The sequence below is a fragment of the Lithobates pipiens genome, unplaced genomic scaffold (genome assembly GCF_037356315.1).
Source record: "Lithobates pipiens isolate NorthernLeopardFrog02 unplaced genomic scaffold, aLitPip1_a1.2 Scaffold_13, whole genome shotgun sequence".
Classification (NCBI taxonomy): Eukaryota; Metazoa; Chordata; class Amphibia; order Anura; family Ranidae; genus Lithobates; species Lithobates pipiens.
The window spans coordinates 180,067,744-180,211,922 of record NW_027507718.1 but is presented as its reverse complement, the minus strand read 5'-3'; the positions used below and the strand labels follow the sequence as shown (position 1 = coordinate 180,211,922).

The following is a 144,179-nucleotide window of genomic DNA, read 5'->3' as shown; positions in this document are numbered from 1 at the left end:
AACAGGGAGACATGCTTACAGCACGAAAGCTGAAGAAAAAGTCCCAACAAAAGAAAGTGTTCCGCCCTCACATATCCCACAAGAATAACATCTCTGTGCTTCTATTGGCTGAAAGAACATAAATAACGTGTCATGGCACAGGCTTGCACTTTATAAGCTATACATATTCCGTGCATTCTTAGGCTATCATATTTAGTTAAATCTAATCATCCTACTTACTATGGAGTTAATTAGGACAAAACAATACAATGAGTTAATACAATAATGTGCTCAGAAGTAAGCTTTTTAACAAATCAGTCTCAGGACTATTGTTTTTCTAATAGTCACACAATAAACATTTAAAACTTTTCTAACAAAGTGTGATTTAACTGTAATTCTGTCTTAGTCTGATTCATAGTTTTTGACAGTAGGCGAAGGCCATGAATTCAGAAGATACAGTCAATCCACTTGTTGGTAATATTTTTTCCGGATTGGATGAGCAGGATCACTGCATGGATCAGTTTGCCATGGCATTACAAACGCTCTTGAGTCGCATGGCTCAACTGGAATTTCCCAGTGTGGATGCTCTGATACAACCTGTGTTGCAGGCTGTCCCTGCTGCTGCTCCAGTCTCTGTGCAGGCACCCGCCTCAAGTATTACCTCTATAAGAGGTATGTCTGGTTCCACTTCGCTTCCCCAGTGATTTGGGGGTGATCCAGTCCAATGCAGAGGGTTTCTCAACCAGATTGAGATATATTTTGAGATGCTGCCCCAGGCGTTTCCCATGGACAGAAGCAAGGTTTTGTGATATCTTTGCTTTCTGAGAGAGCCCTGGTCTGAGAAAACCCTCTATGGGAGACGCAAAAACCTGTTGTCTTGAGTTACCCAGAGTTTGTGGGTTCTTTTAAAATTGTATTTGATGTTCCCGCACACTCACCTTCTGCTGCCAAGTGCCTTATGTCCATCAAAGAGTACAGAAACTGTTGCAGATTATGCCATTGAATTCCCTACTCTGGCAGCAGAGGTTGCTTGGAACAATGAGGCCCTCATGGCTGCTTTTTCTCATGGTCTCTCAGATACCATCAAGGATGAGATAGCAGCCCGAGATATATCCACTGAGCTGGAGAAGTTCATCACGTTTGCCATGGAGGAAATAACGTGTTATTTTTTATTGGTCTTGGAGTTATTGCTTTGACGTTATTTGTTTGGTTGAATAATGATTTGATTTGGTATATTTGCTATATTTTTGGATGCATAAAATGCGCTTTTTGGTTAAGTTCTATTGGCAGATAGCATGTTAAATTTGATTTGTTTTCTTTTTTTTTAATACACAATAAAAAAATTGTGGAGAATAATACTTGGCTATGTGTTTTACTTCAAATTACAGTTTGGGAGTAGGCAGTTACATTTAAAAAAAATACAATGTAAAATTGACAAGGGATACCAACATAGTTGTATCTTTGATCTTAAAAACTAGGGGATAATGGCGTTGTGGTAACTTGCCCAAATAAAAAATAAATAAAAAATAAATAAAAAAAAGCATAATAATATTATTCTTGTAATCACTAGGAAAAAAAAGTCTTTGAAAATTTGTTTGCAATAGCTCCATCAGTATCACCAGCAAACCAGCTTCATTATTATTCCATCAAAGAAAAAGAGAATTGTGCGCTGCGTTTTGAGATTTCATAATTTGCCACATTATGAATGTTAATTCTCCATTACGAACGCTAGTTTACAAGACCAACCGCTTCCGGCTTGTGCTTGCTTTTGAGCATGCGTGTTTGTACTTTGGACTTTTGTCCGATGGACTTGTGTACACACGCTTGGAAAATCTGACAACAGACATTTGTCCGTGAAAAATGTTAAAACCTGCTAGCCAGCATTTGACCGTGGAAAATACGTCAACAATTGTCCGATGGAGCATACACATGGTCAGATTTTCCCGCCAACAACCTGTCATTGAACATTTCCCGTCAGAAAGTCTGATTGTGTGTATACGGCTTTACTCCTTGGTGGGTGGGGGGGAATGGGATGAGTGGCAGTGCTGGCGGGGAGTTGGGATGAGTGGCAGTGCTGGGGGGAATTCTGATAAGCCAACTTAGGTGCTCTTGATCAAGGCCATCTGCTAATCTGAGAACTGTAGTGGGAACTTTTAATGGCAACTGTAATCACAGCCTGGTAGTGTTACTGTGTCTCCAGCTATGTGGTGTCTTGCAGCAGTGACATCTATACCGAGATCAGGAGATAGGGTCTCCTCCTTCTCCTCCCACTTCACATTCCTCACCAGTCAGCTGGCCTCTAGTCTTTCCCCCCATCCATGCAGTGAAATGAATGGGCGGCTGCAAGGAGGCTGAGTGGGTGGCCGCATGCTCCAGCAACAGCCCAGCTGGGCGGCCACAGGTTCCAGAGACAGCCCTGCTGGGTGGCCATGAAAAAGGCTGGGAGAGCAGTGCGGGATTCAGGAACAGTCTAGGGTTCGGTGACCCCTGGCAAATTGTCATTCGAGCCCCGAGAGGGTCCCGTCCCCCAGGATGAGAACCACTGCTCTAGAGCCAAGTTAGTTAAATAAGACAGGTTCCACCTTCATACCCCCTAAGGAGGTTGTAATCCTTGGCACCTAATATGGAACATCTGATTCTAATCTAATGGATATAAGTGGTGGCAAATGTACTTACCTTTTCCATGTGGCAAATATGCATTTTCTTTCATTTAAATTATGAGAAAAAATACACCAAGTCAGGTTTACATGTTAATTGTTCAAGTACAGCCAGCCACTCCCATCCCCCGCCACAGTCCAAATGTACATATTCACCAGCACAACATGGATTGTCAAATACATCCAAATCTTTATTAAAAAATTATCACATCACATGCCTGACAAAGGGGTCCTGCATGGCTCCAAAACGTTGCACTATGTCTTCTGTGATGTGATCATTTTTCAATAAAGATTCAGACGTACAATGGATAAAAAACATATACACAACCCTGTTAAAATGTCAGGTTTCTGTGATGTAAAAACATTAGACAAAGATAAATAATTTCAGAACTTTTTCCACCTTTTAATGTGACCTAGAAACTGTACAACTCAGTTGAAAAACAGATTGAAATCTTTTAGATTTTACATGTAACAACAATCGCCCGTATTCTTCATATGTCTGGGCCATGGGTTAAAGTGGCAAGACGGAAGCCTTTCCTTACAAAGAAAAACATCCAAGCCTGGCTAAATTTTGCAAAAACACTTCTGAAGTCTCCCAGGAGCATGTGGGAAAATGTGTTATGGTTTGATGAAACCAAGGTTGAACTTTTTGGCCATTATTCTAAAAGATATGTTTGGTGCAAATACAACACTGCACATTACCAAAGAACACCAAACCCACAGTGAAGCATGATGGTGGCAGCAGCATGCTTTGGGGCTCTTCTTCAGCTTGAACACTGAGCCTTAGTCAAGGTAGAGGGACTTGGAACAGTTCCAAATACCAGTCAATATTGGCACAAAACCTTCAGGCTTCTGCTAGAAAGCTAAACATGTAGAGGAACTTCATCATGCTGATAGAGTCATACCCAAAAAGACTGAGTGATGTAATAAAATTAAAAGGTGCTTCAACAAAGTATAATGCCTTGTACACACGTTCGGAAATTCCGACGGAAAAGGTCCGATCGGATTATATTGTCAGAAAGTCCGATCGTGTATGGGCTCTATCGGACTTTTTCCTTCGGAAATTCCGACGGAAAAAATTTGAGAGCATGATCTCAAATTTTACGACAAAAATATCCGATCAGACTTTTTCCAATCATTTGTAAAGAATTTCGATCAAAGTGCCACGCATGCTCAGATCAAATTACAAGGTCAAAGCTATTGGCTACTAGCCTCAACGTAGTCCCGTCGTAACGAATGAACGTCATCAGGTTCCGAATGATCGGATTTTCCGACAACTTTGTCCGACCGTGTGTATGCAACACCAGTTTAGGACAAAATCCGTCGGAAAAATCCAAGGCATTAGTTTAAGGGTGTGCAAACGTATGCAACCATATTATTTTTAATTTTTTATTTTTACTTCCCTCCACCTAAAAGAATTCAGTTGGTGGATCAACTGAGTTGTACAGTTTAAAGGTCACATTAAATGTGGAAAAAGCTCTGAAGTGATTTATCTTTGTCTCATTTTTTTTATATCACAGAAAACTGACATTTTAACAGGGGTGTATAGGCATTTTATATCTACTGTATTTGATGATCCATGGTTTGCTGGTGAAAATGTAGATTTGATTTGTGATGTTTCAAGGCCCAGCTGGTTGTCGCAGCAGCTCCTAAAGCCTTATCTAGGAAAATGTTTGATAAGAATATCAATACTACTCCTCCACAGCCCAGCACTCCAATGAACACTGAAAGGGCAGAGAAAGAGCTGTGACTGACAGCCACCACTCTCTGCTCAGAGTGGACCCGAGAACTGACTGATCAGCAGTTACAGTATGTGATTGCTCAGTTCTCGGTCTAAAATCTGGCGGGAAATTGCTGCTGCAGGCACACAGGTGAGCATATATGTGTTTCTTTTTAACATCTCCTTTACCAACAACAGTACAAATTATAGAACTGCATAGAATGTTATAGAATAAAATACTTTTTATGAAATGTAACATCTCTAGAATTGCAATGATTAGAAAAAAATCATCGCAATTTTTTTTCAGTTTTGGTAAACTTCATAAAATAAAATCATTTGCAAGACCATTTCACCAAAAGAAACCCCGATGTATTACCTTCAAAGTTATTGTAAAAAAACAAACATAAAACATGTCCATGGCAGTGAAAAAAAGTGTAAAAATTGCTCTAGTCGGCTAGGTAGGCTGTGTACAGGTATGAGAGCTGAAGGAGTTAATGGTGCAGCTATTAAAATACTTTACCTGCAAACAGAAGATGACATAAACCAAGTTTACTGATCAAAAAGTCGCTCAAATTAATTCAGAAAAGGAGCAAAGATGAGAAGTACAATTTTTAGGATATGACCAAATGATTTGCCTACACAAATTCAGCCTATAAAAACAAACCCACAAAGCATTGGTAAACTAACAATCTATGCTGTCCTGGAAACAGCATTTCTCTTTATGTAGAAAAAAATACCAGTAGTTACTGTGACAGTGAACACAATCAAGCAGCGACGTTTAAAGTATTAGAAGAATTGCATAGCACCTAAACTGGCTGTCTAGGGATGGAATGATTTAAGCTGTCATTACCACCCATTAGAGAAGCACACTATTCTTTCTCACATATCTCAGATGTATACAAGCACTGTAGTTACATCCCCACGCATGAACACAAATGTATTCCGAAATCCTGCCACGGTTTGTGCAAATTATTGCACTGCTTGACTCTACCCTTCATTTAACATGGATTTATGCAAATAATTTGAATATTTTTGACTATGGGAGGCAGTTTTTACATATGGAAAAATGTTGATCATAGTGTTCAAAAGTGTCAATAAATATCAGATGATGGTTATTAGGAAATGGTCCTATTATTAAATAATTACACTGAATAATACACATTGTATGTACTGGACACAAGTTTTTAACACTGCCCTAGATTTTGTCTCAGTACATAAACCTTAGTTGTCAGCTGAAGTCGAACTGAAGGCATACTCCTATAATTTGCAAGCAAGCATTTATCACTTTATCATTAAAGTGGAGTTCCACCAGGGGCGGACTGACCATTTGGGCACTGCTCGAGGGCCCCATACCACTAAGGGGCCCAGCCTCAGGGTTGCCAGCCTCAATAAAACCAGGGACAGTATGTAAAAATCTGTGTTTTTTTTAAAAAAAATCCCAAGATTAAAGCTGCCTCTCCAGTACCTTTTCAGTGTGTGTATGTGTGTGTATTCTGTGTGTGTATATTGTGTGTCTGTGTGTGTATACTGCATGTGTGTGTGTGTATAATGTATGGTCCCATAATCTCTTATTGCCTGAGGGCCCCATAATCTCCTATTGCCTAGGGGCCCCATAATCTTCTCTTATTGCCCGGGAGCCCCATAATCTCCTATTGCCTGGGGGCCCCATAATCTCCTATTGCCTAGGGGCCCCATAATCTTCTCTTATTGCCCGGGAGCCCCATAATCTCCTATTGCCTGGGGGCCCCATAATCTCCTATTGCCTGGGGGCCCCATGAGTTGTCAGTCCACCCCTGAGTTCCACTAGTTTTTGTGTTTATTAAAAATCAGCATCTACAAAAAGTGTATCTGCTGACTTTTAATAAACACACTCGCCTTTCCTAGGATCCAGAGATGCGGCCGCCCGAACCCTCTTTTCTCTTTCGCGCCTCTCCCCGGCGCCAGCATTACAAGTGTGGGCACTTCTGTGACAGCTTACGACTTCATAGCCGTGTGTGCACTGTGCATGCGCGAGTCACACTGCGCCTTCTCAATGGTCGGGCAATTTTCTGGGATTAGAGGGAGGGAGGGGGAGAGGAGAACTTCCACTTGGGTCACCTAGGTGGCCCGAACGGAAGTGGGAGCAGGTACCTGTCAAAACTAGGAATGCTTTAATGTCTCTTCTGCAATAAAATACACCTACCTGCCTGCTCGCAGCATTGTGCAGCATGTAAACTGAGCTGTGCACGAGCAGCTCAGCTAAATAATTTAGTTGCTAATAGCCTATATTTTAGTTGCTATAGCCTTTTTTGTTTTGCTTTCATATTTGCGAAGATATCAAAGCATCTTACTGGAAGCATAGACCACTGTAACAGAAGGTCTGAAGCACTTTAGGAAGAAATCCTTTCTGGGATGGATGGATGGATAACTGCTCAAATCCAATTGTAGTCAGCTAACTAAGGCAGTTAATAATGTCTCCACTCCTTACTCCTTATATCGCCAACAAACACCAAGAAAAGATCAATCCATAAACCCACATGTGAAAGGAAGGGGATCGCTCATGGTGCAGTACATTACAATGAGGTTTATTCAAAACAAGACATATACTCACATTTTACAGCAGGGTCATAGCGTTGACGTCATCACGCTCGCCAGGGTGCTGGATGCAGTATATGCACAATATGGGTATATGACCTACGGGGGGGGGGGGGGGGGGGGCATAGGGACCAGGAAAGGGGGTAGATAAAAATGGTGTTCACTTGGAGGAGTGATTTGGCGGGGCCAGTGGTAAGAGGATATGTGCTGGGGGGGGTACTTTTAGAAGGGAGAGGGCTTGTGCTAGAAAGGGGGGTAGTTGGATTTCAAATCCCCCCCCCCCACCTTCTAGCACAAATTCTCTCCCCTCACATATCCATAGTTGCCAACATTGTAAAAAAATTTATAGGGACTTTTTATGGCTGTAGGTGGAGTCTTATTATAATTAGGGGCAGGGCATGCGTTTGTCGGTGTGACATAGCAAAAATGGGTTGGGTTTACGTGAAATAGTGGGTGTGGCTTATATGGGCATGGTTCAAATGGGGGGCGCGGTTTGAGTCTGAGATGAATGAGAGATGGAGAAAGAAAGGGGAAAAGAGGGAGGGAGGGAGGGGGAAAGAAGGAGAGGGACAGCAGGCCCAGATCCTACACCACAATAGAAATGTGTATTCCAGAGTCAAATCAGCAGATAAAGATACTTCAAACACCTGGTGTTAGTGCTTCAATCATCCCAGCACCATGGTTGTTGTGGTGTCAGGATGACTGAAGTGCATTATTACTATTATCATAGAATTAAATCATTCAACTCACCATAATCCAGAATCAGTGGGACTTCTGAGTGTGTCACCTGCCACATCACCTGCCACCAGATGCCATCAGGTGACCCCAGCAGAGTCCATCCTTGCATCGGGTGCCCCCAGCAGAGTCTGTCCTTACATCAGGTGCCCCCAGCAGAGTCTGTCCTTACATCAGGTGCCCCCAGAAGCAGAGGCCCTCCTTACAGATCTGTGTCCCTGGCAGCGGAACCCCTCCTTACATCTGGTGTCCCCAGCAGCGGAGCCCTCCTTTACATCTGGTGTCCCCAGCAGCGGAGCCCTCATTTACATCTGGTGTCCCTGGCAGCGGAGCCCTCCTTTTCATCTGGTGTCCCCAGCAGAAGAACCCTCCTTTACATCTGGTGTCCCCAGCAGCAGAGCCCTCCTTTACATCTGTGTCCCCGGCAATGGAGCCCTTATTTACATCTGGTGTCCCCGGCAGCGGAGCCCTCCTTTACATCTGGTGTCCCCCAACAGCGGAGCCCTCTTTAACATCTGGTGTCCCCCAGCAGCGGAGACCTCCTTTACATCTGGTGTCCCCCAGCAACGGAACCCTCCTCACAGATCTGTGTCCCCCAAGCAACAGAACCCTCCTTACTTCAGTGTCCCCAGCAGCTGGCAGCAGTGGAGTCCTCCTTACAGAGCGATCTGTGTCACCAAGCAACAGAGCCCTCCTTACTTCAGTGTCCCTGGCAGCAGCAGAGCCCTCCTTAAAGAGCTATCTGTGTCCCCAAGCAACAGAGCCCGCCTTACTTCAGTGTCCCTGGCAGCAGCTGAGCCCTCCTTGCAGAGCGATCTGTGTCCCCCAGCGCGGCAGCTACAGTTCCCGGCATTCTTGTGTGTGTGTTCAGTGGAGAGGGGAGAAGCTGATTGGCTGCCCCTCCCCTCTCCACTGAACACAAGGGGAAATAATCCTCGTGGCGGCGGCCATCTTTTTGATGCCCGTCGGCCGTTTTTTCCTAAAACATTCCTGATTTTCCCAGGAAATTAATTGGGACGACCTCCGATCGCGACGAGGGTCCCAAAATCGGGATTGTCATGGGAAAATTGGGACTGTTAGCAAGTATGCATATCTTCCCCCCCAATAAGAGACAGCATGCCAGTGTTTGTGATGTGGTTTGGCATAGTGTAGAAACACGGGACAGTGCTTTCTGCGAGAATTTTTTTTGTCATTAAAACTTTTCTATTTTTTAAAAAATATTGTTTGTGCTAAAAAATTGGTAACCATATGTGTTAAAATCCAATTGTGCACAGAGGCTGTACAATCTGTTTTAAGGGCTCATTCACTGTGGAACGCAGGGTGAAAAATCCACGTTCTGTGTACGTTTCCGCCACTGTGTTCAAATCACATGCCAAATCGGAGCCTATTGCCAGCAACGGTGTGATGCTGACTTTGCGGTGCCGCACCGATTTCCAAATTTAGTTCCTGCACTACTTTTGGCGATCACGCTGTGTATTAACAGACACAGATGTCTTTCAAATCACCCCAAAACTCGCACTGAAATGCAGGTTTGAAATCGTATGAGTTCAGCTGAACTGACATGCGCCCACGGGGGGTGGGGGGGCGCAGCACGCCAATCACAGCCACGGCATGTTGCTGGGACACGGCACGACCCAGATCTCTGTAAAGAGCCGCGTCCGTGGCCTTTTAACCATGTAATCGGCTGTGTCCTATCACAGCCGCTCACACTGTGTGTGGCGAGGAGAGCAGACCAGCGGCATCTCCACACAGGGGGACATCTACACATGATCATCAGTGCCCTGTTTACAATATAGTGCCAACAGTGTCACCAATCAGTGCCCACCATTGTCCACCAGTGCCAGCAATCAGTCCACACCAGTGGCAGCAATCAGTGCCCACCACTGCCTACAAGTGCCATCAATCAGTGCCCATTAGTGATGCCAGTCAGTGCTGGCTATCAGTGCTGCCTATCAGTGCATCAATGCCCATCAGTGTCGCCCATCATCAGTACCGCCTGCCTCTCCGTGCAGCCTATTTGTCCATCAGTGCCACTTAACGTTGCCCATCAGTGCGCCTATCAGTGCTTATCAGTGCCACAAATCAATGCCACCTATCAGTGCCCATAAGTGTGCCATATTAATGCCTCCTCATCAGTGCCCATAAGTGCCACCTCATCAATGCCCACCAGTTCAGCCTATCAGTGTCGCCACATCAGTGCACATCGGTGATGGAGAAAAATTACTTAGTTACAAAATCTACAGACAGAAACTAAGTAAAAAAAAAACAAAAAAAATCCAGCAGTGATCAAATACCACCAAAAGAAAGCTCTATTTGTGTGAAGAAAATGTGTTTGGGTACAGTGTAGCATGACCGCGTAATTGTCATTTAAATTGTGACAATTCTGAAAGCTGAAAAATGGCCTGGGCAGGAAAGGGATGTGAGTGCCCTGGAGGCAAGTGGTTAATGCACTACTTTCGGTGGTGTGATCCAGTGTGATTTTAGCCCATTCCGCGAGTTGCACAGGCATGTGAACCATGTTCCTGTGCAATTCAGGTGTGAACCAACACTAAAGCCTCGTACACACGGTACGATTGTTGGCCAACCGAGCATCTAATTTTTGTCAAAAGGGTGTGTGCCAGGATCTTGTCTTGCATACTAAGGGTACACAATTGTTGTGCCACAAACACGAATGTAGTGGCGTACTACGAGGAATTTCAGCTCTTGAGCACCACCCTTTGGGCCTCTTCTGCTAATTTTGTGTTTGGTGAGCGTTGATTCCGAGCATTCGTGTTTGTACTTTTGACTTTTGTGTGACGGATTTATGTACTGACCATACGAACATCTGACGTCAAGCTGTTGTCCGCCGAAAATTTACTAGCCTGTCATCCAACATTTGTTGGCCGAAAATTAGACAACAAGTGTCAAAAGGAGCATACTAACGGTAAGATTTTAGAACAACAGTCTGTCAACAGACAATCCCCTGCCAACAATCGTACCATGTGTATAAGGCTTTAATGTAATATGGGAAAATATAAACAATCGATTTACTTTGTATCCAATTGTGCAGGCCCTTGCACTACATAGTTGTAGGTAGATCCATAAAGATTGCACAATCAGAATGAGTAGTACACCTACAAATATACTGTATATCTAAAACAAAAAATATATCTTTCAGGCTTTTTAGTCTGTGATTGTAAATGGGTGTCGCTTATAGTTCACAGAAGACAGCTGAGAAAGCGGATAACTTTTTTGAGGTTTCAGTTTAGTCTACAGGAAGTTACTAAGATGCTGGCATGATCAATAGATATTTTTTCTGTATTACAGCACCACATCTAAAGATCTAAAGGCTTGTAAGCTACAATATATTCCAATTTTTTCTCATGGGTTTAGATATACTTCAAGACAATTTTTTTTTTTTTGGTTACAGTACTTTCATCTAAAAAAAAACTTTTTAATGCAAATTTGACTTGTTTCTTCAGAGTGTTATCTAATGTTCATGGGTAGCTTTAGAACGCTGGGCAATGGGGGGTAATTTACTAAGATGAATGCACTGCGCCGGTTCATACCTTAATTTATGCGCCAGATAAATTATTAATTGAGTGTGTGAACCGGTGGATGCATAAGCGCAACAGATAATATGCCGCTGCCCTCGATAATAATATGCCATTGATAATAGCCCACGCCGTATCATTAACAGTCCATTCACACAGGGGCAACACTTCCAGCGCGACTTTGGGAGGCAACTTGGACAGGACTTGAGTATGAATCACAGCGCGACTTGGGGCGACTTACAACACGACTTTAAGTTGCCCCCAAGTCAGGTGACTTTAACTTAAAAAAAATGGCGTGGGTTTCCCTCCAAGAGCATACCAGGCCCTTCAGGTCTGGTATAGATTTTAAGGGGGACCCCGTGGCATTTTTTATTTTATTTTTGGCGCGGGGTCCACCTCAAAATCCATACCAGGCCCTTTAGGTTTTTTTTATTTTTTTGGTGCGGGGTTCCCCTTAAAATCCATGCCAGACCTGAAGGGCCTGGTATGGATTTTGAGGGGGACCCCCACGCAATTTTTAATTTTTTTTGGCGCGGGGTCCCCCTCAAAATCCAAACCAGACCCTTATCCGAACACACAACCTGGCAGGCTGCAGGAAAAGAGGGGGGACGAGAGAGCGCCCCCCTCCTGAACCGTACCAGGCTACATGCCCTCAACATTGGGGGGTGCTTTGGGGTACCCCCAATGCACCTTGTCCCCATGTTGATGAGGACAAGGGCCTCATCCCCACAACCCTGGCCGGTGGTTGTGGGGGTCTGCACGCAGGGGGCTTATCGGAATCTGGAAGCCCCCTTTAACAAGGGGACCCCCAGATCCCGCCCCCCCTGTGGGAAATGTTAATGGGGTACTTCCTACCACTTCACCAAAAAAGTGACAAAAGTGTTAAAAATGACAAGAGCCAGTTTTTGACAATTTCTTTATTAAAGTCTTCTTCTTTCCATCTTCTTCGGGTCTTCTTCCTTTCTTCATCCTTCAGTTTCTTCCTCCATGTTCTTCTTCCTCCGATCCTCTGCTTCTTGCTCCGGTGTTCTCATCTAGCATCTTGCTCCACTGTGTCTCTTCTTCCTCGCTTTGTTCTCAGGCCGCTCCGCGCAATGGGAGGCTCCCGCTGTGTGACGCTTCTCTTCTTCTGACACTTATATAACGGAACCGTGTGTCGGGAGGGGGGTCACCGGGTGGCCCCGCCTTCCGTTATATAAGAACTGTCAGAAGAAGAGAAGCATCACACAGCGGGAGCCTCCCATTGCGCGAAGCGGTCCGAGAAGGAAGTGAGGAAGAAGAGACGCCGTGGAGGAAGAAACCGAAGGATGAACGAAGGAAGAAGATCCGAAGAAGATGAAACAAGAAGACTTTAATAAAGAAATTGTCAAAAACTGGCTCTTGTCATTTTTAACACCTTTGTCACTTTTTTGGTGAAATGGTACCATTACCATTTCACACAGGGGGGAGGCCGGAATCTGGGGGTCTCCTTGTTAAAGGGGGCTTCCAGATTCCGATAAGCCCCACGCCCGCAGACCCCCACAACCACTAGCCAGGGTTGTGGGGATGAGGCCCTTGCCCTCATCAACATTAGGACAAGGTGCTTTGGGGGTACCCCAAAGCACCCTCCCAATGTTGAGGGCATGTGGCCTGGTACGGTTCAGGAGGGGGGTGCACTCTCTCGTCCCCCCTCTTTCCCTGCGGCTTGCCAGGTTGCATGCTTGGATAAGCGTCTGGTTTGGATTTTTAGGGGGACACCCACGCCATTTCTTTTTTGGTGCGGGGTTCCCCTTAAAATCCATACCAGACCTAAAGGGCCTGGTATGGAATTTCGGGGGACCCCCACGCATTTTTTTTTCTTCATTTTTTTTCTCTTAATGCTAACATGACTTGTGTGCAAATAGCCTTAAAAAAAACATAGAAGTGAACCAGCGCAAAAAAAAAAAAAGTCAAGTTGAGAGGTGCGCCTGTTCAACTTATGCAAATGCATCTACGTGGCTTGACATTTACTAAGATTTTGCTGGCTCAGTGAACCAAAGCATTTGAACGTGCGCAAATGCAGCTTGCACATGCGCAGTGCATGAATTGATCTCGCGCAGTTCCAAGTGTATTAGCAGGAGCAGCCGGCTTGTTCAGAGAAAGTTACTTTTCCATTCTATTTTGGGCATGTTTGTTACTTGGACAGTTATAACTATACTTCCTCACATCACACACATCACCCCCATAATATTGGCACTTCCACCTTCTTTTAATTCTGAGTTGAATAATGCATGCGCCATGTCTATAACGGCACACCGATCGCCGCCTCCCGTGCGCCGGCATGATAATCATAAATGGGGAATTGCGCTGTGTTACAGGCGCAAATGCTTTGTGAATACAAAAGCGGCCGTTACGCATCGGCGTGCCCCGCAACTCATGGCGCAAACCGTTTGTAAATCAGTCCCTATATCTGTTTTCACTCCCTGACCTCTCAGGGCATCTCCTGGCTGGCCCTTCAAGAGGGGAAAAATGTATTATGTAGCTTGGATTTTCTTAGCGAATCACTACAGCAGAAGAATTGCTATGATTATGAAAGACCTGGGGCTCCCTAAAGCCTCGTACACGCGGTCCGATTGTCGTACGACTGAACGTCTGATTTTTGTCAAAAGCACGTGTGCAGAATTTTGTCTAGCCTATATCTATTCGCAAATTGTCTTTGCAAACACAAACATAGTGACGTACTATGAGAATATAAAGAGGAAGTTTATTTCTCAAGCGTCACCCTTTGGGCCCTTCTGAATTTTGGTGAGCGTTGATTTGCGATTTTCAGATCGTACAAAACAAATGCCTTTTAAAATATGTTTGGCGTAACTACATCAGTATCACCAGAAAAGCAGCTTCATTATTATCCCATTAGAGAAGATGAGAATGTGCGCTGCATTTCGACATTTGATCAATTGCCACGTCACGAATGTTAAAGTGACACTAAAGGTTGTTTTTTTAAAAAAAATAACAAACATGTCATGCTTACCTCCACTGTGCAGCTCGTTTTGGACTCAGTGGCCCCGATCCTTGACTTCTGGGGTCTCTCAGCAGCTCTCATAGCTCCCCCTCCACAGCAGATAACCCCCTGGGAGAAGCGCTCTCCTGGGGGGTTACCTTGCGGACGCACTCCCGAGTCCAGCATTTGGTATCCATAGAGGCCGAATGCAGGACTCTGCCCCTTTCCCGCCGGCGCTCACATCATTGGATTTGATTGACATCAGGGGGAGCAAATGGCTGGGCCTCTATCAATCTATCCAATCAACAGCCAAGAATCCCAGGCTGTTGAGTGGGTCAAGTTCGAGGGGTCAGGTAAGTAAAACGGGGGGCTAGGGGGTCAGTCACTGACAGGTGTTTTTTTACCTTAATGCATATGATGCATTAAGGAGAAAAAACACAAACCTTTACAACCCCTTTAATTCTAGATTACAAACAGTAGTTAACAAGACCGAACTTTTTCCAGTCGTTGCTTGATTCCGATCATATGTGTTTGTACTTTTGACTTTTGTCTGATAATTTCTGTACTGACCATCCGAAAATCAGACGTTGAGTTCACATCAGACAAAAATGTTATAGCCTGCACATCCAGCTTTTGTCTGACGAAAGTCAAATTGGCTGTCAAAAGCACCGTACTAACGATCTGAAAATCCACAGACAGCTCGTCTTAGGAATTTTCCTTTCTGTTTTTCGTATCATGTGTACGAGGCCTAATGCCGTGTACACACAAGTGTTTTTTCCGTCTGAATAAACTCTGAAGGTTTTTCCAACTGAATTCCGCTGAAGCTGTCTTGCATACACATGGTCACACCAAAGTCAGACCATCAAGAACGCGGTGACAACACATACGACGGGACTAGACAAGGGAAGTTCAATAGCCAGTAGCCAATAGCTTCCGTCTCGTACTTGCTTCAGAGCATGCTTCATTTTTGGTACGTCGGAACAGCATCCCGATAGGAATTGTTTCTTTCGGAAAAATTTAGAACATGTTCTCTTTCTAGGTCCATCAGAGTTTTCAACATAAAAAGTCCAATGGGGCATACATATGATCGGAATATATGATGAAAAGCTCCCGTCTGACTTTTTCTGTCAGAAATTCTGCTCATGTGTACACGGCATTAGTCACCCTGGGAAGAGCAATAATTTGAATGGTAGGTGTGGGCATGTTGTGCTGACAGTGGGAGTTTAGCGAGCTGAGAAAAGAAAAGCATTACGCTGGTCTTTTCAGTAAATGGCTGCACAGAGTGGGGCATGTCAGCACAAGTGTGATCATTGAAAGAGAGTAAGCTGATTTCCCAGTATACCTAGAGAAACTGACCATGGTGTGTTCTCCTTCTTAGTGTAGTCAGTTTTTAACAGGAAAGCAGTGGGACTGGCAGGAACACCAGGGATTTCACACAAACTAAGCAATGCAACGAGAACAGGATACTTTTTCATACAAATACATGGTACAGCAGGCACATATCAGGAATAGGGTCGATGGTTGGAATCCCAAACATGGCACTACCTGCCTAGAGTTTGCATGTTCTCCCTGTGCTTGCGTGGGTTTCTTCCAGGTACTTCGATTTCCTGCCACACTCCAAAAACATGCTGGTAGGTTAATTGGTTCCTTTTTAAATTGGTCCTAGTATGTGTATGCAGGGGTCAAGTCCTGGGGAAAAAAGTGTGGGAACTCCCACCCAAGATCCACTCCCGCACAAAAAAAAAAGAAAAAAAATAGGACATCGTGGCACATGAGGGCATGGGACACATCAGGCCACATGGCACATCAGGGCACGGGGCACATTATGGCACATCAGGGCACATTATGGGGCACATCAGGGCACGGGGCACATCAGGGCATGGGGCACATAGCACATCAGGGCATGGGGCACATCGGGGCACATTATGGCACATTATGGGGCACATCAGGGCACATTATGTGGCACATAGCACATCAGGGCACATTATGGGGCACATAGCACATCAGGGCACATAGCACATAAGTGCATGGGGCACATCAGGCCACATGGCACATCAGGGTATGGGGGAAACGTTGGCACATTATGGCACATCATGGCACATTATGGGGCACATAGCACATCAGGGCACATAGCACATAAGGGTGCAGGGCACATCAGGCCACATGGCACATCAGGGCACAGGGCACATCAGGACATGGGGCACATCAGGACATGGGGCACATCAGGGAACATTATGGCACATTATGGGGCACATAGAACATCAGGGGCATATTATGGGGCACATAGCACATGAGGGCACATAGCACATAAGGACACGGGGCACATCGGGCATGGGGCACATCAGACCACATGACACATCAGGGCATGGAGAAACGTTGGCACATGGGGGCACATTATGGCACATCAGGGCACATTATGGGTCACATAGCACATCAGGGCACATTATGGGGCACATAGCACATCAGGGCACATTATGGCACATTATGGGGCACATAAGGGCACAGGGCACATCAGGCCACATGGCACATCAGGGCACATGGCACATCAGGGCATGGGGCACATCAGGGCACATTATGGGGCACAGTGGGGCACATAGGACATCAGGGCAGGGGGCACATTATGGCATGGGGCACATCAGGGCACATAATGGGGCACATAGGACATCACGGCATGGGGCACATCAGGGCACAGTGGGGCACATAGGACATCAGGGCAGGGGGCACATTATGGCATGGGGCACATCAGGGCACATAATGGGGCACAGTGGGGGACATAGGACATCAGGGGGCACATTTGGGCATGGGGCACATTGTCATCTTACTAGCCAGTATGCAGAGTAGCACAGGAAGCGTATAGCTGTAGTAAGTTCTCCCTCACTTCACACAGCACTGTTCGCTCCCTAGCGGCCCCTCCTCTCTTCTCGTCTATCCCCATTGGCTTGTGACATCATCTGGGATAGACCATAGACGAGAAGAGAGGAGGGGGCGCCGGGGAGCGAACAGTGCTGTGTGAAGTGAGGGAGAACTTACTACAGCTATATGCTTCCTGCGCTACTCTGCATACATCTCATTCGGGCGGCTCTAGTCCTGCAAAGGGAACGGCGTTCCCACTGCGAAAATAGTGCAGGGACACCGTTCCCACGCGTTCCCCGCAGGACTCGAGCCCTGTGTGTATGTATATATGTATAAATGTGAGTTAGGGACCATAGTTTGTAAGCTCCTTGAGGGCAGGGACTGACGTGAATGCTCAATATATATGTAAAGTGCTGCTTAAATAAAATAAAATAAAAATAAAATAAAAAAATATGAAATTCTAGGTTGACATATTCTTTAATTACTGTTCCATTAGTCTGATAGTCGTGCATAAACTTCAGTACTATCCATTTCAAAAATGAAATCCTTTCATTGCCAATTCCTTTCTGTAGATGGAGAGAGAGCACAGCGATCAGAAGTATGTAATGAACATTGCAGCAAGCTCAGGAATGTACTGTACTTTTATTTTGTACATTTCTTCCTCTTACTGTATTGTTCTTCCGTAACTCATTGTGGTGTCTGTTTATAAAACAGAGATCAGCCATTATCCTTAAGATCATGGCTTATCTCTGGGGTGTACCGGTTTATATAGCTGAGATAAGGAATAGAGAACATGTTCTCCACTTCTCATCACAGTACATGACCATTCTGTCACAAAAAAAAAAAACGGCCAGTTTATAAATGTGAGATCTGAAGATCTCACTGTCGTTACACTGAAATATCTCCCTTCCAGATTCACCAGCTCAGAGGTGGAGAATCTGGGAGAGAAGCTGGTGTGATAAGAGGAAGTTGGCTTCTTTCTTCATAACATCAGTACCAGTGGGTTAAAAATGTGTTTGTGTGTGTGTGTATATATACAGTATATATATATATATATATATATATATATATATATATATATATATATATATATATATATATATATATATATATATATATATATATATATATATATATATATATATACACACACACACACACAAACATATGAATATATATATATATATATTTCCTTAGTTATCAGGTCTGAAAACATGCAATTACATGCTCTTTTAACTACTTCCCACCCGGCCAATGTATATATGCGGCCGGGTGGGAGCTCTCTCCTTCTGACTGGATGTTCAACGGTGCGATCCCGATGCGCTCATGTCACCCGGACACGGCGCATCTCGGATCAGCAGGAGGGCTCTGTGACTGGCCCTCCTCATCACATGACGGCCGTGTCCAATCACAGCCATCATGTGATGTAAACAAACAGCCTGTTGTTAGGCAATGGGCTCTCCTCTCCTCACATGGAAGTTGTCGCTGAGGAGAGGAGAGCAGATCGCTGCAGCTGGCTGGTGATCAGTGAGTATGAGCTGCACAGCTTTTTACTCACTGATCATCACCAGTCTAGTGTAAAACACACATGTCCCCAAAAACTGTTTTGACATGCAAATTACCTGAGCCAAGATAATTATCCTTAATACTGAATTGAAAGGTGCATTTACTAAATTGTGTTTGTTTTCCAGAGAAGACAGTTTTGCGAGAGGTTTGTGGTGAGGTATTATAATTTGTTGATAAATGGTACCGCTAAAAGATTTATTACGGGTTGCTAATTTTTTTCTCACCATGGTAAATACATTTTTTTTTTTTTTGGGGAATTATTGGTATACCATAAAACAAAAATCCACTTGGTATATGTATTAAGTAATACATATTAATAGTAAGTTGAGTTCAACGATTTTTGTTTTTTTTAAAAGTGCACTGTTTATGTAATGTAATGTATTGTATATTTGTTTCATATGCTAATGTCTGGTGACAGGTATATAACCATTGGTTTATTTTGTGTCTAGGACGAAAAATGTAATGTTTATTACAAAAATTTTATTGGTGTTTTTATCCCTCAGATTCGATAATTGGGTTTCATGACTTTCAGACCCCAGAGAAAAGGCTTGATATCAAACCTGACACCCCCATACATTTACAAAAACTTCCTGTGGGATTTGGGGCTGAGTTAAAAGCTTGGCTAGTTGATTTCAGGCAACAGGATGAAATATTAAATGTGCTAAGAGATGCTGAGAAACAAGCCACCATACGTCTCACCCATGATCAAAATAGATTGATTAGGAGCAGACGCTAAGGTTTCCTGGTGGGAACGTTTATTTGAGTACAGCCCTAACGCTACAGCTTTCCTAAACATTTTGCTCCACCCTGTTGTTGTCCTAATCTGTGCAGCCTTATTGCTTTCCCTGATACCATTAATAATGTGCATTACTATCAGGAGAATGAACACCAAAGCTATGAGAATGTGTACCTCAACGAGGTATCTTCTCTCAAGGAACAGAAAGGCCACTAACTCAGAAATAAAACTTACTATATTCAAAGAAAAAATGTAAGTCTGAAATACAAACTAACATAAGATTGGTAACACGTTTTTCATCTCAACATGAAGAGGTCCGCAATATTCTCGCAAATCATTGGCATATCCTACACCAAGATTCGGTAATTAAGAAACATATAGGGAAAAGACCTCAGTTAACATTTAGACGTACTACCTCACTGAGAGACCATCTAGTATCAAGCCTTTACTCATCCAAAGGGCAAGAGATCAAAAATTGTAGTGGTTTATACAAATGTGGAACCTGTGACTTTTGCCCCTGGGTTAAACAGGGTGCAGAGGTCGCACTTCCTAATGGCGAGTTTGTTTATCTAAAGTCAAAGGCAGATTGTAAAACACAAGGTGTCATTTATTTAATGACATGCGTATGCGGAGCCTTTTATGTCGGAAAGACTATGAGATGTCTTTGGCAACGCATTAAGGACCATGTGTATGTATCCTCCAATGGGATAATGTTAACAACAGTGAGTAGACACATTGATTTATGCCATGCTTTTGATGCAACTTGTGTCCTTTTTAGTATCTTGGAGACTATCCCAAAGGACCCACGTGGAGGAAACTGGGATAAACGCATCTTACAACGTGAAACGATTTGGATTGAGAAACTCAATGCTACCCAAGCTCCTGGCTTAAATGAGACTCAATCATACAAATCTTTCCTATAAAATACATTCACCCCCTCCCCTTTTTCTCCCCCCCCTTTTTTTTTTTGTATCTCCCGCTTATATATATATAATAACCTGATGTGAAATTTAGACATTTCTTAATATATGGATGTTCATTCTGCTGTATTTTGAATTTTATTTACACCTCATCAGGATGTAATTAGTAATTAATGATTTGACTGATTAATGGCTCGTTAACTCAAATAGGATTTGTTTTTTTGTAACAATTTAATCTTGTCTGTAACAATTATCGCATGTTTACTGTTTATTGTAACTACTACCTCATCAATGCTCAGATGTTCCGATTACCAGTAATATGGCTTTTTTCCTCCCCCTTCCCCCGCCCTCCTTTTTTTTTTTTTTTTTTTCTTGGAACCACAGTGTGCGACCACGTGAGCGCGACCCCCAATGATCCCATGGGATTTCCAATTGGGATATGGGGTTTGGCGCTCTACCATGAGTGCCTGTTTGTTTTTCTCACAGTTCCCTCTGGTATTGTCCCCGTCCGATGCGTCCGAACTAGGGCCCTCTTTTTAGTTCCGCAGATTGGGGAGGAACATCTGCGGTGCTCCTCCCTTATCCGGTGCATATTGTCTGTGACTGTGGCCAGACGTTTGTCTGGTTAACGGCCAAACACACGTGCCATGTGCGAGGACGCCGCACTTCCGGGTGCGGCGTCATGGCCGGTCGGACGCACCGTAGGAGACGCTGGTCGGGTAGCTGAACGTCACTTCCACCCAGTGCGGAGTGACGTCACTACCGGGACGGACACACATAAAAGGACACACATGGCTGGTGTCCATGAATGGCGGCCATCTTTTACAAAAATAAATACGATAGGGGTGAACGGGCTGAATAGCCTGCCTATTTGATTCCCCCTCTGCCTTCCCTCTTTACCCAGTGGGAACTTGGTCTGCTCCACTGCACTTTAAGGTAATTGGTTTGCATAATTGTATGTATCTCTTTTTTTTACTTTAACTGGATATATTTCCTAATTCTCTCTAAACTATCACGTGGGTTTCTCCTAGAGCACTGGTAATATAATATTCTATCTTTAGCTTCTACTGTATAATATTCTTTGCTGGCTCTTTTGTTAATCCTCTTTGGTGTTGCTTAAATAATTGGTGCTTCACTTGACTAATGGGTTCCAATTTATCTCACTCTGAGGGATACTTTTTATGTTTTGGATATTATTTATACCAAATTCTAAAACACCCCCTTTTTCATTATGCTTCTTTATACAGCTCAGGGGATACTCAGAATACCCATTACCATCTAACTTCTGGCTACCCACATTTTAAGAACACCCACTAAAAATTAAATGTTCGAAGCCCTACGGGCTCAACACACTTTTGAAGTGATCCCACCAACTTTAAACATTTATTGCTCAACGCTTATTCTTTCTCCCTTTTTTCCTTTGTGGAGAAATGGGTGTTTGAAAATCGTGCCAACTTCCCTACTCTCCTTTGGGAACGGTGGTCTCTCCATCTGGGACACACTCTGTGAAGGAATGTAAGTATTTATGGCTTGATATTATAAGATATGAAATAAGAATGTTGTATCCGCCCCCACACTGTGGCCCCCTGTCCCCCCCCCTTTTTTTTTATTTTTTTTTCCCCCCAATTTTATGGAACACCTCAGCATTTTTGATAGGTGGTATAAAGAAATATGTTATGTATATTTGGATATATGTAGATTATATTTATGCTTGTATATGTTTTTAGTATTTTATATACATATATGTTTTCTTTTTATTTATTTATTTTTTCTCCTTACAATATAGAACACTGTTATCAGCTCCTGAAGAAGCGTCATTTCCAGACGCGAAACATGTAGAGCACCAGAATATATGTAACTGTTGACTGTATGGTTGATATCCTTGATTCTATATTTATATAGATATGTATTTAGTTTTTTCCCCTTTGGAAATTTGAAGTGGATTTTACTACCTTTGATAGGATGTCAATTAGGTCTTAAATGTGTAGTTATAAGGAGGAAATATTTCTTTTTTTGTAAAAAGAAAAAAAAAATGTATTTATTGTTTCTACTTTTGTCTCAATAATAAATAGAAATAATACCTTTTTTAATATATTGGTTGTGTTCACAACTTCTTTTATGCCTAAAAAGTCCAACTGAACCCACAATTTTTCTTTTGAGGTCTTTTATGTGAAGGTTCTTTTATTCATATTTTTTATTTTTCTCCCCAATTCCCTTTTCCCTGTTAATGCTTACATTTATAAAGTGACAACCAGGACGTGGCATTCTGTTTAAACTTTTCAGTGTATCCACAGACACCACCCTGTGACAGATACACATTTTTTCATTTAAATACTAATGATTTTAGGGTGGAAGCACCCCGTGTATATATACACAAAAAGACCTCTAGGTGTAGTTTTTTCTATATACAAAAAAGTTTAGGGTATTGTTGCCTTGAATTTTTCTTTTAAATCAATATTGTTTGTAGTAAGTTAACCATTTACAAAAGTTAGTAAATAAATAAGCGAGAGATTATTTAGATACAAGAAAAAATAAAAATATATATTCTTTTTTTTTTCCCCACCTTTCCTCTTCATTTTAGTCCACAATGGACTTTATAGGAACAGCATGGACAGGGTATATGAATGAAATTCAAACCAATGTAAATGTGGATACAGAACCCGAGATTAACATCAATCAATACATGAATAAAATGAAAAGGCTTTTAAAAAAGAAATCTAACCTATACTGGCATGTTGACTTTTTGCAACAATATATAAGAGAAAACATTAGTCCAATTGGTCTTCGAACCCATGTATATCCATCCTTTCAAAATCCCATGATGGAATTTAAAAAAACATGGGAGAAAATTCTCACACAATGCAGTGTGGAACTTATGAAATTACTCATTGCACAATACCAAGCAGAATTGAATAGTTTGGACCAAGACATACTAATGTTACAGTCAACAAATGAAGCAATTAAAAATCATGCTCAGTATACAAAACGATGGCAAGAGTTCAAAGAATATATTACAAAAATTACTAAAGATATAATCTTTAAGAAACAAAATAAAATGTCAAAGGACAGGTTAGCTTTTCTAGAGGGGTTTGCATATAAATGGCAGACCTCCCAGCAAACGAGAGGTTCTAGGCCGAACCCACATTTTAGAAATGTTACTAATGATTTTGATTTTACAGAGGAAGATACCGAATCCGATTCATCCGCATCAACTACTCCATCACTACCCAATATGAAACGACCAACACCAACATATACCAATACCAACTCAGGACCACGTAAGCGGGGTCATGGTGGGGGACATCATACACCATATGCAAAACGGTCAACTAATGATGAAAATAAACAGAGATCTCAAAATCATAATGCACCCCATAATGAAAGTCATGAAGGGACGAAACCACACAGTACCTATATGGGGGGTTTGGCACAACAAGCAGTACAGATTATGAACAGTCAACCTACATCTCGAAGGACATCACCCTCTAGACTTGAGAAAACGTCCCCTGGAACTAGTAAACAAGCCATGATAAATGGACGAACACGATTCCCTCCCCCGACATCATTACCAACAGGGTTTCCCCCTATAAATCCAGCTTTAATTGGCGTTCAAAATGGACAATATGCCCCTTTGGGCCCTTTGTATACTTCCACGAATGTGACCCAAACGGGCACTAAACAAACAACATTAGACCCCCACCTAACACAGGCAGGATCTATGGCATCAAATTTTCAGTTGGCCGAACCGGTGACATATCCGATCTAAAGCTTGATATAATAAATTTAACTCCCTATCAGTTCTCCAACACTGAATTAGAGGTTTTGGGTTTGGGCCTGGGCTTTTGCCCTTCCACTAATCTGGATAAGTATGAGCTTATTAAAGATATCTATTTATTTGCACGAAGCCTCACCTATAGATACATCTATGACTCAGAAGTCATTAGAAATAGACAGGAACGTGACCTTTCTGAAAGTATCAAACATTACTCAATGGCTGAGTTCAGAGCCCTCCGGGATTTAATTTTACTCCTGGAAGAGAATGAAGGAAAGGAAATTAATGTTGAGGCTACACAAGCAATCTTTGAAAAACAACCTTGCTTAGTGCCAGATGGAGGAAGGGGCATCCTCAGGCCTAAATCTCAAAACTTCCCTGATCTAACTACGAATGCATTCATTTGGACCTTTCTAATTAGTGTAGTAAGTGACATCAAACAAATGCAAATTGCACCACATGGGTCTAATATAAACAACTCTCAAAAACGAGCTATAAAAAATTTGAAGAAACATCCTGACCTAGTCATTAAAGCATCAGATAAAGGAGGAAATATCGTCCTTTTGACGAAATTACAATATGAAAAAATGTGCTATGACATACTGACAAATGAGAATTGGTATAAAAAGATCTCATCTCTAAACATAACTCGTTATAAAACTCAATTTCTTAACATCCTTAATGAAGGATATGAACAAGGCCTGATAGACCAGGATACATATAAATATCTAAATAATGTACATCCACGAGAAGCAACTTTTTATGCTCTCCCGAAAGTACATAAAGGAGTTACACCCCCCCCTGGACGTCCTATTATTTCAGGGATTGGGTCCCTAACTGAAAATACTAGTAGACTCATAGATGCTACACTAATGCCACATGTTATAAGCCTTTCCTCATACACTAGGGACACCCTTGATCTTTTGAAAAAACTGGAGGGTTTGGTGGTTCCTCCCGACGCCCTTCTCGTGACTCTCGATGTGGAAGCTTTATATTCCAGCATCCCTCAGGAGAGGGGCGTCGAGACGATACGCACCTTCCTCCATGAGGAACCACACACCAATTGGAAATACAATGATTTCATCCTCACCCTTTTTGATTTTGTCTTGACACATAATTGGTTTAGTTTTAACGGATCCCACTACCTCCAGGTACAGGGTGTCGCCATGGGTACGTGCTGTGCACCGTCCTATGCGAACCTGTACCTGGGGGGGTGGGTGCGAGAATTTTTTTCAAATGAATCTTTATCAATATTTACCGACTGTGTGATGTCGTTGATGCGTTATATCGACAATATCTTTATAATATGGACGGGAACAACTAGGAGTCTGATAGACTTCATTGAATCCCTTAATATTAACACATACAATTTAAAGTTCACCTTGAATATGGATCTTCAAAAAATAACGTTCCTAGATTTAACAATTTTTAAAGACAAGAACAATTGTCTGGCCACCAAATTGTATCGCAAGGAAACTGCAGGAAATACCTTACTGCATGCAGCAAGTGCTCACCCTAGCTCACTGGTAAAAAACATCCCCTATGCACAATATGTCAGAATACGTAGAAACTGTACTCACGATAACGATTTTCACAGAGAGGCAGATCTCCTCCGCACACGCTTGCTAGCCAGAGGGTATAGTAAATCTCAACTACGAAGGGCGTACAATCGTGCATACAGAAAACCTAGGAACACCTTACTATATTCAAAGAAAAAATGTAACTCTGAAATACAAACTAACATAAGATTGGTAACACGTTTTTCATCTCAACATGAAGAGGTCCGCAATATTCTCACAAATCATTGGCATATCCTACACCAAGATTCGGTAATTAAGAAACATATAGGGAAAAGACCTCAGTTAACATTTAGACGTACTACCTCACTGAGAGACCATCTAGTATCAAGCCTTTACTCATCCAAAGGGCAAGAGATCAAAAATTGTAGTGGTTTATACAAATGTGGAACCTGTGACTTTTGCCCCTGGGTTAAACAGGGTGCAGAGGTCGCACTTCCTAATGGCGAGTTTGTTTATCTAAAGTCAAAGGCAGATTGTAAAACACAAGGTGTCATTTATTTAATGACATGCGTATGCGGAGCCTTTTATGTCGGAAAGACTATGAGATGTCTTTGGCAACGCATTAAGGACCATGTGTATGTATCCTCCAATGGGAAAATGTTAACAACAGTGAGTAGACACATTGATTTATGCCATGCTTTTGATGCAACTTGTGTCCTTTTTAGTATCTTGGAGATTATCCCAAAGGACCCACGTGGAGGAAACTGGGATAAACGCATCTTACAACGTAAAACGATTTGGATTGAGAAACTCAATGCTACCCAAGCTCCTGGCTTAAATGAGACTCAATCATACAAATCTTTCCTATAAAGTACATTCACCCCCTCCCCTTTTTCTCCCCCCCCTTTTTTTTTTTGTATCTCCCGCTTATATATATATATAATAACCTGATGTGAAATTTAGACATTTCTTAATATATGGATGTTCATTCTGCTGTATTTTGAATTTTATTTACACCTCATCAGGATGTAATTAGTAATTAATGATTTGACTGATTAATGGCTCGTTAACTCAAATAGGATTTGTTTTTTTGTAACAATTTAATCTTGTCTGTAACAATTATCGCATGTTTACTGTTTATTGTAACTACTACCTCATCAATGCTCAGATGTTTCCGATTACCAGTAATATGGCTTTTTTCCTCCCCCTTCCCCCTCCCTCCTTTTTTTTTTCTTGGAACCACAGTGTGCGACCACGTGAGCGCGACCCCCAATGATCCCATGGGATTTCCAATTGGGATATGGGGTTTGGCGCTCTACCATGAGGGCCTGTTTGTTTTTCTCACAGTTCCCTCTGGTATTGTCCCCGTCTGATGCGTCCGAACTAGGGCCCTCTTTTTAGTTCCGCAGATCGGGGAGGAACATCTGCGGTGCTCCTCCCTTATCCGGTGCATATTGTCTGTGACTGGTTAACGGCCAAACACACGTGCCATGTGCGAGGACGCCGCACTTCCGGGTGCGGCGTCGTGGCCGGTCGGACGCACCGTAGGAGACGCTGGTCGGGTAGCTGAACGTCACTTCCGCCCAGTGCGGAGTGACGTCACTACCGGGACGGACACACATAAAAGGACACACATGGCTGGTGTCCATGAATGGCGGCCATCTTTTACAAAAATAAATACGATAGGGGTGAACGGGCTGAATAGCCTGCCTATTTGATTCCCCCTCTGCCTTCCCTCTTTACCCAGTGGGAACTTGGTCTGCTCCACTGCACTTTAAGGTAATTGGTTTGCATAATTGTATGTATCTCTTTTTTTTACTTTAACTGGATATATTTCCTAATTCTCTCTAAACTATCACGGTGGGTTTCTCCTAGAGCACTGGTAATATAATATTCTATCTTTAGCTTCTACTGTATAATATTCTTTGCTGGCTCTTTTGTTAATCCTCTTTGGTGTTGCTTAAATAATTGGTGCTTCACTTGACTAATGGGTTCCAATTTATCTCACTCTGAGGGATACTTTTTATGTTTTGGATATTATTTATACCAAATTCTAAAACACCCCCTTTTTCATTATGCTTCTTTATACAGCTCAGGGGATACTCAGAATACCCATTACCATCTAACTTCTGGCTACCCACATTGTAAGAACACCCACTAAAAATTAAATGTTCGAAGCCCTACGGGCTCAACACACTTTTGAAGTGATCCCACCAACTTTAAACATTTATTGCTCAACGCTTATTCTTTCTCCCTTTTTTCCTTTGTGGAGAAATGGGTGTTTGAAAATCGTGCCAACTTCCCTACTCTCCTTCGGGAACGGTGGTCTCTCCATCTGGGACACACTCTGTGAAGGAATGTAAGTATTTATGGCTTGATATTATAAGATATGAAATAAGAATGTTGTATCCGCCCCCACACTGTGGCCCCCTGACCCCCCCCCCTTTTTTTTCCCCCCAATTTTATGGAACACCTCAGCATTTTTGATAGGTGGTATAAAGAAATATGTTATGTATATTTGGATATATGTAGTTTATATTTATGCTTGTATATGTTTTTAGTATTTTATATACATATATGTTTTCTTTTTATTTATTTATTTTTTCTCCTTACAATATAGAACACTGTTATCAGCTCCTGAAGAAGCGTCATTTCCAGACGCGAAACATGTAGAGCACCAGAATATATGTAACTGTTGACTGTATGGTTGATATCCTTGATTCTATATTTATATAGATATGTATTTAGTTTTTTCCCCTTTGGAAATTTGAAGTGGATTTTACTACCTTTGATAGGATGTCAATTAGGTCTTAAATGTGTAGTTATAAGGAGGAAATATTTCTTTTTTTGTAAAAAGAAAAAAATTTTTATTTATTGTTTCTACTTTTGTCTCAATAATAAATAGAAATAATCCCTTTTTGAATATATTGGTTGTGTTCACAACTTCTTTTATGCCTAAAAAGTCCAACTGAACCCACAATTTTTCTTTTGAGGTCTTTTATGTGAAGGTTCTTTTATTCATATTTTTTATTTTTCTCCCCAATTCCCTTTTCCCTGTTAATGCTTACATTTATAAACCTCTGAGGAAACCTGATCCAACCCAGACCAGTACAAAGAATTTGTGTGTTTAAGAGAGGACCCTAGTACTATTTTTTTTCTTGTTTTTTTGTTGTTCTAGGGATAAGCCTCTTCAATTTGTGGTAATAATGTCCAGTCAGGTTTACCTAAATTCTAAAAGTTTTAATAATTTTTTTTATTTTTTTTCTCCCTCTCGTTAATATCTGCGTACCTGACCTGCAAAAATACTGCTAATTACTAGTATGGGAGAAGAGTTTTTTTTTTTTTTAAAAGGAACTATATTTGAATTTATTTTTATGTTTTATTTTTTCCAACTGATATATTCGTTTTTTAATACAGATTCCATGCTCTTTAACAGTCTTGATTGGAGCAGCATTAAATCTGTAGTTTTTTGTTTTGTTGTTTTTTTTCATTATTATTTCCACTATTTTCTTGTTCACTTTCATTACTCATCTCTCTTCCATTCCTTTTCCTTCTTTAATAGTATGCTACGTTTTTCTTTTGGTTTCTATCATCTATCTTCTCAAGATAATGTGACTAAGACATCAGTCATATCATTTCCTACCTGCCAGTACCATACGTTTAACAAACGTATCCCTGGACATCCCGTGGTTTTATGTCTTAATGTAATGCTAACCCCCCCTAGTCTACCTACTGCTTTAACCTGAGCCCTGCGAGCAGGTGTGGTGAATCCAGAGATCTGGCAATAGCAGGCAGTATTGACTATCCCTACCATCAAGGGCCATGGATGATACTGACTGTTGCCTGGACTCTGTTCCCTGTGAGGTGCCCACTTTACTCGTCCACATTGCCCCCCTTATAAGTATTAAGTCTTAATGGCCAACCCGCTGCTCCTGTCTGGCATTCCTCCACTATCTGTTCACTGACATTCTCCCTTTTTTGTTGTTTTTTTGTATTCATGCACGAATGTCCGGAGGCCCGCCCAACCACCCCCGGAAGACAACCAAGTCATCTCTTGAGACAAATGTGCAACAAATAAGGCTCTCCTGAACTGTCCTTCACCATGCTGAAAAGTGCTGTCTCGTGGTCCGATCCAATCGGAGCAACCATTACAGGACCAGATATGCCAGGATCCCGCCATCAATGTTGGAGTTACGCTCTTTCAAGGCAGAGGGGTGATGAAACATTGCAGTACAGACACTCATGGTTTGGATGTGAAGTCTCAAGGGCACCAGGATTTTTTGCTGTCTCAAGCCTACCTGGAGGAGTTCCGGCGTGTTCAAGAAAGGAAGAGGAGGCTGTGGTGGTGGTGGGGAAGGGTTGGGACTTCTGGGCTGTTGTGAGTGGGTACAAAATCATTGAAGGAGGATATAAGTTCAAGAATGAACTTCAGGGGGAACTGTGGTGGAGATTTTGAAATATAATATTTATAGCAAGGAGCTTAAAGGAAACAATTGTGAGGACTTTCTAACTAAAATTCCATGCCCCGTTTTATGTATATATATATATATATAGGAATGTATGACTTCATATTTTCAGGTTTATGTGTATGTATGTATGTATGTATGTATATATATATATATATATATATATATAGTTATGTGTATATGTATGTATGTGTGTGTGTGTGTATATATATATATATATATATACATACATATACATATACACACGGTGTATATGTGTGTATGTGGGCAGAGGTTTTTTACTGGAAGATATCATGATAGATTACCTTTTAGAAATACAAATGTCTCCTATCTCGTGGGAACCATTGAATGTCCCCAAGTGTTAGGTGAATTCCCTTTTGTTTTACCAATCATCTTTGCAGACGTCAAGGCTCTATCTCCCCAGAGGTCATTAACATGCTAATGTCGGAACTGTTTGGGCTGAGGGATCAAAGGAGGTGGTTCATTAATTAATAGACTGAGTGGCACCGGAAGTTTAGACCTAAAGCATGGACATTTCAGTGAGCTTCAGAGTTAGCCAATCAGAGTGTGAGCCAACTAGAACCAATAAGCATTTAGACTTCGGAATTAGCCAATCAGAGGTTGATGCAAACTCAGAGCCAATGAGTGTGTTCCATCATCTGATTGGCCGAGAATGCATATAAAATAGGGCGAGAGCTAGCTGATGGCCTGTTCAGTTCCAGACCATCGGGGCGACAGGATGTCTGTGTAACGTATACTTGTATCTCTAGCCTATTTCTATCTCTAACCTATTTCTTTCCTAGGACTTGTCTTGAAATATTGATAACCCTATTGATAGTGTATGTCTATTGTAACCATATGGCCTAAATTATCTTTGCCGTCTAAGCAACACTGTACCTGTAACATCACTTGAGATATATGATAAGTTCTAATTATTTTAAAGTTTCTTTTGTGTATAAATAAATGTAATTGTTTATCTTTTCGCACTGTTATTCATTTTTATTCTTATATAGACAAAGGTTTAATCACTTATTTATTGTATCGTTAATCATTTAAGTGAGATATAAATTTAGCCAACACATACATAAGGACGGGTTGACCCCCCACATGCAATTTTCTGACCAAAAATCATTCATGCTAATAGATATTCATTAGATCTGGTAAGATCAAGTGGTTTTAATGTTAGATCTCACATAATTTCAGAGCTATTCCACATAAAAATAGAGATACTAGGTGGTACATAAGGATGAGTTGACCCCCCTCACATGCAATTTTCTGGCCAAAATGAATTCAGGCTAATGGATATTCGTGTAGCACTACCCCTGTAGGAGTCGCTTGTGTTTGTTTAGTCTGTTACTTTGCCCTTCAACCCCAAGAATCGTCCCGGCCCCTATTGGCTCACCTTGAGATAAGGGTAGTGTAATAGCACAATAAATGACACACAGACACAGTTCAAACTGTTTTAGCTCTCTCAGGTTTACTTAATCAAGAGAAGAGACTTAAAAGGGCATTAGTCAGCCAATACCTGGATAAACAGCCAAGACTTGGTTGAAATAGTTCTTAAAGCAGTTAAATAACAATTAGCAACAACAAGTAAATGATACCAAAGTACACAATAACAGACAATCAGTAAATTGATTCCTCAAGAAGGCTATTGGTTGCTTTAAGTACTACCACTTCTAAAGGGGAACCTCAGGCCAGCCTATAATACCTTTAATCCCAATGAGAGATGAGGTAATATAGACCCCAGTAACATGTCCCCTTTAAGAGCAATAAGATAATAGTGCTCAGAGTAAAAGCCCTTGTAAATATCTTTACCAGCAGTTGGATCTCATAGAAGACAATAAATCATCAGAGTCTAACAAAAGGGCGTCATTAGTCAGCATAGAGGATTTGATATGACAGTAACAAGTCCTCTTCGAGCTTCCAAACTATAACGTCTGCCTGAAGGGTTCAAAAGTGGGTAGTGCATCAGCAAAGTGGGCAAGTTCCCTCTCACCAGTTCTGCGACCAGGGCAGAAAAAGGATGTCTTGGCAGATAGTTCTTCAGAGGCCCACCTGGCCACCTTGCGACTTAATTGCCTCTTGCCCTAAGATGTTTGCAGTCTTCACTGGAGGCCTCTCTCTGGAGGGACGCCGTCTATAACTATCTCTGGATGGTCTCTGGAACTGTTCTTCAGCGTGTGCCTGTAGTCTCTCCTCGCATGTCCGTTCACCTCCCTGCCTCATGGTGATCTCTCCTCAGACCAACAACTGTAGTCTTTTGCTAGCCCCCCCTTCTTGCAATGCAGGCTGGGTTTGGTAGTTCTGCCCCCTGTAGAAATCAATGGGGCCATTTTGTGATGGGACTTCAAGCCCCGTGGTCCTCTGCTTCTTGATTTGCTCCCTCTCCCTGCCAATAAGGACACAGGAGAGAGCAGAGTGGGCGGATGCCTGTGAGTGAGCACCACTCGTTACTCAAGGAAGAAGAGAGGGAGAGTGAAGGGACTAACAGGCGTACTCTCCCTCAGTGAGCGCCTCTGTCAGTGTCTATTCAGTCTGGCAGTCGCCGGCAGGGATGGCGGGAAGGTGGGAGACACAGAGCAGCCCCCTCTACACACTTCCCCATCAAGGAACCTTTGGACCAAAGAAGGTAAACAGTCTATGACCTGTTACATGCTTTTGATATACACGCAGAGAAAAAAAAACAGGTTAGTGTTCACAGGAAACCATACAATTTACATCTGAATAAAACCCTGGCAGAGGAACCTCCCCCCAATTAGCATAGGAAGGGAGGTTCTCCTGCCTACAGGCCACCTTACCTGGAATTGCTCAGCTAGATGTGCCAGGGGGTGAGTTGGTATTCTAAACCACCAAATCTGCAGTGGAAGGGTCAGGAAGGGTCAGGGTCGTTTGCAGTGAGAACGACCTCCTCAGAGATTTCACTCAAAGTGTCATATGTTAGTCTTTTCGTGGGTAAATAACCCTTCGCTCACTCTGTTCTTTAGGCTCTGGGGTTACAGGCACGCTGGTCTCATCTTCTCCTTCCTGCATATCAGCTTCAGCTTCCTCCTCAATGAAGGATGTAAAGTCTTGAGGGTCTGCTGTCAGCAGGGAAGATTGAGGGTCTTCCATCAAAAGGTGGACTTTGAGGTACAAACTGACAACCCTGACATTTGAGATGGCCACAGACAATCTATTTCCTTCATCCTCACTGTTTTCATCTTCTTCAGCAAGGGGTACAGACTGAGATCTAGTCACTGCCCAGGATCTCTGAGAGGCTGTGTGTGTGGTGTCAGGGCTGGCTTAGCCCTTCCTCCTCTGGGCTGGCCACTGAGCTGTCAGCTAATTGCCAGCTCTCTTCTCTCTCTTCAGTTACTAGCTGTTCCCGATGATGCTCGTCTGGCCTGCCTATATAAAGTCTTCCAGCTCATTTCTCATTTGCCTTCACGTTTGGTCACATCTCTAGGAACCATCTCCTGCTGTTGTTTCAAGACTGGCTTGCTAACATCCCTCCTGGCTTCCATCCTGCTTGCAGTTGCTCTCCGTTGGATCCCTGACCTCTGGACTGGCTGATTACCCGATCTGGTTTATGAACTTTGGACTGGCTGACTACCCGATCTGGCTACTGGACTCTGGCTTGCTTGATTACGCTTTTTCCTATTTATCTTTTTATTTTTATTAATAAACAAGTGTGATTAGATTGTACTTCTGTCTCTGTCTGTTTCATGGTTCCTGACATGTGGATTGTGAATCTGGCTGTGGTAGCGCACAAACTGCTTCTGACAGAGGCAACAGATGATTGCGATGCCAAGTCTTCAGTGGGCCTGTGCTTCCCTATGACCAGATTTGATATACTGGGAGTCCTGGCAGCTGCTTGGAAATTACACATGGCTGTGACTTCTTGTGGTTAGCCAACTTGTGCTTTCAAGGGACACCCAGGTTTCTCAGCAGTACCTTGTCATCTGGCTGTAGGTTGTACCCTGAGGTCAAAGTTTATTGTGTTTTTCTTTCCTCGGGCATATGAGGCAACTTGAACCTTATCATAGGCAGTCTTCAGACTTCTCCGCATGCCTTTCACATACCCTCTGTGGGAAGTTGCTGAGGTATGGTCTAGGGATGTGCCAAAGGCCAAGTCTATGAGACAGCTTCAACCCCTCATCATGCAGTCTCTTCAGGACCTTCTCCAGATGCTTTTCATGCTCTTCCAGGGTCTTGCCAAAAACAATGATGTCGTTAAGTACACCAACACCTTGATCAGATTCATGTCACCCACAGTCTTCTCCATTAGCCTTTGGAAGGGGGCTGGGACACCAGACAGGCCTTGAGCCATACGGTCAAATTCAAAGAACCACACCGAGATAATGAAAGCTTCTCATGGTCCATGGGGATTTGGTAATACCCACTCTTCAAATCCAGCACGCTGAGCCACTTCGCTCCTGACAGGTTCTGCAAAGCATCTTCTATTCTTGGGGTGGTATATTGGATGGGAATGGTCCTTCAGTTCATTGTCCGGTAGTCAATACACGGCCTCAGTGACCCATTCTTCTTCTGTACCCCCATTATCGGGGAAGCCTATGGACTCTGGGACTCTCTGGTGATGCCTGCCCTCTTCAACTCTGCCAGTTGTTCACACAGATCCTCCAAGTCACCTAAAGGAATCCGGTGAACTCTTTCCCTGAATGGCTTATGCACTCGAAGAGACAGATCCGGTGTTGGGCACTTTTTACACACCCGACATCTAATTCACTCTTGGAGAATGCAGCCTGCCATCTCAGGAGCTGAGTTCTGCCTCTTTCTTTCAATTACGGTGAAAGAGGAGTATTTGTCGCATAGAACTCCTCGACAAGGATCCCACCTTTATCCCCCCACCAAATCAGATGGTGGGACTGGGGTGGCCGGATTCACTTGTCCCAGCAACATCCGAGCCGGCATATTTACTTTGGTTGAAACAACCTCGGGAATTATCTCCACTCCCATGTCTTCTCTCTGTCTGCTTCAAGGACAATGAAAGGGCCTGGTTGATTTCAATTTAGCTTGACAGATTCTTATATACAGGCCACTTCACCAGGCTGTAACACCTTCTCACACAGATCCAAGCACCAGATCTTTCCCACTCCTTCAGCTGGTGCCTTCTGTTCTTGTACCAGGCACCGGTAGGCTTGTCCCAGCATGGGGTGCACACTTGTAGTTGAAGTGCCCAGGTCCAGAACAAGAGGTGTCAACAGCCTTCTGACAAGTTCGGTATTGGTCCCTGTGATGAGAGAACTCTTACTGGCCCCTGGTGGGCAAGGCCAGAGTGTCAAAAGTCTTGGCTTTCCCAGCCACGGAGGGGTCGAATGTCAGTTTGATTGGTAGATAGCCATCATAGGGAAGGTTGTGAGTCCCAATGCCCTATATCTCCAGCTCTTCCAACTTCTGCAATGACAAGGTGCTTGAGGTGCCTGTCATAGAAGTCTCTGTAGAGAAGGGTCACTTGAGCTCCAGTATCCAGAAGGGCCTTGGTGTAGATTCCCTCTGCTTGGATGGGAATACCAGGATAAGGTCCCCTCAGCTTGTCAGGGAACATGGAGGAAGTGGTGGCCTTGGCCTGTTCAGTGGCTTGTATCCACGCTCCTTTCTTGCAGAGATCCTGATCTAGCTTATGTTTACCCTGAGTTCTGGGAGTCTGGTGTGCATTGACTCTCTGACACCGGGCAGCATGTGTCAAAGGATATGGGACACTGGGTTGCTTGGAGGCAACAATGGAGGCCCTCTGCAAGGGTTTGGGCTACTGTCTCTTCACATCGTTGGTTCTAGAGTCAGCTACTGTAGATGGGCGCCTTCACCTGGGCCCTCTGAAGTTTCCCGCTGGCCTTTGACACTGTGCTTCAAGTTTCACTGGGCTTGGACACACCCGTCGATAATGTCCCACATAATTTCAGCATACCGGTATGCTCAATGGCACTCCTCACTGGAACACGTGGAAATGCTCAGTATTTGCTCCGATACAGATACTAGTGTGGGTATCTGTGCATCGGTAACAAATATCCCGAATAACCCTGTAATTATGGATAATCAAACGTTAAAACCACTTGACCTTACTGGATCTAATGAATATCCATTAGCCTGAAGGATTTTTGGCCAGAAAATTGCATGTGGGAGGGCCAATCTTTCCTTATGTACCACCTAATATCTCTATTTTTATGTGGAATGTCTCTGAAATGATGTGAGATCTAACATTAAAACCACTTGATCTTACTGGATCTAACCAATATCTATTAGTCTGAATGATTTTTGGTCAGAAAATTGCATGTGGGAGGACCAACCCATCCTTATGTACCACCTAAATGTCTATTTTTAAGTGGAATATCTCTAAAATTATGTGAGATCCAACATTAAAACCACTTGATCTTACCGGATCTAACGAATATCTATTAACCTGAATGATTTTTGACCAGAATATTTGATTGGGGGGGGGGGGGGCAGCCCCCTCATTAATCACTTAATAAGTCTAATTATTATACTAATTATGTGTAATTATGTGAGATCTGACGTTAAAATCACTTGATCTTACCGGATCTAACAAATAGCTTACAAAATAGCTGTTTGGTAATTTTTTTGATAAGGGGGGCTGATAACGGGTTAGCCCCCCCAGCAAATAACTGTTAATATTGCTTCTTCTGTGTGAGATCTAACACAAACAACGATTAATCTAACCTGATCCAACAAAGATCTAACAAACTGCATAAGATTTTTTTCAAAAATTTTGATAAGGGGGGCTAACCCGGCAGAGGTGAGGTATTCTCTGTTATAAATCATGCCAACAGAGCAGACTGCATCACTTACTCCACCATTCTACAAATCCAGAAACGAAGCTAATTTTTTTTACCATCTAGTATCTCCTTACATGGACACATTCATCAAAAAACAAGCTGCTATGTAAAAAAAAAAAAAAAAAAAAAAAGAACCTTTGAATGTAATAAATTAATATATACTATACATACATACAAATGTTTTAGCATTCTGTCCCCATATTTACACTTGTAATTGCTATGCGTTTCTTAGGACAGTTATTTGTTGTTTAACCGCTTGTTGCTCACCGGCTGTCATATGACGGCCAGGTGGTGCGGCTCTCGTTCTGGGAGGGCGCCATATGATGTCCCTCCCTTTAAACAGGGAATGCGCACGATCGTGCGTGGGCATCCCTGTTTCTTCGGGGGCGGCGTCACGGAGACACTGCTCGCCACGAGGGGGGTGAACAGCCATTGGGCATGGCTGTTTACCACATGATTGGCTGCGATGAAGTCACGGCTGATCACAGGTGATACCGCCCCACGTTGCATGGCGCATGTGCGTGATCTCGAGCGTGCCGCACATTCACGTTGATGACGGCGTGTTCCCGGGAACACTGCTCGTCACCAACGCTTGTAAACAGCCATTGGCCGGCGGCTGTTTACCACGTGATCGGCTGTGATCCTTTCACAGCCGATCACTATATGTCAACAAACCGCGGTAACGAGATGTTACCGGGTTCTCCTCATCACACCGATCATGTGTGAGAACCCGAGTACCTGTCACAGTCCATATGCGTATCTGAGTATCTGTCACAGTTCATCTGAGTCCCCGAGCACCTGTCACAGTCCCTATGAGTACCTGTCACAGTCCATATGAGTACAGAGTACCTGAGTACCTGTGACCGCCCTTCATAGTACCCGAATACCAGTCACCAGCCCATCAAGTACCCAAGTACCTATCTGTAGCCCATAAGAGTACCCAAGTACCTGTCACCAGGCCATCAGAGTACCCGAGTACTAGTTGTAAAGAATTGCAACTTAAAAAAACTCACCATGCTACTTAATTTATACCTTGGAATGTCTGCTCTCTAAAAAGGGGTCATTTGGAGGATATTTGGACTTTCCTGATTTGTTAGTGTCATGAAAGGGTTCACCCATTAGTGGTGCTGTAGATCTCTTGGATCGCAGTACCAGTGTTCACCAGCGGGTGTCTTCCAACACCCAGGACCTGTAATAAGAGGACTCACCTGCTGGTGGCACTGTTGGATATTTAGTCCATAGTACCGGTGTCCACCAGCGGGTGTATCCCAGCAGTGTGGAGCAAACAGCAACTCCTGCGCTCAGGTATTACATGAGGTCAATTATTGGCAGTCTCATAAATACCCAGCAAGCCCTCACATGCTTGCCTTGGTATCTCTCTACCTGTGCCCCATCCCCCCTGTTACCTGATTACCTTGGTTTCCGGCTCTGCAGCCCATCCATCCACCCTCTCCCTGTCCTGTTAGTTTCCCGTCATTACCCATCTGCTGATCTCCCTGTGTATGACCTCGGCCTGGCTTTTGTTTACGATTCCGGTATTTCCCATTTATTGTAAATATTATTTGTTGTTTGTGGGTCTTGTGGTTGGTAATGCACTGTTTCTTTTTACTTACTTATAACCTATTATAATAAACACCATCATTATTCACCTACATGCGTTTTGGGTTTCCTCTGTGCAGTCCACACAGTCTGGTCTACTAATTCCCTGACAGTGAGGGTCCGTTCACACAGGGGCAACACGACTTTCAACATGACTTTTGGAGGCAACTTGGACACGACCTGAACACAACTTGGGGCGACTTCCAACACGACTTTAAGTCGCCCCAGGCCAGGCGACTTTTGCCGCGGCCAATGTGGTTGAGCTCTCAAGAGGGAACTCCACGCCAAATTTATAAAAAAAATGCATACCCGGCCGGACAGGTAGGGGGGTGGGGAAGAGCGAGCGCCCCCCCCCCCTGAGCCGTACCAGGCCGCGTGCCCTCAACATGGTGGGTGCCTTGGGGAAGGGGGGACCCCAAAGCACCTTGTCCCCATGTTGATGAGGACAAGGGCCTCTTCCCGACAACCCTGGCCGTTGGTTGTCGGGGTCTGCGGGCGGGGGGCTTATCGGAATCCGGGAGCCCCCTTTGATAAGGGGGGGCCCCCGGATCCCGGCCCCCCACCCTATGTGAATGAGTATTGGGTACAATGTACCCCTACCCATTCACCTGTGAAAAAAAATATTTAAAAAAGCACAACACAGGGTTAACAGCATCCTCTGGGACTGTGACATCATAATGGGCGGGGACATCATCCGGGATGTCCCTATATAAGTCGCCGCACGCCGCGTCCCTGCCATTGTGAGCAGAGACAGCGACGAGGCAACATCTCCTGAAGAGAAGAACAGAAGATGGCGACAGCAGCGACAGAAGACCGGGCCACCACTTGTAAAAGAGCTAGAAGAAGGCGCGGTGGCCCGGCAAGAAGAACCGAAGAGGGGGACAAGACCCACAAAGAGGGGGACAAGACCCCCGAAGTCGGAAGAAGAGGGCGGCGACGAAGAAGAAAGCCGGGCTCCTCCGCTAGTAAAAGAGCTAGCAGAAGATAACGGAGGAGTCCGGCGAGAAGACCCCCGAAGACGGAAGACCCCCGGAGCTGTGCAATAAACTATTTTAACCCTTGTGTGTTGTGTTTTTTTTTTTTTACATTTTTTTTCACAGGTGAATGGGTAGGGGTACATTGTACCCCATACTCATTCACATAGGGTGGGGGGCCGGGATCCGGGGGCCCCCTTACTAAAGGGGGCTCCCGGATTCCCATAAGTCCCCGTCCGCAGACCCCGACAACCCTGGCTCATCAACATGGGGACAAGGTGCTTTGGGGTGGGGGGGCCGCGCGGCCCCCCCTTCCCCAAGGCACCCCCCATGTTGAGGGCACGCGGCCTGGTATGGCTCAGGAGGGGGGGGGCGCTCGCTCGTCCCCACCCCCTTTCCTGGCCCGCAGGGTAGCGTGCTCGGATAAGGGTCTGGTATGGATCTGGGGGGACCCCCACGCCGTTTTTTCAGCGTAGGGGATTCCCCTTAGAATCCATACCAGACCTAAGGGCCTGGTATGCTCTTGGAGGGGGAACCCACGCAATTTTTTTTTTTTATTTGCCGTGGACTTCCCCCCTCAGAGCTCATTCTCTGATTGGCCGCGGCAAAATTCGCCTGGCTGGGGGCGACCTAAAGTCGTGTTGTAAGTCGCCCCAGGTCGTGTCTAAGTCGTGTTCAAGTCGTCTCCAAGTTGCCTCACAAAGTCCCTGTGTGAACCGGCTCTTAGTGTCTCAAGAAATGAGATACACTTGATGTACTGAAGGACTGATCAGATGTGATAAATTTTCAGTGCTTGCCACCATAGTTTGTAGACTCTATAACTTTCACAAAGACCAAATAATATACATTAATTTGGATTATTTTTACCAAAGATATGTAGCAGTATAAATTTTGGCCAAAAATTATGAAGAAAAATTACTAATTAGCAAAAGTTTATGACAGAATCAAAGAAAAAGGCATTTTTTTTCACAAAATTTACGGTCTTTATTTATAGCACAAAAAAAATAAAAAATCCACTAGTGATTAAATACCACCAAAAAAAAGCTCTATTTGTGTGAAAAAAAGGACACAAGTTTCATATGGATACAGTGTTGCGTGACTGAGCAATTGTCATTCAAACTGTGAAAGTGCTGAAAGCTGAAAATTGGTCTGGGCAGGAAGGGAGTGTAAGTGCACTGTATTGAGGTGGTCAAAAGAGAAGTATGGGTATTTTTTTATTTTATTTTTTTGATTAATACTTACCTAGGTAGAAGCAGCATTGGTCCGATGCTGCATCTGTCCCCCAGCACCTCTAACACTGAGAACCAAGCAATCGAACACCGCCTATCGCTCGGTTCTCACAGCTTTCTGAGCGGAGAACTGCTGACTCTTAGTTCCCAGCTCTCCGATCTGCCCCCTCTTCGCTCATTGGAGTGCTGAGATGTGGAGGGGGCAGGAGCGTCTGTCTCAGGCTCTCAGCAGCTTGTTGCATAAGGCTGAGCCGGGTGCTGGTCCAGGCATCTGGGTGGATCCCAACTCCATGGTCATGATGACGCCGAGCCTGGACCGGCTCTGTGATGTCAGCAGAGAGCGGACTTCAGCCTGCTCTCTGCTGAAAATGGGTTACAGGACAGCAAAACAAACTGCACTCCTGTGATCCATAGGAGAAGTACAGCCAAACGAACTTCTCCTTTAACCTTAAAGAGGAACTAAACTCTGGAATCTGTGCCCAAAAAAAAACGACAGCTAGATGGTATGGGACTAGTGCTACTGATTTTATAGATCCCATGATAGTTGCACAAATGTTTGCCACAACAAAATCTTATATTTGACTAAATTCTTTGAGTTTATAAATAACAATTGGCTGTAAATTTAAAATTTTCCTTTTTTTTTTTAAATGGTCAAAATGAAAATTATGCAAAACTGTAAAGAAGCAGTTTACGTTAAAAATCTGAAGGCTTACTTTACACCTAAGGGTTATGGTTAGACATGTGCTGCTCGTTTCGTTATAAATTGAAATTCGGACAACATTTTAGTTATTGGGAGATTCAGATGTATCCGAATTTCTGAATCACAATAGTAACAAATTTCAATGAATCCAAAATGAATTATAACAAAAAAACAAATAAATTTGTATTCATTTGTTTCATTCGGATTACATGATGCGATAGTTTGGGCCCTTTGTAAGGCTACTTTCACACTGAGGCAGTTTTCAGGCGTTTTAGCCCTAGAAATAGCCTCCGAAAACCACCTCCCATTCATTGCAGTGTGTCTTTTCACACAGGGGCGGTGCGCTTGCAGGATGTTATGAAAAGTCCTGCAAGCAGCATCTTTGGGGTGGTTTGGGGGCACTGCAAATAGTGCTCCCAAAATGCCCTGCCCATTGCAATGAATAGGCAGCGCAAAAATGAGAGCTAACGGCACAGGCACTCAGTGTGAAAGTAGCCTTAATGTTTGAAGCATCCAAAATAACGTAACAACATAAGGAATGATCCAAATTGATTTGGATCCATTTGCTTTAATTTTAGTAGCATGATTATTCTAATAAGATTCTTTTTGTATTTGGGTTGTACTTCAGAGACGTTTCGTTTAATTTGTATGAGCGCAGGGAATAAGTAAATTAATTCAACCTAATAACTTAAAGTGTAAGTTCGCCTTTACAGAAAATCTGTAAGGTGAACTTACACTGGACTCCCTCTCCAGTGAGTGAGGAGGGAGATCTGGGAGTTCTGAACCGAGCTTTCGGCGGTGTTCGATCGCTTGGTTCACAGTGTAGAGGCGCCAGGGGACAGATGCAGCATCCACTTAGGTAAATATGAATATGGGAAAAAAAACAACAACCCATACTTCTCTTTTTAAAGGATCAAAGGGCTTTATTAAAAATAACATGTTACATACTCACAAAATAAAATGTGAAAGAGCGCATATAGTCCATGAGAAAGAGCCCACTAAGCACACAACACAGTCACAAGGAAAGGATGGATGAGCAGCCACAGCATCCGGATCATCATGTAGTCAGCTGACAGGTAAAGGGATGGGTTGGATGCCAGAAATCTTTTGCTTCTGCTTGACTCAGGCGACACAGTGGTGTAGTAGTTAGCACTCTCACCTAGCAGTAAGAAGGGTTGCTGGTTCTAATCCCAACCACGACACTACCTGCCTGGAGTTTGCATGTTCTCCCTGTGCCTGTGTGGGTTTCCTCCCACGGTCCAAAGATATGCAGGTAGGTTAATTGGCTTCTGTCCAAAAAAACTGGCCCTAGTATATGTATAAATGGGGACCTTGGATTGTGGGCTCCTCGAGGGTAAGGACCGATGTGAGTGTGCAATGTACAGGGACAATTGAAGACACTCACTCAGGTTGAACTGGATGGACTGGTGTCTTTATTCAACCTTACTAACTATGAAGACTCACTCAATCCCAAAGACAGCTCTTTTATAAAAGTGGGGTTGCAGGGCACGTTTCGAGGACTTCTCCACTTCCTCTTGAGGCTGCATTCACACCTGAGCGTAGCTTTTCAAGCGTTTTTTGCGGCGTTTTTTTACCGCGATTTGCAGCATTTTTTACCACTATTCGCAGCGTTTTTACTGCGATTTGCAGCGTTTTTTACCGCGATTCGCTGCGTTTTTTGCCGTGTTTTGTCGCGAATTTGTGCAGGGCAAAAGGTCACCAATGTTAAAAGAAGAAAAACGCCCAAATCAGCCCGATTCGCGCGCCAAAAAAGGGTCCGGAACTTGTTTGAGCTTCAGGCGTAGGGCTTCAGGCGACTTGGAGTGGAGATGTGAACCATCTCCATTGAGAATAATGGATTTTTTCCCCTCCAGCGTTTTGTAGCTTCAGGCGTCAAGCTACAAAACGCTCAGGTGTGAATGGGGTCTCACTCTCAGATAATTAGCCGATTCTTTTTGCATAAACATTTCTCAATATTATAAAAAATGCACTACATATGAAATGCAAACATATTGCAATAAATACAGTAAGGTATAAAAGTGAAATAAGATGATCCCTACTTATTGTGTTGGATCCATCCGAATCTCTGAACCATAAAATAACGAATGAATCAGAAGTTAATGTTGTTTCATTCATTAATTTCTGATGCATGCAACCCAAATCGATATCATACAATCAGCTCATTCCATTTCCCTTTGTGGAATGGACTAGTAGGGATGACTCAAGAGTGCATATGTAATCTCCTAAAATAATGTATTAACACTTTAAAACAAATATAGCCATTTTTCCGAAATACCTTCTTAAAATACAAATCGATTTGGAACGAATATATAAAACAAATCTGAATAAACAAAAGAATTTCCAAAAACCAATCATTCTAACATAATGACTATGATGAAGCAAAATGATTTACTTAACAAATGAATCCGAGACTAAATGAAACAAATTTTTTTGTTGTACATATCTTTAGTTATAGCACGCAATCCACAGCGCTGTGTATGTGCTGAATTGGTGTGTATTGCGATTAAATAATGCAGACATACATTTTGCAATACAGCAATGTGTTGTAATGTGCTCTCATGCATAGATTTGAATAAAGGAAATTAGAAAAACGTAAAAAAAAAAAAAAAAATAAGCACTGTGATGCTTAATTGGTGCACATTAACACGGGACAGGAATATTTACAGGCTGAAAAAAAACCATCACTAGCATGTTCAGGAGAGAAGCTTTTGAGCAGAAGACACTTAACGAATTTAAATGCATTACTTCATTCATTCCAAAGGCCAGAATAAATCAATATTCTAGTCAATGGAATCCATTAACCCTCAAATGCCTGACATGCCTAAACGCTTGTGCTCTATGTGGCTTTGGGCGTGTTTTTACACACAGCTTTTTCCTACCAGGAGTAAAAAGCATTCATAGGAGAAAATCTAGTGCACTTTGTACATGAGGCCTTAATCTCTGTGATAATGGTAAACAGGACAAATAGAGAGGGTTTTTCTTCCTCTCTATTCCCCTGCAAAGTAAAAGCATAATGGGCTAGTATGCATCGCATACTAGCCTATTATGTGGCACTTACCTGCAAACAAAGCACACAATGTCCCTGCTGGTGGAAGCATCCATCTTCACCCCTATTCCTCCCAGAGTGCCATTTCTACACTGCTCATCCGCCGATGATATCATCGGTGCACTACAAGGTAAATATCTCCTAAACGGCACACGTTTAGGAGATATTTTCAGTATATATAAGCCTTATTATAGGCTTACCTATATGTAAAAATGTCTCTGGGTTTACAACCACTTTAAAGCATGTTATACAGCACAATGCTTGTGCTGTGTAATTTGGCCCCCTGTATACCCTAAAAAACCTGGCTGATCCTGCCTGACTATACCCTCCCCTCTGCAAACTGACCACGATTATCACGGCTGCTAAACCCTGACACTGTGGTCAGTTTGCGTGATTTCATCATCCGCAGCCTGCTATCCGCAGCTCTCCCTGTGTCTCTGTCCTGTCCTCCTCCCCCCTCCCCTCCCTGTTCCTACCAGTGCCCCCCCCCCCTCCACTCCTGCTGCTCTCATACCTGCTATTACATTGTCTTATCTCCTCTGTACCATAATAACATGTGTCCCTTTGCCTGTGTAATGTAAAAAATCCACCAATCTGTACCTGTTTAACCACTTCCAGACCGCCGCACACCGAAATACGTCCTAAGTTTGAAGAAGAATATCGTTGTTATGGCAGCAGCTAGCTGCCATAACCCCAGTATCCTCTTTTCCGGCCAGAAGGTCCAGTTTCCGATAATAGTGGTCTCTGCGGTGGATTCACCATGAGATCACCTTTATCAGACAGCGGGAGAGGGGGCCCCCCTCACGCCACGCTCTGGTGCCCTCCGCCGCTTACCGGAGTGGTGGAGGCGATCAGATGTTCTTCTATGCTGGGTATGGAGACAAGAGAGGGGAATCAGCTGAGTGCTCAGAGCGGAGTTTGTATCAGTACAGATCGGCAGATTTTTTACATTACATAGGCACAGGGACACATCTTATTATGGTACAGAGGGAATAAGACAATTTAGTAGAAGTGGGTTAACAACTGCATTAAGGTATACTTTAAAGTGATATTAAAACAAAAAAGGAATCTATTACAGTTTACCAATCATTAGATTTTTTTCTCCTCTGTTTTAACTTGGTGATCTGATCAGTAACTACACTGGCTGAAGGAGCAAACAAGACACCTTTAGACTGCATGATTGTCAGTCTTGGGGGAGGGGAGTGATAAATATACTTGCAACTCTAGCTAATACTTTGTAAGCAGTTACAGCAAACAGTTTTATTCCTTTTAGCCCTGTCCTATTCAGCCCGCGGCGCATCTGCAGTGCTGCACCGATTTCAAAAAGTAGTTTCTGGCTGCGATTTACATTGATATATGTGCAGAAACATCTGCACAGATGTCTCTGAAATTGCGGCCGAAATTGGGACTGACATGCGGGAGTGAAATCGTGCGAGTTTCCGCTTCATTCCTGCAGCTCAGTGTGAACCTAGGCTAAGAGCCAGTTCACACTAGATGCAGTTCTGTGCCCTTTTTTCTGTACTAAATGTGCATGCACAGTGTTTTCCATGTATTCCAATTGCTCTAATTCACACTAATGCAATCAGTTCCAGTCAGTTTCTGCACTGGAAACTGACTGGAGCTGACTGCACTGGGGTAAACTAGAGCAATTGGTATACATGGAAAACACTGGGCATGCATTTTTAGGGTCAATTTACACCACAAAAATGAACTCATATGCTCCGGTTCATTTTTTGCTTACAGTTCACACCACATGCAGTTCCAATGCAGTTCCAGTGTGTTTTTGATACAATTTGCTAGGTTCCAGTACAGTTCTATGCAGAAAAAATGCAGTACACTTTTTTTCTGCACCGGAAACTGACTGCATTGGTGTGAACTAGATCCAATGGAATACATGGAAAACACTGTGCATGCATTTTTAAGGGGGCCCCCACCATATGTGAGTATGGGGTACATCGTACCCCTACCCATTCACCTGGAAAAAAAAAGTAGTGTAGTGTAGTGTAGTGTTAAAAAACACAGTAGACAGTTTTCAACAAGTCTTTTATTGAAAATCTTCGCTGCTTCTTCCTCCATCTTCTCCCTCATCTTCATCCTCTGGTCTTCTCCTTCTTCTGCTCTTCTGTCTCCGGTGTTCTTCTTCTCTGATGCTGCCGCCGCTGCTGCTGCTCCCGCCGACGATCCTCACCCGATGATGCGTCCCGCTGATCTGTCGGCGCCGATGTCCTGCATTCCTTTAATAACGAGGGGGCGTGGCAATCGGATTACATCACCCGGAGGCCACGCCCTTGTGATGTCACGGACCCATCATGCCTCGGGCGGTGACGTTACAAGGTGTGGCCTCTGGGTGACGTAATCCGACTGCCACGCCCCCTCGTTATTTAAGGAATGCAGGACATCGGCGCCAACAGATTAGCGGGACACAACATCGGAGGAGGATCGTTGGCAGGAGCAGTGGTAGCATCAGAGGAAGAAGAACCCTCTCCTTAGTAACCAGCTAGATACAGTGTAAACAAAAACCGCAAATCGCGGTAAAAATTCATGTACAAAAACACGGCAAGCATCGCAAAAAGTACTGCAGAAATACTCAAAAGCAACATGTATAGATGATAGATGTGAATATGATGACACTGTACTGCACTGGTCACAGTATGTAAAAAAAATAAAATAAAAATAGGCACCCGGTAACTCTTTTTCTGCAAAGTCTTTCAGGGCTGCATCCGAGAGATAGGCTCCTCTTCCCTGGAACAGGAAACACATTAGTCCACCATTAAAAATTTCACAGTCTTACCTGCATGCCTCAGTTGTATTAAAGCACTAAAGGAAATCTCAGTAAGCGTAAAGCTCCCCATTGTACCTGGTATTTGTCGTTTTAAGGGTGGGAACTAGTGCTGCCCTGGAAGACTTCTTAGAAAAAGACTTACCAGATACCTAACTCTATTTTCTCGAATCATCTTCAAGGGTAGCATCCGAGAGGATGTATCTAGCAATACTTAGTAGGGTGGGAGTAGAGACTAGAACACCTTGCGACCAAATACCTGGTCTTGGTCAGACAGCTGGTGTTAGGAACATCTAGTATTGAGTCTGACTTGGTGGAAGGGGACCTCTCCTACGGCTCTGGTTCCGGTCTCTCTGGAATGGGGACAGGGAGACAGGAGCGCAGCGGGGTAGAAGAGTCCGGCCGGGTGCAGCAACCGGTGCTGGGTAGATGAGGATCCTTGGAGCAGGAACTCCCAGTAGTATGGAAGAAACAAGGAGAAGGCTGCTGACTGTGGATCCTGGATGGAGGAGGTCCGCTGGACGAGGAGGTAGCCGACTCAGGAACAGGCAGGAATCAAGCAGAGGTGTCAGGTACAAGCAGGAGGTCTGGCAACAGGAAAACAGTCCAAGAAGGGTCAAACAAGCCGGGGTCGGAGCAGGAGAGGTCAGCAAGGTCAAACGGAGCCGGGTCGGGTATCAGATGAGTAGCAGGCAGGTATCAGGTAACTTCAGGCACTAGCTGCAGACGAGACAGCACAGAACCACAACAACTGTGCCCTTAAAAAGGGTCACTGGCGCCGATCGAGCTAACGTACGCTCGTGCGTGCGTGCGCTGCGCGTACATACGATCGTCGTGCACCCGCGCGCGTCGGAAGGCGCTCGTGCCTACGACGACCCGCAACACGAACGCGTGTGCGCGCACGGAGAGCCGGTCGAATGGGACGGACGGATTCCTGACATTGCCCCCCCACAAGGGGCAACCTCCGGGTGCCCCTAGAGGCTTTCTTCTCCGGGTGAGCAGCAAAGAAAGCCTGGATCAGTCTATTGGCATGTACATTAGAAGCAGGTTCCCAAGAATTACTCTCTGGGCCATAGCCCCTCCATTTAATAAGAAACTGACCTTGTCCCCGTCGTCTTCTGAAATCCAGAACGGCCTCAACTTCAAATTCTTCATTGCCATCAACTAGCACAGGGTCAGGTGGTCTTGTTTCTCTACCAGGGAAGGGATCAGGTACAGCAGGCTTAAGAAGAGCTACGTGAAAAACTGGGTGAATTCTCATGGAATCAGGCAGGAGCAGTTCATAAGACACCTCATTGATCTTTCTCTTAACGGGAAATGGACCCAGAAACTTGGGTGCCAACTTCCTGGAAGGGCATGCTAACTTTAAATTAGAGGAAGACAGCCATACCTGGTCCCCGACTTGAAGGATTAGTTCTCCCCTTCTTCCTCGATCGAAGCTCCTCTTACTGTCAGCCTGAGCTTTGGTTATGACCTCCTGAAGCGTCCGATTGTTCTGTTGCAGGAAGGATATCCTATCCTGGATCGCTGGAACCTGGGATTCTGTAGGAACATCGGGAAGAAAAGACAAATTAAAACCGTAGTTGGCAAAAAACGGGGACTGCCCAGTGGTGGCATGGCTGGCATTGTTATAGGCGAATTCCGCCAGAGGTAACAGGGGAACCCAATCGTCCTGGACAAAAGAAGAGAAGCATCTAAGATATTGCTCGAGGGTCTGATTGGTGCGCTCCGTTTGCCCGTTGGTCTGTGGGTGGTAGGCGGAGGACAGAGCCAGTTCAATTCTTAAAGATTCGCAAAGGGCTCGCCAGAAGCGGGAGGTGAACTGGACCCCTCTATCGGACACAATATTGATGGGTACCCCGTGGAGCCTGATTATTTCTTTAATAAAGACATGGGCAGTCTCGGTTGCAGAGGGGGTTCCCGCTAAGGGTAGGAAGTGGGCCATCTTGGTCAGACGATCACAAACTACAAATATGGCAGTGCAGTTTTCAGAAGGGGGAAGTTCCACAATGAAGTCCATCGTGATCATCTGCCAAGGGCGGTCGGGTGCGGGAAGAGGTTTAAGCAGCCCCCAAGCCCGATTTCTGGGAACCTTATTCTGGCTGCATACGGGGCAGGTGTTTACATATTGCTTGCAAAATTCCCTCACGCCTGGCCACCAGAAGGAACGCTGTACTAGTTCTAAAGTCTTGCGGACACCAAAGTGCCCAGCGAGCGGGTGGTCATGACAGAGACCCAAGACCTTAATCCTCACGTCTTCAGGGACGAAGATCAAGTTGTCCTTCCAAAGCAGACCCTCCCTGGATGCTAGCGAGATTCCCGGGGGACCGGAAGAAGAGGAGGAGGCATTCTTGAGCAGAGTTACTAGATCTGGCTGGATGAGAAGAAAAGTATTAGCAGGGAGGATGGTATCCGGGGGTGTGGTGTCCTTAGGGCTGTCAAACATACGGGAAAGTGCATCAGGCTTAACGTTCTTAGATCCGGGACGATAAGTTATATGAAAACAGAACCGGGAGAAAAAGAGGGCCCAGCGAGCTTGCCGAGGTTTCAGGCGTTTTGCGGAGCGGAGGTACTCGAGGTTCTTGTGGTCCGTGTAGATGAGCACGGGGTGTACCGCCCCTTCGAGTAAATATCTCCATTCCTCCAAAGCGGACTTAATGGCAAGTAATTCCCGGTCGCCTACATCATAATTCCTTTCCGCTGGAGAGAGTTTTCGGGAAAAGAACCCTACGGGGTGCATCAGGTCGTCCACGCCAAGGCGCTGGGAGACTACCGCCCCTACTGCTATCTCAGAGGCGTCAACTTCTAGAATGTAAGGTCTGGATGGATCCGGGTGTCTGAGGATAGGAGCGGAGGTGAACAGGTCCTTAAGTCTCTTGAAGGCAGCCTGAGCTTCAGGACCCCAAAGAAAGCGTGTATTTTGCTTGGTAAGCTGGGTGATGGGGGAAATAATGGCAGAGAACCCTCTAATGAATTTTCTATAAAAATTAGCGAAGCCCACAAAGCGCTGGATGCCTTTCTTGTCAGTAGGGGCTGGCCATTCAAGGACAGCAGCGACCTTTTGCGGGTCCATCCTGATGCCTGCTGGGGAGATTTCGAGGCCGAGGAATTGGATCTCCTGCTGTTCAAATTTGCACTTCTCGGCTTTAGCATAGAGTCCATGTTCCCGGAGCCGAAGCAGAACTCTGCCGACGTGCCCCCGGTGCTGCTCCAGGGACCTGGAGAAGATCAGAATGTCATCAAGGTATACGATGACAAAGATATCCAAGAAATCACGGAAGACATCATTAATTAAATGTTGGAAGGTGGCTGGGGCATTACACAACCCGAAAGGCATTACCAGATACTCGTAGTGCCCAAAACGAGTTCGGAATGCGGTCTTCCATTCGTCGCCTGCTCGTATGCGGACCAAGTTATAGGCACCTCTTAAGTCCAATTTAGAGAAGATGGTAGCTGACCTCAGCTTCTGGAAGAGCTCAGGAATCAGGGGTAGGGGGTAGCGATTTTTGATCGTAACCTTGTTCAATTCCCGATAGTCCACACAGGGTCGAAGAGATTGATCTTTTTTGGTAACAAAGAATATTCCAGCCCCGGCAGGGGATGTGGAATGACGAATGAACCCCTTTTGGAGATTCTCGGAAATGTAAGCCTTCAGGGCCTCTTGTTCCTTTTCGGATAAAGGGTAGACACGTCCAAACGGGATCTCAGCCCCAGGAAGGAGCTCAATGGGGCAGTCATAGGGACGATGTGGGGGTAAGGAGTCAGCCCCCCGTTTACTGAAAACGTCCAGAAACTCATGGTAAGGTTCGGGGACAGATTGGCATAAGTCCAAGTCTGGGTCTAGGCAGAGGAGTGTTCTGGAGTGTATGGAAGCCCCAGGCAAGCAGTGGTCCCGGCAGTAAGGGGAGAGGAACTTCACCTCCCTTGTAGTCCAGTCAATGGAGGGATTGTGGGCCTGCAGCCACGGGATGCCCAGAATCACAGGGAAAAGTGGGGATGAGATGACATCCAGGGTTAATAGTTCAGAATGTTGGCAGGGAGTAGAGGCGGATAGTGGAAGGGTCTCCTGGGTGACTCGGCCGGACTTAATCTGAGAACCATCGGCCAAAAAGATAGCAAGTCCATGAGTCTTTTTCTGTAGTGGAATCGAATGCAGGTCGGTGAAGGCGGAGTCGATGAAGCAGCCGCAGGCTCCGGAGTCGAGAATGGCATTAACGTGTATGGTTCTTCCCGGCAGCTGAAACGAGAGCAGAAGGACAACATGGAGAGGGTTGGAAGGTGGGTTAAAGGAACTGTGAGACACAGGTGAGAGGCACTTACGTGGCTTTACAGGACAGTTGGCCACATAGTGTCCGGGGCCGCCACAGTATAGACACAAGTTCATTTGACGGCGGCGGGCTCGCTCTTCAGGAAGCAGAGAGGGTCGGAGTAGTCCAAGTTGCATCGGTTCCTCAGGAGCAGGAGGCACACTGGTTGGTCCTCTTTGAGGAGGCGGAGAGAAGAAAGGTGTAGGAGACGAGGTCCTAGCCGTCATCCAGGCAGGTCTCAGTGGTTGGGAAGAGCGTTCGGCCCTACGCTCGCGAAGTCTGCGGTCTATTTGGATGGCCAGAGCAATTAAGTCCTCCAAAGCGTCAGGAGTGGAGACACGAGCTAACTCATCCTTGAGGCTTTCAGACAGGCCCATACGGAATTGGTGTCTAAGGGCCGCCTCATTCCACAGGGTATCTGCGCTCCAACGTCTAAAGTCAGAGACGTAGTCCTCAGCCGTCCTGCGGCCTTGCTGGAGCGCAGTTAATGCAGACTCTGCGGTGGTAGCCCGTTGGGGGTCATCGTAAAGTTGCGCCATCCCCTCGAAGAAGGTGGCGAGAGTCTGTGTAAGGGGGCTGTCATTCTCCAAGAGATGGTGGGCCCAGGACTGAGGCTCTCCTTGCAGGAGAGAAATGACAAACCCCACCTTGGTGGCCTCCAGAGAGAAAGTCCTGGGCTGGAGGGCAAAGTAAAGCTGGCAAGCGTTGCGAAAAGCCCGGAACTTGGAGCGGTCCCCAGAAAATCTCTCAGGAGTGGGAACCCTAGGCTCAGGTGGGAGCATCATGACTGTTGAATGTGCAGCTGGCTGGACAGGAGGAGGCTGAGGTATGGCGTCAGATGATCCCGGAGTAGAGAGGTGCTGGACACGTTCCTCCAACCTGGAGTAGCCATCTTGAAGGGATTTCACGGCCTGGGTGAGGGCCGCAAGGTGGGAGCAAATCTCCTTCATGGCGGAGGTCCCTTCCGCAGACTCAGACATGGCTGTCTCGTACTGTTAGGAACGTCTAGTATTGAGTCTGACTTGGTGGAAGGGGACCTCTCCTACGGCTCTGGTTCCGGTCTCTCTGGAATGGGGACAGGGAGACAGGAGCGCAGCGGGGTAGAAGAGTCCGGCCGGGTGCAGCAACCGGTGCTGGGTAGATGAGGATCCTTGGAGCAGGAACTCCCAGTAGTATGGAAGAAACAAGGAGAAGGCTGCTGACTGTGGATCCTGGATGGAGGAGGTCCGCTGGACGAGGAGGTAGCCGACTCAGGAACAGGCAGGAATCAAGCAGAGGTGTCAGGTACAAGCAGGAGGTCTGGCAACAGGAAAACAGTCCAAGAAGGGTCAAACAAGCCGGGGTCGGAGCAGGAGAGGTCAGCAAGGTCAAACGGAGCCGGGTCGGGTATCAGATGAGTAGCAGGCAGGTATCAGGTAACTTCAGGCACTAGCTGCAGACGAGACAGCACAGAACCACAACAACTGTGCCCTTAAAAAGGGTCACTGGCGCCGATCGAGCTAACGTACGCTCGTGCGTGCGTGCGCTGCGCGTACATACGATCGTCGTGCACCCGCGCGCGTCGGAAGGCGCTCGTGCCTACGACGACCCGCAACACGAACGCGTGTGCGCGCACGGAGAGCCGGTCGAATGGGACGGACGGATTCCTGACAGCTGGTCTATACAATAGTGCCTTGCAAAGGTACTGAAGCTCGACCATGTTGCTGCCCTGCAGATCTGCTCCAGAGTTGTCCATGCTTTCTCTGCGACCGAGGTTGCCCAGGCTCTGGTTGTGTGTGCTTTGATCCTGCCTGGATTCCATATCTCAACTCACCAACCAGTCTGCTGACCAACTAAATTAACCTGTCTAACCGTCTGTTAAAAGCAGGGGTTTAGTTAGCACACATTTGCAAATGCATGTGAAAGCTGCAAGGCCTTGTCACGGCACCCTGTGTTGCTTGCAGTCCTAATACTACAAATTTATAAGTGTCTCCACAGTGGAAGCACATGCATGGAATGGATAGATGTGGGACAGGTGAGCCTGGAGACTACCCAAGCCCCCTTAAAGGAACAGGAGCACACTGAACACTCAGCAAGAATGGTTCCATCATAGACAGGGCTTGGATTTCGCTCACTCTTCTGGCTGATACTAGGGCCACAAGAAGTGCCGATTTTAGTGTCAGGTTTTTGTCTGATCTTCCATTGGTTCAAATGGAGGAGAGAGAAACCTTCTAAGCACCGTGGACATGTCCCAAGTTGGGGTTCTATTAATTTTAGCCAGTCTAGCTCTTTTAAGTCATATTAGGAATCGCTTTAACTGTGGATCCCCTGCGAGTCTGATGTCCATGAATGAGGAGACAGCGCTGCCACTTGTACCTTCAGCGTGCCTTGGGAGATGTTTTTGTCTACTCTATCTTGCAGGAAGTCCAGAATTGTTGTGATTATCCCTCTGTTGGGAATTGGTTTGTTTTTGTTCCAGGAGACAAACATTTTCCTCACTTTCTCATAGATTGCCCTAGTCACGTTTTTTTTTTAATCAAGAAAACGTTTATTGAGCATTGAAAAATAGGGATATACAATCAAGTACCAAGTGCAACAGGCACTAAACAAAAGGATATCACATTTGAAATAAACCATGAGTAAGCGGTGTACATATCTTATCACATATATTAGAGCATGTCCAAGGACCCGAGCAAGAGGATTAGTGAGTCCATCCGAAAGGATGACTCACAGTATTCACCCACAGATACATGTAAAATGCAGGAGCTTTAAAACATATCTATATACATAATTTCTGAAGGGTTTTGAGGCTGAGGTACAACACACAAGTGTTCGAGTTGTTAACACACCTGGGAGATAATCCTAGTCTGTGCAAGTGGATGCGTCCTCTAGTCATTTGTCCTAAATTTTGTTGTATTTGGCTGGGCAGCCTCTGTGTAAATACAACACCTTTTTATAGGGGAGAGTAAAGTTCACCACTCCCATCCATTGTTGAATGGTGGAGGAAGTTGCTTTAATCCAGGTGCAAGCAATTTATACCCTGGCAAGAAATAGAGATTCCAGGAAGAATATATTGAGGTATTTCTCTTCTTCGGGGATAGAGAGGATGCAGAGTAAACACTGGTGGGGACATAGAGATATCGGAGAGCCCATGTGGTCTTGGAGGAACCTGATCACCTGGGACCAGTATTCCTGGAGTCTTGGGCAAGCACATAGCAGATGATAGAATGTGCCCTGGGGATCCCCACATTTGGGACATGCTGGGTTATGGTCAGGTCTGAACCTAGATAGGCGAGTCAGGGTGAGGTAGGACCTGTGCAGAATGTACAAGTGTGTGAGTCTGTCTGACAGTTTAGGAGATACTATCTTAGGATGTGGCCAGTGCATCCTCCCAGACCTCATCATCCACCGCCCCCAGATCCGGCTCCCACTTGGACTGCAGCCGGTGGCCGCAGGCACATAAGGTGATTGTAGAAGAAGGATATCAGACCTTTGGGGTCCTGGCCGTGGATCACACACATGGGTGGCAGCGACTCAAGCCTGGGGGTAGACACTCCAAATTGGGAGCTGAGGGCATGACGAAGCTGGAGGTAGCGGAAGAGCATTCAGTTGGAAAGGCCAAATTAGTTTTTGACGGCCTGGAACAATCTGACTGTCCCATTGCTTAGAACGTGTGAGAGAACAATAATTCCTTTGATTATCCAGAAGTTTTGGTCAGGGACTGTGCATAGTTCAGGGAGCTGAGAATTGTCTCAAAGAGGTGTGTAAGCATGAAATGTAGGGGCTTTAGTTGTGTTCATGGCGTGCTGCCGGATTTTACAGTGGTGAGACAACATGTTGTTTCTGATGTCTGAGAGCCCATGGCTGCCATGGAGCAGAATCTGGAGCGTGTGGGCAACCGAGCCTATGCAGGGGGAACAAACTAGGGCTAGGTAGCGGTCCCTATCTATTTGGTTGTAGTAATATAAATGCGATAATTGGAAGGCAATATAATATTGGGTTAGGTCAGGGAGGGCAGTGCCCCCTAGATGAACGGGGCACTTCAGAGTTCGCCAGGAGAGCTTGTGTCGGGATGAGCCCCCCACAAAGGTGTTGAGGATAGCTTCCATAGATTTGAAAATTCGGAGGGGAATGTAGAAGGGGGCATGCCAGAACAGATAAAGCATCTTGGGAAGCAGAATCATCTTGACTAAATTTATGCATCCCATGACTCCAAGGGGGAGTCAGGACCATACTTGTGTCTTTGCTTTAAGGAAGGCAAATAGGGGTTCTAGGTTCAAGCCTATATACTCTGCCGGGGCCTTCGAGCACTGCACACCTGAATATTTGATTTGGCTTGCTCTAACAAGAGGGAGTGCTGCCTGGGCAGTGGACGGGTCATCCAGGTCTAGTGGGAGGATTTGGGACTTGAACCAATTGATTTGTAGGCTGGAGTATTCCCCAAACTGCTTTATCAACTGCAGAGCTGCCTCTAGTGAGGGGCCTGAATCTTCCAAATAAAGGAGCATGTCATCTGCATATAGACTGAGGGTCTCAGTCATCTGGCTCATGCGGAGACCTTTGATAAGGGGATGTGCCCTGATGGCAATGGCCAGAGGCTTCACAGCAAGGGCATATAGTAATGGGGTTGATGGGGCACCCCTGACGAGTGCCTCTGGACAGTGAAAATGGTTCAGAGATGCTGCCATTGACCTGGATCCAGGTGGTGGGGGCCTGGTAAAGAAGCTGTAGCCGTTTTGGGGCTGAAGCCAAATCTGCAGAGACATTCCCAGAGGTAGCTCCATTCCACAGAATTGAACGTCTTAGTGGCGTCCAGACTCACCACCACCCTGGATCCAGTATTGTCATGTGTGGTCTGCAGGTTCGTAAAGAGCTTACGAAGGTTAAATGCAGTATTTTTATTTGGCATGAACATGGTCTGGTCGGGATGAATTACATTGAGTATAACTTTATTGAGTCGTAGGGCAAGGATTTTGGCTGGGATTTTTACATCTAGAGGGGGTCCTTGCCAGGTTTAGGTATGAGAACAATGAAAGCTTGTCTCATAGATGATGGGAGAGACTCAGAGTAAAAAATTTGAGTGTAAAGAGCTTGCAATGTGGGGATGAGGGTTTCCTAAAATTGTGTGTAAAATTCTAGAGGGAGGCCATCGGATCCAGGTGCCTTAGAGGGTGGGAGTTGTGCTAACTCCAAGGCGATGCATTCCGAAGTGATAGGCAAATCTAGTTGGGTCTTTTGGGAGCGGATAAGACTGGGAAAATCAATAGCTTGGAGGAATTGGGATAGTTCAGTTTGGGTGTGGCATGCTGTGGATTTATAGAGAGTGGAGTAGAATTGTTTAAACTCATCTGCCACCGAGTTGGGGTCCGAAATCACAGCACCAGAGGAAGTCTGGAGCTGGACCACAACTGGGGGGCTGTGGTCAAGATGGGCCATGTAGGCTAGCAGTTTGCCCGCTCATTCGTCATGTTCAAATATGCATTGCTTACTGAAAAAGATACCCTGTTTCGCCTTTTTGAAATGCAGTTGATCAGTCAATCTAGATTGAGCGGACCAGAGAGGCATTGGCTGGCGAAGGATCTGCTAGTTGAAGTGTGAGCTTGGACGTGGCTTTATGTCTATTTATATGCGTTGATAGGACCAGTCGGGCATGTAGTTTGAAAGTCTCCCAGACCAGACCAGTGGGTGCCGAGCCCAAATTGATGCAAAAGAAGTGTGTCCACTCCCTTTGGGTGGCGTCCAGGTCTGGCAGAAGCCAAAATGGATTCAGCCGCCAAATACAGGGGGGGGGGGGGAGCCTCGGGGAGGCGTAGAATAATCCAGTATGGGGAGTGATCCGAGGCAGCAGGGTGGGGGAGATCAATATCATATCAATACGGGACATAGCTGGCTGTGAGGGGGTGAAGCATGAATAGGCTATCTTGGTTGGGTATTTGTGCCTCCAGGAATCTGTCATGGCGAACTCTGAGATGAACCTGCTGAATCTAGTGGTAGGTGAAGGGGGTGGCATCTGAGCAGTCGTGCTAAGTCTAAGACTGCCTGCAGATCCCTGGATGTGTACTAACCGCTTTGGACATGGACTGCTCATCCTTACCTGAACCGTGAGTTTACAGATACTGGCTCCCCCTCCCTTATTCTCCCTCCTCTCTCCCATCCTTAGTGCCTACCCATGGACAGGCTACCTCCTGGCCTACAAGAATGTGCAAATGTGCCGGATATCCCACTTCTTCCTCCCCGCTACCTGGCATTTCGTTTCTTCCCCCTCTGTCCATTATTTTCAGCTTGTTCTCGGACACCCTATGGGCAATTACTCAGACCAAACTGCACACTCTCCACCCCTCTCAGGTGTGTGATCTACAGTTTCACTGTTGTCACCCCCACAACCCGCCATGGTCGCACCCGTAACTGTGAAACCCCCCCCACCGTTCTTCTGACCTGGCGTTCACTAACATTTTTTCAAGCTCTGGTTCCCTGGCCAGCCACCACCCCCACGGCTGCGGCGGGTGGTTGTTTGAATATAATGCCGTGCTGGTCCAGTGTTGGCAAAGTTTGCGTGTTTTACTTGATCTGCTGCTCACATTTGAATTACTGTATGTATTTGCTTCTTAGAACATATTTCATATTGCACCATGTTTGTTTCGCAACACCGAGGGTGGCTCTCTGTGCAACCGGTTGTGCTGATATCCTGTACCCCTCCACTTGCTTGCACAGATTTGCTACACACTCATGTGTAATGTTTCTCTCGAAATATGTAATTTTGCTGTTCACGGTATGTTCATTGCCTCTCCACGCTGCTGGGTGCCTCCCCTGTTGGATCCGACTGCATACCCCAAACCTCCCAAGACACCCTATGGCCTCACTTAAGATAATCACCTGGAACATGCGAGGACTCTGTGCTGTTATCTCTTATTTTAAGAGAATCTCCAAAATTGGCTCTCTAGGATACAAACATTCCTAAAAAGAAAAATCCTGATCGGGTAGTCTTGATTTCTATGCTGGGTTCAAACCACAAAGTATCATCTGTCTTTCACAAGAATCAGGAGATTGCTCTTCCATTGTTCAGGTCAGCTGAGGATTCTAGTATTCACCCTCTAGATGTTGGAGAAGTTCTGAAACAGTATTTAGAAGCCACGGCTCCTTTTCACCAGTCTGAGCATCTGTTCGTTCTCTTCCATGGGAAAAACAGATGATTGTGTGCTTCTTCCAGAACTATCGCAGCATGGATTGTTCAGGCCATTCTGTGGGATTATAAAGCTAAGGGTTTGGCATCTTTGGAGGTGGTGACCGCTAATTCAACCAGGGGTGTATCTGCATCATGGGCGGCTTCCCGACATGTTGCCCCAGACGTGATTTGCAAAGTGGCCTCATGGTCTTCAATTAATACGTTCATGATGCACTACTGCGTAGGACTGTCCTCTTTGTATTTGGATAATTTTGGTTTGCATATTTTGTCTGTTGACAGTGCCAAGTAAACCTTTTTTTATTTGACCAGCAATTGCCCACCTGGGTGTGTATGGCTAGTTATTTCCCATACGTAGTCTGCCATGGAGTCTGTAAGGAAAACGGAAAATTTCCTATCAAATACTTACCGTAATTTTCCTTTCCTGATGGACTCCATGGCAGCAGGAGTTCCCTCCAATTTGCTGGAGTAGACTAAGTTACGTAACACAGCCTCTGGCTAGAAGCAAAGATTTATGGGAGAAGGGTCCTATGAGGTATGAGAGACAGGATTAATCTATACGTAGGCTGCCATGGAGTCTATCAGGAAAGAAAAATTATGGTATTTGATAGAAAAAATTTTGTTTTCTTAATTTTCCAAAAAATGAAAACTTCAAAAAAACTTGCCTCTCACTAAATACCTTGGGCTGTCTACTTTCCAAAAAGGGGTCATTTGGGGGATCTCTTTACTGTCCTGACCTTTTTAGGCCTCAAGAAATGAGATCTTCAAGTACATAAGGAATGATAAATTTTCAGATATATGCCATAGTTTGTGGACTCTATAACTTTCCTACAGCCTAAATAACACTGATTTGGGTTATTTTCACCAGAGAAATGTAGTAGAATACATTTTGGCCTAAATTCATGAAGAAAGAGAGTATTTATTTACAAAATTTTATAACAGGAACAAAGAAAAACTATTTTCTTTCCCCCAAAACTTTCAGTCTTTATTCATTTAACAAAAAATAAAAATGCCAGTGGTGATTAAATACCACTAAAAGAAAGCTCTATGTGTAAACAAAATTAATAAAATTTACCTTGAGTACAGTGTTGCATGACCACGCAATTGTCATTCGCTGAAAGTTGAAAATTGGTCTAGGCAGGAAGGGGGTAAAAGTGTCTGGTATTGAAGTGGTTATAGAATCTAGCGCAGTTCACATCTTATATGATCATATTTTCCATCTAACAAATTTCATAGGGATTGTCGCAGTCACCAGAGTTGGCTAATAGTCCTTGTAACACTTTGTAATAGTCAGTACTTTGTTTTATGAAAATAGTGTATTTATTTGATTTTATCAAGGTAATCTATCTACACTATGGAGGAATTTCCCTAAGCTGTCTTTATTTGAGCGGCAACTGACAATGCTAAACCCAGCCATAAAAGGATCGAATCTCGGCTGCTTCAGCAGGGACCAGCCAAGATTTTATCCATCTATGGGCAGGCTGGTTGTACTGAAGTCAATCCATCAATCGACTTTAGTACAACCAGCCTGTCAGATTTTTTTGTAAGTGATCACTGCTGGTGGCTATAGCCACTAGCAGTAATCATTGTGTTCCCCCGACAGAGAAGGCTCCCTGCTGGCGGGACAAAACAGAACAGTGGGATTGATTTTCCTGTCAACATTGACTGTGCTGATGGGGAAATCTAGGGATTTTCTGTCCTGCAACTCGTGCTTGCAGGAAAGAAAATCATTTATGGCTTACCTAAATGTCTCAGAATTGCTGATCTCAATTAAAGAAGATAATAGTATAGTGGTTGAGGAAGCAAGTAAACCCTGCTGGGAGTTCACTTATTGTAATCGTGCAAAGAGCTTCTTTTGAAGACAGGCCCCTTTTTCCAGTGAGTTACTGTCTTGATGGTGTAAATACCTTTGTGTTTCCACATCCTAATTTTGGGAACACTGCTATTAAATACACTGAATTACTACACTTATGTCAATATGTTAAAATGTGTATTTTTATTGCCATGTTTAAAAACTTCTACTTAAAATTGACCACTAGGTGGAGCCCATTGCTTATGGAAGACAAAATCTATTATTTACAATTTTTGTTGATACCAGGATAAAAAACAAACAAAAAAAACCACACTGGAAGCATTGATTAAAATTTATGCAGGTCAAAAGACTTTCAATTTGTGTGATTTACTGAACATATTGAATGTTAAATTTACATTGTGTAAAAGTACAAGTTGGGCAACTTAGGCCCCTTTCACACTGGGGCGGGAGCGGCATTGGCGGTAAAGCACCGCTATCTTTAGCGCCACTTTACCGATGTTTTAGCGGTGGTATGCGACCTCTAGCGGGGCAGTTTTAACCCCCGCTAGCAGCCAAAAAAGGGTTAAGACCACCCACAAAGCTGCCGATACACAGGCGCTATTTTTAGCGCTGTAGTGCCTGAAAACCGGCCCCGTGTGAAAGGGGCCTTAGTGATCTAAATAATCTACAGAAAAAAAAAAGAAATAAAAACATGAGCTCAGAAAATGGCAGTTTTCAGAGAATTGTATGTAAAAAGAGCAAAACACAGGAAAACTGAAAATTGTATCAAATACTTAACTTTAAATTTTCCTTTGCTGGTGCCAATCCACGGCAGCATACATGTGGTAGTAGCCCCGCCTACTTCCACCCACATGACTAGTACAAAGCTATAAAATGTTACCACCCACACAATAGCTCATTCCGTGTACAACGTTAGGAACAAACTGGGTGGGTTTAGTATGCTGCCATGGCTAGGGGGCCAGAAAATGAAGGTAAGTATTTGATACAATTTTCTTAGCACCAACGTGGCAGCATACATGTGGTATATCAATAACTAGCTACCAGGGTGGGAAGCTTCAGCAAATCCTATCATATAAGAAAGTGAGTAAGATACTGGCTTCCCGCCAAAGACAGCTGTATTGAGGACTTTAAAGCCCATCAGTAATGCTGAAAGAATGCACCATAAGAACCAGATTGGCTGTCCTGCCTACCATGTTGGCTGACATCTCTGCATAAGGTGCCCACAAAGTTTATGATGTCCAGATGCTGCTGGTTAAATGTATAGCAATTGCCGGTAGCTCAGCCATATAGTGGGCCCATAGAATTAACATTAGGGAGTGAAAAGCAATTGTGCACTGGAGCCATCTAGCATTTTTAGTTTATAAAAAAACTACTGTAGGTATAGCTGTTATGGCTAGCTAACGACTGTTTGCAAGTGTGCCATCATTGATTTGGATGTATTACAAGAGTACGTCACCTAAAGTTGGTCAAGGCAATCCCACTATGGGGTAGGCAAACAAATGACCACAGGGTCACAACATGGCAAAGCTGTCAACTGCTTGCACATCAAAGAGCCTGCCCAAGTATTCCTATACCAGAACCTTGCTTCAGATCAGGCCGAATGTCCACCTGGTAGAAAAACAATCGAGCACCATTCGGGATACTCTCCCCATCCTCACCAACATTCAAATCCCCAGGACAAGCCTGCTGAGTGCACCCCCCTTCAAAGTGCCATGCCCGAAAGCTTGCCCCAAAAATACCAGTGCAGACATAAAAAGCACCATGGAGAGCACCCAACTGCTGCTGTAGCAAGTGCACTAAACAAAAAACATAGTCTGCAGCCAAAAGCTCAGGACAAGATGGAACCTGAATTCTAGACTATGGGGTTGGATGATGGTCTGCTGAGTCAACTTGACATAGTGGAGCTAGAAATTGGAGCATCAGTACAGGGTCAATCTTGAAAAACAAGAGGAAGGTAAAGGCTGACAGACAGACTCTCCACCTCGATGCCATCCAACCAACAGACAGATACTTCTTTTGGGTGAACTGGAGGCAGACCAAAGAACTGAATAAGGATGTCCTGTTTGGGGAGAATGATAGAAACTACCCCAAGCAAGATGGAGAACTGGGACCCAACAACCTCGACTAATGCAAAACTCTTGAAGGTTTACATGCCAGATAAGGCCACTAGTCTGAACAGTTGCTTCAACAAAAGAAGGCTACACATAAACTGCTTAAGATTCCACAAAGTCACATCAGCAGCAACACTAAGAGCTAAATGCTGACCCCAGGCCCAGCTGTAGGAGACGACTTGTCCAGTGAAGAATCTCCTGGGGAGAAAGTCCTGAGGCTTAGGGCACTTTCACATTGAGGTGTTTTTACCGTCATTCTAGCAGCGCTTTTCAGCCACTAGCGGAGCATTTTAACCCTTGCTATCGGCCAAAAAGGGGTTAAAATCGGCCACAAAACGCTCCCGCAGCAGCGCTGCCCATTGATTTCAATGGGCAGGGGCGCTTTAGGAGCAGTGTATACACTGCTCCTAAAACGCCTCAAAGATGCTGCTTGCAGGACTTTTTAGCGCCATGTCAGCGCACCGCTCCAGTGTGAAAGCCCTCAGGATTTCACACTGGAGTGACAGGAGAGGCACTTTGCAGGCGCTATTTTTAGCTCCTCAGTGTGAAAGTAGTCTAATGCTGTGTACACACGGTCGGACTTTCTGGCAGAAAAAGTCATACGGAATCTTTTCATCGGATATTCTGATCCAATTGTTTACAAAGGTCATTTACAAGGGTCAGCAGTTACATATTTGAAAGGCAAAATTTGTTATTGCTCTCCTCCTCCTCTGCTGAAGCGGCGGCTCCGGTGTCCACTCCGGCTCCCAGGCTTCCTCCGCCATTCCTCCTCTTCCGCCAAAGCACCGCTAGGCATCCAATGGGATCGTCTGACGCTGTGGCAAATCGGGAAACAGGTCTAACAGGCTTGCCTCATGATTGATTGGTGGGAAGGAAGGTTAGTGTGAAAATAGAGAAAATTCATTCGCTATGTCACACAAGTGGGTGGGATCGGAACGCAGTGCTCTGCACCCCGATACCACCCTATTTTGAAGCCTATTAGAGCCTCTGGCTCCAATCACGTGCTTCAAAATACACACCCCTGCCTATCTCCGCCATAGTAATTCATGTGTCTGGTGTCCTTAAAAGGGGCAGAATGCATGGACAGGGAGAGCGGCAGAGGTGTCGGGGGGGGGGGGGGGTGGTGCCCCCAATGCACGGGCCGCCAGTGCTGCTCTGTATACCCTGATCTGTGAGGCTGAGCTGTATACCCTAATCTGTATACCCTGATCTGTGAGGCTGAGCTGTATACCCTGATCTGTAAAGCTGAGGTATATATACCCTGATCTGTGATGCTGGGGCTGTATACTCCTGACCAATGGCGGTGCGTCCATAAGGATGCACGGGCACCACCCCCTCTCTCCTGTTACCCCTCTAGCACCAATAGATAGATTCATGTTTGGAAGAATCTATGGTCGCTGCTGCCACCCCCTATTCAGGTGCCTGGCCCCTTTTTGGGCACCTGAATTACAGCGGCAGGGTTTGTTTTTTTTGAAGCACCTGAATAGAGCCATAGGCTGTTATAGGTGTCAAAAAAGGTGACCTGTGAGCACCATGCTGGGTGCTCGCAGGTCACTCAGCTGTGTTAGAAAAGCGAATATTTGCTTTCCTAAGGCTAAACCACCTCTCCGCCAATCAGGTTCTCAGATCTGTTACCCATCACCTGACTGGCTGAAACGACAGGCGTTGTGATTGGACGCCTATTCGGCATCCAATCAAAGCAAGACATCAAGGAGCATCGAGGAGCTGTCCCATCGAGACAGGGTACATGCAGATGACGAGCCGGGGGACAGGGTACTGGCAGCATTTGATATGGCACAGTAGTTGCGTTTGATGGTACAGTGAGGCTGCAATTGATGAGGATTTTTTCAAACATTTTCAGTTTGCGCCCCCCCAAAATTTTGAGCACCAGCCGCCACTGCCTCCGATATCAGGGTTCGCTCTGAGACACCGGAGTAGAGGCTCCAGAGTGAGGACAAAAATTAGAGGAGAAAGGGGGCATCCCTGACGTATGCCATTTGTGATTTAGTGAAGTCCATTTTTATATCTATGGGGAATCTGGGTTGATATTTATTAATAGGCGTGGGCAGGTAGATTGTAGTATTTATACCAATCTTTTTTATATATTTCTTAATGGATTTTAACCACTTACAGACCGGACCATTTTGCTGGTCAAAGACCAGACCACTTTTTGCGATTCGGCACTGCGTTGCTTTAACTGACAATTGCGCGGTCGTGCGACATGGCTCCCAAACAAAATTGACGTCCTTTTTTTCCCCACAAATAGAGCTTTCTTTTGGTGGTATTTGATCACCCCTGCGGTTTTTATTTTTTGCGCTATAAACAAAAATGAAGCGACAATTTAGAAAAAACGCATTATTTTTTACTTTTTGTTATAATAAATATCCCCCAAAAATATATATAAAAACATTTTTTTTGCTCAGTTTAGGCCGATACGTATTCTTCTACATATTTTTGATTAAATTTTTTTTCGCAATAAGCGATTATTGATTGGTTTGCGCAAAAGTTATAGCGTTTACAAAATAGGGATAGTTTTATGGCATTTATTAATAATTTTTTTTTTACTATTTTTATTGTGCCTGCGACATTATGGCGGACACATCGGACATTTTTGACACATTTTTGGGACCATTGTCATTTATACAGCAATCACTGCTATATAAATGCAGTGATTCCTGTGTAAATGACACTGGCAGTGAAGGGGTTAACCAGGGTGGCAGTGTAGGGTTTAAGTGTTCCTAGGGGTGTGTTACTAACTGTGGGGGGCTGGGCTTTCATTTAGTGAACACTGATCTCTGCTCCAATCGCATGGAGCAGAGATCAGCGTCACTAGTTGCTAGGCAGAATGGAGAAATGCTGTTTACAACGGCATTTCTCCATTCAGCCGCCCCGTGAGACGATCGCAGGTATGCCCGCGGCGATCGAGTCCGCGGGACCAGCGACCGGACTCACGGGGGTCCCGACCAGCAAGCGAGCGCGCCGCCGGTGCGCTCGCGATGGCAGGGCGGCATTAAAGATTGGAAGTACCTGTACGCCAATATGCCTGCCCGTGCCATTCTGCCGACGTACATCGGCGTGTGCTAGTCGGGAGCCGGTTAACGTTACATAGTTACATAGTAGTTACATAGTAGGTGAGGTTGAAAAAAAAGATACAAGTCCATCAAGTCCAACCTATGTGTGTGATTATATGTCAGTATTACATTGTATATCCCTGTATGTTGTAGTCGTTTAGGTGCTTATCTAATAGTTTCTTGAAACTATCGGTGCTCCCCGCTGAGACCACAGCCTGTGGAAGAGAATTCCACATCCTTGCCACTCTTACAGTAAACCCTCTTTGTAGTTTAAGGTTGAACCTCCTTTCTTCTAATTTTAATGTCCCTTCCGCAAAAAAGTTTTATCCCTATTATGGGGTCACCAGTATGGCATTTGTAAATTGAAATCATATCCTTTCTCAAGCGTCTCTTCTCCAGAGAGAATAAGTTCAGTGCTCGCAACCTTTCCTCATAACTAATATCCTCTAGACCCTTTATTAGCTTTGTTGCCCTTCTTTGTACTCGCTCCATTTCCAGTACATCCTTCCTGAGGACTGGTGCCCAGAACTGGACAGCATACTCTAGGTGCGGCTGGACCAGAGTCTGGTAGAGCAAGAGAATTATTCCTTTATCTCTGGAATGAATCCCCTTTTTAATGCATGCCAATATTCTGTTTTCTTTGGTAGCAGCAGCTTGGCATTGCATGCCTTTGCTGAGCCTTTCATCTACTAGGACCCCCAGGTCCTTTTCCATCCTAGATTCCCCCAGAGGTTCATTTTGCATAATGTGCATTTTTATAGCTAGTATTTAGGCCATTGGTACTTTTAGATCTACCCTCATTTTTTAATGTCATTTTTATTTTATATATATTTTTGCATCTCACCTGCTATTTTAGCTAAACTGAGGAGCATTCATAGCATCATTAACTGTTGCTGCCCACTGCAGTCTATGTAAATAGGTCCTGCTTAACTACACCTTTGATCTGTCATAATAATTGTGCCATAATTCAAACAGTAGTAAGTGTACAGTAAGAAGGCTCTAATGAAGGGGGGGTGGGGTCCCAGAAATGTGTCAACCATCTTCAGAATTAGCTGTTAACAGCCATTCTGTTGGATGCTGATTATTGGGCATTTAATCCTTCTGTTGATGGGGTTGTTAATTATTTCAATTATGCCTTTTCATCTTTTGTTTGTGAATATCAATCACATTTTCATTTTAATAAATTATGTTTTTCATGCCCTGTGGTTTCTTTTATTAGATATAAACCCCAACTGAATGACATTTAGTTTGCTCTATGCATTGTGCATCATAAACAATTGCATTTTTAAAATTAAATATTAGTTTTCATCAACTCATGTGTATAAAAGGTACCTGTCCACAGAATCTCTTTATTCCATTCAAACTTCACCATCATGGGCAAGACCAAAGAACTGTCAAAGGACATCAGGGACAAGATTGTCAACCTGCACAAAGCTGGAATGGGCTACTAAACCATCAGCAAGAAGCTTGGTCAGGAGACGACTGTTGGAGCGATTATTCCATATAGTGAATAACCAATTGTCCTCGGTCTCGAGCTCAATGCAAGATTTTGCCTCATGGGGTAAGAATGATTTTGAGAAAAGTGAGGGATCAGCCCAGAACTACACAGGAGAAGCTTGCGAATGATGTCAAGGCAGTTGGGACAACAGTCACCAAACAAACCATTGGTAATACAATACATGGCCATGGATTGAAATCCTGCAGTGCCTGCAAGGTCCCCCTCCTCAAAAAGGCACATATACAGGCCTGTTTGAAGTTTGCCAATGAACATCTACAGGTACATGATTAAGAGAAGGATTGGGAGAAAGTGTTGTGGTCAGGCGATGCCAAAATTGAGCTCTTTGGCATTGACTAGACTGTTTTTCTTTCACTAAAGGATGACCCCAAGAACACCATACCTACAGTCAAGCATGGAAGTGGAAACATTATGCTTTGGGGCTGCTGCTCTGCTAAAGATACAGGCTCACTTTGCCGCATTACGGGGCCATGTATTGTAAAATCTTGAAGGAGAACCTTCTTCCCTCAGCCCGAACATTGAAGATGAGTTGTGGATGGGTCTTCCAGCATGACAATGATCCAAAACATACCGCCAATGCAATAAAGGAGTGGCTCAAAAAGAAGCACATTAAGGTCATGGCGTGGCCTGGTCAGTCTCCAGACCTTAATTCTATAGAAAATTTATGGAGGAAGCTGAAACTTCGTGTTGCCAAGGGACAACCAAGAAACCTTAAGGATTTAGACCCCTTTCACACCAGGGCGTTTTGCAGGCGCTATAGCGTTAGAAATAGCGCCTGCAAAACACCCTAAAGAAGCTGCACCATTGTGTGTAGTGTGAAAGCCCCGAGGGCTTTCACACTACAGCGGTGCGCTGGCAGGACGTCAGAAAAAAGTCCTGCCAGCAGCTTCTTTGGAGCGGTGAAGGAGCAGTGTGTTTACCGCTCCTCCACCGCTGCTGCCCATTGAAATCAATGGGGCAGCGCTGTAATGCCGCCGGCAAAACGCCGCTATTGCGGCATATTGCCGGCGGTTTTAACCCTTTCGTGGCCGCTAGCGGGGGTAAAGGCGCCCCGCTAGCGGCCGAAATGCGCCGCAAAACCGGCGGTAAAACGCCGCTAAAAATAGCGGTGTTTTACCGCCGACGCAAGTTGCGGTGTGGTGTGAAAGGGGTCTTAGAGAAGATCTGTAAAGAAGAGTAGACCAAAATCCCTCCTGAGCTGTGTGCAAACTCGGTAACCAACTACAAGAAACATCTTATATCTGTGCTTGCCAACAAGGGTTTCTCCACCTAGTACGAAGTCATATATTGCTTGGGGATCAAATACTGATTTTACTCACTGAACTGCAACTTTATAACATTTGTATCGTGTTTTTTTTTTTTTTTTTTTCAAACTTACAAAATATGCGGGAATCAAATAATTATTTTCTCCACTGTAACTTCTGCATGTATTATAGCGGACCCTATTTGCATAATGTGGGTTGAAATTGCCACATGTAGTCTCCATCACAAAACCACATGACAGGGCAACAAAGCAGATGATCACATTTAGGGGGAACGGGCAGGGCATTATCACCATACAACAGGAAGTCTAAACAACGAGCTTCCTGGCAGGATCACTAAGAATTATTTTAATCAAAGAGAGATATACAACCATTTAAAATTACTTTTTAAATTGCATTGCCATGTTAAAGTGTGTATGGGGTTTTGGTGACTGGGCTTACATATACTGTACTTTAAAGCTGAAATCTAGCTGAAAAAAAAAAATAGATCTTCACTGCCGGGAAACCTGGTTCCTGTCTCTGGCACTGCAATGGTTAACAGTTTCAAATCTTCAGGCAGAATAGCAGTACAAATGGTCCGACGAGGGCATGCCCCCTTTTCCTTCCTCCATTGAGAAAAGTTATTTTTTCGAGTACACCGCCTGTAACATGATCTGTGAATGATGGGGAGAGCCTGATTAGTCACAAGAGTCTCTCCCCCATTTACTGATCATGTTAATCTGCCCATACACAAGTAGGATTTTCAGAGCAAAATTTTTGCCGACATTTATACGAAAACTCTCAGTACATTTGATGTCCTAACAAATGTAGTTCAAGAGTACTTCAAAATTGCATTTGCTTTTAACATTTGATTTTGTACGAAATAGAATTTCCCTAACGAAAACATACTCGTTTGAGAATTTTTTTCATATTCTGCAACTTTGTATTTTCTTATCACTGTGGTCAAAACCAAACATTGATTAAGCCCCCCCTAATCTTTAGAAGGATTAAACATTTTGAACGGCATTCTACTAGTGTATGGTCAGCTTTAGAAGCAATGTTAACAGTGAAGGAACTTTTCTCAATGGAGAAAGAGGAGAAGGGATGTCTACTTTGGCCTTTTTGTACAGCTGTTAAACATTGCAGTGATGGATGTTCAGAGACAGGAAGAGGAGGAGGCATCTCGGCAGTGAAGATTTCTCTATGATGCAGCTGCCTGAACAACGTGGGGCATGCTTCATTACCGGCAAGTGATGTCACTAAATCTATCGTATTTTTTTTTGGGGGGGGGAATGCATTTCAGCTTTAACTAAGCAAAGGGGTTCAGGGTTCTCCATCTAACTAACATCTTGTTTCATAAAGCAACTGACACAACATACCTCCTTTACCATTTTGAAATAGCAGTCATTGCTGATAATTGGCTGTCTCTATTTTCAGTCACATGAAACAGCTATTCACAAGAAAGCCTGGAACACGATCACAATGAATTGTTTAATATTAATTAAATATTAGGAGTCAATGTATCATAGATCAGCTGAGTGAAGAAACATAAAAAACGTTGGGGTTTATTTACTAAAGGCAAATCTACTTTACACTACTTTACACTCTACTTTGCATTACACGCTGTAGATCTGAGGGGAAGCAGTGCTGATTTTATCATCCAAATCATGTGCAGGCAAAAATAGGATTTTTATACTCACCATAAAATCCTTTTCTCTGTAGTTTACTGACTGACACAGCTCCTTTATTCTCGACCATTGGGTTGTTATGCCACCTTCAGGAGAGGATTAGGCAGAACATGTAAACATGTACAAAAAAAACAGAACTTTCTAGTTCTGCCCAAGAGGTGGTCCTTTCAGTAACAATCCCCCAGCCTGCTTCCTGCAGCCTCATTACGTCAACAAGCAGTATAACGTAAACAATAAGAGGGGAAGGTGCTGTATCAGTCAGTGAACTACAGAGAAAAAAAAAGGATTTTACGGTGAGTACAAAAATCCTATTTTCTCATATGTTCACTGACTTACACAGCTCCTTTATTCTTGACCATTGGGACATCCCCAAGCAGTATCATAATGAGGGGTGGGAAACAGCATAAAAGAATTTCACCCACAATCAGAAGTGCTCCCTAACAAGGGAGTCACCACCTTATCTGACCGCATAAGAACTTGCGGTAACAATGCAACACTGCATTATACTCAAAAGTAACTGTATTTTCTTTAAAAACAGAAAAAGTAGTGCAGCATTACATGGCCGCCTGCAAATTTACGGCCAAGCAGGCAACAGACAATGCGCTTACATCCACTCTGTAGAATTTAGTAAAAGTGTGAACGGACGACTAAATCGGTGCCTTATATACCAGAGCGACTGACCTTGATGTTGGAAGCCCAGGAGGCCCCATTGTCCTGGTGGAATGGGTCATGGCAGGAAAGGGGGGTCACCTGCCCCTTCAAGATGTAGGCCTGTACCACATCTGTTTGATGCACCTGGAAATGGTGGGCAACTAGACCGCCATACCTCTTTTTCAGACCAGCTATCGAGACAGAGATCTAACTCCCGAAGGGGAGCCGTGGCAGACAAATATATCCTTATAGCCCTGACCACGTCCAGGGAATAAGGGGCCACATCTTAGGATGTGTCAGTTTAAGACACAGTTTAAGACACAGGTATGGTGTCCTCTTAACGAATGCACCAGTATGTTCCCTTGTTTCAACCTAGAGTGCGCTAGTAATGTGTTTAGCGTTATATAAACACCGTGATATATGCACTGTTTTTTCTTTTTTGTTGTAACTGACGTTATGTGCCGCACTCGCAGTCTTGAATACTTCTGTTTGTAACCTTTATTCTTGTGTTATTCACAATAAAAAATTTGAAACCGAAGACACAGGTATGGTAACACAATATCTTCATTGATGTGGAATGCCGAAGCCACCTTCGGGAGAAAGGAAGGTTGCGAACGCAACACCACCTTATCCTATGGGTAACCAGATAAGGCGACTTGCAAGACAAGGCTGCCAGTTCCGAAACCCTCCTGGCCGATGTAATGGCCACTAGAATGACCATTTCCTGAGAAAGAGTCAACAAGGGAATTCCTCTGATGTTCTCACGCGGCATTTTCTGAAACACCAATAACACCAAGTTCAGATCCCACGGGGGTAACGGTAGACGCACCAGAGGACCTACAAGTCAGACCCCCTGAACAACAGCGCTTACTAGAAAGTGAGACGCCAGGGGTCGCTGAAGAAAAGACTGCCAAGGCTGATATTGGTCCTTTAATGGTGCTTAAAGTCAACTTCTGGTCTACTCCTTGCTGTAAAAACAGCAGGGTCCTGGAAACTGAATAGGTGCACGGATGACATCCTTTCTCTCACACATAGAGATGTATGTCTTCCAGGTATGATGGTATATCTTCCAACATGCTTGAGATCACCTAGTCCGATAGGCCCCGGTTCCTTAGCACCCTCTGATGCCTGAAGCATATGGGTATGTGCAGGTACGCATCCTGGATGTCCAAAAATGCCAGGGAGTCCCCTTGATGGAGTGCAGAGACAACTGAGCGAACTGATTCCATACTGAGCCTCTGTACTTAAACAAGGCAATTGAGGCTTTTAGGTCCAAGATTGGACATACCCCTTTGGAGTAGAACCCCTGGAACCTTTCCGACACCGGAACAGGCACCATCACCCTGAGGTTTTGCAGGTCCCATACTGTCCACATGGGGCCTCCCAGCGAGCCGGGAGTAAGGGTCTGCTGGAAGGAAAGAATCTGTTTGGTGGCCAAGAGAGGAACTCTATCTTGTAGCATAGGAAATCAGTTTTCAGACCCATTGGTCAGATAGCCGAGAGGCCCACCGGGCTGCAAACTCCCAAAGGCGACCCCCCCCACCCGTATGACAGGCGGGGGCAAACCTTCATGCAGTAACACTTTTCTCGCAGGCTTGTGGTCCCAGGGACGCTTTCATCCCCAAGGGTTGTCCTGTTGGCCTGGGTGCGTTTTTCCGAAGTCCCGGACAGACGGAAAAGCCTCTTTTGAGCGGAAAATGAGGGCCTTTGCCTGTGGTGTGGCTCCTTAGTCTTCCTGGCCTGTAGGAGCAAGGTACTCTTCCCACCTGTGACATTCTTAATAATGTCATCCAACGAAGCTCTAAAAGCCCCTCACCAAGGAATGGTAGATCCATCAAAGCTTTTTTAAATGCCTGGTCTGCCGACCAACCTTTCAGCCAAATCAGGCACCTCAGCACCACTGCTGAAACTGAAACCCTGGATAGCAGAGGAAACGTATCCAGAGCCAAGTTTTGCCTATTCAGTAAGTGTCTGCGACACAAGTGCTGTGGTCAGTACTGGTCGTAATGCTGACCCCCCAATTGTAAATAAGGAATGGGCCACTGTCTCGGTTCCTGCCCGTGGGGTCTTAAAACACAGGAGCCTCTTCTACTGGGATCATGGTTACTTTTATTTAACCTGGATACTGGGGGGTCCACAACCGGAGGAGCTGACCATTATTTAGGAAGGCTCTCCTCGAGGAGGGTAACGCACCGCCATGTGTTTTGGGACCTAAAAAGGTCAGTTGCGGTCGCCCACATTCCTGTAAATGAATTTATCGAAATAAGTCAGATACAGACTGTACGGGCTCACTTACAGGACCCCAAAGGGACCGTTACTGCAGCAGAAGGACCTGCTGTATCCTGAATCTTCAGGGTATCATGCATAGCTGTGATAAATGCTCCAACTAGCACTTTTCTTGCGTGGACCCGGGCGGAGACTCATCCTCACCGTCCGATCTGTCCTGGTTAGCGTCATCTGAAAACAACAGATCAGGGTCCACCAGTCTCAGCGGGGCCTGAGTCTGTGTCAGAGCTCTCCCCGGAGGATGGAGGGGGGGGGAGCAGTGGTTGCTTTCAACCACCTTTGCGCCCACGCACCGTCTCAATCTTGGCAACGAACGTGTTAAGGACCGCCAACAAAGCATCCAGAGGTACTGCATTGTCTGCAGGTGAACCAGTTGCAATTGCCTGGATTTCAGGGGATGAAACACCAGTTTCTGAAGCCATGCAGACCCTACCCTGTCTGCCACCTGTTGTGGACTTCGGACAGTGATGGCCCCACCCTCCCAACTGCTGCAGGCTGAGGGGCCCCACCACAGGACTCACCACCCCGACTGAGTTCTGCGCTGTCCAGCTAGGTGTGCCTGTGTCTTATGTCAGCTCCCATGTGCTTGTGAGAGAAAACCGTGCTGTACTGAGCCTCAGGGATCAGCGCTGGGCATGAAAAACGTGTTAGGCTACAACAAAATGGCTGCAGAGTGTCCAGTATAAAGGACATAATCATAGGGAAAATGGCCGCCGAACTAAAAAAAAAAATTGTTCCTGACCATGCTTCTCCCTGGTCACACCAAAAATGGCCATCGAGCACTGTATACAAAGAGAGACAGTGAAACACAGGCAGAGGAAGTGGCGGCAAACAGCGCTACAGCAATCAGCAGACACAGACCTCCAGACACCCAGGGGAGAGACAACAGACACCCAGGGCACAGCCCCCCATCTAAGGTGAGATCCCCCCCAGGGGGCCCCTGTCTATGTGACACACACACCGCTCAGCAGCCCATGCAGCATTCCCCACGGGGGGAGATAGTGACAGGGAGAGAAGAGAGGGACCCCCGAATCGACCCCCCGAATCGACCCCCCAGTGAATGCCCAGCTGCTCAGCCCCACAGAGGCAAGGAGAGCTGTACTTACCAGTCCTGACGAGCTGGGCTAACATTCCATCACAGACCCAATCTCCGATCAGTACGGGGTGACTGCTGGCTCGGCACACTGTGGCGCAGACATCAGTAGCCCGGTCATATGTGTGCCCTGGAGCATTGTGCTCACCGGCCGCCCCTGGAGCCTGAGGGGCATGTCATGACTGACCCAGCACGGAGCTCTGGTCTGCACACGCTCGCTGGCCAGGCTGGGGAGACTACAAGGATAAGCGTATCCAGCCTGTCACCCAGCCGCCTGTTGATAGCAGATGACAGGATCTTAATCTTGCGCAAAAAGGCAAACTTCTGCAGAAAAAATCCACGGACCGATGGGCCCGCAGGGTTCCTAGGTCCTTCTTCACTAGGCAGAAAAAAACTGAGGCTGCCGGAAGCAGGATGGGGGGTTGTTACTGAAGGGACCACCCCTTGGGCGGAACTAGAAAGTTCTGTTTTTTGTACATATTAACATGTTCTGCCTAGTCCTCTCCTGAAGGTGGAGTAACAACCCAATGCTCAAGAATAAAAGGAGCTGTGTCAGTCAGTAAACGTAAGAGAAAATGCTGTTTTTTATTTTCCTTGCACGTCCCCCTCAGATCTACAGCGACTGCACTTACATGTGCACTTGCAGTGAATTTGCCTTTATAAAATAACACCCATTGTCAGTTAACTGCAGTGTAAACATTAGGGATGAGGCAAACACCCCGCCAGTTCGATTCACACCAGAGCCTTCGATCGAACCAAAAATTCATACAAACTTTAGAACCCCATTAAAGTCTATGGGACACGAACGTTCGAAATCAAAAGTGCTAATTTTAAAGGCTAATATGCAAGTGATTGTCCTAAAAAGGGTTTGGGGAAGAAGTAGCTTGCAATTGGATGCAGGCCCTGCCTCCTACAATCCAGTGTTGGAAAAAGGGAATGATACTCTTCCATACAGGAAGTTGATATATGTACATAGAGGGTGTCCGCATAAGTATGAGAAGGTTTGGAGTAGATGGCTAGCAGATGGCGAAACGTGTACCTGATATGTTCATTTCTGCTCCTCCTCCCCCTCCTCTTTTCTCCTCTCTCCTGTTCTGTACTAAGTACTGGTCCTACCCCCGGTGGATCTCTTGTTTTATGTCACGCTGACACTACAAAGGGAGTATGTATGTATGTATGTATGTATTATTGTGCTGGCCATGTTGGCACGCACAGATGTATGTACCATGGTTATACTTTTCAATAAAGTTGGTTTTTCTATTTAAAAAAAAGTGAAAAAAACAATATCGTGTCTGGGGGTGTCTATAGTATGCCTGTGAAGTGGCACGTATTTTCCGTGTTAAGAACAGCCCCTGCACAAAATGACATTTAAACGCAAAAAAAGTAATTTAAAACTGCTTGCGGTTTTAATGTAATGTCTGGTCCTGGTAATATGGATGAAAATCATTGAGAAAAAATGGCATGGGTAGCGCCCCCTGCCCATTACCAGCCCCTTTGGGTCTTGTACAGATATTAAGGGGAACCCCGTACCCGTATTAAAAAAAGGAAAGGCGTGGGGCCCCCAGGCCCTATATACTCAGCACAGCAGTATACAGACGGTGCAAACAAGACAGGGACTGTGTAGGTTTGTTGTTTTAAGTAGAATCTGTTTGTAATTTTGAACTGGTACATTTTTTAAGTGAAGCACCAGTCAAAAAATCTATTTTTAAGCTTTTTGGAAAACATAGGGAAGGGTTATAACCCCTGAATAATTTTTTTGCCGTCCGTCTTTTTTCATCTCACTTCCTGTTGTCTCTTTCCGTTTGCAAGTAGGAGACGTTTGTAAGTTGGATGTTTGAAAGTAGAGGCCTGCCCTATATGCTCTGCAGAAATTTGGGCCTAAGGTGTTGGTGTTGCGACAAACCCTCAAAGTGACTCTTGGTTGGCACTGGAATGCCCTGCTGTGAACTATTATATCAAGAATTGTAATAACATGCCATTGTTGAACAGTGGTAGAAAAATTTGGCCTTTGGTGGTTGTGGTGGTGGTGATGCTGGTGCCACAACACTGTAAGTCCTCACAGTTACTCTCGGTGGTTGCTGGAACGGGCCCTGCTGTGAAATAGTATATCAAGAATTGTAATTACATGCACCTGTTAAATAGGGGCTGAAAAATTGGGCCTTAGGCACTAGTGGCGGCGCATAGAACCAAAAATGTTCTTCCAAGCTATCGGCAGGATCATTGAGGAGCAGCGTAGGTTAGCTGAGGCATTCGGTCCGGAGTCCTCTGGGTCACTGACAGATCCGCAGCAACCTCCTCCCAACCACGTACAAGTCCACGGGTTTCTTGGGACTGTAAATCATCCTTAAAAGACTGCTGCTGCCGAGTGCCAGGCTCCACCTCCATGCTGACACAATCCTCCTCCTCCTGTGTGATCGGTGGGACAGCAGGAACACTGTCTGGATAAAGGGGGCCTTGAGAGGCAAGGAAGTTTTCCTCTTCCTGCCTCAAGTGCCCTGTCCATTATTCCACGCAGCGTATGCTCCCACAGGTGGACAAGAGGTACAGTGTCACTGATGCATGCACTGTCACCATCCTCGTGGCCTCCTCAAATGGTGACAGGACAGTGCATGCATCCCTGATCATGCTCCACTGGTGTGGTGAAAAAAAACGAGCTCCCCTGACCCTGTCCTGGTGCCGTAGTCGCAGAGGTACTCAGTGATGGCACTCTGCTTCATGTGCAGCTGCTGCAGCATGGCGAACGTAGAGTTCCACCTGGTGGGCATGTCACAGATAAGGCGGTTCTTAGGCAGGTTCAATTCCTTTTGGAGCTCAGCCAGCTGAGCACTGCCATTATATGACCAGCGGAAATGAACACAGACTTTCCTGGCCTGCCTCAGGACATCCGCTGCACCACCAAGTTAAGTTGGTGCCTTTGTCGCAAACCACCAATCCTGGCTTAAGTTGCTGTGGTGTCAACCACCTCTCAGCCTGCCCCTGCAGAGCTGACAAAATATCTGCCCCAGTGTGGCTCCCGTCCCCCAACCACACCAGCGCAAGCACGGCATGGCATGGTGATGCATGGCATCACAGAGCACCGCTGGTTCCAAGGACAAAGCACAGGAAGACCATGGAGGAAGAAGAAGAGGAGGTGGTGGAGGGGAGAGGTGTGTCACAACCAGTAGTAGCATTTTGGAGGCATGGTGGAGGAACCACCTCCAACACTACTGCACCTTGTTCTGCATCCTTCCCAGTTGCCAGAAGAGTGACCCAATGCGCCGTGAAAGATAGGCAACGTCCCTGTCCATGCCTGCTGGACCATAAGTCAGCAGTAATATGCACCTTACCGCTGACCGCCCTGTCCAGCGAGGCATGGACATTGCCTTCCACATGACGGTAGAGAGCCGGAATCGCCTTTCATGAGAAAAAGTGGCATTTGGGAACCTGCCACTGAGGAACCGCACATTGCACAAACTCATGGAAGGGGGCCGAATCTACCAACTGAAAAGGCAGCAGTTGAAGTGCTAGCAATTTTGCCAAGCTAGCATTCAACCTCTGGGCATGTGGATGGCTGGGAGTAAACTTGTTTAGACGGTCCAATAGCTGGGGCATCGAAATTTGCCTGGTACAATCGGACGGTGGTGTACTTCTAGCAGAGTGCCCGCAAGTACTTGGCTGCGACACCTAAATTATACACCTTCATTCTGCTCAGTGCAGGTTTCAGAGAAGACTGAAGGTATAGTAGGGTTGGAGATCCCAGCTGATGAGGAGCAAGGAGAGGTCCGCTTTGTGCTTTGGTGTGGGTCTTTAAGGTACGCTTGCCAACGAGCTGCATGACAGGTCAACATATGTCTGGTCAAGCATGTGGTGCCCAAGTGGCTGATGTTTCGGCCACGTAAGATACGCTTGAGACATATGTTGCAAATAACAGCGGTGCGATCGGATGCACTCGTCTCAAAAAAGGCCCACACCAAAGAACTTTTGGAATAACGTGCAGAGTCAGCGCCCTACACAGGCGGAGCTCTGCGATGTGATTCAGCCGGTGTGCTGCCCTTAAGCTGGCCCCCGGAGGCCATCCTGCTTCGTTGGAGATGTGCCTCCTCCTCCTCCTCCTATCAGGCACCCACGTGGAGTCAGTGACCTCATCATCCCGTCCCTCTTCATCACTGGAGCAAACCTGGCAGTATGCTGCAGCTGGTGGAATATGACTGCCAGATTGCTGTCCTTCTTGAGCATGCCCTCACTCTGGGCTCACGCTACTGCCTTCCTCTAGCTGGGTATCATCATCAGAGCCTTCAAAACGCTGGGCATCCTCCTGGAGCATGTACCCAACACTGTGCTCAAACTCCAGGGACTCCTCAAGAGGACATGGTGGGTCTAGAGAAGGAGTGAGTGATGCCATTGAGACGAGGGAAGAGGCCGTGTTGGCAGCTGCTTTGCCAGTACCCTGAGCCTGGGTGAGAGAGGATGAGGAGGATGAGGAGGGCTTGGTCATCCACTCTACCAAATCTTCGGGATGTTACAGCTCAACAAGTCCAGCTGCTGAAAATAAGGACAAGAGTGTCCCATGGCCACGTACTGATGATGATGCAACGCGTCCACGATCAGCACTGTTGCCTCTAGACACAGAGCCTGCTTACCCTCTTTTAATGGCTTGTGACTGTCTGCCTCTCCTTGTTGGCCTTCCAGACATACTAATGGCCTGCAGGGAGATGAGAACAACAGCAATTGGGGGTAACTTCAGGTGTATACTGTGCAGGAAGCCAAATACACCCACTGTAACTGCTGCAGCTGCCTGTGGTATAGGAATAGAACAACACTAGCAATTGGGGGTCGCTTCAGGTGTATACTGTGCAGGTGGCACAATACACCAACCATAACTGCTGCAGATGTCTGTGGTATAGGAACAGAACAACACTGGCATTTGGGGGTAGCTTCAGGTGTATACGGTGCAGGAAGCCCAATACACCCACTGTAACTGCTGCAGATGCCTATGGTATAGGAACAGAACAACACTAGCAATTGGGAGTAGCTTCAGGTGTATACTGTGCAGGAGGCCACTTCAAAGAAGGAGAGAAAAAAAAAAGGGTCCCCCAGCAGGGAGATAGAGAGGACTGTTAGAAGAGAAAACTACAGTATTGGGTGAGGGATAGAGAAGAGAAAGAAAGGGGCGAGAAACTATAGGACAGTAGATACCAAGGACAGGGAGCAGGATGGGAGGCAGGAGGGGAAGGGAGGAAGAGAAGGGAAGGGACATCAAGGATGCCCAAATGAAACCCCGTATCACTTTGTCCCTACAGGGATGAGTAGCTTGCTATTGGAATCGAGGGATGGGCATACTGTATCCAAGGAGAATCATCAAAACCAAATTTTTAAAGAGAGAGATATTCCATGGTCTTTAATGTTTTCCAAAAGTTATTGACTGCGTGTACTCGCTATATCACTATCTTCCTCTCATTCTGCAAAGCGGCACGGAGGAAACAGTAATGCCACATACACACGATCGGATTCTCGTCGGAAAAAGATATGACAGCATTTCGCTCAAGTTTGCCTTGCATACACGTGATCACACAAAAGTTCGCTGAAATTACGACCATCAAGAATTCGGTGACGTACAACACTACAGCGAACCGAGAAAATTAAGTTCAATGCTTCAGAGCATGCGTCAAATTGTTTCCGAGCATGCGTAGGAATTTTGCATGTCGGAATTGCTACAGACGATCGCATTTTCAGATAGGAAATTTTCCCGACCGAAAAATTTAGAGCATGCCAAAATTCTGATCGTGTGTGCGCGGCATAACAGTAAGCTTCCTCTCCAATCATAGGTTTCATTTTTTTTTTTTTTATATTTGTTTTGAACACAGGCTAAGTAATTCTTGGTAAAGCACAGTTTGGACTATGAAGATTCAGGTGGAAGATTGTGGACAGGAAAATGGTTACAGCAGAAAAAAAAGTGGAGCTAAAGCATACTATCTTTTTGAAAACTGTAGGCAGTGCAATCTTAGATCTGCTGCTGCCATTGTGCTGCACATGTAACTTGCCATATGTCACCAGCCATTTCAGAGTTTGAACGATCCATTGAGAGCCGACATACACAAAATGGCAACTGTGCCAGTTAACAGAGACATGCCTTGAATGCAGCATACACAGAGAATGTGCTAGACGGAAGAATGTAAAGTAAATTATTGCAGAAAATAAAACTGGTATGTTTAAGGATTTAACAGCAGTTATTAACCAACTTTAGCTTTCTTTTGGGAAAGTTAAACCGGTGGGTTTAGTTTCACTTTAACAGTTGTAGTGTTTAGTAGCAATTCACAACTGCCACAGTAGCTTATCTTGTGTAGTGATTAGCTATAAATAAGAATAAAATACCAGGGGTATCAAACTGGTGGCCCTCCAGCTGTTGCGAAACTACAAATCCCATCATGCCTCTGCCTGTTAGAGTCATGCTTGTAACTGTCAGTCATGTAATGCCTCATGGTACTTGGAGTTTCGCAACAGTTAGGGGACCGCTAGTTTGAGACGGAATGAAAGTCAAGAGGTAGGCAACTGCAAAAATCAACTTACTGAAATACTTATATTTACTAATGTTTCTTCAATAATACTTATAACTTCACAGCATATGTCAACAAAAGTGTGATTGAAATAGCAATAGAGAAATTTCAGAAAATACTTTCTGCAAATAATGGGGACGTATTCAGAAAGCTTGCAGTCAGAGCTTGTCCAATTTTCTATTCCCTGTGCAATACAGAATTAGAGAAGTGATAGTTTATGCAATGGTTGATCCTTAATGTACCAGACACCAACATTTCTATCTGTACTACTGTCACACGGTTATACTTTTCAATAAAATGGCAGAAATCAGTCCCAACTGTGACAAACTGTATCTTGCCAAGTCAGGAGTGTCTTTTCTGATTACTCTCTATAAAACATCAGAGTAAAATAAGTGGCCACTGCACACTAACAAAGATGACAGCCTGGGTACAGTTTAATTAAAGTATTCCCATAAATACTTTGTAAATAGGTACACTATTGCACCTGGGACTTGGCAACAGAGATAACATTCTAAAGTGTAGTTTATTCAGATTGATGCGTTTGCTGGGTGCAGCCTGCCTTTCTTCAAGACGTCTTGAGGAAGACAAGCTGCGCCCCACTTCCAGAAGTGTCAACCCGAATAATCTACAGTTTTGAATGTTATCTTTATTGCCAAGTCCTGTGGAGTGCACCTATTTGATCCATATTCTCTATAAAATGTGTATATGTAGGGAAACTGCAGTTTACATGCGTCACAATTAAACTGCTATATGCTATGCTAAAACTGCCATCAGAATTTACTATTTCTCTAACTAAAACTACTAGTCAGGATATCGCAGGGATATCTAAATATGATGGAAATGCAGCCCTGACCTAAAAATTATCACTTTATATAAGAACACCTAGAACTTGCCATAATAATTTTTCAATACAACAGAAGTGAGTTTTTTAGGCAGGGAAGCTTCGACTTCTGTACAACCAGCCTGTTGGAAACATTTTGCTTGATTAATGACACCAGCAATAAGTAGGCAGTGCCAATGAAAATATTCTGACAGTGGAGAAGCCTCCCTGCTGTCAGAATACAATAGCTTCGCAGGAGGGATTTCCCCATCCACCTTGAATGTGTGGATGGGAGAATCGATTAATTTTCTTTCATTCAACTCGCTGATGGAATGAAAAATGATTCATGTATCGCCTACTTAAAGCGGAGCTTCACTCAAAAATGTAACTTCTGCTTTATGGTCTCCTCCCTGGCTCCTGTTTGTGAAACAGAGCTTTTGACAGGTACCTGCTCCCACTTCCTTTCTGGTCATCTTAGGCAATCGGAAACGCAAGTTCTCCTTTTCCTATCCCTCCTGAAGTCCTCTGGGACACATGACAGGTGGAACTCTGCTTTAGGACTAATGCTTCTTATGAATGTTCTGTCTACTGGTTCAAAGTGTAACGGAGGCATACCTTATTCCTGCTAAAGGCAGAAAACAAAGTGTAAAAATAAAGCCAAGAGAAAAAAGTGGCTCTGACTGTAGGGGGTTGTTGCCAGATCCAGCACTGTTTTGGTTTGCAGTGGATGGAGACTGATTCTACTTGCAAAAATGGTACAATTTAGGCTTTTTAAACTAGGGAATATGTATAAAATGTTGAAGGAGATGGGCTGTGTAGAAATTGTTGTTAGGTGATATGTTTGACTAAAACATTGGTAGAAGGCTAAATAAACGGAGTCATATATGCAATGTGGCACTGAAGGAGGTTGTATAACATTTGCAACCTTATGACCAAAATCTAGAAAGTCAAAAAAATAAAAAAATAAGTTAAGATTTTTCAGGTTGTGTCCAGGCTTGTGGTAGTATAACAGATGCACATGCTATTCCAGCAAAAGACTCTGGGAAGTGCAAGTCCCTTTCCCATTTGTTAGTTTCTGTATTGTATACCTGTACAATACTAGTTACATTGTTCAAATGCCAGTTGTAGCCACCTACAATATAAATTTTCTTGTCCAATACAGAGCAGCCAGCTTCAGACTGTCCAGTTCGCATTGGTGTCACAGTTGTCCATGTGTCATTCTCTGGAACATAATACTCCACACCTAAAATGTCAAAACATCGGTCAACATGATCCAGTCTTCCACCAAATACATACATTCTGTGATTTGTCCCAACCATTGCATGAAGAACTCTTGGTTCATTCATAGGAGTTTTAAATTCCCATTGGTCTAAGGAAGGATCATAGCAATGTAAGGCTTTTTTGTCTTCCACGGACACACCATAGCCTCCTGAAATATACAGCCTGCCCCCAAGTGTAGCACCAGCATGACCCCATGCTCTTCGTTTTAGTGAACAGACGTAGGTCCATTCATTCTTCTTTGGACAATATCTTTCAACGGAGGACAAACTCCCTGATCTATTTCTTCCTCCGACTGCATATAGCACACCAAACAAGACATTTAGTTGAAACTGAATTCTGCTCTCCTGCATAGGTTGTATTCGTAGCCATTGATTCAAATGAGGATCATAGCGGAAGCAAGCATCTACAGCTCCTTCACCACTACGGTATTGCAAATGTTGCCCACCTACTACATATACAAAATTATCCAGGACTGCAACACAAGCATGACTGCAACCGATCTCCATTTCATTAAGTTCCCTAAATTGACGAGCACTTACGTCCGGCAGATAATACACTTTGCTGCTCACGGTTCGGTCATTATCTGTATAAGGAGTTCCACCAAATGTTATAAGTGAGAATACATCTGATCTAATGGCTGTCCTACAAGATTGCATCTCATGTTGTCGGAATGGGAGGATTTGGTAGTTGAAAGCCTCGAGAAGATATTGGCGGCACAGGACATCCTCTACCATAATATCCACAATCTGGACACTATCCACCAACTCAGAAGACTGCATAAGTGGAAATCGAATATGACAAAGGACTTGACTAGCAAGAGCCCGGCGAGAATAATCAAACTGCAGCCAACGGATAGCAGCATGAAATAAATCTATTTCCCTGCAGTTTTTCAGCTTGTTACTTTGAAGGAAAAAAACAAGTCTTTCTAAAGGCAAATGGAGAAAATCTTCTTCCTCAGAAATTTGAAGAAAATGCTGGAAGGTGAAAGAATCCACTGACTCTTTTAAAGATGCCAAACTGAAAGTAGTAGCCATCTGTCCAATATTCAGGCAGGTCTCCACACTCATTTCAGATTTCAGGAACTCTTCACAAAGTTCTATAACAGGTACCATCTGAAGAAACACTGCAGCTCCCAAGACATCATGAATACAGTCAAGGTCGAGTGTAACCTCGGCAGTATAAGCAAAGTCAATGATATGTCGTAAACCTCTAGAAGATACACCTTTTATTTCAATTACATCTTGATTGGCTTCTCTCATTCCTCCTGTAAACATTGCCCTTCAAATTGAAAAATTTATAAAATTAATTATATGCATAGATATAAAACATTTTAATCAAATTCCATTACAACATTTTAAACTTGGTCAACTTAAGTAAACCTACATTTTAGCAATCCAGGGTAAAGTAACAGCTTCACTTAGTAGTTCCCACACTGCCCCTACTGCTTTCATTTACTCCCTATTAACTAAGTCATAGTTTACAAAGGGCCAAGGACACATCTGTCATCTGTCAGTGCTTCGGCATGGTAGTTGGCCACCCAGATGCCTAAAACTGCATCTTGGATGGAAAGGGAGAGATCTGCATACTCAAAAGTATTGTCATGTGTTTCTTTACCCTGGTGGCAAACAGGGAGTGGGTTTTTATCAAAGTGGAACTATACTTGCCTTCACAAGTCCCTAATATGCAAATGAGCTCCAGTGGCAAACCTAAGAACCAGAATAATTAGTTGTTGGCATACGAGTCATGATTCTCCTATAGAGAATATGTACATTACCAGCTGGGAAAGTGTGTGAATCTGACAAGCCGACTGTTGGCTGTCGGATGGAAGTGATTTGGCTGAGCGCAATCTACGAGCCATTAGCTTTATTAGAGGGCAGGTGAGACATCAGAGGTCTAATTTCGGGGTTTAAAGTCCTAAATAATTTTTATTTAATTTTTTTATTTCAATTTTATTGATTTTTTAAAAATAAACAAAAATTGTATAACATACGAACATAATAAGCATAATAAAGACTGTCTTATACATTCCATATATTTTCAAGTTAAATGGATAAGTTCAATTTTCATCTTATTTCCCACCCACTGTCCCTTATTTCCCCTGTCCGCCCCCCACCCTACCACCCCCTGTGCTGTTGGACCACCATCTTCTACTTATTCTAATAATGCCTGGATGTAATTTTCCGTCTTTTTAAATGCTCTCCACTTTTCCCATGTTGCCCAGTATCTATTCATTTGGTTGTTTTCCATTTTAATTAAATATTCCATATTGTTAATAAATTCGATTCTCTTTATCCAGTCTCTAATTGGGGGCTTTTTAACTTGTAACCAAATTTTTGGGTATCAATGCTTTTGCTGCATTGAGTAAAAAGGGTATCAATCTTATTTTTTTATTTTCCTTTTGGATTATTTTTTGTTTTGTGTTTTGGTTACCACTTTCCTCCTCTACCCCGTAAAACAGACATTCCCTGGGACTATATGGTATTTTTTCCCCTGTTATTTTTTCTATATAATCTATTATTTTATGCCAATAATCTTTTATCTCTGGACATTCCCACCATATGTGATATGTTGTTCCAGGTAGTTTACATTCTCTCCAGCACTGTTTGGATCTAGCGGAGTCAATTCTATGTATTCTGTCCAGTGTCATATGCCATCTCATCATACATTTATAATGAACTTCTACGGACGTTGTGTCCGATACATATCTATGCACTACCTCCATCATCTGTACTTCATCTACTTTTATGCTCATATCCTGTTCCCATTTTACTATAGCTGGGATACTTTCTTGTTTCTCCACTTCTGACAGGATTTCATATATTCTTGATATACAATGCTTTACAGTTATCTTAGAATTACAGAGTTTTTCTATCGGTGTTAAAGTGTTCTCGTCCCTTATAGGTTTTGGGATAGAATTAACAAAATGCTGAATCTGTAGGTACTCCCATTGTCTTAGGTTTTGCCATCTATGTTTCTTTATTATTTCTTGTTTTGACATTAACACCCCTCTACAAGTGATGTCCTTTAATTGTGTATTTACCATTTGTTTCCCTAATTGTGTGCCCCTCCCTGGAATAAAAAAATCTGTACCCTCTAGTGGAATTAATGGGGAATTATATACCCATTTATTTCTACTATGTAGTGCATCCCATACTTTATATGTGGTTAACATGATTTCGTGAGCCTTATTTTTACCTATTCTAAATTTTGGAGGTATCCAAATATTTTTTTTAATTGTGTACCTATCAGTGATTCTTCCATTTTTACCCATATCTTCAATGTGTCAACGTTAGCCCATTCCACCAATCTCGCCACAGTAATTGCGCGATAGTATCTATATATTTTTTCTAGTTAATGTATTATATTTTATCCTGGGCTTTTTATTTTCCCATATAAATTCTAAAAAAAAGTGTTTTTATTACTTGAAAAAACTATTTGGGATGTTAATCGGAAGCATTTGAAATTTGTAGGTGATTTTTGGTAGTACCACCATTTTCAGCATATTGATTCTACCCGTCCAAGAAATAGGTCCCTTGTTTATTTTCCTTAATACTATTTTAATTTCATTTACTAATGGGATATAATTAGCCTGATATAGTTCCTGAACCGTTTTAGTTTATACCTAAATATGTTATTTCATTTTTTTCCCATGTAAAGGGGAATTCCTGCTGTAATATCTTTTCTTCTTTATTGTCTAAACCTATATTCAGTATCACTGTTTTTATAGGGTTTATTTTAAAATTTGAAAGAACACCGTATTCCTTTATTTCTTTTATTAAACTGGGTAAGGAGAGACGTGGATTTGTTATATATAGGAGTATGTCGTCCGCATATGCCGCCACTTTATGGTTTTCTCCGCCCATCTCAACCCCCCCTATGTTCACATTCTCACGGATCTTTGCCAATAGTGGCTCCAAAGCGATCACGTACAAAAGGGGCGAGAGTGGACATCCTTGTCTTGTCCCATTTAGCATTTCAAAGGCGGACGACAAACTCCCATTTATTCCTATTCTGGCTGTTGGTTGAGTATATAGATTATTTATCCATTTCAGCATCTTTGGGCCAAAACCTATTTTACGTAAAGTTTCTATTATAAAGGACCAGTCTACTCTATCGAATGCTTTCTCTGCATCGATCGATACTAATACCATCGGGGGCTTATTTACCTTATCTTTACCTATGAGTAAGAGAGTTCTCAGACTATTGTCTCGTCCCTCCCTCCCTGGGATAAATCCTACCTGATCCCCGTGAATTAATTCCGGCATCAATTTTTTTACTCTAGTTGCCACTACCTTTGCATACAGTTTTGTGTCTACGTTCAACGGTAGTTAGAACAGATGGAATTATCTTTGCCAGGTTTTGGTATGACTACTATATTCGCCAATAGCGACTCTTTCCTCATAGTTTCTTCCTCACCCAGATTATTCCAATATTTACATAATTCTGGAACCAATTGATGCCGGAATTTCTTATAGTATCTAATTGTAAAGCCGTCTGGGCATGGGCTTTTCCCATTCGGTGATTCCATTATTGCTCTATTAATTTCCTCTGGGGTGATAGGCTCGTCCAGGTTCTTGACCATTTCTTCCGTTATTCTAGGCAGATCTATTTCCTTAAGGTAATCTAGGATTTTAGCTATCCTTATTCTCCTAAATAATTTTTTTTTAAACATGTTGTAAAAACAACTCTGGCAGCAAAAGGGTTAAGGATACAACAGAAAGAAAAAAGAAAAAAAGAGAAAGTGCATGGAAATAAGGATACAACAGAAAGAGCCATTTGACCTTCCTATTTCTAGGGGTCAATTGTATACAATGAGCTGCGGTCTAAAAATGGTGGTGGCACACAATGTGCATTTTAATTACACATTCTAAATATGGGTTTGGAACTTACATTTAAAATTGATTTTTCACTAGTACTGGCTACTGTGGACACTGTATTTCAACATATTTTACAAAATCATTCATATTTTCATATAAAAAAAAATTAACTTCAGGCAGTCAGCTACACAGTTCAGATCCATTTATGTGAATCCTATTACATGAAAGAGGACATGTAATTCTATACAGCTACTTTTGTGATATAAGCACCCCAGAAACAGCACCAGGTTTCTGATCTCTACTGAATAATAAACCCTAGCTTGCTCATTAGACAGTGATGGAGCAACTCACACTGAGTCATCAACTGTATTTAAACTGTTCTGACTGGCATCTAATGCTGGCCCTCCCAATCTTTGGGTTTACAAGTGTAAGATATTTTGCTAAATTCAGATACACTAGTTGCACTTAATACAGTTAATGATTTCAGTTTACCCTCAAACTTTATATTATTTCCAGAGTGGCATACATTAGACCTGCATGATCATTAATATATATCTATATCTATATCAATCTCAATTCAACCCCCCCTCCCCCTCCCCACAATCTTAATCTATGTAAACAGTGCAGAGCCGTTCTCAGCTCAGAGCTCTCAAACAAATGCCGGCAAATGTTTCTCAACATTGGTGAGCGCTTAGAGATAAATAAGAAAAGAGATACAATGTATCATTTGGTTCTTTTAGATCAAAAAGGATAAACTTCTGTCTGTAAACAAGGTCAGTTTAACCACTTAAAGACTAAACCTTTTTCTAAAACTTGTTGCTTACAAGTAGGGCTGGGAAAAAAAAAAAATTGATTTGAATCTTGAATCCAGTTGAAAGGTCAAATCGATTCAAAACTAGACTGAAGCCACGGCCTCGCCTCAAAACTCCTGCCTGCAGCTCCCCAGGACCGGTGCTGACACCGCTTGGTCCTGAGGAGCTGCGGGCAGGAGTTTTTAGGCTCGATTCACACTAGCGCGTTTTTTTATGCATTTTGCAGAAATGCAAGGACATTTTTTAACATGGGTTCCTATGGAACATGTTCACATCAATGCATTTTTGTGCCTCTGCGTTTTTGGAAAGGCTCGGGGACTTTTTTTCATGCAAAATGCAGCGTTTTGCATGTAATAGAAGTCAATGGACCTGCATGAAAAAAGTACAGAGTTTTTACCGCGATTTGCGTATTTTTTTTTTCACTGTATATATCTGGTTGCTAAGCAACCACAGTGTAAAAAAAAACGCAAATCACAGCAAAATCGCGGTAAAAACGCGTGTCCAAAAACGCGGCAAGCCCTGCAAAAACACTCAAAAGCAACATGCATAGATGTGAATCGAGCCTTAGGCCGGACGCCGCGGACTAGGCCAAAGCAGCAGCCTCACCTAAAAACTTCTGCAGCTCCTCAGGACCGGTGCGGTGTCCATCAAAAAACAAACAAAAAAAACCACTCAATTCAAATCGTGAATAAAGTTTTTTAAAAGAAAAAAAATGCAGATTTTTTTTTGGGGAGAAAATCGCCCAGCTTTACTTACAAGTTAAAATCAGTATTTTTTGCTAGAAAATTACTTGGGACCCCTAAACATATATTATATCTTTTTTTTTTCTAGCAGAGACCCTATAGAATAAAATGGTGGTTGATATTTTATGTCGCAGTGTATTTGCGCAGCGGTCTTTCAAACTGAATTTTTGGGGAAAAATACACTTCAATGAATTTAAACAGTAAAGTTAGCCCAATTTTTTTGTAGAATATGAAAGATGATGTTACACCTCAAGAATCGTGATCTTTATTCTAAGCAAAAAAATAATAATCGCGATTCTCATTTTATCCAGAATCGTGGAGCTCTAGAATACATATAGAAAGCCCATTAAGAGGAAAAACTTAAATAATTTTATAACTATTTTAGAAAAATTTGTGTATGCAATAAAATCTTCTTGTACAGAATGGCTTTGATCTATTATAATCAGGCCAAGTCACTCTGGAGGGTTTCTTGGGCAAAGAGAAGAAAGACAAAATCAGAAATATATTTTTTACACATACACATGCATAGGGGGAGATTTACTAAAGCTGGTGCACACAGAATCTGGTGAAGCTATGTATAGTAAACAATTACCTTCCAGGTTTTATTGTCAAAGCTTAATTGAGCAAGCTGAAGTAAGAAACTGATTGGCTACCATGCACAGCTGCACCAGATTCTGTGTGCACCACTTTTAGTAAATCTCCACCATAGTTTTCTAGCTTTCTGGTTTCCGAGTAAAAGTGATGACCATGTAAATGTTAAGAATAATTTTCAGAGATTAGTTCTTATCTGTATTATATTATTTTTTTATCATTAAAAATCCTGCGCTCAAAAAAATGAAAGATAACTGAGGACATTCATCAAATTGGAGACATGCTTAGCCATATATCAGCCTACCTCTCAGGCTCGGTTCACACAGGGGTGACTCAGATCCGACTTCAGGTCGCCCCTAGTCGCCTCAGGTCGGACAACATTTAAAAATCAATGTAAGTGAATGAGAGCCGTCTTAATGCACGCTACTGAAGTCGCTCCGACTTCAAAAAGAAGTTCCTGTACTACTTCAATCCGACTTGTAGGCGACTTGTACCCATTGATTTCAATGGAGGTCGCCTCCAAGTTGGATCTCTGTATGTACAGAGGCGACTTTGACAGAATTATTAGCTCTGAAGGGGGAACTCCACGCCACATTTCTGAAAAAAATTTGGCGTGGGTTCCCCCTCCGAGAGCATACCAGGCCCTTAAGTCTGGTATGGATTCCAAGGGGAACCCCCTACGCCGAAAAAACGGCATGGGGGTCCCCCCCAGATCCATACCAGACCCTTATCCGAGCATGCTACACGGCCGGCCAGGAAAGGGGGTGGGGACGAGCGGGCGCCCCCCCCCTCCTGAGCCGTACCAGGCCGGGTGCCCTCAACATGGGGGGGGTGCCTCGCGAGCCCCGTCACCTGGTATGGATTCCAAGGGGAATCCCTATGCCGAAAAAATGGCGTGGGGGTCCCCCCCAGATCCATACCAGACCCTTATCCGAGCACGCTACCCGGCCGGCCAGGAAGGGGGGTGGGGACGAGCGGGCGCCCCCCCCTCCTGAGCCGTACCAGGCCGCGTGCCCTCAACATGGGGGGGGTGCCTTGTCCCCATGTTGATGAAGACAAGGGCCTCTTCCCGACAACCCTGGCCGTTGGTTGTCGGGGTCTGCGGGCGGGGGGCTTATCGGAATCCGGGAGCCCCCTTTAATAAGGGGGCCCCTGGATACCCCCGGATTCCGGCCCCCCACCCTATGTGAATGAGTATGGGGTACAATGTACCCCTACCCATTCACCTGTAAAATAAAGTACAAAAAAAAACACAACACACAAGATAAAATAGTTTATTGCACAGCTCCGGGGGTCTTCCGTCTTCGGGGGTCTTCTCGCCGGACTCCTCCGCTATCTTCTTCTAGCTCTTTTACTAGCGGAGGAGCCCGGCTTTCTTCCTCGCCGCCGCCCTCTTCTTCCGACTTCGGGGGTCTTGTCCCCCTCTTCGGTTCTTCTGCCGGGCCACCGCGCCTTCTTATAGCTCTTTTACAGGCGGTGGCCCGGTCTTCTGTCGCCGTCGCCACCTTCCGTTCTTCTTCTCCTGGAGATGTTGACTCGACGTTCTCTCCGGCCGCAATTCCAGGGGCGCGCTGCGCGGCGACTTGTATAGGGACAAGGGGCGGGGTCATCGGTTGATGTCATCAACATGGGGACAAGGTGCTTTGGGGTGGGGGGGCCGCACGCCCCCTCCCCCAAGGCACCCCCCCATGTTGAGGGCACGCGGCCTGGTACGGCCCCACCCCCTTTCCTGGCCGGCCGGGTAGCGTGCTCGGATAAGGGTCTGGTATGGATCTGGGGGGGACCCCCACGCCATTTTTTCGGCGTAGGGGGTTCCCCTTGGAATCCATACCAGACCTAAGGGCCTGGTATGCTCTCGGAGGGGGAACCCACTCCTATTTTTTTTCAGAAATTTGGCGTGGAGTTCCCCCTTCAGAGCTCATTCTCTGGATTGGCCAAGGCAAAAGTCGCCTGGCCTGGGGTGACCTGTAAGTCGCCCCAGGTCGTGTCTAAAAGTCGTGTTCAAGTCATCTCCAAGTTGCCTCACAAAGTCGTCCTGAAGTCGTGTCGCCCCTGTGTGAACCGAGCCTCACTGTTTTTCTGTGTTTTTGGGACCACTGTCGTAAATTCTGGTCAGATCACCGTGACAGATTTGCTCAGGCGTGTGACAGATTTATCAATGAAGAGAATATTGACTGTGAGACATTTATCAAGCAAATTTGTAACAGAAAAATATCAGTTTGGGGCTCATTCATCAATTATGTTGCCACAACAAGGCAATGCTTAACAGGAGAAGCGAAATAGATTGTGTGTCACATTTTCTACCAATTACAGCTTGAGTCATAATTTCCTGTTACCAGGGTCACCAGAACTAGTGTCCTCACTGGAAAATACCCCCACCGTTTTGTTCTGGGGACAACCCAAACTTTGGGATTTTCTTTTACTTTCAGTGAACATGGTAAACAGGACAAAAACAGAAAGGCAAAGAGGCAAAGACAGAAATAAAAAACTGACAAGTGTTCTAATCCCTCTCCACTCTATCCAAAAGTTTTGCCTTTAGTTACACTAATGCCGCGTACACACGATCAGACTATCTGGCGGACAACCCGCCGGACTTTGCAGTGGATGTCCACTGGACTTTCTGAACGAGCGGACCTGCACACACAGGACCAGACTTTTCCGGCAGACAATCTGCCGGACTATGGCGGGACTTGCCCACACACAGAGAAAAGTCTGTTCATTTTGAACATGACTCCAGGTAGATGGGACTAGCGCAGGAAGTCCATGTCGCCACTTCCATCGGCGAGATGGACACCTCGCGAGCCCCGTCACCTGGTATGGATTTAAAGGGGAAGCCCTATGCCGAAAAAATGGCGTGGGGGTCCCCCCAAAGTCCATACCAGACCCTTATCAGAGCACGCAGCCCGGCTGGTAAGGAAAGGGGTTGGGGACGAGCAAGCGGCTCCCCTCCTGAGCCGTACCAGGCCGTGTGCCCTCAAAATGGGAGGGTGCTTTGGGGAAGGGGGCCACAGACCCCAAAGCACCTTGTCCCCATGTTGATGAGGACAAGGGCCTCTTCCCGACAACCCTGGCCGTTGGTTGTCGGGGTCTGCGTGCGTGGGGCTTATCATAATCCGGGAGCCCCCTTTAATAAGGGGGCCCCCAGATTCTGGCCCCCCCACCCTATGTAAATGAATATGGGGTACAATGTACCCTTACCCATTCACCTGGAGAAAACAAGTACATGAAAAAAACAAAAACAAAAAAAACACACAGGTTTTTAAAATACTTTATTAGACAGCTCCGGGAGTCTTCTTCCGTCTTCGGGGATCTTCTTGCCAGACTCCTCTGCTATCTTCTGCTAGCTCTTTTACTAGCAGAGGAGCCCGGCTTTCTCCTTCGTCGCCACTGCCGTCCGGAGGTCTTCTTCCGACTTCGGGGGTCTTGTCCCGCTCTTCGGTTCTTCTTGCCGGGCCTCCGCTTTCTTCTTCCAGCTCTTTTACTAGCGTTGGCCCGGTCTTTTCGCTGCTTCTTCTTCCGATGTTGACGCGACGCTCTCTCTGGCCGTAACGGCAGGGACGCGTTGTGCGGCGACTTATATAGGGACAAGGGGAGGGGGTCACAGAGTGATGTCACGTGGTGACCCCGCCCCTTATTTCACAGTCTCTGAGGATACTGTGACATAAGGGGCGGGGTCATCATGTGACATCGCTTGGTGACCCCGCCCCTTATCCCTATATAAGTCGCCGTACAATGCGTCCCTGCAATAAGGCTGGAGAGAGCACGTTGTGGCAACATTGGAAGGAAGAGGAAGAAGATGAAGAAGACAAAGAAGAGGAAGACAAAGAAGATAAGACCGGGCCAACGCTAGTTAAAGAGCTGGAAGAAGAAAGTGGAGGCCTGGCAAGAAGAACCGAAGAGCGGGACAAGACCCCCGAAGTCGGAAGAAGACCCTCGGACAGCGGCGGCGAGGAAGGAGAAAGCCGGGCTCCTCCGCTAGTAAAAGAGCTAGCAAAAGAGCAGAATATAGTGGAGGAGTCTGGTGAGAAGACCCCCGGAGCTGTCTAATAAAGTATTTTAAAAACCTGTGTTGTGTTTTTTTTTTTTTTTTATGTACACTTTTTTTCCCAGGTGAATTGGTAGGGGTACATCGTACCCCATACTCATTTACATAGGGTGGGGGGCCGGAATCTGGGGGCCCCCTTATTAAAGGGGGCTCCCAGATTCTGATAAGCCTCCCGCAGACCCTGACAACCAACGTCCAGGGTTGTCGGGAAGAGGCCCTTGTCCTCATCAACATGGGAACAAGGCGCTTAGGGGTGGTGGGGCCTGCAGGGCCCCCCTTCCCCAAAGTTCTCCCCCATGTTGAGGCCACGCGGCCTTGTATGACTCAGGAGGGGGGGGGGGGGGCGCTCACTCGTCCCCACCCCCTTTCCTGACCGGCCGGGCTGCGTGCTCAGATAAGGGTCTGCTATGGACTTTGGGGGGACCCCCACACCGTTTTTTCGGCGTAGGGATTCCCCTTTAAATTCATACCAGGTGACGGGGCTCGCGAGGTGTCAATCTCGCCAATGGAGGCGACATTGACTTCCTGCGCTAGTCCCATCTACCTGGAGTCATGTTCAAAATGAATGGACTTTTCTCCGCGTGTGGGCAAGTCTGTTCATTTCAAAAGTCCGGCAGACTAGCACCCAGATGGGTGGATTGACCAACGGACAATTTTGAGTCAAGACTTCTAATGCCGCGTACACACGATCAAACAATCCGGTGGAAAAGTCCGGCAAACTCAAGTCCGCCAAACAATCCCCGTGTGTAGCCTCTGGCATACTTTTTTGACCCGACAGTATGGCGGACTTAGAATTTCGGTTTTTCCAAAATTTTGTCCGTCGGACTCGCATTTCGGCGGACAATCCGGCCGTGTGTATGCCAGTCCGCCGTACTTTAGAAATGAGCGGACTTTTCCCGCCCGGAGAAAAGTCCGCTCATTTCGAGCGGGTCTCCAGGTAGGCGGGGCCCGCGAAGGAGACATCGCTGGCCCTGCCGCCTGGTATGGACTTAAAGGGGAACCCCCAACGCCGAAAAAAAATCGGCGTGGGGGTCCCCCAAAGTCCACAACAGACCCTTGTCCGAACACGCTACCCGGCCGGCCAGGAAAGGGGGGCGAGCGCCCCCCTCCTGAGCCGTACCAGGCCGCGTGCCCTCAACATGGGGGGGTGCCTTGGGGAAGGGGGGGCCCCGCGGCCCCTCCACCCCCAAAGCACCTTGTCCCCATGTTGATGAGGACAAGGGCCTCTTCCCGACAACCCTGGCCGTTGGTTGTCGGGGTCTGCGGGCGAGGGGCTTATCGGAATCCGGGAGCCCCCTTTAATAAGGGGGCCCCCGGATACCAGCTCCCCACCCTATGTGAATGAGTATGGGGTACAATGTACCCCTACCCATTCACCTGTAAAATTAAAGTACAACAAAAAAAACACAACACACAAGATAAAATACTTTATTGCACAGCTCCGGGGGTCTTCTCGCCGGACTCCTCCGCTATCTTCTTGTAGCTCTTTTGCTAGCGGAGGAGTCCGGCTTTCTTCCTCGCCGCCGGCCTCTTCTTCCGACTTCAGGGGTCTTGTCCCCCGCTTCGGTTCTTCTGCGCCTTCTTATAGCTCTTTTACAGGCGGTGGCCCGGTCTTCTGACGCCGCCGCCGCCTTCTTCTCCTGGAGATGTTGACTCGACGCTCTCTCCTTCCACAATGCCAGGGACGCGCTGCGCGGCCACTTATATAGAGACAAGGGGCGGTGTCACATGGCTTTATGTCACATGGGTTGATATCACATCGTAAGGGGGCGGCGTCCCTGGCATTGTGGCCGGAGAGAGCGTCGAGTCAACATAAGGAAAAGGAAAAGGAAAAGGAAAAGGAAAAGGAAAAGGAAGAAGAACGGAAGGCGGCAGCGACAGAAGACCGGGCCACCGCTTGTAAAAGAGCTACAAGAAGGCGCGGTGGCCCGGCAGAAGAACCAAAGAGGGGGACAAGACCCCCGAAGTCGGAAGAAGAGGCCGGCGGCGAGGAAGAAAGCCGGACTCCTCCGCTAGCAAAAGAGCTACAAGAAGATAGCGGAGGAGTCCGGCGAGAAGACCCCCGAAGACGGAAGACCCCCGGAGCTGTGCAATAAATTATTTTATCTTGTGTGTTGTGTTTTTTTTGGTACTTTTATTTTACAGGTGAATGGGTAGGGGTACATTGTACCCCATACTCATTCACATAGGGTGGGGGGCTGGTATCCGGGGGCCCCCTTATTAAAGGGGCTCCCGGATTCCGATAAGCCCCTCGCCCGCAGACCCCGACAACCAACGGCCAGGGTTGTCGGGAAGAGGCCCTTGTCCTCATCAATATGGGGACAAGGTGCTTTGGGGTGGAGGGGCCGCGGGGCCCCCGCTTCCCCCAAGGCACCCCCCCATGTTGAGGGCACGCGGCCTGGTATGGCTCAGGAGGGGGGGGGGGGGCGCTCGCTCGCCCCCCTTTCCTGGCCGGCCGGGTAGCGTGCTCGGACAAGGGTCTGTTGTGGACTTTGGGGAACCCCCACGCCGATTTTTTTCGGCGTTGGGGTTCCCCTTTAAGTCCATACCAGGCGGCGGGGCCAGCGACGTCTCCTTCGCGGGCCCCGCCTACCTGGAGACGCGCTCGAAATGAGCGGACTTTCCTCCGCGTGTTTGGGCGAGTCCGTTCATTTCGAAAGTACTGCGGAGTTAGTACGGCGGACTTAGTACGCCGTATTAGTCCGCTGAAAAAGTGCCGTGTGTGGGCAAGTAGCCCGTTCGGAAATTTCGACGGACAGTCTGGCGGACGTCCGCCAGGCTAAGTACGTCGGACAGACGGCTACGTGTGTACGCGGCTTAAGTCTGCTGGACTTTTGGGAAGAAAAAGTCCACCAGAGCCCACACACAGGCAGATTGATTTATAATCCGATCGTGTGTACGCGGCATAAAGCTACTTTCACACTGGGGCATTGCGTGCGCTGGCGGTAAAGCGGCGCTATACCGTCGTTTTAACAGCGCTATGCGGCCGTTAGCAGGGCAGGGTTAAAACCGCTACAGCGGCACTTTGCAGGTGGGTTTGCAGCGCTGCCCCATTGTTTTCAATGGGAAGGGGCGCTTTAGGAGCGGTAAATACACTGCTCCTACAGCGCTCCAAAGTTGTGGCTTGCAGGACTTTTTTGACCGCCCTGCAAGCGCACCGCTCCAGCTTTTACACTGGAGACACAGCAGCGGCTGTTTCAGGGTGCTTTGCAGGCGCTATTTTTAGCACTTTAGCGCCTGCAAAGCACCTTAGTGTGAAAGCAGCCTTAGTTTGTTAGCCAATCTCTTTTTTGCAACAGTTTTCCTGTGCATTTGCGACCCATGTGTCTTTAATCTAGGACAGCCAATTGCTTAAAATTTACACAGGTTTTAAACAGCTGCACTCTTTAAATTGTGACAGCAGGTGCAGGGAGAATATCCACTGCCCGCTGTCACAACGGGGCCCGGGGGGGGGGGGGGCCTGCTAATTTATTAACATGGAACACGTTATGAAAAGTGAACTTATCCCTTAAAGCATCATGTGAATAATAACTATCACGTCTGCTTTTGTTCTCAAATTGTGAAGCCATCAAATGACTGGTATCATAACTGATCACATGTGCAGTATCCTGGAAACTGCAGATCAAGCCACCACGGCAGCTTACAGTTGTGCTCATAAGTTTACATACCCTGGCAGAATTTATGATTTCTTGCCAATTTTTCAGAGAATATGGATGATAACGCAACAACTTTTTTCACGTTTGGCTGAAGTCATTTATTATCAATCAACTGTGTTTACTCTTTTTAAATCATAATGGCAACAGAAACTACACAAATGGCCCTGATCAAAAGTTTACATACCCCAGTTCTTAATACCATGTATTGCCCCCTTTAAAATCAATGACAGCTTGAAGTCTTTTGTGGCATTTGTGGAGGAGGCTCTTTACCTTCTCAGATGGTAAAGCTGCCCATTCCTCTTGAAAAAAAGCTTCCAGTTCCAGTGTCTCACATGAACTGCATGTTTTGAGATATCCCCAGTGTGGCTCAATGATATTGAGGTCAGGAGACTAAAATAGCCAATCCAGAACCTTCACTTTATTCTGCTGTAGTCAATGACAGGTCGACTTGGCCTTGTGTGTTGTGGATCATTGTCATGTTGGATTGTCCAAGTATGTCCCATGTGCAGCTTCCTGGCTGATGAATGCAAATGTTCCTCCAGTATTTTTTGATAACATACTGCATTTATCTTGCCATCAATTTTGACCAAATTTCCTGTGCCTTTGTAGCTCATACATTCCCAAAACATCAGCGATCCACCTCCATGTTTTACATTAGGAATGGTATACCTTTCATCATAGGCCTTATTGACTCCTCTCCAAAATGTAGCATTTATGGTTGGGGCCAAAAAGCTACATTTTGGTCTCATCACTACAAATGACTTTGTGCCAAAAGGTTTGAGGCTTGAAATAGCCACACCACATGTTTTCAGAGTCCTGTATTTCACCTAAAGTTATTTGTGGGTTTTCCTTGCATCCCGAACAATTTTCCTTTCCCTACAGTTGTGGCTTAAATTTTAGTTGGTCTACCTGACCATGGTTTGGTTTCAACAGAACCCCTCATTTTCCACTTTTTGATTAGAGTCTGAACACTGCTGATTTGCATTCTCAATTCCTTGGATATATTTTTATATCCCTTTCCTGTTTTATACAGTTCAGCTACCTTTTCCCGCCGATCCTTTGACAATTCCTTTTCTTTCCCCATGACTCAGAATACAGAAACATCAGTGCAGCACTGGATGAAAGATGCAAGGATCTGTCAGGAATTCCAGAAAAACTCATACTCATTGACCTTTTACACACACACACACACACACACACACACACACACGTGAGGATGGTTACTTTTTAATAGCCATTCAAACCCCTTTGTGTCAACTTGTGTGCATGTTGTCAGGCCAAAATCACTCACTCACTTAATCAAAATCAGGCCAGTATGTAAACTTTTGATCAGGGTCATTTGGGTAGTTTGTTAGGATTTAAAAAAAAAAAAAAAAAAAAAAAAAAAAAGTTTAATTAACAATAAATGGCTTCAGCCAAACACTAAAAATTAGTGAAAGAAAAGTTTCTGTTATTCATATTCTCTGAAAAATGGCCAGGGTATGTAAATTTATGAACACAACCGTACTTGTCTGTAAAGTATAGGAATGTTTAGTTCCACTTTAAAGTGGAACGAAACTCACTGATTTTCAGGGGTCTGCAGCTGGGATGATGAGATATATGCAGCTATACAAACTGAGACCACACAATGTATAATGAAGTAAATTTAACGGCAAAGCAAAAAGACGCGCACACACCAGCAAATAGAGGAGAACATAAACAACCAATGGACTACAACCAAAAATGCCTAAAATACCAAAAGTAACAGAAAATTAACAAAATAGATATGTAGAAAATATATTCAATATGGGCAGCAAGGGTAACGGGCAATGCAAGGAGGGGGGGGGGGGGGGGGGGGAAATCAGGACTGGGTACAGAAACGGCAGCAGACAGTGAGTAAAAGAAAGGCGAGCAGCATTAAGGGAACATAATGTAAGGATAGCTCAAGAGCAGAATGAATCTGGCAGCAAACAAGGCTATCAAGACACGATGCAAGAAGCAATAGCAAGAGGTTTTAACTTTCCATCTATTAAATCCACTGCCCTTGTTGTTTTAACTTTGGGTAGTAAATACCTTATACAGTCCACTTCCTGTTTCTTGTCTGGTAATAAGGCTTATGACATCATGCACAGCTCCCTCACTCTCATAAAAGTTTGCCTGGAAGGGGGGGGGGGGGGGGGGGTGAGTCATAAGAGGGCCAATGAGAGCTGCAGAGTTGGAGGTGTGCCTCTATGTAAATCCAGGAAGTGAACAGGCAGCAGTTTCAGTTGCCTACAGTTAAATTGGTTGTAACTAGACTTAGTGGAGGGAGATTTCTGCAGCATATTTGGCAAGTACATAAGCACAGTATATACAAAATAATATGCAAAGTGGTTGGAGGGAAGCTTCAGAATGACAAAAGATGCTTTTATTACAAATTATGTGAGCAGACTGCAGTTCCTCTTTAACCACTTCAATACTGGGCACTTTTTCCCCCTTCCTGTCCAGACCAATTTTCAGCTTTCAGCGCTGTTGTATTTAACGACATTTGCACAATGAAAGGAATTAACATACAATGCTGTACCCACATGACATTTGTTCCCACAAATAGAGCTTTCATTTGGTGGTATTGGATCACCACTGGGGTTTTTATTTTTTGCGCTACAAATAAAAAAAAAAAATAAAAAAAAGAGAAGATCTTTGTTTCTGTTACAAAATGTTGTAAATAAAAAAATTTTCTCCTTCACTGACTGGCACTGATGAGGCAGTACTGATGAGGTGGCACTGATATGCAGCATTGATGGGCACCAATAGGTGGTACTGATGGGCACTCATAGGCAGTACTGATAGGTGGCACTGGTGGGCACTGATAGATGGCACTGTTAGGCAGCACTGATCAGGAGGCACTGGCAGGCATCACTGATGGGCACTGAGAGGCGGTACTGATGGGCGGCACTGATCAGGTGGCACTGGCAGCCTACGTCAGAGTCTCTTTACCTCGATCGGAGATGCGGTGTGTCAGACTGACACACCACACCATCCGTCGCTGCTTTGCTCTCCCCGCGGGCGTAATCGTGGCTTATTCTGCTGGACGTCATATGGACACCCAGTCAGGATAATTGAACCACTTCCTGTCCGTCATTCTGTGTACAGTAGTTAAGTACCCTCCCAGCAGGTATGGCCAAGTGCGGATCGCTGGAACATGCTGGCTGCTGGAAGACACCTGCTGGTGGACACTAGAACTGAAGCTGAAGGTAAATCTGGTGCACAGTCTGTCTCACCGATTCTGTTTAGCACTGCTTTGCTATGAGACATAATTAAATAAAAGTCCACCAATGTGTACTAAAGTTTAGGAGCTACAGCAAAGATATCCTCAGACCAGGGGTCAGCAACCCGTTGATCGTGGGCTACCTGATAACCAATGACAGGTAGACCGTGAAGATGTCCAAGCCATTGCTGACCCGGTCCTTTCTCCGTAGTGGCGCATGTGCATGCTCAAACAATCCCAGTCAGCAGAGGCAGTCCCCGCCCCTTGCATATGTGTGGCTGAGGGGCGGGGAAAGCCTCCGGAATAGCTTGAGGGGGTATTTCTTCGAACATGCTTGAGCGCTTTGTATGGCTTTTACGCAGTCCTTGCACAGACCTGCCTTCCCGATCCAAGATGGGAAGGTGAGAGATGATTGCCATAGTTACATCGGCAAGGATCAGAGCCACTGCACCTTCCCTGTGCTACTCTGCATTTAAAACGTCTTCTGTACACTCCAGCCCTCCTGACACCACAGCCCTCCTGATCCCCCCTAATACCATACCCTCCTGCTCCCCCAGTACCATTCCCTCTCGAGACCCCAGCTCTCCCAATACCCCTGTACTGTGTCCTCTATATCTGGTGATCTTCGATCTCTTCAATGTTGTCCAGGTAGATCTTCATCTCTCAAAATGTTGCCTACCCCTGCCCTAGACTATTAAAGTATTTTAGCTCAGTAGTGTGTGAAAAATTGTTTAAGAACGCTAATATGAAAAAAATTAAAAATAAAAATAAACAGACCATGGCCTTGGGCAGAAAGGATGCCAGAAGTTACACAGAACCACCCCCTGTGTCCTCATCCTTTCTTTCAATGCACTGCTTGTGCATTTTAGTTAGTTAATAGGGTGTGATGTGAATTTATAGTTCATACACTCTGGGTCTGCAGCCCTAGAAGCAAATTACTATCATAGTAAGGTATTTTTTTTTAAGGTTTGTTTTTTTTTTTTAAACCATTTTATCGATAGATATACTGTAGGTTTGTTCCAAGAGAGTTCATTTATGACTGACTGGCTTCAAATAATTTTTCATTAAAAATTTGAACTTTGCTCATCACATCATGTTGGTTATGTTGTTCTTAGCTTCATAATAAAATTACTTTCCTGAACCTTATTCACACCGTTATGGTTTTTTAAAAAGGTTTTAGGCTGGGTTCACACTGCTGCGGGGGGAGATCCGGATGTGATTCGCACCGCAAATCACATCCGATCTCCGTAGCGCTGCGAGTTCAGCCATACAGATAGTATGGCTGAACTCGCAGCGGTCCCGCAGCAAACTCGCACGGGACCCTTTTTTTCGTCCGCAACAGAATCGGATCGCATGGGCGTTCACACCATGCGATCCGATTCTTGTGCGAGTCGGCAGATCGCACTGCGATATGCGATCGGATCTGGGGGTGTCATTAACATATCATTGACACTCCCAGCCGTTCGCATAGGGCAGTGTGAACTGCCGGCGGGAGTCGTGCGATGCGGGAAAACGCCGCGGATTCGCGGCGTTCCCGCATCGCAGCGGTGTGAACCCAGCCTTAGTCATATTCATCCTTTCCTCAAGACTGTACATATTAAAAAAAAGGTACCAGCAGGCTTTCCTGATAGGTTTTATGTCTCAGACCATCCACCATTTGTGTTGCCCATTTCTGGACTCTTTCTATCTTACTATATTTTTTGCAAGTATCAAAAAATACTTGCAAAAAAGATTTTTTTTTTGTATCAAAAAATAAAATAAAAATTCTAACTAAACATCTATATAGGGGAATCGGGACACCTTCCCCCTGCTGGAGATCCCTCCAGAGATCAACCCCGCAGCTCTATTCGCCCTCCCCAATGCCAGGTCACACTGTTCATTTTTCAGCCATCTAAAATTGGCACCCCCCCCACATTTTTTCCCTTCTTTGCTAACACCGTACCCCCTTCAATATTGTACTTTATTATAGAATTTTCTAAGTATTATTTTGAAATTAATTAAATATTTTGAATTGCAGTTTCTACTGTTTTCACCAACCTGCTAGCAATGTCAGATCATATTCTGTTACAACACAACTTTGTGGCATTAATAAAAAAAAATGCCTTGCCCACAAACCTCAGTTATAGCACTTACAATCATATTACATAGAACTTGGCCTAGTATAGAGTTATCCTTTAGCCAACAGGGTATCCATGGAAACACCGAAGAGTTAAGTGCTACTTATACAACTTATTTATGAGATCATCATATGGCAAAGTATCAAAAGCTTTGCTGAAATCAAGATAGCTTTGCCCAAAGCACCTCCATGGTCAAAAGCATTTGTGATAGGGTCAAAAAATTCAGATTAATCTTAAACTAAATAATAATCAAGTTTTTGTTTTTAGGAGCAATTCCATAAATGTTACCACTACAGATATTATACTCTGTAATTGCCAGCTTCTTTCCGATTACCTTCTTGTGGATAGGCATGAATTACCTGCCTGCCAGTTATAAGTATCGTTCCAAGTTTTCATTTTCGCGATTCCCTAGTATCTCTTCTTCCTTTCTTTGATATAACTAAAAAGGTTTTGTCTCCTTTCTTCCACTGATTGCATGCTTGGTCTGTTCTTATTTATCTCATGTATCAGCTGCATGGTTTCCTTGCATCTTTTATACACAGATTTTTTTTCTTTTTTTACCATCCTACTTTACCTCCATAGTGAACAAACTTTCTGGTGTAGAATGTACCCTAGTTTAGTTATTTTTAAGTCACTTGACCAGTGGTCATCAACTCCTGTCCTCAGGGCCCACTAACAGGCCAGGTTTGCAAGATAACTGAAATACATCACAGGTGATATCATTTGCTGCACAGTGATTGCAGTATTCTAGTCTGCATCTCCCCAAGGAGATACATAAAACCTGGCCTGTTAGTAGGCCCTGAGGACAGGGTTGATGACCACTGCCCTAAACCATGTCTCTGTAAACGCAACAAACTCCAAAGAAAGTCTGTACTTTTCTTCCTTGCCCGTGTATGGAAAAGCAAGAGGTTCACTTTAATCGTCCCTTTACTTCTTACACAGGACTATAAACTCTCCCCGTGATTGCAGAGCTGGTGCTTGGCTCAGAGCTGTAGCATGAAGTGAGACTTATGTCCTTGCATACCCAGAAGTATCTGGCATTTTCTTCCTTCCCTGCAGTAAACAGAGAAGCAGGGGTGAAAAGTGAAGATTTCTGGCTCCCAGGTGACTTCTATATTGGTAAGGAGCTGAGATTAGGAACACTCTTAAAAGGGAGTGCTCCTAATCTCAGCTTGTTACCTGTATAAAAGACCCCTTTCCACAGAAGCACATCAGAGTCCAATCTCCCCACCATGGCTAAGACCAAAGAGCTGTCCAAGAATGTTAGGGACAAGATTGTAGACCTACACAAGGCTGGAATGGGCTACAAGATCATCACCAAGCAGCTTAGTGAGAGGGTGACACCAGCCAGTGCGATTATTTGCAAATGGAAGAGAGACACAAAATAACTGTCAATCTCCCTCGGCCTGGGGCTCCATGCAAGATCTCACCTCATGGGGTTTCTATGATCATGAGAATGGTGAGGAATCAGCCCAAAAACTACACGGGAGAATCTGGTCAATGATCTCAAGGCAACTGGGACCACAGTTCCCAAGAAAACAAAATTGACAACACTATGCCACGAAGGACTGAAATCCTGCAGCGCCCGCAAGGTCTCCCTGCTCAAGAAAGCACATGTACAGGCCCGTCTGAAGTTTGCTAATGAACATCTGAATGATTCAGAGGAGAACTGGGTGAAAGTGTTGTGGTCAGATGAGACCAAATTTGAGCTTTTTGTCATCAACTTAACTTGCTGTGCTTGGAGGAGGAGGGGACAAGACAACATTACGGCATTAAAAAAAAGGGACAATGGAGGGGGCCATGTACCATCAAATCTTGGATGAGCACCTCCTTCCCTCAGCCAGGGCAATAAAAATGGGCCGTGGATGGGTATTCCAGTATAACAATGACCTAAAACACACCCTCCAAGGCAATAAATGGAGTGGCTCAAGAAGAAGCATATTAAAGTCCTGGAGTGGACTAGCCAGTCCCCAGACCTTAATGCCATAGAAAATATGTGGAGGGAGCTGAAGTTTCAAGTTACCAAATGTCAGCCGCGAAACCTTAATGTTTGGAGAGGATCTGCAAACAGGAGTGAGACAAAATCCCTCCCGATGTGTGTGCAAACCTCGCGACCAACTACAAGAAACTTCTAACCTCTGATCGCCAAACAGGGGTTTTGCCACCAAGTACTAAGTCATGTTTTGCAAAGGGGTCAAATACTTATTTCACTCATTAACCACTTAAGGACCAGAAGATTTTTCCCCTTAATGACCAGGCCATTTTTTGAAATACGCCACTACGTCGCTTTAACTGACAATTGCACAGTCGTGCGAAGTTGTACCCAAACAAAACTGATATCCTTTTTTTCCCCCCCACAAATAGAGCTTTCTTCTGGTGGTATTTGATCATTTCTGCGTTTATGTTTTGTGCTATAAACAAGAAAAGTAAAAAAAATTTAATAAACTATATTTGTTACTTTTTTGCTATAATAAATATCAAAAAAAAAAACCCCCATCAGTTTAGGCCAATATGTATTCTACATATTTTTGGTAAAAAATAAATAATTTAGCAATAAGCGTATATTGATTGGCTTGCGCAAAAGTTATAGAGTCAACAAAATAGGGGAAAGATTTATGGTATTTTTTATAAATTTTCTTTTTTACTAGTAATGGCGATGATCAGTGATTTTTAGCGGGACTGCGACATTGCAGTGAACAGATCGGACACTTTTTTGGGACCAGTAACATATCTGTGGCACGAGGGTGGCTGGTGGACATCGTGGCTGCCAGACACGTGCATCGGCTCCCCCCCCCCCCCCCAACGTGCAGTGGGCGAGCGCACCTGCTATAGCTCTTAAAGCCGATGTACACCTATGGTGATTTGCAGGAACGAGCCGACCTGCTGCAGTATAATGACGGCGGCTGGTCGGAAAGTGGTTAAAATGCAAATAAATGTAGTGAATTTCTTGGGACGGCTGGCGAGGGTTTAGGCTGGTCACTCCTGCACAAAGTGTCACGTTGGTAACAAGTGTTTGGCACTTGTACATGGGCACTTTGACTAGGGCACTGCTACAAAAAAGTAAGTACAGACATTATTGTTCCACTGCTATTTGGCAGGAAGTTCCTCTTAATACTCTAACTTACCTCAGCCTTCCTTCTATTCCCCTCTCCCCACCTTCCAACATGCTCACACTAATCTTTGTTATAACGTCCTCTCTCCTCAAACTCATTTCTTTATCCCCCCTCTCTAGTCCCCAATCTGTACATATCTCCCTCTCTTCTGCCCACTCAATTTCACTCCACTTACCACCTCCTGCTAATTCTAAGCCCACACAGTATCACCACATCCATTCCACCACAGCATCTGCCCTCCTATAAATCCCACTCCCGCTTTACTACCCTCACCCTCCTACTACTCCTAATGTCTGGGGACATTGCACTAAACCCTCCCACACCCAATTCCCACCCACAAAATTGGTTGTCTACCTCCTCCAACAGTCGTAACTCCCACCTTTTCATCCCAATTCCCGATTCCACAAGTCCAACCCCTTCTTTCATGTGCCCTCTGGAATGCCCGGTCAGTCTTCAACAAACTAGCCTCTGTCAATGACATTTGCCTCTCCAAATCCCTTAAACTATTTGCTATAACCAAAACCTGGCTCCAGGAATTCAACACTACCTCTCCAGCTACCCTGTCCCACAGTGGCCTCCTTTGGACTCACTCCTCCAGACCCAGTGGACCAAAAAAAAGAGTTGGTGTCGGACTTCTCTCCCCACAATGCACCTTCCAGGTACTTCCCACACCTCCCTCTTTTTCCCTCTGCTCTTTCGAAATGCACTGCATTCGTCTTTTCTCTCCAGTTTATCTGAGGGTCACAGTTATTTATCGACCTCCTGGACCAGTGCCACGCTTTCCTGGATGATTTCTCTGCATGGCTATCCAATTTTCTCTCATCTGAAGTGCCTGCCATCATCCTAGGTGACTTTAACATTGCAATCAATGTTAATACTGCTACCACTTCTAAACTACTCAACCTAACCTCCGCTTTTATACCCTAACACAATGGACACAAACCATTCACTCACTCCAACGGTAACACTCTCGACCTCGTATTCTCCCATCGCTGCACATCCTGCAATCTCTCTAACATACCCTTTCCTCTCCCTGATCACAACCTTATCCGTTTCACTCTCTCCTTGTCTCCTACATCCCATGCTGCCAACTCTCGAGCAGGGCGTAAATCTAAGTCCCTGCAAGACTTTACCCTCTACAAAGCTGCCCTTCTCAAATACAACTCCTGCCTCCACACTGCTAAACAAACCTATTACAACACTCTCATCAAAACCCTCTCATCCAAACCTCGTCAACTCTTTTCTACCCTTAATTCCTTACTTCACCCCCCACTGCCCTCACCCACCAACTAGCTTACCGCTAAACAGATTCAATAGCAAAATTGGCAATTCGCAAGGAGATGTCCAGCATTCAACTTCCTCCCCTGCCCAACACAACAGGTCCAACACCACACTCAATACTCTCCTCTTTTTACCCAGTTACTACAGATGAAGTTAATAAACTCCTCTCCATGGCCCACCTCACTACCTGTTCCCTGTCCCCTCACAATTACTGCGACCACATTCCCACTCTATCCTCAACTCCCTAATCCTTGACTCCGACCTCTCCTTCAGCCCCCCATATGCAATCACTGGCTAAATCCAGCAGCCTTCACCTCCGCAATATCTCCAGAATTCGACCCTACCCCCAACTAATGTCACCACAAAGCAACTCGTTCACTCCTTGATTATTTCCCGCCTTGACTACTGCAACTCTCTCCTTAAAGTGGTTGTAAACCCTTACAAACCACTTTGACCTACAGGTAAGCCTAGATTAAGGTTTACCTGTAGGTCCAAGAAATATCTCCTAAACCTACACGGTTTAGGATATATTTACTAAAAAATACAGTCACAGCTGTCTATGGCGCACCGTAGACAGCGGCACGCAGGCGCACTATCGCCGTTAGCAGCATGCCGCTGCTAACAGCGATATGCTGTTAGTGGCGGCTCCCGTGCGCATGTGCGGGAGTGACGTCATCGCTGCTCCGGCGCTGTAATTGGCCGGAGCAGCGATACCCAGAAGAAGATGGACGCTCTGGACTACAGGGGACAGCGGTGACATCGCTGACTCCTGTGTCAGGTAAGTGACACATAATGGGCTACCATGAGATGCATAGTAGCCCATTATGCTTTACCTTTGAAGGGAGACAAAGAGGAAGTAAACCCATCAGGGTTTACTTCCTCTTTAATGGCCTACCCTTAAGCAGGCTATCCCCTCTTCAGTCTATTATGAATGCTGCTGCTAGAATAATACACCTCACTAATCGATCTGTGACTGCCGCCCCACTCTGCAAATCCCTTCACTGGCTTCCCCTACCCCACTGTGTAAAATTCAAAATGCTAACCATAACATACAAAGCCATCCACAACATCACCCCCATTTACATCACCAACCTCATCTGCATATATCACCCAAATCATCCCCCCCGCTCCTCCCAGGACCTCCTGCTTTCTAGCTCCCTTGTTACCTCCTCCTATGCTCGCCTTCAAGACTTCTCCAGAGCCTCTCCCATCCTCTGGAACTCCCTGCCCCAGTCTGTCCACCTTTAGGAGATCCCTGAAAACTAATTTATTCAGGGAAGCCTATCCCACACCCACCTAACAACTCTCCCCGAGCCTCCCCCATCAAATCATTCTCTGCAGCTATTACCTTTTGTACCACCACCCCCTCCCTTTAGAATGTAAGCTCTACGAACAGGGCCCTCCTGTACCTTTTGTATTGAATTGTACTGTAATTGTGTTGCCCCCCCCCCATACATTGTAAAGCGCTGCGTAAACTGTTGGCGCTATATAAATCGCGTATAATATTAATAACGAGTTTTTTTTAATTCGTTTTTCTGGATATTTTTATTGTTCTGTCTCTCACTGTTAAAATAAACCTACCATTAAAATTATAGACTGATCATTTCTTTGTCAGTGAGAAAATGTACAAAATCAGCAGGGGGTCAAATACTTTTTTTCCCCTCACTATATAGTAAACTAACTTGTTGCTCTATAGGGAGAAAGCTCAGGTTGGCTTTAAATTGCTATTAAAGAAAATGTTTTCATAAATCAGATACCAATAACATACATTACATGCATTTGCTGTTTTATAAAATTTCCCCCTCTGAATTTATTTTTGAAACTGTCCCCTGGCCATGCTGTCATGCACACCTTATGAAGTTCAGCAGGAATCTCCTCTATGTGCATGCTCATGTTTGGAAATACAAACTTTGAACTACAACTTACGGGCTGCCATTCAGAGTGCTGCACACACAGGCAGTAGAAGCTGCTGTTAATCACCTCTGTAGAGGCGGAGGAGAAGCAAGACTTTTGTGGTCATAGCCTTCTCGTGTGTGTGGCACTCTGAATGACTGTACATACTGGTGTAGTTCCAAGCAGGAGTGCGCACATAGAAGAGACTTCTGCAACACTCCATAGGTGCTGGTGGCACAAATATAGTGAGAACGTGGCAGCTTGGCCAAGGAACAATTTCAAAAGAAAGCTCAGAGGAGCATCATTAGGGTCTGATTAAAGAATTAATTGACTTTACTATCACTTTAAGGACACAGTTTATGTTGTATTAATGGGAAATGTTTTACACAATGTCAGAATATGCGCAATGTTTATCCAGTGTCACATATACTATGTGTCCTTTATATGGTAAAACTGTCAACACTGACATATAGGGATAAAACAGGGAATGGAAAGCACACAAACACACCTACCTAAAATAGTCGCTGCAAGCAGCTAAGACCACTTTGTGGACTTGGAAAACATCATTGTTTATAGTAAGAATGACATCAAGTAGCTGACCTTGATCACGCAGTGCACTTAGTCCCTGAAGGAGAGCTGTGCTATGACCAGGAGCAGAAAAAGTGCATTTCATGCCACTGTCAATCATCCTAAAACATCAAGAAAGTCACAACAAGTTAATTACAGTTCTTGCAAGAAATCTAAAGATACACTAATAACAAATAAAGTAAAGCCTGTATGAGGAAAAATGTATACGACTTGGCAAAACATTAAGCTTCCACTGATCACTAAAAGGTGAACTCCACTCCAGAATAGATGTTCTGGCAAATGTGCATATTGTCCTTGAATGTTCTTTGTCAGTCTCAAGAACACGTTTTACAGATACCTATACTCAATGTTGAAACTCAGCTCCAATCAACTGTTTGTAAAATGATGAATGTGTGTGTGTGTGTGTCCACTACAGAACTGGATTACATAGACAGCGATGGCTTGCCTCGTCAACAGCATATAACATTAATACTGCGTAGGCTTCTGGGCTATAGACCGCTAAAACCTAATGGGGGACACCACCTTTACTGACATAGTATCACTAAACCCTAGAATACCACAATAAATAAGTTAATCTTATCCCTTATTAAAATTTTAAGTTCTTTACCAATTTAACTGTACATCCTTCACCTCAAACTTTACAAAGGAAAAGGAGGTGTATATTAAACAGGACTGTGTTGTTAGTAACACAACACAGAATGTACCCTTGTGGCTAAAAGAAACCAATGTTCAAAAAATACTTGTATACATCACCACGACAAGATGGATTACACCCAAGATTCCTTAAAGCACTTACCCATGTTATAGCCAAAGGTTTATTCCTAATCTTTAGGGACAGCTTATTGACTGGAATGATACCAGCTAATTGGCAAAAACCTAAGTGGTACCAATATTCAAAAAGAGCAAAGATATATACCTGAAAACTACAGCCTAACATCAATAGTATGTAAACTATTGGAAGGGATGAGGAGGAACCATACGCAAACATTTACTGATGAAAAGAATATTAGTAGTAACCAGAATGGCTTTATGAAAGATTGTTCTTGACAGACCAAACTTTTAAGGTTCTATGAGGAAGTGAACTGTAATCTGGATAGAGGAAGGCCTGTGGACGTGGACATCTTGATTTATCCAAAGCACTCAACACAGTTCTCCATAAACACCTGCTGGCATTGACAATAGTGTATGCACTTGGATAGAAAACTGGTTACAGAAGCACGTCCAAAGGGTGGTGATAAATAGGATATCTTCAGAATGGTCTAAAGTTGTAAGTGGGGTACCGATTTGGTTTTACTTGTTCATAAATTATATTTAAGTTGGAATAGTTCAATCTCAGTATTGGCTGACAATACAAAGCTAAGCAGGGTGATGACTTCACAACTGGATACAGCAACATTACAAGAAAAACTCTAAATTAAAAGGAGGGTGAGCAACTTCATGGCAAATGAGCTTTAATATAAAAAAATAAAAATAATTTTTTTTTAAAGCAATGCACTTGGGGGCTAAAAATACAAATGCAAAATTACTTGCTAGGGGGAAAACATCTGAAGAAATTAAGGATAGAAAAAGATCTGAGGGTCCTAATGGATCACATGCTCAGCAATATTATGCAATGCCAAGCTGCAGCTTGCAAGATTAGTAGATTAATAGCATAATGTGATGTACAATATGTTTATTATCAGTGCTATAAAAATATCTATAATAAATAAATGCTCTAAACATCTGTTCCAGCAGACTTGCTTGGGAATCTATTCGACCAGACTTTGTGATCCAAAGCTACAAGAAGATGCCTTATTTGAGAAGTTAGACCTGGTTCACAAGATCGGCACATACTGAGTTTTGCTTATTGGAGAATTTTTTTTACAGTTCCAAGAGGTCCCAAAAAAAGGTGGCGGCTTTATTCTAGAAGAATTTTATTGTGGTTGGTAAGGGCTATTCAAGTCTGCCTACATATCTGCAGGCTTTCCCCCTCCAGAGGAAGTCAGAGCTTACTCTACATCTTGGATGGCCTATGTGAAGGTTTCAATGTAAGTTGTATGTAAAGCATCCAGCTGGAGCTCCCTCGATATCTTTATTCAACATTATAAGGTTGATGTAGCGCACACCTTTCAAGATCCTTTGGCTTCCCCATTACTACAGCCGCTTGGCCTAAGAAATAAACCTTTTTTTCATTGGCATATATACGTACAAATGTTTAAATAAACCTTTTATTTTTTACCTGCAGTATTTCTGGTGTACTTTTCTATGGTTACCTATGGTATGCTGACATGATTTGAGCCAGGAATATGGAAAACGGTTTTCTAATACTTACTTACTATATTCAAAGTTTCCTTTTCTGGCTCTCCTTCATGCCAGAATAGTTTCCTCCCTGGTGTTCTTTTGCTTGGCTAATGATAGAACATTATAGATCTGCATTAAGGACCTTTTCACATGGAGGATCCGCTTAGCGGACTCCGCTAGCTTAGCGGGGGATCGCACCCGTTGATCCCCGCTGAGCAGAGGTCAGGTATGTGTCTGCTCACTGTGCAGGGACGGAACTGTCAGAACCATGCTGTTCTCTATGAGAAGATCAGATGAAAAGGACAGCATATCGGTTTTCATCTGATCCGATGCACTGGATGGATGGCAAACGTATCTCCATCCCTCTGTTTTCAATGGTAAATATATGGACTGAAGGTTAAGTTGTGGCCTTGAAGATCTGAGCCATGGAGCCTTGCTGATGCACTGCCCAAGAACCACTAACAGCCCTGGTGGAGTGCGCTTTAATATGAAAAGGAGCAATTTTCTTTTTTAAACCACAAGCTTGAACAATTACTTGACAAATCCATTTAGAAAGAGTTCTTTTAGGACCGTCTGGCAATACAAACAAAACATCTGTTTTACGAATCTGAGTGGTCACTTTCAAATAGACCTTGACCGCTCTCACCACATGAAGAGAATGTAGTGACTTATTCCACAGAACGAGGTTCTGTAAAAAATGAAGGCAGAACAATATCCTGGTTTAAATGAAAACCGGACACTACTTTCAGTAGTAAATTAGGATGAGGCCCAAATACAACCTTATCCTCATGAATAATCAAATATGGCTCTTTACAAGAAAGAGCAGCCAACTCTGATACTCTTCTTGCAGAATATATGTCAAACAAGAAAATAATTTTCCTCTTCAAGAGGACTAAGGGAATATCTCCAATAGGCTCAAAAGGCTGTTATTGTAAAGCGACATGATTAAATTTAAGTCCCAAGGGTTCAGGGGTGACCTAACTGGGGATAAATCCACGTTACCCCCTGAATAAAGTTACAAACCAGAGAGTGTAAAGCAAGTGGTCATTGAAAAAATACCGATCAGGGAGCATCAATTTTTTGCTCCAAGCTTAAAATGGTTGAAGAAAAAGAAAAACTCCTTAGTAATATACACAGGGGCTGCAGTGTTAAGAGCAGCTGCAACACTTGCCCCTCCCGATGGCTCACTCTGACCAGACATATTACTCTCAGGGGGGGACGCCATCTTTTTTTAAATGGTTCTAGGCTTCCGTGTGACTGTAGAAGTCTTTATTTTTTTTTTTATTTCTTGTGGCCTGCTTTCCCCAAGGGAAAAAAAAAAAAAAAAAAAGCACAGGGGGGCGTCTGGTGGGGAGAGGGAACTCCCCTAGAGTTGCCGGAAGAAGAAACTGCTGCTTCCTAGATACAATGTGGGCTTTCTGAGAAGCATGAGACGGTAATTGCTCAATACAGCCCCCAGTGGTGACACATAGGCATGACATAACACTTACTAAATTTAAAGGAGACAATCGTAAGAAAACGTTAAACATTTCTTAGAAAACTCCACTTACCTTTCCCGCCACAAGGTTTTTTCTGGTAAACTAACAGACCCAATCTTCACCCTTCATAGTGGGTTCTGTTATACCTTCAGGAGCTGGGGATCCTCGAGGAAACCCACAATCCTGGACCTGTAACTGCACCACCACCAATAAAAACTATGGCCTTAATACCAAAAAGTACTGGATGCCGGGGTCCAGCTCTCTAAAAAGAGAAGCGTTACAGGCAATACCTTGTTTCTTCGGATATGAGGTCTGGGTACCATTCAATTCGACCAAAAAGACACTTTGAATGGATCCGGTTGCATGGCTAGCCCCAGCAAGGATTGCTCCAGTGGAGCTGAGCACAGCACATCTTCACTTGTTACCAACACCTTAGACACTAGCGATAAAACTGAGGTACTCCCAGTAGTGGAAGGGATTATATAGGGAGTGCACTTTTTGTCTTAGGGCGTGCCAGTGTCCATCACCTGAAGGTGGCCTATAACCCACATAGTAACTACTATGGCTCTGTGTCCCATGATGTATGATAAGAAATGATGGCAAGTATTTGAAAACAAATTTTCCATTATAAAATGTATGTATAGGAGCTCCTGATGAAGTCTGTATTTACAATCTGAATTTATTGATTATATTTTGTCTGCAAATTATGCTAAATAAACTACTGTGGAGATTAGGCCTCTGTAAGGGAGCACGAGATGGAGTTTGCATGAAGAGTGACAAGAGGCCAAGCAGCAAATAACCCTCCTGTGTGTAGTCAAAAGGAGTCGGTGGTACTCCTGCATTCAGATGGCTGAAGACAGTCAATGAATGTTAAACACAGCTTAAAAAAAAAAAAAAAAAAAGAAGTATTTTTTTTATGGGGTATGCATACTTACCTAGGTGGATGCAGCATCAGACCAATGCTGGATCTGTCCCCCGCCGCCTCTTCACTGAGAACCGAGCCACCGAACACCGCCAATGGCTCGGTTCTCACCTTCCCGAGTGGAGAGATGCTGACTGATCTGCTCCTCCACACTCATTGGAGCACTGAGCTGTGGAGGGGCAGGCAGTGGCCGTCTCAGGCTCCTGCTGAGACCGTCATCTGTCCAGGCAGCTGGCAGACCCCGGCTTCCTAAGTCAGGATGACGCTGTGCAGCTGGCGGACCCAGGACTTCCTTCACTGGACTGATTCCAGTGACGTCAGTGGAGAGTGGACTTCAGACCGCTCTCTGCTGAAAATGGATCAGAGGAGTGCAGAACGAATTCCACTAATGTGACCCCCAGGAGAAGCCTAGACTAAAAAGCTCAGGCTGGACTTCTCCTTTAAGAATCATGACAAGAACTTGTCAGTGACCAAATCACAATACAGGAGTAAAAAGGATAGAAGTGATACCCATTTCCATGCGTCACTCCTTTGATAGATGGATAAGCAAGACATCCCTCCCTCACTGGCAACTTACATTCTCACAATTCTGTGGGTTTTTTTTTTTTAATCACAGAGGGAGCGGCGTCTTATGCCTTGCACACACGGTCGGAAACTCCGACGGATTCCCACAGATTTTGTGGTCGGAATGTCCGACCGTGTGTACAGGGCATAACTCATCCAGCCAGTGAGGGAGCAACACATAGAAAGGTATTTTCTCAGCAGTTTTTAGCAATCCTGACGCTGTACTTTTCATCGATGACAAGATCGCTAGTGCAAATTGGGCCTTATGTGGGACAGATAGTGGAATGCATTATGGCTCAATTACACTACATTTAGCTGGCGAAATATCTTTGCACCTTTAGGAATTGGTCAGAACTGATGCTCACTGTAGTGCTATCATACTTGAACTGGCTGTGGGAGGAGAAAAGAGTGATGCTGACTGAAGAAAAGAGGCAGCCAACTGTGGACAGCAGGGAGAAGAAGGTGAAGGCTAAACTGAAATTGTGGACTTGGATGGTGGAAAGGGAAGGGGGCAGTATGTAATGAACACTGGAAAGGTTAAAAAATGTGTAGTAGAGATGTGAATAGACTGTAGAGAGTATGTTGTAATGTGGACCATGCTACGGGACAATTTTTTTGTGTTGAGGATCATTAGCGTTTCAGTGCTAAAATCCGGAGGTCAGATATGAGATGTAAGGTGTGTTTTCCTGCAACGTTAATTCCTGGTGGTAGAATCTTCCAGCAGTTAAAGCAGAAGATAGTCTCATTTTTCAGCACAGATAGAAATTACTGCCACCCTCATGCACCTTTAGGAATTGGTCAGAACCGATGCTCACTGTAGTGCTGTAATCAGCTGATAGCTTTTGACCCTTTTCACACTGGGGGTGTTATAGCTCTAAAAATATCGCCTGTAAAAAGCCTCATCTGCAATCCCAGTGTGAAAGCTCGAGTGCTTTCACACTGGGGCACTTCGCTGGCAGGACGTCAAAAAAAGTCCTGCAAGCAGCTTCTTTGAGGCCCTCCTAAAGCTCCCCTGCCCAAAAGTGGCGCTTTTAAACCTTTATTGGGCCGCTAGTGGGGGTTAAAAGCACCCCTCTAGCGCCTGAAAAGCACCACAAAAATGTTGCGGCGCTTTACCACCGACGCCTGGGCGTGGACAGTTTGACAGGGCTCTAAAACTGACAAAAAAAAAAAAAAAAGTAAAGTATAACTAAAGGGAAAACTTTTTTTTACGTTTTGAATAGCGTGGAGAGAGATTAGAACACCTGTCAGTGTTTATTGCTGTCTGTGCCCCCATTAAGGAGATTCACCCTCTGTCTGTCTTTGTCCTGTTTACCATTATCTATGAAAGTAAAATAAAATCCCAAATTTTGGGTCGTCCCCAGAAAACTTAGACCCCTTTCACACTGAAGCGCCCCTAAAACAGCGCTAAAGCGCCAGTCGTTTTTGAGGTGCTTTAGTGCCACTTTTTGGGTGCTAGCGGGGTGGATCTTTTTAAAGGTCACGTGACAACATGACCTTAAAAAATAAATAATCCAAAAAACACCCGCTTTACTGCACCTTCAAAGTGCTTTTAAGGCGCTTTCGAAGGGCTGCCCATTCAAATCAATGGGCAGGGGGCGTTTTTGGAGCGCTTTTTACAGCACTCCAAACCCCCCCTAAAGATGCTGCTTTTTCTAATGTCCAGAAAGCGCACCACCCCAGTATGAAAGCACTCATGCAAATGAATGGGAGGCAGTTTTCAGGCACTTTCCAGAGGCTATGGCTGCGTACACACGGGCGGACTGTCTGACGAACTTGGTCCGCTGAAACGTGTTTCAGCGGACAATCCGCTCGTGTGTGGGCTTCAGCTGACTTTTTCAGCGGACAGTCTGGCGGACTAAGTCTTTCGGAATTTCCGTAATATTGTCCGTCCAAACTTGGTTTCAGCGGACAGTCCGCTCGTGAGTAGGCTAGTTCGACGGACTAAGTATGGCGCATGCTCAGAAAGGATTTACACGGCCGAAGGTTGCATTGCAGTGTATTGGACGTCGAATTTCTAGTCCCGTCGTACGTGCTGTACACGTCATCGCGCAAGCTTTCAGCGGACTGTCTGTTCGTTGTGTGTGGTCAAGTCCGTTCATTCAAAAGTAGGACGGACTGTCTGTCGGATTGTCTGACGGACTTAGTTGGACGGATAGTCCGCCCGTGTGTACGCGGCCTATGTCTAGTGCTAAACCGCCCGAAAACTGCCTCAGGGTGAAATAAGAGGAGAAACCTTCCAATGGGGACACTAGTTCTGGTGACCCGGGGGTGCCTAAGGAATTTCATTAATTTGCAGGGATTTCCAATCCTTTCCTGTTTGGCGTTAGGACAGGAAGTGAAGGGAAATCTCTGCAATGGGACACAGATGGCAATCACAAAAAAAATATGACAGGGGTTATAACACCTCCTTACTCTATCCCAAATTAGAAAAAAAGTTTTGCCTATCGTTCTACTTTAAGTCTTAGGTTAAAGGAACAGACACATTTATAGTGAAATCTTTTAAAATTAGCGCTTGTGCATATAACACACCTCTTGAGTCCCAGGACTGTTTGTAAATGGTGGCTGGTGGTAGACTTTTAAACACTGCTATAGCAGCTTTTTAAGCCGGCTCCCCTTCTTGCCATGTTTGTCCCACCTACAGGCCCGGGACAGCTATGGTGGGTGTTGCCTAGTGGAGCAAAGGGAGATCAGGGATCATCCATTTATTGACTCTCCCCTTCAGTAAATACCGTATTTAGCGACGTATAACACGCCCTAATTTTAAGATAAATAAACAACTGAAGTAAATCAAGGGTCAATGTCCTCAATGAAGCATAAAAGTCCCCAATGCAGCATGATAAATGCCTTTATTTAAACTATATCATTTGCAGCCGCACCATCTCCCTCAACAACAGCCTGAATCAAGAAAATCACCAAGCCGTCATCTCCACCCAGCTCTCACGTTATACATACACACACACACACACACACACACACACACACACACACACACACACAGTCCCGCCTCTACCATCGGCATTGGACCAGCTCCTGTGATAGGCAGAACACTGGTCCAATGCCGGTGGCGGATATGGAACTGTGTGTGTGTGTGACGTAGGAGCCGAGTCAAAGCCGAGTGCAGAGGAGACGACAGCTCGGTGAGGTACCCTGTTGGCGTATAACACGGACCCCTGATTTGCTCCCGATTTTCAGGGGGGGGGGGGAGTGTGTGTTATACGCCGATAAATACAGTAATTCTGGAAGCGACCTGTATTACATCACGTCTAGATTCAGTGTTGTCATTTCTCATCAGCACCAGGAGGGAAGGGAAGCAGCTCATCAAGCATGATCTGGTCTAATAGACCCCTGATGTCTCATTAAAGAGAACCTTTCACTTCATAAAATGCAATAAGATAGGTGGATTATTGGCCCTCTATATGAAAAAAACAAAAAAACAAACAAAAAAACGCACCACTTTTGGGGTGCCATTAAGAAATAATGGCATCGCAAATGCATCCCACGTTTTGCTGCAATTCTGGAATCGCGGGCAGAATTGCAGCAATTCCACCCGTGATTTAAATTGCCTAGGTGTAAATAGAGCCTAATTCTAGGGCCCCTCATTCACTGTTAACACCAGTCCTTTGCACTTCATTGTAGATAGTACTTTTCACCAAATGTTGATATATTTTGTGACTAGCTTATTAAAATACAGCATGCTTCAAGAAATATTTTTCAAAACATTTTAATCGTTTACGAAAAATGATGAGTAATGAAAGTGTTTCCCAGGTTCGTCTCATGTACTGTAGATTTTTTTCCATGCCTCTTTGTGTCAGATTTCCTAGCAATTAGCGGACAATTGTCAGGAGAGCGCTGGAAATGTATCAGTAGCAGAAAAGTTGGGCTATCAATAGAATCTGTTATTTAGTCCTCAATGAGCAATTTAACCACTTCAGCTCCGGCTTTTTTTTTTGACACTTGTTTACAAAAAAAAAAAAAAAAAAAACTATTTTTTGGCAGAATTTGTTTTAGAAACCCGAACCAGAATTATTTTTTTAAAGCAGAGGTGCTAGAGAACAAATTGGTGGGTGTCGCAATTGTATATGTCACATTGTATTTGCCGTTTTTTTCAAACTGAATTTTTCTGTAAAAAATATAAGTTTTTTGCATCTTAACCCCCCCCCCCCCCCCAATATATAGTCAAATTTACACAGAGTAAATAGATACCAGCTTTAAAATTGTGCACGTCTGTGCAATGGCAACAAACTACATACATTTTACTAGCTATAGACGATGCTTTAGAGTTACAGAGGGAGTATAGTGCTAGAATTACTGCCCATGATCTGATGTTTATGTCGATATCTTGTGGGATGATCGCACAGCATTCTCTTGTCACCATCTGTTCTTGGAACTGTACCTGTAAAGCAATTGCATAATGTGCAAGTTTGCATTGCATACTAGTACATTATGGAATACTTACCTTGGAACAAAGCCTTCCAGCAGCGTGCGGTCACCACTGAGAGGGCTGACATCTTGCTCTGGCTCTTCTTCCAGGTTCACGATCTCCATATGTGTGATTGGCTGGAGCTCCGATGACTTCACTCCCATGCATGTGCATGGGAGCCCTTTGTTCCAGCATGAAGCTCTGGCAAAGGTATGCTGGACCTTCAGAGCGCATGCTCCAGTGACAGGGTTGCCACCTCATCCCTTTAGGCTGGGTTCACACCTATGCAAATTGATGCGTGTTTCGCTGCATCCAATTCGCATAGCAGGAGAATATGACCGGCTCTCTATGGAGCCAGTTCACATGTCTCCAGAGCGCACTGCACAGAAACGCTGTGTGTTTTTGCCTCCATTTCAGGGCCAAATTCAGTCACAGATTCTGCCCTTATTTGTCCCCGAAATGGAGAACAGGGACGGACCACGTTGCTGTGTGATTCGTGGCCAGTTTAGGTGTGAATCGAGACTTAAACCCAAAGACATATGAATTACACAGGTTCTGAGGCCAATTTAATGCAGATAAAGCACCAAGTGAGTTAACAATTAACACCTTAATCAGCCACAGAACCTGTGTAATTAATATGCGTTTGATTTTAAAGGGGTGAGGTGGCAACCCTAGCCTCTAACGTGACTGCACCTTTAGTGCCGGTTCACACAACAGCGACTTGGGATCCGACTTGTCACTGGACATAAGAAATTCCATTGAAGTGAATGAGAGCCGTCTTAATGTACACTACTGAAGTTGTTCCTTCAGAAAAAGTTCCTGTACTACTTCAAGGGGATTTCTAGGCAACTTGTACCCATAGATTTCAATGGAAGTCGTCTCCAAATCGGATCTCCATCTATATTGAAGCAACTTTACAGGAAAAAGAAAATAATTTACACAGGTACTTCCCACGTTTACCCAGGCAACCCCCCCCCCCCCCCACCCACAGAGCTGATTATTCTGTGATTGGCCACAGCCAAAGTCAGCTGTCCTGGAGGCAACTTTAAGTCGTGTTGTAAGTTGCGCAAAGTCGCGCTGAAGTTGCCTCCAGATCGCTGTGCAAAGTGGTGCTGTAAGTTGGGTTGCCCCTGTGTGAACCAAGCCTTAGGAGATAATCATTTTACCTACAGGTAAGTCTCATTATAGGCTTACAGGTAGGTAAAATTCAACAAGCGGGCTTTACTACCGCTATAATGCAGAGAATACAAAAAAAAAAGAAGAAGAAGTTTGTACATAAACACACACTATAAAATAAATCTATGATTTTCTGTTTCGATATAAAAGAAGAGACTGTAAGTGGCAGTCACCACCAAGTAGAAGTGAAGGTAACTTTACAGCCACCCAGATTTTGGTACAAAGAAGACCAGTCTACTAAAAAAAGTAAAAACAAAAAAACATGCTCACAAGAGCCATTGCGGCCATGAGTTTGTTTAGTATATCCTACTACTGCCTGCTGCAGTACTTATGGCGGCAGCAGTAAAAGAATAAAGTGGTTGTAAACCCTTACAAACCACTTTGACCTACAGGTAAACCTAGATTAAGGCTTACCTGTAGGTCCAAGAAAGATCTCCTAAACCTACACGGTTTAGGAGATATTTACTCAAAGACAGGCACCGTAGACAGCGGCGCACAGGCGCATTATCACCGTTAGCAGCATGCTGCTGCTAACGGCGATATACTGTTAGTGGTGGCTCCCGTGCGCATGCACGGGAGTAAAGTCATTGCTGCTCTGGTGCTGTGAGTGGCCGGAGCAGCGATACCTGGAAGAAGATGGATGCTCCGAGCTACAGGGGACAGCGGTGACATCGCTGGCTCCTGTGTCAGGTAAGTGACACATAATGGGCTACTATGCGATGCATAGTACCCCATTATGCTTTACCTTGTAGGGAGACAAAGAGGAAGTAAACCCATCGGGGTTTACTTCCTCTTTAAGATCATTTCTAAGCTTTAATATGTTAACATACATTTCAAAAGTGTTTTTAAAGCTGAAGTTTAGGTATAGCTCGGACATTGCATTTAGGATACCCTGGAAACTTATATTTTGATACATGCCTGGAGAGACACTGTAACGGTTTGTCCAAAAACCTGTTTTAAGGAAAATCTATCAAAATAATAAAATGCTGCTATTAAACTGATAAACAAATAGAGGGCACAAAATCACTTGCATTCCCACTGTATGTTTAACTTGCTTAGCTGCTGTTCTACTTTAAAAATATAACTGCTTTAAATGCATGTGAGCCAATCCAAATAGGAACAATATAAAACAGGTAAATAAATCCACCCCACTGTACAAATAATTGTGTCCTGGCTTACAACTATCCGGATATAAAAGATAATTGCAAAACTAGAAAGGGTGAGCACATTTACAGAAGTGCAATAAAGTTTACACCATGTCAGGACTTCAGTAACAAAAAAAAGCAACACATTATTATTATTATAATAAAGGATTTATATAGTGCCAACAGTTTGTGCAGTACTTTACAACATGAGGGCAGACATTCGAATCCCAACCATAACACTACCTGCCTGGAGTTTGCATGTTCTCCCTGTGCCTGTGTGGGTTTCCTCCGGGTACTCTGGTTTCCTCCCACAGTTCAAAGACATGCAGGTAGGTTAATTTGCTTCTGTCCAAAATTGGCCCTAGTATATGAATGGGGACCTTGGATTGTGGGCTCCTTGAGGGTCGGGACCGATGTGAGTGTGCAATGTACAGGGATAGGGACAATTGTAGACACTCACTCAGGTTGAACTGGATGGACTGGTGTCTTTATTCAACCTTACTAACTATGTAACTATTACAATACAATTTAATACAGAAGGAATCAGAGGGCCCTACTCGTTGGAGCTTACCATACAACCTAATAGGTCAGCTTTTTGAATGTGTGTATGCACAAGACGTACTTATATATACTTTATACATTTGCAAAAAGTAATGGTACGTTCTAGGAGTTCAGATGGATACCTACAACAATGATTTACCAGGTAATCTACATTATCTATCACGTAAAAAAAAAACTACACCCCATGCAAACTGTTGACATGTTGAACTTATTTGAACATGCAAACATTAAAGAGGAAGTAAAGCGCTTTTTTTTTTTCCCCCTGACCTGCAAAAGTAAAGGCATAATGTGCTAGTATGCATTGCATACTAGCACATTATGTGACACCTGTAAACAAAGCCCTCTATGTCACCGCTGGAGGCCGCATCCACGGAGTCATGCGACATCACCTGTGCATGGGAGCCGCCGGTCGTGGCACAGGGCTCTGAAGAAATGGCGCATGCGTACGGAAGTCACCATTGCAGCACAACACACTCTGCAATCAGGGAACACTTAGTGTCCTGTGAATGCAGAGCTACTGCGCATGCACTGGTGCTGTCATTGGCTGCAGCCGATGTGATTATCTTCTAAACGGCACAAATTAAAAAAAAATATTCACAGTGCCCAAGATAAGAGTTAAAACATTAAAACTCCTCCCACGCCTCGTGCTTGTGTGCAGAAGTGAACACATACATAGATTGTGCCCGCATAAGTAAATAGTGTTTGCTCCACAGATGTAGGGCATTGCCACGAATGTTAAATCAAGCACAATACTTCTTGCCCTAGACCTCCTCTGTAACTCTAAACTGGTAATGTTTTTTGCAATTTTTTAAAGCAACGCCAATGAAGATTTTTAAGTATGGTAGTTTGACACCATTCCACGAGCGTGCGCAATTTTAAAGCGTGACACATTAGGTATCTGTTTACTCAGCGCAACATCATCTTTTAACAAGAAAAAAAATGGGTTATATTATGTGATTTTTTGCATTCAACTTCATTAACCACTTGCCTACTGGGCACTTTCACCCCTTCCTGCCCAGGCCAATTTTCAGCTTTCAGCGCTGTTGCATTTTGAATGATAATTGCGTGCTCATGCAGCACTGTATTTTTTTCACAACTTTCTTTTGGTGGTATTTAATCACCACTAGGTTTTTGTTTTTTTTGCTAAACAAACAAAAAAAAAAGAACACATATTTTGAAAAAAATTATTTGTTTCTGATATAAAATTTTGCAAACAGGTAATTTTTCCTCCTTCGCTGATGTGCTCTGATGAGGTTGAACTGATAAGCAGCACTGATGAGGTAGCACTGAAGGACACACATAGGACTGGTGGGGTTGCACTGATTATCAGTGTAGACATCTCCTTTTACACTTGCGGATTACCACTGTGACAGCATAAAGAAAGGAATGCTGATAACCGGCAAGTGTGTTTACATCGTGATCAGCAGTGATTGGACAAAGTTAATCACATAGTAAAGGGCTGCTGTGATTGGCCCTTTACCTCAATCTGCGATCAGCTGTCCAAAGGACACCGCTATTGCTGAGGGCGCCTGGTGTGGGCCGCAGTTCTGGGAGGATATCACTAGACGCCCTCCCAGAACTGGATGACCGCGCTGTAGACGTCATTTGGCTATAGCGTGGTCAGCAAGTGGTTAAAGTGTATTTTTTCCCAAAAATCCCAAGGCAAATACTGTGTGACATAAAAAAAAAAAAAAAAAAAATTTGCAATGACCACCATTTTATTCTCTAGGTTCTCTGCTAAAAATAAATATATACAGTATCTCACAAAAGTTAGTACACCCCTCACCTTTTTGTAAATATTCTATCTTTTCATGTGACAACACTGAAGAAATGACACTTTGCTACAATGTAAAGTAGTGAGTGTACAGCTTGTATAACAGTGTAAATTTGCTTCCCCCTCAAAATAACTCAACACACAGCCATTAATGTCTAAACCACTGGCAATAAAAGTGAGTACACCCCTAAGTGAAAATGTCCAAATTGGGCCCAAAGTGTCAATATTTTGTGTGGCCACCATTATTTTCCAGCACTGCCTTAACCCTCTTTGGCATGGAGTTCACCAGAGCTTCACAGGTTGCCACTGGAGTCCTCTTCCACTCCTCCATGATGACATCACAGAGCTGGTGGATGTTATTGACTTTGCTCTCCTGCACCTTCTGTTTGAGAATGCCCCACAGATGCTCAATAGGATTTAGGTCTGGAGACATGCTTGGCCAGTCCATCACCTTTACCCTCAGCTTCTTTAGCAAGGCAGTGGTCGTCTTGGAGGTGCGTTTGGGGTCGTTATGTTGGAATACTGCTCTGCGGCCCAGTCTCCAAAGGGAGGGGATCATGCTCTGCTTCAGTATGTCACCAATGCTCTTCAGCTGAAAGGCGTCTGCTCTTGTTTTCCTATATGTGCCAATAAAGGTTTCTTACAGATTGGAGTTGCTGGCTATTTTTCCATTTTATCTACCTATTTGGGTGTGGTTTGGTCTCATCACACCACAGGACGTGGTTCCAGTAATTCATGTCCTTAATCTGTTTGTCTTCAGCAAACTGCAGGCTTTGTACATCATCTTTAGAAGTAGCCTCCTTCTGGAATGACAGCCATGCAGATCAATTTGATGCAGTGTGCAGCGTATGATCTGAACACCAACAGGCTGACCCCCATCCCTTCAACCTCTGTAGCAATGCTGGCAGCATTCATACGTCCATTTCCCAAAGACAACCTCTGGATATGATGCTGAGCACATGCACTCAACTTCTTTGGTGGAACCTGTCCTGTTAACCACTAAAGGACCAGGCCCATTTGGTGTTTACAAGGTAAAATAATTTTTTTTTTGCTAGAAAATTACTTAGAACCCCCAAACACATAATACAAATGAGATATAGAGATATATAATACACACATATACACACACACACACACACACACACACACACACACACACATTTTTGTCACGTATGCGTTTGCACCTGCACACAAGCATGATAGGACAGGTCGCTTTAAATTTTTATTTATATATTTTACTTTTTATTTTTACATTGTCCATTTGAAGAAATAAAGTTTGGGATCGCTTTTATTCCTATTACAAGGAATGTAAACATCCCTTGTACTAAAAAAAAAAAAAAAAAAAAAAAAAAAAAAAAACACAACAAGACATCTGGGGTCAAATATACCTCAGATCTCACATTTGCAATAATAATAATAAAAAAAAAAAAAAAAATTCCCCTTTAAGACCATTAGGTGGAAGTGACATTTGAGGTCGCTTCCGTCATCCAATGGAATGGGGGCCATCATTCCTTCACCTGACTTCATGTCTCTGAGGGGAAAGGACCTGATCGTCTCCACCACTACTGACTGCTCCAGTAAGCGGTGGAGATGACTGGGACGCGGCGGGAGGGGGTTGGGCACCTCTCCTGCCACCGATAAAAGTGATCTCTTTGCGAATCCACCACAGAGACCACTTTTATCTGAAAGCGGACTACCCACATTTTTTTTTTAAATACCGGGGTTATGCCAGCTATCCAACGATGGCGGACGGTCAGGAAGTGGCTGTATGGTCTTGGCCATTGCACTGCAGGTCAGTTTCAGGGTCTTGGCAATCTTCTTATAGCCTAGGCCATCTTTAAGTAGAGCAACAATTCTTTTTTTCAGATCTTCAGAGAGTTCTTTGCCATGAGGTGCCATGTTGAACTTCCAGTGACCAGTATGAGAGAGTGAGAGCGATAACACCAAAATTTAACACACCTACTCATTCACACCTGAGACCTTGTAACGCTAACGAGTCACATGACACCGGAGGGAGGGAAAATGGCTAATTGGGCCCAATTTGGACATTCACTTAGGGGTGTACTCACTTTTGTTGCCAGCAGTTTAGACATTAATAGCTTTGTTGAGTTATTTTGAGGGGACAACAAATTTACACTTTTATAAAAGCTGTATAATCAACAGTGGCTATCATGCTATTTAAGAGAACACAGGTAAAACAAGACATTAGGGGCTTATTTACAGTGCCTTGCGAAAGTATTCGGCCCCCTTGAACTTTTCAACCTTTTGCCACATTTCAGGCTTCAAACATAAACATATATCATTTTGATTTTTTGTGAAGAACCACCAACAAGTGGGACACAATTGTGAAGTGGAATGAAATCTATTGGATTTTTGAAACTTTTTTAACTAATAAAAAAAATGAAAAGTGGGGCGTGCAAAATTATTCGGCCCCCTTGCGTTAATACTTTGTAGAGCCACCTTTTGCTGCGATTACAGCTGCAAGTCGCTTGGGGTATGTCTATCAGTTTTGCACATCGAGAGACTGAAATTCTTGCCCATTCTTCCTTGCAAAACAGCTCGAGCTCAGTGAGGTTGGATGGAGAGCGTTTGTGAACAGCAGTTTTCAGCTCTTTCCACAGATTCTCGATTGGATTCAGGTCTGGACTTTGACTTGGCCATTCTAACACCTGGATACGTTTATTTGTGAACCATTCCTTTGTAGATTTTGCTGTATGTTTGGGATCATTGTCTTGTTGGAAGATAGATCTCTGTCCCAGTTTCAGGTCTTTTGCAGACTCCAACAGGTTTTCATCCAGAATGGTCCTGTATTTGGCTGCATCCATCTTCCCCTCAATTTTAACCATCTTCCCTGTCTCTGCTGAAGAAAAGCAGGCCCAAACCATGATGCTGCCACCACCATGTTTGACAGTGGGGATGGTGTGTTGAGGGTGATGAGCTGTGTTGCTTTTAAGCCAAACATATCGTTTTGCATTGTGGGCAAAAAGTTTGATTTTGGTTTCATCTGACCAGAGCACCTTCTTCCACGTTTGGTGTGTCTCCCAGGTGGCTTATGGCAAACTTTAGACGAGACTTTTTATAGATATCTTTGAGAAATGGCTTTCTTCTTGCCACTCTTCCATAAAGGCCAGATTTGTGCAGTGTACAACTGATTGTTGTCCTATGGACACTCTCCCACCTCAGCTGTAGTTCTCTGCAGTTCATCCAGAGTGATCATGGGCCTCTTGGCTGCATCTCTGATCAGTCTTCTCCTTGTCTGAGCTGAAAGTTTAGAGGGACGGCCAGGTCTTGGTAGATTTGCAGTGGTCTGATACTCCTTCCATTTCAAAATGATCGCTTGCACAGTGCTCCTTGGGATGTTTAAAGCTTCGGAAATCTTTTTGTATCCAAATCCGGATTTAAACTTCTCCACAACAGTATTACGGACCTGCCTGGTGTGTTCCTTGGTCTTCATGATGCTCTCTGCGCTTTCAACAGAACCCTGAGACTACCAAAGAGCAGGTGCATTTATACAGAGACTTGATTACACACAGGTGGATTCTATTTATCACCATCAGTCATTTAGGACAACATTGGATCATTCAGAGATCCTCGCTGAACTTCTGGAGTGAGTTTGCTGCACTGAAAGTAAAGGGGCCGAATAATTTTGCACACACCACTTTTCTGATTTTTATTTGCTAAAAAAGTTTAAATTATCCAATAGATTTTGTTCCACTTCACAATTGTGTCCCACTTGTTGGTGATTCTTCAAAAAAAATTAAAATTTTATATCTTTATGTTTGAAGCCTGAAATGTGGCAAAAAGTTGAAAAGTTCAAGGGGGCTGAATACTTTTGCAAAGGCACTGTATAAAATGTTTTCATACCACTAATGCTGGCCATACACGGTTCAAATTTCGAAAGAATTTTCTTTTGAAAATCATATCCAAGAATTTTCGTACAAATTTCACACCATTAGTGGACTGCAGCAACAGCCGATTTTCGTGCGGAAATCTAATTTGAGGAATTGGACATGTTGGAAATTTTTTGACAAACAAACTATTTTCTAATCAATGATGGGAGAATCGTGCGAGAAATGTAATAAGAAAATAACATTTACGAAGAGAAAAGATTCCTGGCCACGAAAATTCACCTCATGTTGCTACAGAAAAGAAATTGAAGGCTTGGTTCGAAAATCAATGGTGAAATCATTGGATCACAAAAAAAAAAAAAATAAATAATAAAAAAAAAATTAGAAATTCGACCATGTATGGCCTGCATTACCCAAGGATCGTTTTTCTAAATGCGTTCAATTAAAAAATAATGTGTGAATGCTGAGCTAAAGTTGTGTGAAAACATTTAGTATGGGTTCACACTTATGTGAATTGGATGTGGGTTTCTCTGCATCCAATACGCAACACGGGAGAGTGTGACCGGTTCTCAATGGAGGCAGTTCACATATCTCAGGGGCGGCCGCGTAGCACACACTGTCTTTGGCCCTGTTTCAGGTTTGAATTCAGGCAAACTGTCGGACCTGATTCGCCTCTGAAACGATGAACAGGGACGCACTGGAACCCATGCTGCGAGCCGCTCCGTGAATAGCGTGAACCCAGCCCAAGTGTGTGTATATGGTTGGGAGGAGCCAGGATCTGGGGTGCCATGTGGTGCTCCCAGACCACCATATAAAGACCAGCTACATGTTCCAAATTCAGCACTGAAGAAAAGGGACCCCCCCCCCCTCGAAATGTGTCAGCACTTAGTTTGAATGGATATCTCACTTTTAGGACTTGTTCCATGGACCAGGTTGGACGGAATAGCTGTTGCACTTTGTTATGCCCGATTCATAGCTAAGTTTGTGAGTATACACCTATACAAAATGGGTCGCAAAGGTAACGCGCTAGGCTGGTGCGCCCTCTGTTCCTTACCTTTCCCACTGATGCGGTTTTCAGGCATTTCAGCAAGCGCCCCCACTCCTGAGCTGTACCAGGCCGCGAGCCCTCAACATGGGGGGTGCCTTGGGGAAGGGGGGGCCGCGTGCCCCCCACCCCAAAGCACCTTGTCCCCATGTTGATGAGGACAAGGGCCTCTTCCCGACAACCCTGGCCGTTGGTTGTCGGGTCTGCGGACGGGGGGGCTTATCGGAAACCTTGAGCCCCCTTTAATAAGGGGACCCCTGGATCCCGGCCCCCCACCCTATGTGAATGAGTATGGGGTACAATGTACCCCTACCCATTCACCTGTGAAAAAAAAAATGTACAAAAAAAAAACCACACAAGGGTTAAAATTGTTTATTGCACAGCTCTGGGGGTCTTTTGTCTTCAGGGGTCTTCTCGCCGGACTCCTCCGCTATCTTCTGCTCTTTTGCTAGCTCTTTCACTAGTGGAGGAGCCCGGATTTCTTCTTCGCCGCCGCCCTCTTCTTCCGACTTGTCCCCCCTCTTCGGTTCTTCTTGCCGGGCCACCGCGCCTTCTTCTAGCTCTTTTACAAGCGGTGGCCTGGTCTTCTGTCGCCGCCGTCTTTTGTTCTTCTCTTCAGGAGATGTTGCCTCGTCACTGTCTCTGCTCACAATGACAGGGACGCGGCATGTGGCGACTTATATAGGGACATTGCCGGATGATGTCCCCGCCCATTGTGACATCGTAATGGGCAGGGACATCATCCGACAATGTCCCTATATAAGTTGCCGCACGCCGCGTCCCTGTCATTGTGAGCAGAGACAGCAACGAGGCAACATCTCCTGAAGAGAAGAACAGAAGACGGCGACAGCGACAGAAGACCGGCAAGAAGAACCGAAGAGGGGGGACAAGACCCCCGAAGTCGGAAGAAGAGGGCGGCGGCGAAGAAGAAAGCTGGGCTCCTCCGCTAGTGAAAGAGCTAGCAAAAGAGCAGAAGATAGCAGAGGAGTCTGGCGAGAAGACCCCCGAAGACGAAAGAAGACCCCCGGAGCTGTGCAATAAACTATTTTAACCCTTGTGTGTTTTTTTGTAAAAATGTTTCACAGGTGAATGGGTAGGGGTACATTGTACCCCGTACTCATTCACATAGGGTGGGGGGCCGGGATCCGGGGGCCCCCTTATTTACGGGGGCTCATGGATTCCGATAAGCCCCCCGCCCGCAGACCCCAACAACCAAAGGCCAGGGTTGTCGGGAAGAGGCCCTTGTCCTCATCAACATGGGGACAGGGTGCTTTGGGGTGGGGGGGCCGCGCAGCCCCTCCTTCCCCAAGGCACCCCCCATGTTGAGGGCACCCGGCCTTGTACGGCTCAGGAGGGGGCGCTCGCTCGTCCCCACCCCCTTTCCTGGCCGGCCGGGTAGCGTGCTCGGATAAGGGTCTGGTATGGATCTGGAGGGGGACCCCCACGCCATTTTTTCGGCGTAGGGGGTTCCCCTTAGAATCCATACCAATCCTAAGGGCCTGGTATGCTCTCAGAGGGGGAACCCATGCCATTTTTAAAAAAAATTTGGTGTGGAGTTCCCCCTTCAGAGCTCATTCTCTGATTGGCCACGGCAAAAGTCGCCTGGCCTGGGGCGACTTAAAGTAGTGTTGTAAGTCGCCCCAGGTCGTGTCTAAGTCGTGTTAAAGTCGTCTCCAAGTTGCCTCACAAAGTCGTCCTGGAAGTCGTGTCCCCTGTGTGAACAGGCTCTAAAGAGCTCTTTACCACTTGATCAGCAGCCATGTCCAATCACGGCTGATTACGATCGTAAACAGGAAGAGCCTTTTATCGGCTCTGACAGACGCAAGTAGAGGAGAGCCAATCGGCTGTCCTCTTGATTGGGGGGGGGGGGGGGGGGTCTGTGCTGATTGATGCCCACACTGGACCACCAGGGTGCCCATCACACATGGATGACCAGGTATGCCACCCCAGGCCACCAGGGATGCCACACAGTGCCCACTATGAATGCCTGCCAGATGTCTCATCAGTGATGCCCAGCAGTGCCACCTATCAATGTCCATTAGTGCCATCTATCAGTGTCCATCAGTGCCCGTCAGTGCCGCCTCATCAGTGCAGGAGAAAACTTACTTATTTACAAAATTATTTTATAGGACATCATATAACGCCCAGTCAGGATAACTAAACCACGTCATTTTGAAATAGGCCGGGCGGGAAGTGGTTAAATGTTACAGAACAGTGAAATGATTCTGGGCAAAAAGTGACACTAAAACGTGCTTATAAAAATAGAATAAAAAAATCAAGTATGTGAAATGATGAAAATAAATATTTTTTTTCTAAATTTTCGGTCTTTGTTGCGCAAAAAAAAATAAAAAACCCCCGGAGTGATGAAATACCACCAAAAGAAAGCTTTATTTGTGGGAGTGAAATGATATAAAACGTGTTTGGGCACAGCGTTACATGACCGCGCAATTGTCACTCAAAACGTGAAATTGGCCTGGGCAGGAAGGGGGTGTAAGTGCCTGGTATTGAAGTGGTTAACATGTGTCCTGGATAAAAGGGATGATGCGGCAACCCTAAACTGGCACCAGTGCAGGGTGAATTCCCCAGTGCCCCCTGCGTGCACAGCTCTAGTGAATGAGGAGAAGTTGCAGTATAAGTAGAGTATATGTGACAGAGAGCAGCGTGTCTCCGTCAGCGCACAGTGCAGGTCTATGAGGAAGCCCGTCCAGGATAGAGAGGGAAGGGGGAAGTTTCCAGGCTCGCAGTCCCCCGCTCCACACCCCTTTGTGAGGCCTGCACCAACCATCATCCCCGGAGTGTGTTAGCGGCGCCTCCCCGGCCCCTAGTACAGACAGTGCGCTGTGTACATTGGACGAGAGGCCGGCCACTCGGTGACCCCACGCTTCCCGTCCCTCTCTACACATCGTGTGTGTGTGGTGCCCGTCTCACCTGCTGTGCCCGACACAGCTAAACTCTCCTCCACCGGACTCCGCCATGTTCCTGGGGCCGGCTCGGGTTAGAAGGCTTTAAAGAGACAGCCGCATCTGAATGTGGGCCTCCTTATATACTATCATTCATCCACCCATAGTGATGGCTGGCCTCTCATGTCTTACACATCACCTATGCTTTGTGCTCCAAAAAATTCATACAGGACTATGGTGCTTTAATAAACTTCTTGAACCAGGGCGCAACTCTTTATTTTTTTTTAATTTATTTCCACTTTCCATGCAATGCGATTCTGGCAACCGCCCTGCGTTTCGCGATTCAGAGTGTGGTTAACCACTTAACGACCGGGCTTATTTCTCAAACTTGTTTACAAGTTATCCACTTTAAAACCGGACCTCATTTTTTTTTTTTTTTTTTTTTTTTTTTTTTTTAGATGTGGCATTAAAAACTGTTTTTTTTTTGTTTTTGCTAGAAAATTACGTAGAACCCCCAAACATTATACATTTTTTTTCTAACATCTTAGAGAATAAAATGGCGGTCGTTGCAATGCTTTCTGTCACACCGTATTTGCGCAGCAGTCTTAGTTTTTTTTTTTTTTTAAATAAAAATTTTTGTATGAAAAGATAAGACAACAGTAAAATTAGCCCACTTTTTTTTTATAGTGTGAAAGATAATGTTACGCAGAGTAAATTGATACCCAACATATGGCGCTTCAAAAATTGGCGACAAACTTTTACCCTTAAAAATCTCCATAGGCGGCATTTAAAAAATTCTACAGGTTGCATGTTTTAATTTACAGAGGAGTTCTAGGGCTAGAATTATCGCTCTCGCTCTACCGATCGCGGCGATACCTCACATGTGTGGTTTGAACACCGTTTTCATATGCGGGCGCTACTCACGTATGCATTCGCTTCTGCACGTGAGCTCGGCGGGACGAGGCACATTTAAAAAAAATTTTTTATTTTATTTATTTTACCTTTTATTTTTACACTGTTTTAAAAAAAGGAATAAATGTGACACATTTTTTTTTTTTATTACAATGAATTAAACATCCCTTGTAATAGAAAAAGAGCATGACAGGACCTCTAAAATGTGAGATCTGGGGGGTCAAAAAGACCTCAGATCTCATACTTGGACTTAAATGCAAAAAAAGAAAAAAACATTTTTTCTGTCATTTTGAAAAAATGACAACAAAAAAATTTGCCTTTAAGACGTATGGGCAGAAGTGACATTTTGACGTCGCTTCCGCCCTACTATGGTATGGAGACAGGTGGGGGCCATCTTCCCCTCATTCGTCTCCATACCTAACAGGAGACATACATGATCACCTCTGCCGCTGCCAACGGAGGGCACGGGATCACGGCGGGAGGGGGTCCCCCTGTCCCACCATTGATAAAAGTCATCTCACGGCGAAGCCGTTGCAGAGACCACATTTATCTTGTAGCCTGACCGCCGGCCGAACACAGGGATACCAGGGTTGGGGATACCACGGGGATACTGCTGCCATAACTGCGATATCCGTCCCCAAAGTAGAGACGTATGTCGGCGGTCGGTGGTTAAAATCAATTTTTTTTGCTAGAAAAGGACTTAGAATGCCCAAACGTTATTGTTATTTTTTGCAGACACCCTAGAGCAGTGATGGCGAACCTTGGCACCCCAGATGTTTTGGAACTACATTTCCCATGATGCTCATGCACTCTGCAGTGTAGTTGAGCATCATGGGAAATGTAGTTCCAAAACATCTGGGGTGCAAAGGTTCGCCATCACTGCCCTAGAGAATAAAATGGATATCGTTGCAATATTTTGTCACACTGTATTTGCACAGCGGTCTTACGAATGCACTTTTTTAGGGGGGGGGGGGGGGGGGGAATGCACGTTTCTTTAATTTAAAAAAATAAGAAAACCATAAAGTTCGCCCCATTTTTTTCATATTGTGAAAGATAATGTTACGCCGAGTAACTTGATGCCCATTATGTCACACTTCTAAATTTCGGCTGCTCTTGAAATGGCGACAAACTTTGGCAGTTAAAAATCTCTATGGGCAACGTTTAAAATGTCTACAGGTTATCAGTTTTGAGTTACAGAGGAGGTCTAGTGCTAGAATTATTGCTCTCGCTCTAACAATTCCGGTGATACCTCACGTGTGTAGTTTGAACACCATTTACGTATGCTGGTGCGACTTACGTATGTGTTCGCTTCTGCGCATGAGCTCGTCGGGACGGAGGCGCTTTACTTTTTTTTTTTCATTATTTATTTTAAACATTTTTTTGTTTTTTTTACACTGTCCTGTAAAAAAAAAAAAAAAAAAAAGGGTGTCACTTTTATTCCTATTACAAGGAATGTAAATATCCTTTGTAATAGAAAAAAAGCATGACAGGACCTCTTAAATATGAGGTGGTGTGCAATGTAGTGCCGCCAGCATTGCTATTTATTTATCTCAGGTATTTATACAGCTCCATCAATTTACACAGCACTTGTATATTCACATCAGTCCCTGCACTCAAGGAGCTTACAATCTAAGGTCCCTACCTCACATGCATACATACACATACTGTATATAAATAAGCAGATGATTTGCATCCTACTAGAAAATGAATGCTAATCTAATAGCTGCATGCATAGCATTATTGATGGAGAAGATCTAAAGTGTTGCTGCCATTGCAGTGGCGGTGCGTCCATAAGGGTGTGCACGGCCGCCGCCCCTCTTTCCAGCCACCCCCTCTATAACCAATAGATAGATTCATGCATAGCATGGCCGCCGCTGCCACCCCATATTCAGGCGTCCACCCCTTTTTCGGAGGAATTACTACAATGGGGGGGGGGGGGGGGGGGGGAGGGGGTTGACTAGAGCTGCAGGCTCTAATAGACGTCAAAAAAGGTAAACAGCTCGCAATTCACCAAGCTGTGTTAGAAAAGAGAATGAATATTTGCTTTCCTAACACTTAACCGCCTCTCCGCCAATCAGGTGCTCAGGTCTGTTACTCATCACCTGAAACGACAGGCGCTATGATTGGATCAATATCAGGCATCCAATCAAAGGAGAGGATGGGAGAAGACATGTAGGACACCGCCCACCGTCCTCACCCGCTGCCCCACTGATATAGGGTAAGTGTCGGGCAGACGGTGGGGGGGTGCCCAGTGGCAGCATGCGTTGGGCACAGTGGAAGCATTTGATGGCACAGTGGGAGCATTTGATGGGCGCAGTGGCAGCATTTAATGGCACAGTGCAAGCATTTGATGGGTACAGTGGGAGCATTTGATGGGCACAGTGGCAGCGTTTGATGGGCACAGTGGCAGCGTTTGATGGCACAGTGGCAGCGTTTGATGGCACAGTGGCTGTGTTTGATGGGCACAGTGGCTGCGTTTGATGGGCACAGTGGTTGCATTTGATGGCACAGTGGCTGCGTTTGATGGGCACAGTGGCACTTTTTTCAGTTTGTTTGCCTCTCCCCTAAAAATTCTGAGCACCAGCCGCCGCTGGTGGAAGTGGATATGGTGTACAATTGCTCTGCTCTACATGTTGCGTGCCTCAGTGCTTCCTCAGGACCTTTAGGCAAGAGTTAAGTTACATAACGCATATGGATGTCTTCTTCAAATTAACTATGTAGAGCGTTGATCACAGGGAGTGAAATGTGTAATAGTCAACTCCTAAAATTATCAAAAGGTGTAACTAAATACCAAGAATTTCTTCAAATGCATTGACAGCCAGTGAAATTAGAAGTCCTTACCTAAAGAGGGAAGTAAACCCTGGTGGGTTTTACTTCCTCTTTTGTTCCCGGCAAAGTAAAAGCCTAATGGGCTAGTATACATTGCCTACTAGCCCCTTATGTGCCACTTAGCTGAAAACGAAGCCATCGATTTCCCCGCTAGTGGCCACATCCATCTTCACCCCTCTTCCTTCCGGGGCCGTGGACTTCGGCTCTGTGACTGGCCAGAGTCATGTGGCGTCATTCTTGCACGTGTGCGTGGGAGCCGCCGGTCACGGCATGGGCCCTTTAGAAACAGCAGCTTTCTTCAGTCACATTGCAGCAAGCGTGTATGGTAAATATCTCCTAAACCATGCAGGTTTAGGAGATATTTCCAGTACCTACAGGTAAGCCTTATAATAGGCTTATCTGTAGGTAAAAGTGGTGTAACTAGGTTTACAACCACTTTAATGAATACCACTTGCTTAGATATAAGAGTGAGTGACCCCGCTAATCCTGCAATATGTAATATAAATCTCCACCAGGAACCTCGATCCTGACTCCTGCTGTAAACAGCAATGGCAGCTTGTGTTGGAGGAAACTGGCACAGGGAGAACAAGCAAACTTTGGGTAGGTACTAGTATCATGATTGGGATTCAAACCGACAACCCTAGTCTTGCTGGGCAGAAGTGTCAACCACCAGGGCTGGGCTAGGACAAAAATTTGTCCCTGGACTTCACCCAGACCGCCCCACTTTTAATGAATAAAATGCTGCCCCCCCCCCCAAAAAAAAAAAAATCACCCCCACATCCATTATTGAATATCATGAAATGGTGAGATAGGTGGGAGCGAGAGAGGGAGTTGAGGGAAAGGGGATGAGAGGGGGTGGATGAGAGAGAGGGGGTGAGTGTAAGAGAGAGGGAGTGAGTGAGAGAGAGGAGGGGGCTGCGAGACAGTGGGGGAGCTGATAGACAGAGGGCGGCTGAGAGACAGAGGGGGGGGCTGAGAGAAAGAGGGAGGCTGAAAGAGGGGGCTGAGAGAAAGAGGGGAGGGCTGATACAGACCACATAGCACTGTTCTTATCTGCAGTCCATCCTCTGCTCCACCCTGCAGGCTCTGTGTGCGGGCAGGTATGTGTAGAATGCCGGGTACCTGATGGCCAGCAATGACAGCGCTGAGTCTCCCTCTTGATCCGGGGGTGCTCTCATGTTCTGCTGCTCCTTCCAGCGACTCCTTGGCAGCCTCCACCTCCTGCCTGTAGTCTTCCTGCGGGCCCCCAGTCAGCCTGTCTCCGGCCCGGGCCGCACTGTTCTTGGAACAGAGAGGAGTTGGAGGAAACCAGGTTCTGGGGTGGCTGCGCCTGCTCCTGTTTGTTTCTCTGGTGGTCAGGGAATGGGTTGTGCGCTCCTCCTTCCCAGCCTCTCATATCTAACTGCCCTCCTCGCTGGCCACCTTCACCGAATCCCTGCCGCTGTTTGCTGCCATGCTCCCGCTGCCAACAAACGCTGCATAAAAACCGGCCTACTGAGCCATAGGCCCACCAAGAAACTCCCTGTCGTCCCGATGGCCAGTATATGCCTGCCAACCACTTAGCCACTGTGCTGTTTCTTCTTGCTCAAGGATGCCATTTTGCTGAAGTCCAGAGCCCCTGAGCAGCAGTAAACCCTTACATTGCCCGCAGATCAGCCTCTAATGACTCACTGATTATCAACACAGTGCTGACAATATAGACTGAGACTGTGCTGAGCAGGGTGAGGCAGTGTATCACCTGCAAAAAAAGCCCTAAGGCCACTCATTTTAGCGGGGCTTTAGCACTGTTTAAGCAGCGCTTTTTGGCCACTAGTGGGGCGCTTTTAACCCCCGCTAGTGGCCGAAGAAGGTGTTAAAACCGTTTATGTTGTGGCGCTTCGGAAGCGCTTTTCAGGTGCTTTGGAATCGTTGCCCATTCATTTCAATGGGCAAGGCATTTTGTGAGCACTGTATACAGCGCTTCCAAAACCTCCCCAAAAATGCTGCTTGCCCCAGTGTAAAAGCACTCAGGCTTTCACATTCGGGTGGCATGAGAGGCAGTTTTTAGGCGCTATTTCTAGCACTAAAACGCCTGAAAACTGCCTCAGTGTGAAAGGGGTCTAAGTAATCTAGCAGGAATTCATTTTCTGACTTAGGTTCGGTTCACTGCAATGCAGGAAATGCACTGGAAACACTGAATTCCCGCACCGCATAGTAATCACACTGTTCATGCAATCTGCTGCGGGTGTCAAGTAAAAGTTAGTTTGCTAGAATCGGATCCCATGGGTATGAACACTCAATGCGATCCAAATCCAGTGCAGCAAAAAGTTTACTTAAAGTTTTACTTTAACCACTTCAGCCCCGGAAGATTTTACCCCCTTCCTGACCAGAGTACATTTTACAATTTGGCACTGCATCGCATTAACTGACAATTGCACAGTCGTTCGATGCTGTACCCAAACAAAATTTGCATTCTTTTTTTTTTCCCACAAACAGAGCTTTCTTTTGGTGGTATTTGATCACCTCTGCAGTTTTTATTTTTTGCGCTATAAACACAAAAAAGCAAAAAAAAAACAGTATTTTTTACTTTTTGCTATAATAAACACCCCCAACATTTAAAAAAAAATAAAAATGTCTTCATCAATTTGGCCAATATATATTCTTCTACATATTTTTGGTAAAAAAATCGATATATTGATTGGTTTGCGCAAAAGTTATAGTGTCTACAAACTATGGGAAAGATTTATGCAATTTTTATGGCATTTTTATTATTTATCTTAGTAAATAGTAAACCCTTATTATTTATTTTAACAGTAATGGCGGTGATCTGTGATTTTTAGTAGTACTGCGACATTGCAACTGACAGATTGGAGACTTTTGACACATTTTTTGTGACCATTTATACAGCGATCAGTGCTATAAAAATGCACTAATTACTGTGTAAATGTCACTGGCAGGGAAGTTTGTATATCCAATCTACCATATGGAGAGAGGACCCACCCAGCATCCCGTGGACCCTCCCCTCTATGTACTGGCTCTATTTAGAGGGAGGGGTCCGCTATATGGGGTTTTTATGCTGGGAGCGGGATCCTTGGGAGACCCACGTTCCCAGTGTGTCCTACGTCAGGTGGCTCCTACATCAGAAGTAGTGCTTTTCATGGCTCCTTCTTTGCTCTAGGATTTGTATGTTGGGTATTCAACATGATAATAGTGCCTGCTGTGTGCATCAGGTAAGCCCATGTATATGGCCAGCACTATAGAGGTATACTTTGGGTCAAATATTTTTGTCCTTGGATAGTGGATGTTTGCCATTTTTTGACTTGTGTGTGTGTGTGTCTGTGTGTGTGTGTGTGTATATATAAATATATATATATATATATATATATATTAGGGCTGTGGAAATTAAAGATTAATTCCTCGATTCATTTTTTTGATCGATAAAAATTCTTTTGATCGGTACTCACCTCTCCACCAGCTTCCGGGTCTTCAGGGAGTTACGACGGAGATCCGGTGACGTCACAGACATCGATGTCACTGGAGTCCGGTGACGTTGACATTCTGATTGAACGTAACGCGTAGGGGAGGAGCTACGCATGACGTCACCTGCTGCTGCCCTATGGAACTAACGCGATTGTCGGCTTTACATGCTGTGTTTTTATCATCTTTATGTGAGTAGTTTGTGTTTGAGCATAAAAATTTGATCTTATACTTAAGCGGTGAGGACTTTGATCTTTTCTTTCTACCCATGACCTGGCGTCCTTGCTGAGATCTAAGGAGACGTGAGAAAACTTTATGGTCTGTGTTAACCCTTTTATTTATATATATATATATATATATATGTCAGGTCCATAAATATTGGGACATCGACACAATTCTAATCTTTTTGGCTCTATACACCACCACAATGGATTTGAAATAAAACGAACAAGATTTGTTTTAACTGCAGACTGCAAATCAGGTGAACGGTGTAGGAATTACAACAGTTTGTATATGTGCCTCCCACTTTTTAAGGGACCAAAAGTAATGGGACAGATTTACAATCACCCAACAAAATTTCACTTTTTAATACTTGGTTGCAAATCCTTTGCAGTCAATTACAGCCTGAAGTCTGGAACGCATAGACATCACCAGATGCTGAGTTTCATCCCTGGTGATGCTCTGCCAGGCCTCTACTGCAACTGTCTTCAGTGCCTGCTAGTATAAGTGTAGAAAGACTTCTATTGCGCAAGCTAAGTGTGTGAGTTAATAGAGTGAGTAATCATAAAACACACACCCCTAGGTGAATAACTAAATGCTCTAACCGATTAGTGAATAACCAGGTGTGCCACACATCTAATTAATCAAAAAGTCACTATATAAATAAATTAAATAAATTCAAATAAATAAAAGTACAGATTAAGATAAATTAATTAATTTGCCATTAAATACAAATCAATGTCCAAGACATCCAGAAACCTTGCGGTAGTAAGAAATGAACCACTGTAATAAAAAGTCAGTATTCTGACTAGGGATGAGCTCGGTGTTCGACTCGAACGCATGTTCGACTCGAACATCGGCCGTTCGTCTGTTCGGCGAATTCAGAACTTTGTGGGCCGTTCGCACCAAATTCATGTGGCACGAACGGCCCACAATGCACTATGCCATTGCAGTGCATTGCTGGCTCATGATTGGCCAAGCATGCACTGTGACCCCACATACTTGGCCAATCACAGCGCCAGCAGCAAGGAGAGCCATAATTGGCCACAAGCAGGATGCCTGTGGCCAATTATAGGTCAGGAGGTTTAGTACACGCCCCACACTATATAGGGCACCAGCGCGGCGTCCTTGTGTAGTGTGTTCCGGCGTGAAGGGAAAGAGCAAGATAGGCAGGGACAGTGTGTTCTTTTCTCAGGCATCTGCAGGAGTTAAAGTGGGTGTTGTGTGCCTCCAGCACAGTATACACCTGTAGCTACCCTTTTTTGCTGGTGTTCTCTAATACAGGCATCTGCAGGAGTTAGTGGGTGTTGTGTGCCTCCAGGACAGCACAGTATACACCTGTATCTACCCTTTATTGCTGGTGTTCTCTAATACAGGCATCTGCAGGAGTTAAAGTGGGTGTTGTGTGCCTCCAGCACAGTATACACCTGAAGATACCCCTTATTGCAGGTGTTATCTGTTGCATATCTTGCATATTAGCCTTTAAAATTGGCATTTTTGATTTCGAACGTTCGAGTCCCATAGACTTTAATAGGGTTGTAAAGTTCGTACGAATTTTCGGTCCGTTCGAAGGTTCTGGTGCAAACCGAACCGGGGGGCGGGGGGTGTTCGGCTCATATCTAATTCTGACATCAAGAGTCCAAGAATCTTTTCCAATATAACAAAGGTAGCCAACAATGTAGCAAAGATTCTCCTTCCTTCTTCCCATAAAACCACCACACATTGAATGAGCAGAAATCAGCCAGAAAAATGAAGTGTGACCACTTACCAGATTCATGTGGTAGAAATTGCATAAGTATTGTGAGGGGTTCGCTCGGTAGCGGGTGTGTGTGACCCCCCTGGATGGGTTCACAACACAAAGTCAGGCACAGCAGACAGCGGTGTAGGTGCAAAAAACAAAAGGTCCGGTTTATTTAGGCTACATGCAGTGATACATATAACAGCCAAACAAAATAAAACAAGAAAATAAATCCTGGTCAGCTTGACCTCTAACTACACACGTAGACTCCCTGTCTAACAACTGGGTGCAGCCTTGTGCTGCCCCAGTCCCTGTCTCTATTGTAGGGGTTTGCCACACAGGCGTTAACTCACCGCACAGAACAGATCTCAGACTCCCCAGTCTATACACACAAAACTGGTTCCAGGATGGAGCATCTCCCTATGCATGCTGGGGTTTTTTGTAGAGGTCTTAATGAGCCCACTTACTTCAGCTGGGCTCATTAACTCTTCCCCTCTAATTGTAAAAGTCTGCATAAAGCCTGAATCTAGGACACACATATTTCCCATCCTGAATACAACCAGGTGATTTTACCTGCGTGCTGCCACAGTATGTACGGGGATGGACCCTCCACACTGGGCAATATGTAACCCCAATCCCTCAGCAAGGATCGTCAAATCTTCGGATATGCAGTAGCCATCCACTCCTCGGACACACAGTGGTCTCACCCTCGCTCAGTGCTCGTCTGCACACTGCATTCCCGTTGCTTCAGAGACCAGGGACACACCGAGGTCTCTCTCAAGTTCACCGTATGGGGCAGTAAAAAGGAATAGTATAGTGCAATATTGTTTTTAACTAGGAGACTTCTTTATTGCAAGAGTGGGTGGAGCCATAGGACCAGACGTATGGTGCAGTTAGTTGGCTTCAGCCGCAGCTGCAGTTTATATCAATACACCGTTTTTTTTGTTTTGTTTTTTAGTTGCCTGCCTTTACACCACTTGGCTGTCAATTTTTATTCCTTTTTTATATTGCAATAAAGAAGTCTCCTTCTTTATTGCAATATAAAGGAGAATCTTTGGTACATTGTTACATTGCCGGCTACCTTTGTTACTTTGGAAAATATTTTTGGACTCTTGATTAGGGATGAGCCGAACACCCCCCGGTTCGGTTCGCACCAGAACTTGCGAACGACCCCCGCGTTCGGTACGAACGTTAGAACCCCATTGAAGTCTATGGGACTCGAACGTTCGAATTGGAAAGTGCTAATTTTAACGGCTAATATGCAAGATACTGTCCTAAAAAGGGTTTGGCGACCTGCCTCCTGCCTCAGGGGACATGGGTCACTGCAAAAAAAAGTTTTAAAAACTACCGTTTTGGCGGGAGCACTGATTTTAATGACGATTAAAGTGAAAAAAAAAAAGTGAAATATTCCTTTAAATATGGTGCCTGGGGGGTGTCTGTAGTATGCCTGTGAAGTGCCACGTGTTTCCCGTGTTTAGAACAGTCCCTGCACAAAATGACATTAAACGGAAATAACACCATTTAAAACTGCTTGCGGTTTTAATGTTATATCTGGTTCCTGCAATATGGTTGAAAATCATTCAGAAAAATGGCATGGGTAGCCCTCCCTGCCCATTACCAGCCCCTTTGGGTTTCGTACGCATATTAAGGGGAACCCCGTACCCATATTAAAAAAAAGGAAATGTGTGTGGCCCCCAGGCCCTATATACTCAGAACAGCAGTATACATGCGGTGCAAACAAGACAGGGACTGTGTAGGTTTGTTGTGTTAAGTTGAATCTGTTTGTAATTTTCAACTGGTACATTTTTAAAGTGTAGCTCCAGTCAAAAAAACTATTTTTAAGCTTTTTGGAAAACATAGGGAAGGGTTATCACCCCTGTATAATTTGTTTTGTCGTCCATCTTTTTTCATCTCACTTGCTGTTGTCTCCTTCCGTTTGCAAGTAGGAGATGTTTGTAAATTGGATGTTTGAAAGTAGGGGCCTGCCCTATATGCTCTGCAGAAATGGCGGAACAAGGTGTTGGTTTTGCAACAACATTGTAAGCCCTCAAAGTGACTCTTGGTGGGCGCTGGAGCGCCCTGCTGTGAACGATTATATCAAGAATTGTAATTACATGCCATTGTTGAACAGTAGTAGAAAAATTGACCTTTGGTGGTTGTGGTGCTGGTGCCACAACACTATAAGTCCTCACCGTTACTCTGGGTGGGCACAGGAAGGGGCCCTCCTGTGAAATATTATATCAAGAATTGTAATTACATGTCCCTGTTAAACAGGGGCAGAAAAATTGGGCCTTAGGCACTGGTGATGGTGCCACGACACTGCAACCTCTCCCATATACTCTAGTTTTATTGCAGGAATTAGCCCTGCTGCAAAGCATTGCATCAAAAATTGTACTTAAACGCCCCTGTTAAACAGGGGCAGAAAAATTGGGCCTTAGGCACTGGTGCTGGTGCCACCACACTGCAACCTCTCCCATATACTCTAGTTTTATTGCAGGAATTAGCCCTGCTGCAAAGCATTGCATCAAAAATTGTACTTAAACGCCCCTGTTAAACAGGGGCAGAAAAATTGTGCCTTAAGCACTGGTGCTGGTGCCACCACACTGCAACCTCTCCCATATACTCTAGTTTTATTGCAGGAATTAGCCCTGCTGCAAAGCATTGCATCAAAAATTGTACTTAAACGCCCCTGTTAAACAGGGGCAGAAAAATTGGGCCTTAGGCACTGGTGCCATCACACTGCAACCTCTGCCATATACTCTAGTTTTATTGCAGGAATTAGCCCTGCTGCAAAGCATTGCATCAAAAATTGTACTTAAACGCCCCTGTTAAACAGGGGCAGAAAAATTGGGCCTTAGGCACTGGTGCCATCACACTGCAACCTCTGCCATATACTCTAGTTTTATTGCAGGAATTAGCCCTGCTGCAAAGCATTGCATCAAAAATTGTACTTAAACGCCCCTGTTAAACAGGGGCAGAAAAATTGGGCCTTAGGCACTGGTGCCATCACACTGCAACCTCTGCCATATACTCTAGTTTTATTGCAGGAATTAGCCCTGCTGCAAAGCATTGCATCAAAAATTGTACTTAAATGCCCCTGTTAAACAGGGGCAGAAAAATTGGGCCTTAGGCACTGGTGCCATCACACTGCAACCTCTGCCATATACTCTAGTTTTATTGCAGGAATTAGCCCTGCTGCAAAGCATTGCATCAAAAATTGTACTTAAACGCCCCTGTTAAACAGGGGCAGAAAAATTGGGCCTTAGGCACTGGTGCCATCACACTGCAACCTCTGCCATACACTCTAGTTTTATTGCAGGAATTA

At 44.6% G+C, this 144,179-nt stretch overlaps 1 protein-coding gene across 2 annotated transcripts; it reads right to left on the bottom strand.

Annotated features, from left to right (window-relative positions):
- Positions 1–80,605: 80,605 nt before the first annotated feature.
- KLHL26 (kelch like family member 26) lies at positions 80,606–131,805 on the bottom strand. 2 transcript variants are annotated; one of them, XM_077475936.1, is made up of 3 exons: positions 131,729–131,805; positions 109,509–109,685; positions 80,606–83,980 (listed from the first exon to the last, which is right to left on the bottom strand). In XM_077475936.1, exons 1-3 carry the CDS (start codon positions 131,773–131,775, stop codon positions 82,390–82,392), a joined length of 1,815 nt encoding a protein of 604 aa, XP_077332062.1. In that variant the 5' UTR covers positions 131,776–131,805; the 3' UTR covers positions 80,606–82,389. The 2 variants fall into 2 exon arrangements, with proteins under 2 accessions (XP_077332062.1, XP_077332063.1); XM_077475937.1 differs by lacking the exon at positions 109,509–109,685 and having other exon boundaries at positions 131,729–131,796.
- Between the last annotated feature and the right edge of the window lie 12,374 nt (positions 131,806–144,179).

Excerpts from the sequence above, each read along its gene's own strand:
- KLHL26 (XM_077475936.1), bottom strand. The coding sequence starts at position 131,775 with ATGGCGGAGTCCGGTGGAGGAGAGTTTAGCTGTGTCGGGCACAGCAG. Across the intron at positions 109,686-131,728 it reads AGCTGTGTCGGGCACAGCAG|GATGATTGACAGTGGCATGA; the intron begins GTGAGACGGGCA and ends TTGATGTTTTAG. Across the intron at positions 83,981-109,508 it reads GCTTGCAGCGACTATTTTAG|GGCAATGTTTACAGGAGGAA; the intron begins GTAGGTGTGTTT and ends TTCAATTTGAAG.